The 136,879-nt window shown below is 39.1% G+C and overlaps 10 protein-coding genes across 19 annotated transcripts in view; 5 read left to right on the top strand and 5 right to left on the bottom strand.

Moving 5' to 3' along the window:
• Window positions 1–1,278: 1,278 nt before the first annotated feature.
• On the top strand, window positions 1,279–21,523 carry LOC144061367 (rho-related GTP-binding protein RhoQ). 3 transcript variants are annotated; one of them, XM_077581753.1, is made up of 8 exons: window positions 1,279–1,413; window positions 1,511–1,868; window positions 2,177–2,235; window positions 10,304–10,468; window positions 11,102–11,197; window positions 12,136–12,511; window positions 15,345–15,883; window positions 20,188–21,523. In XM_077581753.1, the coding sequence occupies exons 2-6, from the start codon at window positions 1,727–1,729 to the stop codon at window positions 12,295–12,297; spliced, it is 624 nt and encodes a 207-aa protein (XP_077437879.1). In that variant the 5' UTR covers window positions 1,279–1,413; window positions 1,511–1,726; the 3' UTR covers window positions 12,298–12,511; window positions 15,345–15,883; window positions 20,188–21,523. The 3 variants fall into 3 exon arrangements, with proteins under 3 accessions (XP_077437879.1, XP_077437878.1, XP_077437877.1); XM_077581752.1 differs by having other exon boundaries at window positions 1,304–1,868; XM_077581751.1 differs by lacking the exons at window positions 1,279–1,413; window positions 1,511–1,868; window positions 2,177–2,235; ... (2 more) ...; window positions 12,136–12,511; window positions 15,345–15,883 and adding an exon at window positions 15,913–20,083.
• A 2,647-nt stretch (window positions 21,524–24,170) lies between these two features.
• socs5b (suppressor of cytokine signaling 5b) lies at window positions 24,171–35,785 on the top strand. Its single transcript, XM_077581998.1, has 2 exons — window positions 24,171–24,499; window positions 30,820–35,785. The coding sequence occupies exon 2, from the start codon at window positions 30,856–30,858 to the stop codon at window positions 32,521–32,523; it is 1,668 nt and encodes a 555-aa protein (XP_077438124.1). The 5' UTR covers window positions 24,171–24,499; window positions 30,820–30,855; the 3' UTR covers window positions 32,524–35,785.
• Window positions 35,786–53,595: 17,810 nt separating this feature from the next.
• On the top strand, window positions 53,596–56,452 carry prop1 (PROP paired-like homeobox 1). The gene is made up of 3 exons (XM_077582819.1): window positions 53,596–53,724; window positions 54,635–54,858; window positions 55,971–56,452. Exons 1-3 carry the CDS (start codon window positions 53,631–53,633, stop codon window positions 56,337–56,339), a joined length of 687 nt encoding a protein of 228 aa, XP_077438945.1. The 5' UTR covers window positions 53,596–53,630; the 3' UTR covers window positions 56,340–56,452.
• A 683-nt stretch (window positions 56,453–57,135) lies between these two features.
• mcfd2 (multiple coagulation factor deficiency 2, ER cargo receptor complex subunit) lies at window positions 57,136–59,438 on the bottom strand. Of its 4 annotated transcripts, none has more exons than XM_077582990.1 (4): window positions 59,272–59,438; window positions 58,424–58,588; window positions 58,165–58,324; window positions 57,136–58,048 (listed from the first exon to the last, which is right to left on the bottom strand). In XM_077582990.1, exons 2-4 carry the CDS (start codon window positions 58,582–58,584, stop codon window positions 57,917–57,919), a joined length of 453 nt encoding a protein of 150 aa, XP_077439116.1. In that variant the 5' UTR covers window positions 58,585–58,588; window positions 59,272–59,438; the 3' UTR covers window positions 57,136–57,916. The 4 variants fall into 4 exon arrangements, with proteins under 4 accessions (XP_077439116.1, XP_077439117.1, XP_077439115.1 ...); XM_077582991.1 differs by having other exon boundaries at window positions 58,424–58,585; window positions 59,272–59,395; XM_077582989.1 differs by lacking the exon at window positions 59,272–59,438 and adding an exon at window positions 59,112–59,244.
• Window positions 59,439–61,510: 2,072 nt separating this feature from the next.
• Window positions 61,511–64,869, top strand: haao (3-hydroxyanthranilate 3,4-dioxygenase). Its single transcript, XM_077582817.1, has 10 exons — window positions 61,511–61,705; window positions 61,868–61,946; window positions 62,113–62,196; window positions 62,920–63,026; window positions 63,145–63,234; window positions 63,301–63,344; window positions 63,430–63,575; window positions 64,293–64,361; window positions 64,460–64,542; window positions 64,656–64,869. The coding sequence occupies exons 1-10, from the start codon at window positions 61,617–61,619 to the stop codon at window positions 64,726–64,728; spliced, it is 864 nt and encodes a 287-aa protein (XP_077438943.1). The 5' UTR covers window positions 61,511–61,616; the 3' UTR covers window positions 64,729–64,869.
• A 1,122-nt stretch (window positions 64,870–65,991) lies between these two features.
• Window positions 65,992–68,382, bottom strand: LOC144061900 (transmembrane protein 229b-like). Its single transcript, XM_077582818.1, has 2 exons — window positions 68,200–68,382; window positions 65,992–66,749 (listed from the first exon to the last, which is right to left on the bottom strand). Exons 1-2 carry the CDS (start codon window positions 68,249–68,251, stop codon window positions 66,268–66,270), a joined length of 534 nt encoding a protein of 177 aa, XP_077438944.1. The 5' UTR covers window positions 68,252–68,382; the 3' UTR covers window positions 65,992–66,267.
• A 2,720-nt stretch (window positions 68,383–71,102) lies between these two features.
• ttc7a (tetratricopeptide repeat domain 7A) lies at window positions 71,103–115,482 on the top strand. Of its 3 annotated transcripts, XR_013296273.1 has the most exons (22): window positions 71,104–71,389; window positions 72,020–72,206; window positions 73,812–73,975; window positions 74,112–74,280; window positions 76,304–76,434; window positions 77,779–77,903; window positions 78,372–78,450; window positions 78,632–78,801; window positions 79,922–79,985; window positions 80,073–80,210; window positions 81,170–81,253; window positions 82,617–82,721; window positions 84,769–84,886; window positions 85,411–85,468; window positions 85,746–85,818; window positions 86,331–86,491; window positions 95,038–95,154; window positions 95,297–95,409; window positions 96,829–96,963; window positions 100,721–100,923; window positions 110,363–110,648; window positions 112,091–115,482. XR_013296273.1 is itself a non-coding variant. In XM_077582545.1 (21 exons), exons 1-21 carry the CDS (start codon window positions 71,333–71,335, stop codon window positions 110,579–110,581), a joined length of 2,670 nt encoding a protein of 889 aa, XP_077438671.1. In that variant the 5' UTR covers window positions 71,104–71,332; the 3' UTR covers window positions 110,582–110,868. The 3 variants fall into 3 exon arrangements, 2 of the variants coding, with proteins under 2 accessions (XP_077438673.1, XP_077438671.1); XM_077582545.1 differs by lacking the exon at window positions 112,091–115,482 and having other exon boundaries at window positions 110,363–110,868; XM_077582547.1 differs by lacking the exons at window positions 82,617–82,721; window positions 112,091–115,482 and having other exon boundaries at window positions 71,103–71,389; window positions 110,363–110,868.
• A 4,033-nt stretch (window positions 115,483–119,515) lies between these two features.
• Window positions 119,516–124,455, bottom strand: stpg4 (sperm-tail PG-rich repeat containing 4). 3 transcript variants are annotated; one of them, XM_077582501.1, is made up of 6 exons: window positions 124,362–124,455; window positions 123,500–123,754; window positions 122,948–123,012; window positions 122,414–122,459; window positions 121,459–121,563; window positions 119,516–119,936 (listed from the first exon to the last, which is right to left on the bottom strand). In XM_077582501.1, exons 1-6 carry the CDS (start codon window positions 124,371–124,373, stop codon window positions 119,835–119,837), a joined length of 585 nt encoding a protein of 194 aa, XP_077438627.1. In that variant the 5' UTR covers window positions 124,374–124,455; the 3' UTR covers window positions 119,516–119,834. The 3 variants fall into 3 exon arrangements, with proteins under 3 accessions (XP_077438627.1, XP_077438625.1, XP_077438626.1); XM_077582499.1 differs by lacking the exon at window positions 124,362–124,455 and adding an exon at window positions 123,889–124,181; XM_077582500.1 differs by lacking the exon at window positions 124,362–124,455 and adding an exon at window positions 123,889–124,181 and having other exon boundaries at window positions 121,459–121,560.
• Window positions 124,456–125,423: 968 nt separating this feature from the next.
• On the bottom strand, window positions 125,424–128,399 carry calm2a (calmodulin 2a (phosphorylase kinase, delta)). The gene is made up of 6 exons (XM_077582094.1): window positions 128,262–128,399; window positions 127,500–127,530; window positions 126,525–126,668; window positions 126,346–126,452; window positions 126,147–126,282; window positions 125,424–126,063 (listed from the first exon to the last, which is right to left on the bottom strand). Exons 1-6 carry the CDS (start codon window positions 128,262–128,264, stop codon window positions 126,035–126,037), a joined length of 450 nt encoding a protein of 149 aa, XP_077438220.1. The 5' UTR covers window positions 128,265–128,399; the 3' UTR covers window positions 125,424–126,034.
• Window positions 128,400–133,296: 4,897 nt separating this feature from the next.
• LOC144061645 (uncharacterized) overlaps window positions 133,297–136,879 on the bottom strand; it is a 6,840-nt gene continuing 3,257 nt past the window's right edge. The window contains exons 6-11 of the mRNA XM_077582261.1: window positions 136,484–136,504; window positions 136,321–136,382; window positions 136,038–136,230; window positions 135,723–135,851; window positions 135,515–135,650; window positions 133,297–133,512 (exon numbers count right to left, since the gene is read on the bottom strand). Coding sequence (XP_077438387.1) covers window positions 133,371–133,512; window positions 135,515–135,650; window positions 135,723–135,851; window positions 136,038–136,230; window positions 136,321–136,382; window positions 136,484–136,504 — 683 coding nt within the window. The 3' untranslated portion in view covers window positions 133,297–133,370. The remainder of the gene's footprint in view (window positions 133,513–135,514; window positions 135,651–135,722; window positions 135,852–136,037; window positions 136,231–136,320; window positions 136,383–136,483; window positions 136,505–136,879) is intronic.

The raw sequence follows: 136,879 nt of genomic DNA, 5'->3' as shown, positions 1-136,879 counted from the left end.
TGCAGAAACTCTACATTGAAAAGCTGCAGCCTACATTTGAATGTAGAACCTTTTGACTGTGAGACTGATGTGCCACATGTATTGTCATTTTATTTAATTAATTATATAATCAGGTTTACACCATTCATTTCATTTGGACAAAACAGCTTGTGGTACACCACCTTAAATTTTTATTTTATTTTTTGTCCCTTTCTAACTATTGATGTTTCATTTGTACCACACAATCCACACGCCATATACTCACCACTTGGAATCTAATACCTTCTCAAGTTATTCAGACTGAGCCATGGGCCCTGACATTTTTAAGTATGATGGCTTTCATACAGATATTGTCTTTGGTGCAATCTCATTTTTAAATTTTTATTTTTGAAACATCAGGCCAGGCTGAAGACTTTCCGAAACCCATTCTGGAGTGTTTCTTAGTCGCTGGTAAAAAATGACCTCTTTGGTTTGTGCTACATTATTCAAAATGTATTTAATAGAACATTTGCCTTTTTTTTTATGTAATCAAGAAAAACAAAACTGCACATGTGGACAACACTGAATGCAATTCTGGTAATGGACATCCATCCTCTTTCTGTACTGAATTTAAAAGAAAAACAACGGCTGTCTTCCTGACATAATAACAACATTTTAAACGTTTGAAAATAAATATATAAGTAAACAAATGGGAATTGGTGAATCTGCGGGTGTTGAACTGTGATTACGCGAGTGCCCCCTGTACTTCAAATTGCTCCTGTTTTTTGGGTTTGAATGTGGAGATATTCTGGTGGCAAATGGGGCAGTGGACCATCACAAAATCCTAAACAATTTGCTTTATCACCTTTAACAGAAACTATCCTTTGAAGCATCACTTTTTTTCTTTTATTTAACCTGTTTCCAACGAGCAGGATCGTTATCAGGCTTATGCAGAGTTTACTGATGAGCTTCAGGTGTGTCGGAGAAGTAACATCCAAAAAGACTCAGACTCTGGACACCGCTGGTCAATGCAAATGTTATGGCTGATGAAGCACTGATGGTTCTACAGGCCCTTTTCCATTTTGCCTTTTTGATCTATTTGAAAATAAAAATGTGAAAAACAAAAATGTTGCCTTTTCTGTGTAAAATCAAATACACAAAGCAAAATGCAGCCACTTTTGTTGTTGTTTGATTGCCAATTGAAAATGGAAAGACGTACGGATCAGTAAGCAGACTAAATGATAAAAGTCGGCACGTGTGTGCACTACGCGTTGTACTTTACACACGGTGCCTTGGTTCCCAACGTTAAGCTCCGCCTCTCCACCAAGCGCACACACCTTGTTCTGGCCCCCAGCTGCTCCTCAGAGCGTCCAGCAGCGCGAGCCACACCGGGAAGCGCGCACCACTGGCCGGCTGGAGATGTGAGCAAACACGCTGGAAAGCTCCGATGAAAAGGTCATATATTGGATTAGAACACCCTCAATGAAACCTCTCAACCGGTGACACCGAAGACTTGTGTCAGAAAAGTGTTTTTCGTTACATTTGGGAGCAGTGTAACCGGTGGTGGTGAGTTACGGGAGGAAGATGCAGTTGTGTAGCCGCTCGGCGCGCCTCGCAACCCGGCACCGAGGCTGGTGATGTCCGCCGCCGCCGCGCGGGGATCATTAGCGGCTAAGCAGCATCAGCAACAGCGGGGAGAGGAAGAGCAGGAGGGCGGCGAAGCAGGGCGGCCGAGGAAGAGGAGAATGACGAGTTTAAGCTCGAGATCATGGCAAACGGAACCGGTACTATCATGTTAAAATGTGTCGTGGTGGGAGACGGTGCGGTGGGCAAAACGTGTCTTCTAATGAGCTATGCCAATGACGCTTTTCCGGAGGAATATGTCCCAACAGTCTTTGATCATTATGCAGGTAGGCACAATCATATTGTTTCATTTTAATAAGAATTATATGTTGGCGTGTTGCTGCGTTTTGCTTCAATGGACATAACATTTGTATAGAGAGAATAAAGTGCACTCACTGTTTCCGGCTGCACTCGAACTGCATTGGCCTGCCTGCATCTGTTGCTATAATCAAAACCACTTGTTTGCCTTCATTGCAGACAGAGGTTGGGGACCCACAGCCCCACCCCCTCCACTTCATGCTTCATGCACCCCTCCCAGACCTTCCTCACCCACAAGCCTTCCTCTTTCTAACTGCTCTTTGTTATTTCCTCACAGTGAGTGTCAATGTCGGAGGAAAGCAGTACTTGTTGGGACTGTACGACACTGCCGGCCAGGTACGCTTTTTATATTTTGGTACTAGTGCCAAGCATGTCAAGAATGAACACACACGCCCACCCACCGAAAAAAATAAAAATCTCACCCTGGCTGTCTCTATGCCTTGGTTGAAGCGACATCAGGCTTCATATTCAGACTAAGCTGCAACAGGTGATAGTTTTCACACATATTTACTGCCAGTGTCCGGTCTACCATAAACAGTGGTGGTAGTAAGGGCCGTTCAATAGTTCCATTATGTCAAGAACAGACTTTCTATGTCCAGTGATGATGTCACAGATTTGTTAATAGGGCTGCCCATTGCTGGGATTTCTTCCTCAATGTGCCATTCAGTGCACAATCGTAAAAATTCTGATCCAGCAGCCTGCGCATGCATACACGCACACAATATTTTCTCTCAACACAAGGGCATGTGTGTGTACACACAGACATACTGGTTGAAGCAACCATATGAACAACGCACATAAAATTTGTAAATGTTGAGAAATGCCTGGTTGCAGGCATTTGAACTTCCTGTACTGGCAAATCAGTGGCATTTTTTTTTAAAAACTACAACCAAAGCTGTAGATTATAGACAGTATTTACATTTTGTTGTTGTTGTTAGAAATATCAAAACTCACAAGAAAAAAAAAAAAAAAAGATATACCAAAACCCATGACTTAATTTAAAATGAAAATATTTGCCATTTACTATAGTTTTGATTTGACATATTGCATATCAATTAAATAGCAGGTCTGAGCCACTCTGTATGATCGTCAAGTTTAATGGTGCCTCGTGGAGTTTGTGGCAAACATTGGGGCCTACAAAGGAATGTATTGGCAACAAACTGAAACCAGCTACAACATTTTATTCTAAATATAAATATATATAAAATGTCCAGTTGGTATTGCATGACTAATAGGAGGTGAAGTGCACTGTGTAACTGCGACTGGTACCATAATTTCAAGGTCACCCTATCTTCACTGATCTGAATATATGACAGGGTAGCCGATTGGCCAAGACTTTTGAAGCCGCGAGGCCGCCATATTGCTCCTCCAAAGAAACGTTTCTCGGCATACAATCCTATACATTTACAGCTTCAAAATTGGAGAACATTGGACATAGAAACAGCATGATATATGATGTTTTAATTTGTTAAACATAAACAAGGGGACTTCAGACATTTTACAACTTGCCTTAAATACATGTATAAATTGTATGCTTAATGATGTTTACAGGAGGAAACTTGTATATATTTTTTTTAATTAAAGAATTATAACTAATTCAACGAAAGATGCCTCTGCCAAAGCTAATATTGGGTCTAAAGAACTGAGTGACAAAAGAAAAAGGGGGTCTTCAAAGCTGCACATACCGTCCACTTGTCAATTTATTATTATTATTATTTTTTTTTTTTATTAAAAATATATATTTTTTAACTTAAAAAAAAATAGTCACCACAACCCCTATGCTACGAGCTGTATATGTCTAATCTGTACGTATACCGTATATTTTATACAGTAGTCTGCTCCCGAGATGGGAGGAGCAAGATGGCCGCCCTCTCGCTTCAAGGGCTTGCACGGGCGTGTATGGGATATTGGCTATCCAGTCATATATTCAGTGGTGTTCTTCTTCTTCTACTACTACTACTACTACTTCTTCTACTACTTTTTTAATGCTTTCTTTAATAATTCAAACTCTAACATCCAATTCAAACGGTGGTGTCAAACAAGACAAAAGAAAAAGAAAACAAACAAAAGGTCTAATCAGACCCAGTCATTTTTTAAAGTTATTAAACCATCCTCAACGTCCTTCCAAACCCTTCAATTTCCTTACAATAAATCAAAAACAAAGGTCGACATTTAATAAATCTACATCTGTGAATAAACTGTTTTGCTATTATTATCAAAGTATTGAGCATCATTTCCCTTTTTCTGTACTGTATTACAATCCCAAACTTAATATTCTTGACATTCTACTACTACTACTTCTTCTTCTTCTACTACTACTACTACTACTACTACTACTACTTCTTAGCACTGTTCTGGTTTGTGTCCTCAGTTTGAGTTGGATGTTGGAGTTTGAATTAATAAAAAAAGCAAAAAAAAAACAACCTACTACTACTTCTTCTTCTTCTACTACGACTTCTTCTACTTCTACTTCTTTTATCAAAAAGAAAAGAGCACACTGCTAAAGACACTCAAATGGGTCTTGGGCAGTCCACACAAGATCTCTGGAAATAGTGGAGAAGGAAAAACTCCATCTAAGGAGAAAAAAAAAAAACCTTGAACAGAAACAAGCCTCAATGTCGGCTGGCAATCTGCCAAGTGCCAGTAGTATAAAATATGACCAAATTTAGCACTAATAACTGCACTAGTACTGCTACTTATAAAAATAACAATACTGATTACATTGTGACGTAAGTGGGCATTCTCTGCCCCAAGACCTGCTGTCTCTCCCGCAACCCCAAAATGTGCATGTCACAAGTCAACACTACTCAGGCCGGATTTAACAGTGTGAATGAGTCACAATCTGAAACCAAATCTGTTAGCCGGGAAAAAGATAACCAAGGCGCGTAAAGGTCAAGAGATTATTCAAGTCTGCGCCTCTGTGCTCTTAATTTAAATCAATCCAACCTCTTGCCACCTTACAATCCACCTGTGACTTTGTGTGTTGCTGTTCGGAACACAGGTAGCAGAAGTGTTACACGTCTTTATGCTTCCCTATTGTCTATTCTGGTGTGTTGATTGTAAGCGAGCGTGCGTGTTTGTTTTTAGCTCATTCTGAAATGGAGAAGTTCCCCCAGATGTCAGCCAGGGAGAGTAGAGTTTCCACAGTTGAAAATCCGTCCCCCGCCGTCCCTGACTCTGCTGACCTCTTTTAGGGAGCAGGAGGCCAGCTGGTAATGTTTATAGCTTCAAAGTGTGATCAAAGCGTGGTGGCGGGGCAGAATGACGAGGAGATAGAAAGATGGGGTAAAGACAAACAGTGAGGCAAGGAAGGGTTGTTAGAGAGTGAAACTGTGAACCTTTCAAGACATGTTTAAACGATTACAACCTTGTTTAAAACAAAACCATTTCTTGTATGCCTGTTTGAAGTATTATAGGTAACATTGCAACCTCCGTTCATTGTTAACTCATTCACTGCCATCGACGGCTATAGACAACAAAAATTCATTTGAACTATTTCTATTAGTTTAACATGTTTTTACTATTGAAGTCATGTGATTAATTACAATTAAAAAATAATAATTGCCTGACGCGATTTAAATTTTTTTTTTTTTTTATAATTAGCGGTGTCGTGCGATTAAAATGGTTAATTTTAGTTAATCACATGACTTCACTAGTTAACTCACAATTAATCTGTTCTAAATATACAATAAAAAAATTCTACGTTTTCATACTTTTAACAAAAGTGGAAAAAAATGATAAACTAATAGAGATAGTTAAAATATTTTTTGGACGTCTATAGCCGTCAATGGCAGTGAATGAGTTAATGTTACCTGTACTATTTGAACTACACGTTAGAACCCCAACTAATTAGCATTATATAGACGAGACATTTACATTGTTCTTCAGAACACCCGCCCGAAATGCTGGATGGTTTAGCCTGCACGCTACTTGGAGGAGTGAGTCTTACTCTGTTTAACGTAGATAGTAGATACCACCTTGTCTTGTTGCTGACGCACGTACAGTCACCATCTTACGTGAGTTTGGCGGTTCCAATCATTTCATTAGAACTCTTATTATTTATTTAGCGATTTTGACGCAGATTGTTTTTGTTACAAACATCAGACATTCAGCAATGATAATTTTCAAAAAATTGTCAGTCTAAAAAGACCACAAACAAACCCTAGGAAGCATTTTAGAGAAGGAAGTCGGAGTCCATCAGCAATAAGTGTCCGTGCGGAAACACAAAATATTGGCTCCGGAAACTTCCAGGTGTCGCAAATATGTTTTTTTTTTATTTTTTTTAGAATGATTGAAATAGCTTCGATGCATGCATTTTTGCATTGACCAATTTTTGTGGTCGACCCAACCGACTTGGTTGACATTTTTTTCCCAGCCCTACTTTTTTTTTTATATATCGCCAACCTCCCTACACTATCGTGAATTATCTTATCGCGAGGTTCACCGTAACACAAAAAAAAAAACAGGAGAATATGGCGCTTAATTAGGGTAGGTGATATGTTAAATGGTTGCATTGATGCAGTACTTACCAAATTTGTTGCATTTTTGTTTGGGCAGTACACTTTGAATACTTATCAAGCAGGAGTGGTTAATCCACTTTTTTTTTTATAGGCAATTGTTCAAGTTGTTTTGTATGAAAGGCCCCTCAGTTTCATTTGCTTCTCCTGTTTTTCTTTTCTCTCTTCTTAATCCTTTTATATACTTGTATATTACGTTTGCTTAGATTTGTTCCATGTCTGACGATTTTGCAATGCCTGTCTGTTTCAAAAGGGGATGAGCGTTAAAAAAATGCATCAAATGATTAAATAATAGTTAAGAATTTGCAGTGTGGAATCAATAGCCGATTCCTCTTTGCCTTGAGCAATTGAGTCTCAAAATAAAGCACAAAATCAAAATGAAAGTCAAAGTGAAACCGAGTGCACTAACCAGCAGAAGGACTGTTGATTAAGTCTCAAGTAGTTTGCAAGGTCGGTGGCACCGGCCATCATCAAAGCTGGAGTTCAGAACATTCAGACAAGATTCCCCAATGCTTTTTCCCTCTAGTTCTTATGAAATATACACGAGTGTTATGCCTTTGTTGAATCAATTTTGATGAGTCATCAAGCAGGCAATTCAGTGTTTGTGTGTGAGCCACAATAATCACAGCTCATGATAGTGTTGTTGTCTGCCTCCTATTGTCTGAAAAATAATCACTTCTCGTCCAATTATTCCATAGGGATAGTCTGCAAATTATTGCTGAATGTAACACAGAAGCAGAGGCTGAAGTGTTTATTTATTCATTTGTTCACCCGCTGTGCCTGCATTAGGTCCGGTCCTCATGCGCTATTGCTCATCACACCTTCACAGGTAACTGCACATCTGTTAACACATTCCCTCCCATTGACGGTTGTAGACGTCAAATATTCATTTGAACTATTTCTATTAGTTAAACATTTTTTTCCACTTTTGTTAACAAGAGTATGAAAACCTATTTTTTATTGTACATTTAGAACAGATATAAAATGTGTTTGATAGTTTAAGAGTTAACTTGTGAAGTCATGCAATTAATTCGGATTAAAAATTTCAATTGCCTCACGCTCCTAATTTTTAAATAATCTTTTCTTTTTTTAATCATAAATTTTATATCTGTTCTAAATGTCCAATAATTTGTATTTTCTAGGTTTTCATACTCTTGTTAACAAAAGTGGAAAAAATGTTAAACTAATGGAAATAGTCCATATGATTTTTTGACGTTGATATTCGTCGATGGCAGTGAATTAGTTAATCAATGGAGATTGTTCTTTTCAATATGTCATATATGTTTGTTTATTGTAGTAGACGGAAGACACCCACTGTCACATTGTCTAGCTATTTAAAAAAAAAAAATAATTAGATTGACTGAAAATTAGGTGTCGGCAATGCATCTTATGCTATATTAAGTGCTGCAGTAAATATAAATAAGCATACATACTGTAAGCAGCAGATGACTTCAGAATGATAGCAGACAGGAATCCCTTCATACTAGACAATTTTGTTCCAAATGAAGACAAATACTATAAGTATCTTCTTACTGAATAGATATTAAGATAATAAGGATCAGTTTTGATTGACATTGACAGAAGTATTAATGAACAAAAACAGTTTATTATTGGGATTCTAGTTTGCAGTAATGTATAATTTAAGTTTTTTAGAACTATATTGGGGATTAATTGACACATATTGTTATATTAATAATTATGAAAGTGACAAAGCTCAAGATGATTATTATTAAAAGGCAGACTATTGATCTCATTTGACTGAAGCTGTACCTAAAATATAGAGCGAGACTTTTTTTTGTGGTTAAATCTTAAGTGGGCAGCTGAATCTTGTGATAGATGTCTTTCTGTCAGCGTGTGGGTTTAAACAAATGAGGATGGGTAAAAATAGACAAGCTTGCGTTCACGGTCATGGTAATGAGGAATGTCAACCGGTGAAGCTCATAAGGGTTTGTTTGAAAACTGCACCAATCGCACACATTGATAATCTGGTGGCGATAAACTATGTGAGTACTAGTCATCAAAATGACATCACAACATGGATAACGTACCTGTACTGATTTCATTTGGTGCTTTTGAAGTGATAGTTTCTGAATGCCATTGCCTAAAAAAAACAAACCCATTAGATTTGAGTGGCATCGTGTTCTTATTATTGTAAATATGTTAATAGTGAGTAGATGGAGATTGTTTAGCCTATTAATTATTATGAAAGGTCAGCAAAAAGTTCCGATTTGCCGATCAGACTGTTATAAATTGTGTGTTGCATCCTTACCCGACGGCCATGTTAGTACAGATAGCTCCCATTCTATATGAACCTATGCACTTTATAGACCCCCCCCCCCCCCCCCCGCGCGGAGGTTATAGAAGCTGCGACGGAGGACAATGAAGATGATGATGTCACACAGCAGAGCACACACAGTGACCTAATGAACACAGCTAGCTTTGCAGAAACGGGCATGTACTGAAAATAGTTTGATCGTTAGACATGTCATATTTAATTGATAGCTAATCGATCATCAAATTAATTGACAACTAGTAATCAAGTAATCGTTTAGAGCCATGGTTGAACTTAAAATTGTACTAATTGCCCTTTGTCCTACTGATGATAGTATGGTGTCCAAAAGTTTGTGATGCAGTGTTGCCGCAATGTCATGAACTGATCTAATAAAACGGTGTGACATCCCTGTGATAAAAACATTCAACCCAACAAAGTGCCCTCTGAGCAGCAGGAGAGTGAACATAACCGGGCCAACAAGCACGGAGCATCGGAGATGGAGTATTTGAGCTGAGCTAGCGTGTAAACCTCCTCACTTGCGGCTAAAGGACATATTGTGTTTAGTTTAGCGTCAGAGGTAAAGTAAGGAAATGTGAGAGGCATTGATGGCTCTCAGAGAAACTGTGGGCTTGTTTGTAGGGAAAAATGCTGAATGGATCCCACTGTGTTTCTTTGTACAGTAGTGGGGATGATAAGAAGACTGAATTTGGCTACTCTGCTTTCTTTCTTCCTGCCTCCTTTTTTTTTTTTGAGAGATCAGTATTGTTCATTCGGTAATTTTACCGATTTGACATGTCATCATCATTGCTCTTTTTTTTTGTGCGAGTGTGTGTGTATTCATTAGTTCACCTAAAACCTATTAAAAAATCCCATACCGTTCACCTAAACCGAACACTTCCAGCCAGAGTCGTGAGGCCGTCAGGAGACCCGAGGAAGGACCAAAGAATCCAATCACAAATGACAGTCTGTTACCTTCGCGACCTCACAGACGATCGGAAATGACAGAACTCATAACAATATGTTCAGCGCAACCGCAGGCTTGCAGCAATATTCAATCATTAGCTCACATACCACTCACCAGAGAGTACAACCCCCCCCCCTCCCCCGCATACCACACTCAAGGTACTCACAAAGGATGTTTTTTGTGTTTGACTTGACACATTTGCCCTGCTCAGATACCGCCATCTAATGTCACATGACCACTTTGTGGCTCAGCTTGCGTTGAAGGACAGCAAGTAAAAAAGAGAATAGAAAAAATCCTAATTGCCTGTCATTGAGCGGGCAAAGGAGAAAGTAAATCCCACGTGAAGGTCTTCACATTCTTTGCTCTTCATAACTCAAATCCACTTGACGCTTTTACGAGTGTCTTGCCTGTCATAAAATTACACATCTTATGTGAAAAACAGCAGGGGCTTGGCGGTGCGTATGGAACAAACCACTTGTTAAGCTAAGAATAAGTTCTCTTTTCTAACCTGGCCTCAGTGAAAAAAAAAAAAGGTTCAAATTGTATGCACCTAAATATTTCATGAAGATTAATTTCACTGAGGTACGGTAAAGAAAGAAAGAATAAATGATGTATGCTCATGAGTTTCCTAACGTTGAATCCTTTTCCCAGGAGGATTATGACCGACTCAGGCCGTTGTCCTACCCGATGACGGATGTTTTCCTCATCTGCTTCTCTGTGGTCAACCCTGCCAGTTTCCAGAATGTGCGTGAAGAATGGGTGCCGGAGTTGCAGGAGTATGCACCTAATGTCCCCTACTTGCTCATTGGCACTCAGGTGAGGCCTAACCAGGATTGTTGATCCAAAATGGATGAATGAATATGAAAATATGGAAGAGCTTAGTTTATAGAAGTCATTTTAAATTAACTCATTCACTGCCATTGACGGCTATAGACGTCAAAAATTCATTTGAACTATTTCTATTAGTTTAACATTTTCTTCCACTTTTGCCAACAAAAGTATGAAAACCTAGAATTTGTTATTGTACATTCAGAACAGATATAAAATGTGTGATTGTTAGTGAAGTTATGTGATTAATTACAATTTAAAAATGTAATCGTCTGACGCCCCTTTTTAAAAATATTTTTTTAAAATAATTTAATTTAATAATTTAAATAAATAAATGTATATCTGTTATAAATGTACAGTAAAAAAATTCTAGGTTTTCATAAAAAAATTAAACTAATAAAAATAGTTCACATGAATTTTTGACGTCTATAGTCAGCAATGGCAGTGAATGAGTTAATTTGATCAACTGAGTGAGAACGATTTTGCTATCTACACTCACCAGCCATAACACGAGATACACCAAGCTGTACACTTTAAGATCCAATACAACGGCTGTGAAATGTCAAATGATTTAGAATCGTCGTAATAACTACAGTGCCATGTTTATTGCTCATTTCTCAGATTGATTTACGAGATGACCCAAAGACCATTGCCAAACTGAATGATATGAAGGAGAAACCTATAGTGACTGAGCAAGGCCTGAAACTGGCAAAGGAGGTGTGTATGTTTTGAACCGACCCCGAAAGCTTTTGTGTTCTATGCAGACAACCTGCCCAATTCATATTAAGGAAAAAGTCATTTCATTATATTTTATTCATTTTTCATATGACGGCAGATCTATCCATCCATTCTTTATATCTGCTATCCTTTGACAGATGTTGTATATGCTTAGACAGGGGTCTGGAACAGGCGGCTCTAGAGCCACATGTGGCTATTTAGTCCCTCTCCTGTGACTCCCTGTTGATCACTCAAAAAAATTTGGGTAGAAATTAATATATTTTTTACACTTTTTTTTTTTTTTTAGATAAAACATTATTTAATTGATTAACAGTTTAGATTTTAAAAAATGATAATTTATTTTCAAATTTTCAAACTATGTCAGAGTCTAAATTTGTAGGTTGTCAGAAAAAGAGACAAGAGGTACGGGTAGATGAACACGTTTTTTTTTTTTTTAATACCTAAAAATGTCCAAAAAGTGACCATAAAAATTACCATATAATATATGCAAAATTGCCCCCAAAAAGTTATAAGTTTAACATTTATTAAAAAAAAAATTAAAAAAGAGGCAGAAAAGAAAACGTTCAAAAAGTAGCCATAAAATGTCCAAAAACATAAGAAAAAAGGCAGAAAATTGTCATGAAATGTCTTTGAAAACAAAAAAAAACGATTTATTTGGTCTAAAACGGCTCTTGACAAAGTCATCAATTGACCAAATGCTACGTGTTAGGAAAATGGACTCAAGCATGAATTGACGTCACACATTACTCCAACCCGAGAATTCAAACCAGCTCCTTTTCGCTACAACCACTCATCCACTGTGGTTGTAGAACATGGCTGGACGGATACCTTAATTGTTGACAACTCGGGGTTTGTTTTTGTCTTTGTCGCTGACTGCTAAATCACCCTCTTCTTTTTTTTTTTTCCCCTCCCCTCAGATTGGCGCATGTTGCTATGTGGAGTGTTCGGCGCTAACCCAGAAAGGCCTGAAGGCGGTGTTCGATGAAGCCATCATAGCCATTTTGGCTCCAAAGAGAAAGAAGGGAGCGTTAAAACGGAGATTGGGACCGCGTTGCATAAACTGCTGTCTGATCACATGATTCAGCAGCAAACCTCAACAAGCGCTGGACTTACTGAAAGACTCGTGCAGGTAGTTGAGCGGGAGACAAAGAAGCGCGCTGACAACCACTGAGAGACGGTGTTTAAGCTGCAACACAATCCAAAGGCCATCACTTTCTTCTGCTGCCCGACATGTGAAGAAGCAGTCAAATGTAAGGAGCACAAAGACCAAGAAAAGCTCTTCTCCTAATTCAGGTGTTTAATTTTTTATTTTATTTTTTAATCCATAAATCGAAATTTGAAGAGAAAATGTTTGCATTACAAAATGGAGCTTGATTAGTAAAATGTTTGAAGAATATGAATATAGTGACTTATGATGCCATCGTGAGAGAGAAGTCTCTCAAAGCAAAAAGCACTACATGCCCATTTTTAGGCCAACTTGTTTCCAATTATTCGTCATTTGAAAACCTGTAGAATAAACCATGCTGTGTATAGAGGATTACTAAATCAGAAATGTATCAGCAAAATATTTTGGACCTAGAGCTATTTTTTCATATTCTTTATCATGCAATTGTATGTCGTACTTAAAGTGGGAGAGGATAGATGCTACATACAGCATAACTCAAAGAAACAAATGCACATCAAAAGCAGGTAGCAAAAATGACCTTACACTTTATATTAAAGGCTCAACGGATGAAGCACAGTCCTCTGCTTTTAAGTGTTGCCGATCTTCCAGCACGGGGAAGCACTGAGGATGCACAAACTTGCAAGGCACAAGCTTGAGGAATTTATTATCATACAAATTTTAATCTGAAATCAAAGTCTGGAATTCCATTATTAAGCATTCGATGGAAATTCTGTCTGATAGGTTGTACATTTTTAGACAATACAGGGTCAAGTGTTAAGCTTGTAGTAAAAAAAAAAAAAAAAACATTTTTAATTACGGTCGATTAACTTGATATATTAGGATCTAATACAAATGCCTAAAAGGGCTGGAGTCAGCCTTTAAATAATATACACTGAGCAAAAATGTAATCATACGTTGTAAAAGCGACACTTTTGTTTTTGCTCTCATTCTTCATGTGCTGAACTAAAAAAATATTGAAGACTTTTTCTATGTACACAAGACAATTTCTCACCAACATTGTTTACAATTCACTTGTCAATCAATATCTAATATATCGATGTGACCACCTTGCGCAGTGTGTCACATATATATTTTTCCTTTTTTTTTTTTTTTACGGGCAGCAAAAAAAAGGCCAATTAAAAACAGTAACTGGGGTGACCACCAAAGGCACATCTATGCATTCATCATGCTGTCAAATTAGCATCAGACAAAGAGCAAAAACAAAAGTGCTATGTTATTTTTGTTCTGCATAATTCTGACTGATGGCAAAAAATATAATAATTCAACTATATTAAATTGTATCCCAGTCAGAAAGTGTTCCTCAATTCATGTCACGGTATTTAATTTACATTACAGGGGGTGTATGGGACTATTAATCAATGCCAATAGATGGAAGTATATTCTTAGGTTTTCAACCAAACAGTAGCGTGTGAGAATGATGAAAGGATGAGGGAAATGCTAAAAATATGTATTATGCTAAAGGGTGTCTGTATTGTGTTGCTTCTTTATTTTGGTGCAATATGAATCCAAAAAGGCTAATTTAGTGGTCAGTTTCTCAATTTCTGCTGCAATTTTCTGCAACCAATGTAAAAAAGATTACATTTAGAAATAACTGGCACAACAAGTTGGACAATGAATTAGTTGGATTATTACTTGTTTTAAACTTTTTACTAAGGTATAAAACGTGATTTATTTATCATCTAGCACTAGCAAAAATTGCCAGGTGCGGCCTATTTCCTTGTTCGACAGTTAAGCGAAGCGCTAAAAATCTTGATAAAAGAACTGTCAACGCAATCCAGCATTTCTACAGATCCTGAATTTGTATTTGCAGTCATTTTCATTATGTCGCATCAAATCATATCTAAAAATTTAGACCGTGTATGTCAGGTTTACTAGCTGGGCACTGAACTAGTGTCTTAAAATCGACTTTTCCTGCAAGCCAAATGCCCTCACCTATATTATGTTTTGTTCATTTGTTGTTGGCTACATGTTTTGAAAAATGCCAACTTGTTGCTGAAGTACTGTTGTTATGTCAAGAATCTAATACAAAAACTGAGTGATGCTTTAATGTAAAAGGTGCTCCTTTTCTCTACCCCAGCCTGCACGACTGTATTGTCGCTTTGAGTCACAGGGTGTATATCGCAGGTCAAACAACCTTTTTGCTCGGTGAGAATCCAACATTGGAATTGCAACCACTAGTGCATTGATGCTCATGTCATCTCAATAAAAGTGTTTACTGTGCGGAAAAAAATAAGTCATTTTAATTTTATTTTTTTTAGAAGTTATGGTGAATTGTCTTGAATATAGGTTATGCTGGATTTGTATGTTGTACAGGGGTGTGCAAAAAGAAAACGTACAGTACTTAGTGTTTAGAAAAACCAGTGTGTGAATGTGTGATATTCATTTTGTGCTAAAGCCTTGCTAATTGAGTGGCATTGTGACAGTGTGCCCTAGTCTGAAGTAGATCACTGTCAGATGAAGGCCCTGTGACATCATGACATGCTTTTAATTAATGGCAAATGTCACATTCCTGATGAAACTCGTGAGTGTCTGACAAAGACACAGGCAAGCAAATCTAGGTCCAAACAAAACTGTTATACACAACTGAAAACAAACCCAAATGGATTCTGCAATTTGTGATCCACTCGGGCTGAGAAATTTAGTGGAATGCATTTTCAAAGCAAAAATCCTCTCTCGACCTACTGACATCAGTGACTTTATAAACAAATACATAATAGAGCTGATTGAATTCAAAGAGAGTTACAAGGAGGCGGATCCCAAAGTGGTTTTCTTACTCTTCCAAGAACAATGGGGTAAGATCCAATATACTCAGTATCTAATTGAAAATAATGTTATTATACATTTAGTTTTGATGTACTTGCACAATACAATACAAATTCGTTTTGGTAAATATTCTGTTAGGCTGAGTATTATTATTTGTCGTTTAATGTTTCTTTACAGAGAAGCAATTTGAAGATAAAACAAACACCAAACCAGAGGCTCCCACGTCACACAGAGGATCTTCCCAGTCAAAGCGAAATATATCTGAGATAGAGCTAGACGAACTTTTACAGAGACTGTACAAGGATTTGGAATTAGAAAATGTGGCGGCAAGAGAAGAGGAGGCGTCAACAAATAAAACAGATGGGAAGTCAGAAGCATCTTAGGACGAGTGATGTCTTACCGACTTGGCTAGGAAATCATAGGAGTATCCAGTCATTGATTAAATGATCATTCAAATTCTGTTGATTAAGTGGAGTTGATTATTGATTGTGTCTTGAAGCAAATGAGGTAAAGTGGAAGGTATTACTACTGCAACGGCTGCGGCTGCTAATTCCATTTCAAGGAGCCTTGAAACCTGTAACGTAAAATAGAAAAATAGCTGCTTATCACTGAACCCCAAAAAGGACTTTGAAGCCAGGAGCAGAAGCTGACACCAATGAAGCTGAAGACGACCAGCGTTGGATACTTTAACTAGATGAAAACCAGAATAAACAAAGGTAGGATAACAACACTGTAGCCCAATGAAATAATATTTATTTATTTATTTATTTTAAAAAGTGCCCCGCATATCTTAACACGATATTTTAATATCATGTCGTCAAATAAGAATGACCGTGAGCAGATTAATTCAGCAGTTTTCAACCTTCTCAGAACGCGGCCATTTTGACATTATAGCGTCCTCTGCTGTCGACTTGAATTTGCGTCAAAGTGCCTGGGCTCGTATTACAAACTGACTGACCTGTTTTCTGGGTTCGGTCACGAGTTCAAATACATTTTTTGATTTGACTTCCACTTTAATTATTTTTATCCATCCAGTGAGCTGCTTAGAAAAAGGTTTAATATTGAACAATATTTCTGTATTTGTTGTGAGAAAGACATTGAAACTACAGAGCATCTGTTTTATCAATGTGCTTACACAAAAACATTCTGGGACTGGCTGTCTTCGAAAATGACGACGACGATATTGTGAGTTTTAATATTGCGATTATCACGATATTGCCGTTATCGTTACATCCCTAATAGACAGTGGGGGGTAGCCCAAAGAAAACAATAGCAGCAGTTGACAGAAACTGATTGTTAAAATAAAAAAATGAAAAAATAGTAACATCAGCATCAACATTTGGCAGGAGTGAAAGTGTCACAGTCTGCTGTTGCCTAAGAGGTGCTGAACAAAAGTACAGAAGCTTTAAATCCCCTTATTATTAAGAATATTGTCACTGTCCTGTGAAAAACACTTATGTCCATTTTTGCTTTTTATTTTTATTTTTTACATTTACATTTATGGGATAAAACTGAATGCAGACACCCCAAAAACATATAAAATAAATAAATAAATGGATATAAGTGTTTTTTTTTTACAGGACAGAGACAATATAAAGGTCAAACTAAAATGAATGCAAGAAAATTCTCATACAAGCCTAAAAAAAAGTAATTCTGGAGCAAAGTTTTATGGACTGAGATTTGACCAAGTGTTTTCAGTCTCCAGTGACGTGTCATTCACCATGTGATGAGCAAGCAAAGCGATACATATCAGTCTTGTACAAACTGGACAACAAAATGAATCTAATCAGACTGAAAATTATCCACTGGGAAACAGTAAAAAAGATGATTTAGTAGTGAGTATGAATATATTACCAGAATATCCTCCTTAATTTCCCTGATGAGATTATATTGTTACAAACTGGCTAATATAGAAGAGCTGTAATCTCTTATTTTTATTACGTGTGGCAGTAACTATATTTTAGCGCTCTAATTTTGCGTCAAATCGATTGTTTTATTTAAATATGTTGATTTTTGGAGGGGTTTCCCAAGTATTAAACCGGTAAAGCCCTGTGACATCATCACAACGCTTTAACATAGAGTCACCCTTCTCATCATCAAAACCTGGCCTCTATGGTTTTGAGTAATGTAAACTGTACTCTATAAAGTATTGACATGTTGCTGGTTCGACAATTTAATACGAGACCTGATAACTTTAATTTGGACACAATTTTTCATGACTTTGGTAACACATGCAGAAAATATTGTGTCCTCTCTTGGCGGTCAGCTCATATAAATGAATGGGCTGACGTAAAAAAAAAAGAATAAAATGATTATCAATTCCTGATTTGGATTGTGACATTGACGAAGTCACATAAGCAAGAACTTACGACCCATGTCCATTCAGTACTGTAGTACACAACAAAGAAATACAAAAAGCAGATATGGATCCCTCATCTGATCCATTTGGACTGAAGAGTTTAGTGGACTGTATTTTCAGAGCAATATATTTTTCGCACCCGACTGACATGAGTGATTTTATACACCAGTATATATCAGATCTTATGGACTTCATAGGAGTTCACGAAGAAGAGAGTCTCAAACTTCTTTTCGTGGTCTTCCAAGAACAATGGGGTAAGATACATTTCTAAAAGTACTTTGCAACGTAATGGCTACAGTACTTCACATAATACATACATATTTTTTTATGGTAGAGTTCCATTGTTTGTTACCCAAGTGCATACTGCCAGTCAAATTTCCTCAAATAGTGGCCTGTACTCAATTAGAAACTGTGGCACAGGTAATGTAGTGGTAAACTTGATTTATGGTCAGCAGCTCATAATCAGTTACGAGTCATGACCAAAGCCCGAGAAAGAAAAAATGTGTTGTTTGCTTTTGTCAGGAAGGGCATCCGGCATAATAACTGTTGACAGTTATTATGCCGGATTTTATCAATCTCAAGCTCAAATCTTGCGTCTGACTCATTGTGGCGGCATCTTATGAGGCGAGACAAAAGTTGCTTACGCTTAATTGAACGTGCCATCCACTTGAAAAAAATAACTAATAAAAAAAATCTTATCTCCTGTTGTTCCTTCAGGTAGCCCTACTTCAGTAACATTTCCACAAGGTGCAGTTTAGTTTATTACCGCAATAAATATTGCAACTTCACAGCACCCGGCCCGTGGCAATTTTTAACAGCGTTTCTTTTTATCTGATTCTTTCGTGTCCCCAAAGTTTAGAGATCGTGAAAAACAAACTATTCTTCCACATTGACCGTAACTAAGAATAATATGTCACCCAGAAAAGTTTGTTCATTGAGTTCCTTCCCATTGTACCAAACAAATAATAACGCTCCGGCGACCAATCAATGGCCACTGCTTGAGGAAATACGATATTTGGTGCTGGCATATGAAGTGAAAGGATTTGAAATGTTACACAAATTAATATTTTTTTAAGCATAAACTCACATCTGTGGTTTTGTAAACGGCTCTCTACAGAGGAGAAGTTTCTAGATATTAAAGACACAAAACCATGCATGGATTCTGTCCCATCCTTGCAAAATATATCTGAGGCAGAGATCGAAGACCTTTTGCAGAGACTATACAAGGATTTGGCAATGGCAAATGTATTACCACAAGAGGTAGTCCATGAAGCTGGAAGACAGCCGAAGACCATTAAGAAGTCGGATGAGAACAAATGTGCAATCATATTACGATCACAACACTGCGATTTCAACACAGGAGCAGATGTGTCGCTGTTGCTAGAACATGTACAGAGTGACAAGGATGAATTAGGAGGGGATGATGAAGCAGACGTAATGCCGTGCTTGTTGCCACCGGTTACGGTGACATCATCAAATATGCGCATGGCTACGTCGCCAAATTCTGGTGTTTGTCTGGAAGACGTGTCACAAGAGCCTGGTCTCCCACCTAGTCCATCATGTCAAGAGCTTGTTCTGCCGCCGAGTCCACCGGGGCAAGAAAAGCTTGTTCTTTCACCTAGTCCACAAGAAGACATTCTCCCAGCCAGTCCACCACGGAAGATCCAGGATGACCAAGTTATTATTGATGAAAGTAATGTTATGCCATATATGAAAGGATCAGACGAGGCCATCAGCAGGACTTCAGCGCCCGAGAAGGCTAAATGTATGAACAAGGTAACCCTACTAGTGTCTGAGAAGCCCATGGTGGAGTCATTTGGACCCAAGAAAACAGTGCCGGATACCAGGCCCAAACAAAGTTTCTCTTCACCTCAACGACAAAGACCCACAAAATCGGAACTACACACCAGATCACGACAAGTGTCCCCAAAACCCAGGCTCGCTACTAGCCAGGGATCTGGAACAAAGAAATATGACAGATCAGAATCACAAAGCAGGCTAACGATTCTGGAGACCGCCAGTGTGGTCTCTCGAGTAACATCTGTACCAAGGAGGCTAAAATCAAGAAACTCATCCACAGCATCCTTACCTGAGGTGAGGAGAACAAGGCTGAATCTTCACCGTTTATATGGACCAGAAAGGCCTAAAAGCGTTGCACCCGACACCAGATCAAAACCACACCCAAAACAGCCCTGGAAAAATACTCTCAGTAATCCTCCAAAAAGGGAAGGACCAGCACGAGTGCTTTGGATGGACAGGGAAAGAGTAAGACCAGTGCAAAAAAAGCACTGGAAAATTCCTGCCACCATCTTGTTTTGATATAAACCAGAACTAATGTCTCCACCAGGCTCTTACAGCCTCTTTTTTTATTTAATCAAGATATCACACAAGAAGTTTTGAATCTTATGTTATAAATCCATTTTTTCATACTGTATATTTTCAGCAGTTTGTTGTCTTTTTGCATGCTTTTGAGTTGGAATGGTGTCTTAGTGACTTCCTGGCAAGTTTCCACCTCAGCCCACGGACTAGCCCATGACGAACATCTCTGCCTAGCCATGTGAGATCCCCATGGGGTAACACTGGCAGCAGGATATGGTGTCATAACGGCCCTTGTGTGTGTGAGTTAGAGCTGAACGCATATTTTTTTTCTTGTACCAACAGGAACTCCGTTGTCAAGGTAGCAATTATGAGGCTCGGACAGCGTGGTCAGATTGGACGTGAGCGGGACTCAAGACCTGCTGCGATGACTGGCTACGAAGGATGTTGGCAGACTCCATTTCGTCTTTTCTCCATGATAAAAAAAATAACAAATTGTTCAAAACTCCTTAGGCTCACTGGAACCAATATTGTATTAACACAATTTTGTCAGATTTAATTTAGACATGAGTTGGTAATGCAATGTGAAAATGTCTTTCCTGCCTTGAGTTATGTCATATCTGTAAATATACTGCTCGTGTTCAAGCATCAACATCTGAAACCCTCTTTTTGGTTGTAAAAAATCTCGTGACGTCTAAGCTTATCAACACGTGACATGATTGGTTTCTATTGAAAAATAAGTAGAGCGCTATGGTTGAACTGTTGGGCCCCAAAATAGGAATGATAATTTTCCTTTTACAAGGGACACCATTATGTTGTGGTTTTACATTCGCAAGATCGATCATGATCTCGTCAAAGAATCGAAAGCATTTTTACTCTGTCATCTCGGTCTCGGACAGGGCGGACTCTATTTTTGAACAGGGAAGTAGCCCACTACTGTGATGAGTGGTCACCTGCATTATGCGTTTCTCACTGATCATCGGTTGGGATTCTGGATAGATCTGGTGTTGGTGAAAGCTCCTGGATTTGTAACTCTGGTGGAGGTCTTCATGCGCTCCAGATTCACCACAACAGCATCCACCAAAACTCAATAAGAGTTTGTTTCTCCCTCTGGTCGTGGAGTTGTTGGAGGTTGGTGTCTGGAGCTCTCTTTCCTTCCTCTGGTCCTTCCTCTGGTCTCCTGTCAACTTTGCGATTCTGACGGGATTTTGATGTATCGGGTGATGGTAAAGGGTCTTGGATTTATAACAGGTTTCAGGTGAGTTAAAGAGCACACGCGCATGCGCACACACCCAAAAAACGGAGAGCAATGATGAGGACATGTTGACTTGGGAAAGCTACCAAATGATTATTATTGCGCGCTCCTTAACAAAAAAAGAATTGTAACATATCAGTGCTGGTTGCGGGTCACATTTGCTGAAGTTCACGGATGGCACAGTTACGCGAAATTGAAAAACGGTGAGTTTGACCATGGACCAGTAATGACGGACTTTGTAAAGTGTTCTGCAAAAAACAACAAAAACAGCCCTGTCTGGCCCAACCTTGTACATCCAATTTGTCCCATCCATAGCTAGCACACCCCTGCAAACTCTCACTGATCTGTTACATTGGGCTTCAGTTTAGGAGCTTTGTTGAAACTATGGTCGAGTAAATCTTAATCTTAATAAATCTTAAAAAACAATTCTGTGATCAATGTCTGCTTACTCCTTCTATTTGGTGTGCTCTAGTGGCATATTGAGTTATCGCAGCAGTTCTGCTACTCCGTCATTGTTTGATGATGTCATCAATCTAACAAACTGGTCAAACAGTATAGTTTGGCTAAAGTGCACAAAGTCGGAGTACCCCTAGGCTGTGAACCAACCTGTCCAAAGGACTAGGGGGTCAATATATTAGGAAAGTAATAAATAAGCACGAGATGGGTTGTAGCTTTAGCTGAGTACTGGGCCTGAGACTGCCAGACCAAATACAACATGAGATCTGAATAGTCAAGATCGTAAGATCATTTATTTAAAGAATATATGTTGTATATAATTAATGTGATAACTCAATTATTTTTCATGAACAATTAATACATTTAAAAAACTTTTTTTTTCACTTGCTGTCGACTGGCGAGGACATCACCTGTGCTGAGGAAATAGGTAACGACCAATCGTGGCTCAGTTTGCTGACAAAACCCAGAAAACAGCAAGTAGAAAAAATTGTTTTTAAAGGTATTAATTGTACATGAAAAACAATGAAAGTATCACATTAATTCTAGACAAAATATTAACTTTTTACTACTGAAAATGGCTCAATGAGTCAAGCATCCCTTTAAAATATCTTCTCTCTTTGACATGTAATGTCAATGGCTCAACAAAAGTCATATTTTTGGTTCCCTGAAAATTTAGACATGCAAGTATTTTGCTCCATGCCAATGTACAATCAATATTATGAATATTACCATATCTACTGTTACAACTTTTATTGGAATAACTTGATTGGGATTTTTCTACTCTCTAATGTGGCTACAACTTAACAGTGTAACAGACCGCGTGGAACCACACTGCCCCTCAGTGGCCAAACCGGGTACAACATGAACAGCACTCCAAATAAAGGCGCACACAGACAAAGGCAAGACAGTATAAAATAATTTAAATAAAATCAATTTGGGGACATTTAAAATCGATTCTTAATCGTACTAAATGAGAATCACGATTCTTATGAGAATCGATTTTTGGGCACACCCCTAGTCAACATACAGTATTTAATTTTTTTAACGTCCTGACATTTGAAGAGAAAATGAATGTGCAATTCAACTGCTATACATAGATAATGGAGCTTCATATTTATACACATCACACTGCACTAATTGTTCAAATATTACTGTGGCAGAATTGAACTAGATGTATTACTTAGTGTATAAGTATAAACCAACATGTGTCTTTTTTTTCTTTTCTTTTTTATAGATTAGAGTTAAATCTCATTTAAACCCATCTCAGCATGACTTTATGATTTTATTAGACGGTGGTGTGGGGTGCTTTCTGTTTTACTACCACAAGAGGGCAAAAGAGCGCTTAATCTTAAATTGTTGCCACATGCAATGTACTGTATCCCTTCAAAGGGTCGAATATCCACGCACAGCAATCAACTTGGTCTTAGTTACTGTTCCTTCATTATTAAAAAATAATAATAAAACAATTTAAAAAAATTAAAAAACACACAGCTTTTGATGATATCAACATATTGCAAATGCAGGTTTAATTAGTTGCTGAGTGACATAATGGTATGCATCACTAAAATAAAAATTATTAACTCTCTTTTAGCCTAATTATTATATGTACCAATAAATATTTTACCAATTTCTTACTTTATGGATGTTGAAGAGCATTCACATTAGTGTTGCGCCCACTTTTTTGACATTCCGTTGCTTACAGCTTCCCATATTTCTCAAAGTACTCAGGTCATTCAGAAAGTCAACATTAACAACCTTTCTTGAGCGATTCTAATCATTCCAATTTAAAATTATTAAACTTCACCCATTGCACTTTCAAATAATCAACACACTTAGACCATATTGGGAACCCTTTCTCACATTTCCCACATTCCCAATCTTCTCCAATAAAATATAAAATTAAAACTCATTTTCCACATTTACCTCCTTCCACATTCCTTGGACATTTCAAAACATCCCATCTTCATTTCATTTTATTTTTTAAATCAGCACATTCGTGAATCATGACATCTTGGAACTAGTCCCAGATTTTCCAAATGTTCGAAATAAAATTATCAAATTTAGAGATATATTAACCTCTGTCCACATTTCTTGATTGATTTAAACAATTCCTACTTAAAACTATTCAGCTCATTCATGTCATCTAGGTAAGGAAATGATTTAATACACCCTCAAATCTTCACAATGAAATTCCCAAATTCAATAGATACTTTTCTCAGGATTCAAACCATTCCAACAAGTTCACATTCTACATTTCAATTTCCACGGCATTCTAGCGCAGCCTCAGCTCTTCATCATCTTCACGCAAATTGCTTTTTCCTTGTTCTTCAACATAATCCTCGGCGTATCAAGTACTGTCAACGTTCTTCTTACCTGGGTGACGTCATTGTGAGTGCGGCCTGCTTCGGTCTGGGGGAGCATCATTGCAACGGTCCACGTTTCCAAGTAGTTGCCAGCGACTTGGATCCTGGGCTGTGTGCTCATTGGTGGCCCGGGACGCCCATCACTGGGACACAACTCCGGGGCTTTCCCTATCCGCGTTCCCAACCGGAAGTGGAATTGATTCCCTTGTTCTCCATTGGACCACCACGCCGTCAGTCGTGCTGCTGAGGCGAACTAGCGCTCCCCGGCCGATGGGGCTCCAAGAGCGCCGTCATATTGGCTGCTGGAGGCTGCAGCTACTAGCTCGTTGCCGAACAAGACTCCCCTACTCCCATGTAGAACGGGAGTCGGTGGCTGTAATTTGATTTAGCCTTTTTAAATGCCCTGCACGGTGGCTGCCAAATGTTTTGAGATCTAGGGATGACACCATCAAGGATCGTCGGACCTTTTGCGCCTTCGTCTGACGCCGTGGTGAGCCAAAAGGATATATGCCTGCTCTCGTCCAATAGCCGTTTTTTGCAGACAAAGAGGGCTGTTGAATAAGGCTCTCAAAAAGGCACAAGGGTAAGACATACTTCGACAACACACTCCATTACACATGAAACATATCCCATCTGTTTATACGGTTACAGCTACACGCTTCTGTTTGCCTTGTTTGTGGACATTTCAGTCTGGATTTCTTTTTTAACGCTAACCATGCTAGCTTCATTAGCTGCGTGGCTAGCTTAAACGCTAGCTCCAAACTAACGCTATTAGCGTCCCGTTTGTCGAATGCTAACGGTTAGCATTTGGGGGGTATTTTTTCCATAATTGCAAACATTTAGTACTCTATGTTACAATATGCGTGTCGTGTGATCGGCGTCTTCATATCAATGTTTACATTATAGTTAGTTGCGTTTTACGGCGTAGATGGGCGAATGCTAGCAAGGGAGCTATCTTGGCAAGGATTAGGGAAAAGAGGAAGACGTCCTCCAGAAATTAAAAGATCCCGCAACTCTAATTAGATGGCTACAATGTTACGATCACATGATCGGTCATGTTATTGTCACCAATAGGGTAACTTTTATGGTTTGAAACCTTACATGCTTCGACAAAGTAATCTAAAACTAATATTCTGGTACGCACTGTAAAATATTAATACGAAATTAATTAGCAAGTACAATCAGGTTTTGTAATTACTTTTATTGCACCGCCGTGTTTTACGAATCCTCTTACATACTTCCTGAATTTGAAAGGGACTGTTAAATCTTGCAAAGTGGTTATTTTGCCGTGAATTGCGCAAGAACTGCAAGTAAAGATTATGCGTCGAAAGATGTGTGCCGGCTCGTGGAGCAGTGTTTGGAGCGGTCGCCCGGAAGTTTATTTAAAATTATCATCACTTGTTCACGTAACACTCTGTACTTTTTTTTTTGTTTGTTTGTTTGTTTTAAGCACGGGGTTGTAAACGAGCCGTGTTGTTTCACATGTTTATTGAATAATTGCACAGTTGTGCGGTTGGCACTGCTGTCCTTTTTCACAAAGTTACGATTTTTTGTCACTGAAAATAGGTTGTTATCGGCATTACCAGCCCACTTTATGCATTTCATTTACTAGGTATTTGATTCATGACCTTGAGATCAAAATTATGGAGGTTAAATTATGCTTGATGGGTGAGCGCTTTGGGGTCCATTTCACAAAGCATGTTCAACAAACACCGAGACTAACCCCTGAACAGTGCCTAAGATAGGAAAAGCGTTTTTGGCTCCAGGACAGCTGATTTGAGGTAGTTATTTCAACTCAGAGTTGTTTCACCTGACGTTGCCACACTAAAAAGTCCACATCAATGGAGCCCCGATTCGTCGAGTCACCATGGCGACGGGGAAGCGCAGTGCGCGGCGCCGCCCTCTACTTCCGCGTTTTTGTTGTTGTTTTTTTTTTTTTTTTACCCCTCTCAACTGAAAATCTTAATGTGATCATATGGCGAATTTGAAAGAGAAAAAAAACACCGCAGCGGCTCCATTTAGAGGAAGGCGGCGTAGGAGAACGTTGCTGCTCGAGTGTCGGGTCAATGCGTAAATTTAAATGAAGTCATTTGCAATCACAATAATTTTACAGGGGAAACCTGTTGAATGCTAACTCATGAATTCATTTCATTTAGGTGCAATCAATCATATCTTTATACAAATACATTTTGAGTTATGCGTTAGAGAGTATCCCCCCCCCCCACCCTCTAATTTAATTGCTGGGATTCAAGTGATCACAAGAACAACCATCCTTAGCATGAGTGTCAGCCATAGCAGAAATCTTCTCCACTCTGCTTCTCGCTTCGTCATGCCTTGCCAAGAGCCATCTCAGAGATCAGTTTGATCCCAGGAGAATGGGTGTGTTGCCCTGCCAGAAAGCTGAATTAGCCTAGTTCTGTTCCACACAGTTGCTGCTGGATTTATATTTCCTGCATGAAGATCTAATTCTGCATAAAATGGACACTTTGCTTGATACAACATTTGGCCATTGGCTGGGTTGGCACTTGGCAGATAGTGGTTTAACTGACAGAAAGTCACAATGCTGAATTTGAAAGTAACTCAAAACTAAATCAACTTTTTTTTTTTTTTGCTGATAAACTGTCTAAACTGGTGTTTACAAATGCTGTTTACATGTCCTGGTCATTATTTTGACATTTTAGTGCATATTTGTTGAAAGCTTGAATTTGGGGCAAAAACTGTGTTTGGTGCCATCTTAAGGTTAAACACTGAGATAAACCCAATTTGTCTGTTTGTCCTCTCATTACACGAGAAGATATACACTCCGTCACTTGAGCCGCATGACGTAGTCGCCCCCGCCACCCACCGGCTCATTCTCGTACCCGCCTTCTTAAACGCCTTCTAACGCCATTCGCAACCCAACGATCTTCCACGCAACACCCACTTTGAGCGCCAATTTCAAATCTTAATGAGGGGTGAAGCAAGAATCTGACTTCCTGTTCAGCTACACTTTAAATGCTCAATAAGAATGGGCTAATGTGATTCAGATGGAGGACCAATAACACTGGATAACGTTTTTAACTAGTGGCGTCAGGCGATTAAAATTTTCTAATCGTAATTAATTGCATAACTTCAGTAGTTAACTCACGATTAATCATTGAATTAAAAGTGGAAAAAATTTAAGGGTCTCATATTATTCATCTTTTCAACATACTAAAATAGTTCTCAAATGTGTAAAAGACGTGTCTGTGATATGCATTCGTCAAAATTGACTTTGGATCAAATAATTTTGCTGTCCCTAAATCAGCCAAAAAAGCGCTCTGTTCAAAACAGCCAGTTTTAGGGGTGTGTCACTTTTATGTAAATAGCTACACCAGGCCACGCCTAGGCCATACCCTTCTCTCTTCAAGTACTCCCCTACTCTGAAAGAAAAAAAGCAGAATATCACCACAAATTTTCATTTTATGCTCTTTTAAATGGGATGAAATTAAAATCATATATGAGCTATGGAATATGAAACATGAAGACAAAAAGATCATCGCAATGGTCCTCCCAAAGCGAGTCTTCCAAACCTATAATGCATGCAGCCCATTTTTTGAGAGTCATTTGAACCATCAAAACATTTTCATTTTCTTTCTGTGACCAAATGGATTTCAGATATAACATACAGAATAAATTATCAATAAACTTTCTTGTCACAGGTCACAACAAATGGCAAAACAAACATTTGACTCAAAATGATTAAATCAAATTTCCCAATGCGGCAATATGACCTCATGGGAAAAAGAAAATACTACAAGGAGCAACAATAAAATAACCAAACTTTGCCTAATTATGCCCCAGAGGATGAATTGTAAGCTTAAAGGGATACTTGATACATTGAGACATTTTCAGCAGTAATAAAGTTCATATTTTGTCCAGAATTAATATGATAGCTTCATAATTTTTCATGTACAAGTAATACCTTTAAAAAACACATTTTTCCACTTGCTATCGACCGAAGATGACATCACCTGACGGTGCTGAGGAGATAGGTAACGACCAATCACGGCTCACCTGTTTTCTGGGTTTGGTCAGCAAACGGAGCCTTGATTGGTCATTACCTGTTTTCTTAGTACAGGTAATGTCGTTCGTCTTCAGTTGTCAGCAAGTGGCAAAATTAGTTTTTAAAAGTATAATTTGTTGACGAAAAATAATAAGATTATTCCATTAATTATAGACAAAGTATTATCTTCTTACAATTAAAAATGGCTGAATGAGTCAAGTATGCCTTTAATGTGATCTTCAAAGTTTAGGCTGATTTCACCTGCTGAGAGGTCAAACTTCCTAAACTTTTAATGGATTGAAATCTAGGATGTTATCCTTACTTGCTATTGGAATTGGCTTTCCGGTGATCTATCATCAGTTCCTGAAAGTTTGAGTCAATATGTTTTTCCTAAATTAGTGGTTGCTCTGGACATTTGAAAGATGCAAGGACCAAAACGTTGAAACCGTTTTTCCGCAAAACTAAGATTTCAGCCTGGCAACATTAAAATTGCTGTAACTCAATGTTCAATGTTTGGGGTATGCCCATGTATTTTATATCATTTATAAATGAATTAAGTGTAGAATAGAATATATCAATATCTAAAAAAAAAAAAAAAAAATTGACCCACGAGGACCCTTTTGCCAGAGCCGCTCACATATTTGACACATATTTTCGCAATTCAAATTAAATCTGGATGATACATAGACTTATATATATAAAAACAACATCCAATCAAATTGTATTTTCCATCAGGCTACTATATACACAACCAGATCATAGTAGTGCCGTTCTTAACAATTTTCATAGGTTGCAAATTGCAATGTTCTATCTTAAAATGACTTTTTGTCAAGAATCCAGGTGTTATCTTTTCCTGCTTGGGTATCCGGACTAGGACGGCACCATATGGCCCACAATTAAGCTCACCATATAAATTGCGTCCTTTTGCGGTAACGTTATCTACTTTGTATTACAATATAAAACCAAAGGGGAAATTGTCAAATTGTTTTTACAATTATATGTTCTATGCAACCCCACTAGACTAAACACAATATTCTGATTAACATTGCATTTGTGAAATATGAATTATGCAGCCAAATCCAGTTTCTTTTTAATCCATCTTGGAGGCCATCATTTTGCCACTTGTTGTTACCCAAAAATGACATCACAGTGTTGAATGCGGCCCGCTGGCTTCCAGTTGCCCATCCATGTTTTATTAAATTTACCACCCCGCGCACCTATTCCAGATCAACTTTTTCTTCTACTCGAGGGCTGTACACACGGATACCAAAACTTCAGCATTCATTTACTGTTTTCCCGAGATGGCAGGAATGAGTGGACACAGACTCTGGTTATGGTTTTCTCCATGGTTACGTTTAGGACAAGGTGGCAGCCAAACTAGCCAGCACAATTCACTTGCAGTCGGGAGGAAGAGAGAGAAAGAGAATGTGAGAGACACAAACGTACATGTTGATCCCGGGGATTATTTTCCGGTTGTTGGTTCAAGCGCCAACAGCTCAACAAGCCGCAAAGTTGCGCAAGACATTTTGATATGCCAAAGGGAGCTGGCAATATTTTAGAAAAAGGAAGCAAAATATGTCCATATGTACAAAACCAATTTCAATGAAGTTGGTAGATTGTTTTAAACCTAAAGAAAAACAGAATACAATTATTAGCAAATCATGTTCAACCTATGTTTTATTGAATACACTACACATACAAGATATTTAATGTCGAAACTGATAAAAACTTTTAACAGCATTCAATTAACTCTTGGGAACTGAGGATTGGAATTATTTCTCGTTCTTGCTTGATGTACAGCTTTACCTGTTCAGCAATCCAGTTCTGGGTCTCTATTGTCTTATTTTATGGTTCATAATGTGTGAGCCTCATGAGGGTACAGATGATGGATGGATGGATGGATAAGGTACTACACATTTTCAAAAACGACGTAGCTTTTTTGTTTTTTGTGTTACACTGTTTGTATTAAAGCAAGCTCCCACAACATATTTGTCGAGACGCCATGACAGCTACCGCTCGCGGCCATATTCACCGGCGAGGAGCGAAGCTGTGACGTCGCCTCGTTGAACGCCCCCCCTCGGCAAACTTTGAAAAATTATTCATTTCATGGCAGCGCAGCTGTGATCAACGAGCATCTAAAAAGGACGCATGTTGTGGCTTATGCCTGATTTAATTTCTGACGGCGTTTCTGCATAGCCTACATCAAGCACCGTTGTCTCACAAAAACTCACACCAGATTTCTCCGGCGCCCTCCCAAGTTTGCCATCCCTGAAGCAGGGGTCATGACCGACGGGCCAGAGGAGACTCCGGGTTGCAGCTGGAGATCTCTCATTAAGAGACCCAGCGAGCGTGCGCTCATGCAAAAAAAATCCATTAGTACATATGGAATTGTAAATTGGAATTTTTGTAAAACATTATTACTGTGTGTTTCTTGTATATACTGTATTTTTATGACTTTGGTGATGGCCAACGGGTTGCTCTGTCACACTCCACCAGGAAATGGCCGCGTGCAGCGGAGTTACTTGCTTTATCACTGTCGGCCAATCATGTCACAGCCCCAACTCTTATTAATCCCGGCCCTAACTATGTCTCAGTGGACAAAGCGCAGTTGTACTTTCAAATTGCTGAGTGCATTTGTATGTGTCCTATCTGCTGTCATTTCAAGAAACGTTTCTGTCAGGTCTAGACTAGCTGGGTAATACAGTACATACCAGCAGATCAGTTGTGAGCCGATCCTGGGTCATTTATAGCTGCGGCCTTGTGTCACTTGCTTGTCTGCCTGGCAACCCTTAACTCTACTGTTCCGACAGCTCAAACCCTACGCATCACAGTCGATCTACTTTTAAATAGTGTTGTTGTTTTTTGTGTCCTTTTCGTAGGTCCCCGGGGCTCTTGTTGAAAACAAATTCAGCAATATGTGGAGTAACCTGAAAAGCAAATGCCAAACCCTCTTTCACAACAACAGTTCCGGACCCAACGAAGGCAGGAATGAGGCAGATGCCGTCCACTGCGTGGTGGATCTCGGCCACGGGGGTGCCTCGGGTGCAGTTCCGGCATCAGAAGTCTCCACTTCATCCAGTAGCCTCATTCCAGTGCCAATGGTAACCGTGGGGCGTCGTCATCACAACTGTGTCTCAGACGCCCCTCAGATAGTCGAGATTACTATCGATAAGGACACCGAGGATGTGGGTGGTGGATTAGGAGGTGCCCCCTTGGCTCGCAGAGACTCTTATTCCCGCCATGCTCCATGGGGGGGTAAGAAAAAGCACTCATGTTCCACAAAAACTCAGAGTTCTTTAGAGGTAGATAGACGGTCTGGACGCCTGCGAGGAAGTGGAAACCGCAGAGACAGACGCTATGGAGTGTGTTCAATCCAGGAGATGAGCGACTCTTTGTCCGGAGGGCGCAGTTTGAGTGGTCGATCGTTGCGTCAGCGACTAAGCGATACCGTAGGCCTTTGCTTACCACTACCTGCGAGCAGGCGCTCTTCAAAGAACCCTGTTATTTCCAAACGAAAGATTCACTTGACAGAGCTCATGCTGGAGACCTGCCCCTTCCCACCGGGGTCGGACCTTGCCCACAAGTGGCATTTGATCAAACAACACACAGCACCCGTGAGCCCACATTCCTCCACTGCCCTGTTGGATGCCTTTGACCCGGCGCACCCGTCTCCCGAGGACGAAGAGGAACGTCTGCGCGAGCGCCGCAGACTTAGCATCGAGGAAGGTGTGGACCCACCCCCCAACGCACAGATCCACACCCTTGAGGCTGCCGTGCCGGGCTCATCTGTCTACAAACTAGGACCAAAGATGGCTCCTGGCATGGGCGACGCTCCCGGGGAGGTCCGAGCCTCAGGAAGCGGCAATTCTTTGGGAGCTTCGACATTGGGGGCCTGCGGACAGGTGTTGGGGGCTGCAGCTTCGGCCCAGGACACTGACTCAGAGGAGGACTCGACCACCCTCTGTCTGCAGGCCAGGAGACCGAAACAAAGGCATGCATCTGGGGAAGGTCACCTGAGCAGACAGCAACCCGGGCCCTGGAAGGTTCACACCCAAATAGACTACATCCACTGCCTTGTGCCAGATTTATTGCAGATCACATCTTTGCCCTGCTACTGGGGCGTAATGGACCGCTACGAGGCCGAGTCGCTTCTGGACGGTCGCCCGGAAGGCACCTTCCTGCTCCGCGATTCAGCCCAAGAGGACTACCTTTTCTCCGTCAGCTTCCGCCGTTACAACCGCTCACTGCACGCCCGCATCGAACAGTGGAACCACAACTTCAGTTTTGACGCGCACGACCCTTGCGTTTTCCACTCGTCCACAGTCACGGGGCTGCTGGAGCACTACAAGGACCCGAGCGCCTGTATGTTTTTTGAACCGCTGCTCACGGCGCCCCTCCATCGGACATTTCCTTTTAGCCTGCAGCACCTTGCACGGGCAGCCATCTGCCGCTGGACCACTTACGATGGGATAGGCTCCCTGCCGCTGCCCCCTGCCTTGCAGGACTTCCTCAAGGAGTATCACTATAAACAGAAAGTTCGAGTTCGCTGGCTGGAAAGGGAGCCGCCGCTTAAAGTCAAATAGTGGTCTTTGTCCATTTGCCTGTCAAACCATGGAGGAAGATTACAGAACTTGAGAAATGCCTCGTGAGAGGCTACACTGACTGACTGATTATCCTCTTTCCATTGGAGGTTGGAATTCAAATGTAACAACCTATACAAGATTCATTCTAATCTTTATTTTAGTTATTACTTACAGAAAAACATATGATTATATTCTGTGTAGTGCTGCCTGGCTAGCACAAATAATGGAGTTCAGCGATATATAGATATATATAAATACATTATAAACAGTACCGGTATATATTTTGGATGAGGGCAGGGAGGAGTAGCACAAATAGTGCAAAACCATCATTTCCCTCCTGCTTTGCCCTTAACATTTGCCTGATCCCAAAACATCACCTTGCCTGTAGACCTTCGTGCATGCCTCCCTGTCCATCCCCAAGAATTCAAATAGCTATAAAGCCACATTCTGTAGCTACATTGTACAGGTCACTTTTTATGCACTCTTAATTGTTTTTCTTGTCAAAACACATAGTGGAACACCTTTCCAAGAGATTTTCGAGGCGTGAGGTTGCGAAAGCATCTGCAAGTGCTTATTTGGTATGTTGCATTCTGGGCTCGTCTCATAAGCCTGGTTTACATGGAGCCATGTCTTCCGATTAGAAAGAATCCGAACGGCCAAGCGGAATGAAAACGCTCCATATGAACACCGCAATCGGAATGAAAATGCTGAATCCGAATGGAATTTCATTTCAGCTTGTCTGCGAGGGGAGAACTTGTTTTTAAGCACTTGAAACTTGTTTTTATCAAAATGTTGCTTCAATAAATGTTGACACGATCACAACTATTGTGACGTATAAACGGCAGAATGGATCACGTCACATGTAAACAGGTGACCAGAGATCTTCATTTAGAATGATTTCAAATGGGAATGACTAAAAAGTCTCCATGTAAACCTGGCTAGAGATAAAGCTACATAAATAAGACACATTCTTTGCCATCTCTTTGCACATGAGCATTAGCTAAACAGGCGACTGGGTGAATTCTGAGCGGAAAGTAGATCAGGGAAATTTAAGTGCGTTTTAACGGATTATATTTACAGATTATTAACAACACGTTTCTCCCTAAACGTTCATGATAAATAATAAACCAGTTTATTGTTTCTTACCTTGTAAGATAAACTTGTCAACTTGGCTTTGCTCACGCTACTACAGAAACATACAGCATATTTCTTCCTGGATTAACTCTTTGACTGCCAGACGTTTTCAGAAAAGGGATGCCGTGGGTGCCAGCCGATTTAAGCATTTTTGACTGATCTTTCAAGGTCCACAGAAAAATATGTGTTTGGACTATGGAAACGCACATACTACCAAATGAAAGATTGGACTCTCATCTTTCATCAGAAAAAAAAGTTTGTTTCTACCTTATTCCGTTTTTCAGTAATCAACAATAGAAAATGGTTAGTTTCACCTCGGTTTAAAAAAAAACGTCTTTTAACGTCTTTGGCACTCCTCCATAGGATTTTACTAAACGTTATTTAACGTTTTTGGCAGTCAAAGAGTTAAATTCAAATCCAAAATGGCTCAGTCAGATCATGCAACATAAGGTTTTTCATCAACTTTATGGCAAACCGTAATCATGAGTCAGTGAGTTAGTTCATCATGCTTGAGTTTTCTTTACCGGCCACTTGGAACATGCTTGCATCACTTTAAATAAATAAATACATAAAGGGGGACACAAGGGGTCTGAGAAGACAATGAGTCAATAGATACACTTTAATTTCTCATGTGGCTGTGAGTGTCACTTAACATTTAAAAAGAATAGTTTTCTATCATTTCAAAACACGCCTATAGAATTAATGTGGCCTGCTTAGATGTCACCCAGTTCACATAACCTCATTGTTAGTCTTGAGCATTAATGAGGCTTTACAAAATCATGTGATTTGTGCCATAGTATTCTGTGCGGGATGCATCACGCTACAGTCAAAAGTTCAATTTTGTTGCAAGCCACTAGACGACGTGTCTTTCGCAACATAGCGGTGCTGATGATGCTTTGAGTACGAAGGCCCCCCGATACATGACGTGCCTTTCGTATTGAATCATTTCTTTCATCTAAATTTGGATCAAATTGTGCTCCATCAGTCCACTGGCGCCATCCAATCACAGGGAAAGGAAAACTAACAAATCGGTGCATGAGCTCCAAGCTCTTTTACTCTCATTGCACATAACATCTTTGTAAAAGGATACAACTTTACTGGTGCTAAGCTGGATAAGCTAAGGCAAATTAATTGGATAATTGAAGGTTGCACTGCCTAGGTTAGGATTTGTTCTGCATGTGCTTGTTAATAAGAGGATTTCTCAAAACTACTTGGACATTTCTTGCTGAACTTCCAGAAGTTTAAAAAAAAACAAAAAACTTCTTGGATGTATTTTTTTCAGTTTGCATTTGTTGGTTTCGTTAAAAAATACAGTGGAAAAAAAATATGGGTCCAATGCCATTTCTTCTAATACTTCAGTTTATTTTCCCTTTTTCAATTATTAACCAGAATTCAATTAAAACTATATACAATATAGCCAAATCAACAGTGATTATTATAGTCCCTACCATTGACTCCAAGTCATGTAAATCGGCACCCTCATGACATTTCAAATTGTAACACAACTTGTTAACGTATTTCTTGTCATCATCAGTGGACAGAAATTCTGAACAAACACACAACATTGCCTATTTTTTTCCTAAACTCTTTTCTATTGCCATTGAAAAAGAGCCTGCGTCTATGTGGCAGTATGTGTCGACGACCAGGAAAATCAAAAAGGGGGTGGGGCAATTGGTGTCAGAAATCAATATCCTTTATACCATTGCTCTCTTTTATGCTCCTACTTAGCAATAATATTACTCCTTACATGATCCGGTTCACTACGCAGCACCAATTAGGCATATTTTGACATTGAGGGCTTCTCCATGTGGCCTTTGTGGATACTAGGGAAGCTTTTTTTCCTCTTAATTCTTCACTCTCCATCTAGTCACGGCCTCCATCAAGTCTCTCAGGGTAACAAATGGGCTGCAGTCCTGGAGCTAGTCACAAATGTCCCCCCAGGGTACCCTTGCCCATTCAGACTACAATGTATTTTTTTTTCTTTTATGTTAATAGCACCTTAATTGTGTATTTGTGTTATACAGTGCAATTGGTGAGTATTAGGGCACAGATGCTTTTCAAATGTTTTTCTTTTTTTAAATTTGGTTTATAGACATCTAAATTGATTTCTAGATTACTAAAATTTTAATGGGCATTAAGCTAAAATGCCCTTGATTGACTATAGGGAAAATGAATGACCTCAGTGGTAGAGGGGTCGTCTCGTAGCCCTGAGGTTGTGGGATCGAAGTATCCCTTGAGCAGGCTACGCTGCGTCATCAGTAGATGATTGAGTAGTCAAAATGTAAAGCAGTTTGAGTGCTTTGTAAAGTCGAAAAGCGCTATATTAAAAAAATGCCCAATTATTTTCTAATGCTATTCATAAGGTAGGAATCTCTCTGGATGTAGCTCAGCTTTTCATGGCTGTCATGTTTAATGTACTGCAAACTAGTTGATACTGAATCAACAGTGCACTGCATGTTGCCACAGTAATACACAGTTGACAATGAATTCTGTACAATCCACTAGTGATGGACAAATGAAGCTTCATGAAGCACTTGTGATACTTTTTGACTCCTCTCAATGGCACTCTTGGTTTAAAGATGTAGTGGAAATTTAATAAATTTCTATTGCACTAGCAGTTACCTTTAAACCAAGATCATCATCTAGAGGAGTAAAAAAAAATAAAAATAGTGCAAGTGCTTCATGAAGCTTCATTTTCCTATCACTACAATCCACTGAAATAAATTATTATGCCCGGCTATCTATACAAGGAACCATATATCCGAAAGACAGCTGTCGAAGATGGTGATCATAAAGATTAAAGTTAAAAAATTAGGAGCGAGGTATCGCATATTTAAATGTAAATTGAGGAAAAAAAGGTTCTACCTTCATGCTACACTCACTACGTTTACATGGAGTCAGTCTCTGTCAAAAAGCATTCAAAGCTCGAGAATGAAAATAAGACCCCTGGGTTGACCTTTTCGAACCCGAATATTTGGTTATAAAAAACGCGATTCGGTTACCTCCTTTGAATGGATTTTTGGTATGTGTTCTTTATGCGCAGGGTACCAAAACTACTGTATTTTCACGACCATAAGGCGCACCGCACTATTGGGCGCAGGCACGGTTAAACATACGCTAGCTCAAAACATATGTTAGCATGCTTTCGCGCTAAACATGCTAGATGCTAGCGTATGTTTTTCAAAAGGCAGCGGAGCATAACTGAGCTCGGTTGTACTTTATTGAAGTATTTAACAATGTAAACAGCGAGTTTGGTTGTACTTGAATTAACAATGTACTCGCGTTACTTTTGATCAATCCTCATCCCTCAACGTCCTCGTCTTCTGTACCTGAAACGAATAGCTGGGCTAGTTCTCCCATCAAACACGCCAAGTTCCCTCTCATCATTGCAGTATTGTCACAGTCAGCCTCGTTACCCGTTACTCGATTTTTGAGAACATTTAAGACTTTTAAGTGCGCCTTATAGTCGTAAAAATACGATGCTTGATTGCGCAGCGGCCATCTTACGTGGCCACTCAAAAACAAGCGTAACTTGAATACATTGATTTCTCAACCACACTTCTAGAACAAGGAGGAAACCGACTTAATTAGTGTGGTGACTGACATGAAAACAATGTCTTTGATTGACCAGAGAGAGTTAACGCATGTAACCAGGTTGTCCCGAATCAGAAATGAGCATTTTGACCATAATCCGAGTATTGACTGCATGTAAAATGTGCTCAGTGGTTTTTACCCACTCAACTATCTTCAAAGCCAATGGGCAGATTTTTAACCAATTTTATAAACAAATGGAAAGAAAGGGTCTCATTGTCATAATACCCACCAACTGCACTTTACTAATGTGTGTTCATATGAAACAATTCCAGAATTCAGTTAGCTTTAGGCAACAAAAGCATGAGTAGGAGTCCCACCATGCTGCGTGTGTGTGTATTGAGTGGGGGGGGGGGGGGGGGGGGGGGGGGCTATGGTAAGGATGCAGAGATGCCTGTGAGGAGCGACGACTCCTGTGAACAACACCTCTGTTCAAATTGAAGCCGGTCCATTTCAAGGATGGTCTCAGGACCCTCTGAACTCAAATCTTTTCCCTATGGGAAGTAGAATATTACCGTAATACTCGAGTGACAAGCTAAGAGGTATACCGTAAACCATTGTTAATATTAGCGAAGTAAGGAAGCCTGATAGACATTTTGATGTATGTTGGCGCATGGACACGCACACACGTAAACATGGACCACGTTTAGCCAGCGCCATGTTTGTGTGACTTCTAAAAAAAAAGCATGAGAACAAGATGGCTGTCTACATTTATATTATTTGCAAAAGGAACATGTTTGTTTTGTTATTAAGCTGCACTATGAGGAGCCTTGCTACGGGCGAGACACCCAACAGGTCTGGATAAAAGTGAGGCAGGTTGTTTAAAGGAAAATATTTAAAAAGAAAAACAAGTTTCCACAAAATGATATATTTTAGAAAGTTGGTTTAAATGCTGTATGCAAACAGAAATCTATGTATGGATGAGTCTGAATTGTTCATTTGACATCTCCCCAATATGCAACAGAGTCTAATGTAACAATGGTTGCAATCCTGTCACTTTAATGCTGTATGTGCACATTAGTTTTGAGTGTGGATGTGAGTGCTGAGGCAACAGGACTTGACAATGATGCCAACTAATGATTTTCGCTCTGCAGTACGGTCGCGCATTCCCCCAGACTGCCTTGTTCGTTCTGACCCCGGTCCCTTTTAATGTGGGGCCGCAGCCGCTGCCACAGGCTGGTTAATATGACGTCAGACGAATAGCGCTGTTTCTTTTACCTCAAATCCCACAGCACCCCCCCCCCCCCCCCCACACCTGTTTTCTTTTTTTCAGTAAGGTAGGATTTGGTGTGTGTAAATGGCAGAATCATTTTCATGTTACACTGTTTGTTCTGTTTGAGTCACCAGTCAAAGAGTGTGAGGAAGAAAAAAAAAAAAGTTTTCCGGTGTAACCTGTTCATTTGGAAGAGTCATATGATGCTATACATGTAGCTGTCACTCTTGGTGCTTGGCTTTTGCTTCATTGTCTTAATATTCCAATAAAACTGTTAAGTGTAAACCACACTGACCTGTGATGCAATGAATAGTCTTATTTTTATTCTCTCTCTCTCTCTAAAAATATATTTTATATATATATATATATATATATATATATATATATATATATATACATTTTATATATCCTGTTCCAACACGTCTTAGCACCAGTACACAAAGCAAAAAGTCCATAAGAGTTTTGTGTCCTACAAACAAAACTGAAGCTTATGGAAAAATTTCCTAGAAGTTGTAGAAGTGTGAGCCGACATATTTCCCACCGTAGATTAAGAATGGGATGTCATTTGAGTTCAAACGCAAGTCAAGACAGGTGAGCGAATGAATCATTTTGGCAATACACTATATTTGGTTCACTTTTTTTTTTTTTTTTAATTGAACAACCGAAATAATTAACTTTTCTAGGCACCTGTACGTGACCTACAGTGAGCCCTTTCCATGCCGTATCGTGTGACCAGCACACATTGGGGTAATCAGCTAGCATTCACGCATTTTCAATGGCCCCAATTTCTTTTCTTCTATCCAAAAAACAACAACACATCAGATGTCTTGTTTCCCTGCCAAATGCAACAAACAAAAAGGTCTTTGTCTTGGTGTCATGAGGATGCATGTGTTTGGAATGAGGATTGGAATGAGTATCGCTGACTACGAAGATTAAATAAAAGTTCCATTTCAAATATTCACTAGTCTGTGTAATGAATCACAACAAGCTTCCCTTTTTTAATTGAACTCAATACGGGAATTAATTAAATTCTTCATAATATATAAATGTATTTAGCTGCACCTTTGCTCATTTGACTTGTCACCAAATCGGGCTTTTCATTTTATGACAATTTCTCTGGCTGAGCGTACGCACAGCGGTTAAAGTCAGATCTGAGCGCACATCCAACCACGTGGCTCCTTGTGTCTTATCTGCAAACTGCAGCCCTCTGTTGAAAAGGAGACAACGGGGAGAAAGAACAGCGAGACAGTGCCGTTGCTTATCCCCGTTTTGGAGAGCCTCCAAGTCTGTGGCGCGCAGCCATGTGAGCGTTTGACCTCTGCCTGACCTCGTTATAGGAGCCTGCTTGCAAAGAGCAAATCATTCACATTTCATAGCAGATTTATATTTTGCTTGATACAGAACATCTGTGATTGAACATAATCCATTTCTTGATGCTTCAAATGTTTTATTTGGTGTCATGTGTTTATCAACATAACCATCATTGAAGGCCACGTGTAAAGTGAACTCAAGAGGTTAGTTTTTTTGGTACAATATACAAGTAACTATATATATAAATAACTTGCCACATTTTTTTTTCTTTTTTTTCTGGAGAGTCTTTTTTTTCTGGAGAGCTCAGTATTGTTCATTCGGTAATTTTACCGATTTGACATGTCATCATCATTGCGCGTCCTTTTTTTTTTCTTTTTTTTGTTGTATGTGGGTGATTATGTGTGTGAGTGTGTGTGTATTCATTAGTTCACCTAAAGCCTATTAAAAAAAATCCCATACCGTTCACCTAAACCGAACACTTCCAGCCAGAGTCGTGAGGCCGTCAGGAGACCCGAGGAAGGACCAAAGAAAAGAAAGGAAAGTGAAGTTGCCACATTACCAGGGAGCTACATTTAGCATTTAGCTATAGCCATGCCAATTCCCCTCGATACAGGAACTTACAGAACAGATCGCATCATTTACACTCCCAAGTGTTATTTCTTTTGTGTTAGTCAGGCTGTTGGAACGGAAAGCATTGTCGCTAACTAATAGGAAGTAGGCTATGTGCTCATTAAAATATCTTTCGGAGTTTGAATGTTGTCTGCCGCTGTGTTTAATAAACGGTCTTCGGTTGATTTTCCCTTAAGGGTCTGTTATGTGGACCTCCAAAACAGCAACAAGCAAGCAGATGATGCCGTGGACTAGTACAGGGGAGGCCATTAGCTCGCAAGCTAGCTGGTTTCTAGCCCCTGTTGTCAGCCCAGTGATTGATACTTTATATTTTGTATACTAACTAATCCAAGTAGGCTATAATTCATCTACAGACAGAAGGAGGCCTGATTTCCTCAGCAGTAGTTCACTTCCTGCTTTACCTCCGACAAATTCTTTAAACTCTCACCTGTTCAACATCTGCTAGCCAAAAACAGTTCAGGCTCTATTTCAAATAAAATGATTCAAGTGAGACACTCAGTTAGCCTTTCCCTTAAAACTTAAACCAGTTCTCCGACACTTAATTTTTTTTTTTTATTGTATTGACGTTCCCATTGTTTAGCCCGATAGACATTAGGCAATTCGAGTTGTGTTGCTAACAGTTCTTAAATCCCTCCCACCGTATTACCTTTTTGTCCTCCAGTAATCGTTCTCTTTTTGACACTTCTCAGTTTAAGTCTTTTGTATTAACTGGAATGTATACTCATCGCAACTCATTTTCAAAAATATCCAGGTCAGATTGCAGCTGTCCAGCAACTTTTCATCTCTCGCTCTCACACACACACACACACCCTTGTGTCCTTCTCCTTCAGCGCAGTGTATCATTGCCGCTTGGCTGGCCTTTGCATAAACCCTCGGTCTGCCCAGCAGTCCTGCTTACACTCACCCTCTGCCTTAGCCTTCCCATGGCTCAGCGAGCCCCCCGGAAAGTTCTCCTCACTTAGAGCACTGGCACCGGGATCTGAATCCATGCATGTGTTTATGGATCTCTGACAAATTCCTTCCTCCTCACTCCCTCTCTTGAGTTGCAGACTTGACATGCGAGCATTATATTTAATCCCTCATTCCCAGTGCATGCAGAGGCCGTGTGGTGGAGCCGCTATGGGTCTTGGACCTGGAGCCTGTGCCTTCTGTGGTGGCTGCTGCAGCATATTGGATGCAGCCAGGCAGTGCTATTCACATTTGTCATGCGGTGGAATTATGGGATGTATGGTAGAGCTGTAATTTCTTAAGGCATGACTTTGCCTGGGTCATTGGTTTCGACCAGGCAAATTTAGGGTCAGGGCAAGTTTTCGTTGAGTCATAGCAGGTAATTCCACACTAGCGACCTTAACTACCAACATGGCTGTGTAAAATGATCATACTCATTATAAAGAAACAAACAAGTCTAGCTTTGGTGACTCAGCTATTCTAAAAATCATTGCTTTCCCTGGGAGTTCTAAAACAAAGCATGTCACATTTTTAATAGGGCCTACTTGAAAAAGACCTTAACAAGAAAAGGCACCGGAAAATCTGTTCTAGCCCCAACCCCCGAGTTCTGGTGAAAACTGGCAGCGGCAGAATTAAAGGGGTCCAACAGAAACTGTGGTTTTGTTTCTCAGCAGTGTGATTCAGCCAAAGATGACCACAAAGGAACCCAGAGCTATTTCATTCATCCCCCAAGGTCGCCTCTGTGCAAGCTGGAGAAGGAGAGTTAAACCACCTCTCTGATGTCACATTAACCCGTCAGTGTTTCACAGGGACTTGTGCTGCTTGTCATCATCAGTGGGCACCAGCTGTTTGACCTCTGCCCACTTAAGTTGGGGTTGGTTCACTTGTTATGTTAATTCTTCTTCTTTTTATGCATGTTTAATTTGAACAGACATATTCGTTATTATGACATTTAGAAATACTTTTAATTTTATCACAGCTTCTTGTAATCGAGATTTCAGTCATACTCATGAAGTCCAAAGAAAATTTTCAAACCCATCCAATCATCATTTGATGGGTTTTTAGCCATTCGTCCAAGTACCAAAGAAAGAAAGAAAGTACTACTGAACTTACACTCCAAAAATAGTTGGGTCAAAAAGACAACTTACCCAACTTTCTGGGTTATTCAATTTACCCAAAAAGTTACATCAAATGAATAACCCACAAATGGGTTGCTTTAAGGGTTATTAATTTAATTTGACCTAACTTTTGGGATTATATAAATAAATAAATAAATAAAGTTGCCAGAGGTCCATCTTTGCACATGTGACAACCAACCCCAAAATGACTGAGACAAGTTGGCCCAAACTACCATGTTGGCTAATACTTGCTCTAGTTTAAAGTTAGCTTAAAAAAACAAAACAAGTTGTAGTTGTAAGCTGCAAGAATTTGTCTATAAACGACACCTGTTTCAAAATATATAAAGTTGAAAAATTTAACTTTGGGTTGTTCAAAACAGATAACTGGCACTCATTTTAGCTCACAATAAGCTATTCTCTTCTCAGACAGTACACAACCCCTGACTATTTATACGAAGAAAACTAGTATTCCACTTTTTCTTTGCTCCCTCTGGGGGAGAGGACAATTGCAATGTGACAACTTACCCGTGATACAACTTGTTTGTACCTTCAGCAGGTAGTTAACTGAGTAGCTACAAAGTATTTGTACTTAGTTACTTTACACCACTAAGGGACTGGACCAGACTCAACAAGAAGTTTTGAGAAGTGTGGCCATTTGTGTTGTTACTTAAGGAAATTGAGACAATAAAAGTAGTTAATTTCTACATACACATATGAAATGAAAGGAAAAGAAAATTGAAGAAAATATCAAGTATATGTACAAAAATCCACATTGGTCCAACTTTGGTCAACCATTTTTTTTTTCATTCAATTGTCTGCCACATGACCTCCCACATGCAGCTGCTGCCATGATGTCCACCGCTCTGCTTGAATGGTTACAGACATTCTGCTCCCTGTTAAATGTATATTTGGAGAGAGAGCTGTATAGTCTACTGCAGTGGTCCCCAACCTTTTCTGTACCACGGACCGGTTTAATGTCTGACAATATTTTCACGGCCCAATCTAAAGGTTTAGCTGATAAAGACAAAATAAAATGACAAGAAAAAAACTGGGGTATTTTCTCTATAATAATAATAAACGTAAATCTACTGTTTAATCATGTGCAACTTTATTAACGGTGTCCGTTACGTCGCACCAACAACAGAGTTGTCAAGTGAGACGGATGTAACAGACAGAATCCGGCCACTTTTCAAAATAAAACATCATTTTCGAAAAAAAATAAAAATAATGCATTTTTTTTTCTTTCGGTACCAAATGACCCGCGGCCCGGTGGTTGGGGACCACTGGTCTACTGTACAAACTTTGCTTGCATGTGGGGGTTTTATACGGTTACTATCCAGTAGAAAAAAATAGGATGCGCAGTGCGCACACTGCTGTGAGGAATCGTTGCAAGGGGAAATGATTCAGAGTAAAATATTAACTTTATATCGTGATTGTACAAAATGAGACCCAAAGCCAAATTACCCGGTGGTGGTTGTCCCATCGAGAACATTTTAAGAACGCGCTGTACTTGGGTGTGATGCTGGAAGAAAGCAGAGAGGCACTGAGTCTTGACTTTGTGGTCAGCAGTACTGCGAGGCCTACAACAGGAAATGACAGAACTCTGCAGAGTGGCTAAAAATAATGGCCGTTGTTAAGAGAGAATAGCGCCGGGGAGGCCGTGGAGAACAGCAAATATTATTGCAATTAAACCGCAAGCCTAAAAACTGCGGCTGGCGCTTGGCTGCCAGAAGGAAGAAAAAAGTGGAGAAAATGTGGCGAGGTGAGGAGGTGAAATTCTTGCCAATGGAGTGAAATGCGGGGTGGGGGGAAGATTCCTGAAGTTATGGTGCAGTGCTTGGGCGTTTCCACCCTGACATTACATTTGCGAACAAAAGCTGAAAGAAGGGGGTGCTGAGGGCTGTAACTTTGGAGCACAAACTGACACCAATGCCACTCCAGTTTACCTCCCCCTTTTCAGTCACACACACACACACACACTCTGGCGAGCTCCACACACCCTGGCACTCAGCAGCGCCGAGCTAAGAATGGAGCACCCCTTCAGCTCTGCTCACGCAATGTGGTGTGCTGAAATTTCCTGCTCTAAAAAAGTTATTGGGAAGATACCCATTAAAATGTGTGAGGGAAGAGGAAAGAGACGAGCGCTTGCCAAGCAACTGCACACGCATGAAATGATAAAGAAAAGAAGGCAGGGGAGTGGATGGAAATGAGTTTAGTTGAGGGAAGTTAAAAACAGAAAAGCACAAGAGTGGGAGTGTGTGCTTTCCGTGCTGACCACTTGCTAAAATGCCAGCCATTTTCAAGGGGGGAGCACCTTGGCTTTATTTGCATTCCCTTTCTTCAAATTCTGTTTTCACTTAGCGCCCGGCAGCGCTCCCCCGAACTCTTGACTTTCCCAAACCAAAAGCTTTTCCCTGATTCACTGCCTCTCTTCATATAATTATTCTTCTAGGCAGTTCTTTTTTCAGCCTTTTTTCTTCCAGCAATGCCCGTTCTGTGCTGAAGGGTGACATCACTGTTTGAATGGGGCAGGCTGATGTTCACAACAGCTACTCAGAGCTGGTTTAGCTGCTCAACCAGCAGTTAAGAGCTCATTAACCTGCTGGTTGAGTAGAAGCACCCGTGGCTATAGCCAAACTGTGGCAGGGTTTTTACTTTTCCTCGGGCCTGGATTTGACACCACCATTTTCACGGCTCAAATGTGTAGTTTTGTGTAGGCCTAAGAAAGATGCTATAGGCAAAGTAGCATCCATTTCACCAAATTGTATGAGTGGTATTTGATTGACAGTTGAGTGGGGTAGCCACATGGTTTCAGTATTATTATATATTTATAGTATTATAGTAATATTAAGTCTTGTACTTATACATGTATTTGTTATATTATAACTAATAGGGATCTTTTGAAATGCGACATTAAAAATCTTGTTTTATCAACTTGCACACGTTCTCAAAGCAATCTCTCTCTCTCTCTTTTATTTTCATTTATTTAATTTTTATTATTATTTTTTATTTTTATGTTATTTTATTTTTAAGTTTTATTTGTTTTTTATTTATTTTTTAAATTATTTTTATTATGCTAGAGCATACAGAAGGCGTTGATGCAGCCTCTCAACTGCAAAGAACGATTGAAGAAATGGTAGTTATTACACAAACGGCCAACAGGTGGCAGCAGAGCAAAGGAGATCAACCAGGGCCATGTTGAAAAAATCCTCAATTACGCAGAATTCTAAATAGATTTGTGAATAATGATGAAAGTTAGCTATATTCTAATAATAATTGCTGCAAAACGGAAACAGATAGAAATATACTTTTTTTCCTGATGAAAGAATAGACTTTAATCTTTCTTTTGGTAGGTTTAATGTTTTTATAGCAATGGAACACAATATTCTGTGGGCCTTGCAAAATCAGTCAAAATCCAGTAAAAGAGCCGGTGAAGGGGATTGCTTTAGTGAAAAAAAAATTGTGGCCCTTTATGATTTGTATTTGACTATCCCTGAAACAACCCCTCACACTCACGTTAAGACCTAAACTATGTGCAAATTAGTCTTCGGGTAACTTAAGCTGGAGTACCCAGAAAAAGTGCAATCGCCACACAGTGCTAAACCCTCTCCTATTATGATCCCCACATTTGCACCAATCACCTGTTAAACAGTTGAGTGATGCTATGCGAGACAGTTAAATTAAGCTACAGCTTTTACAGCCTCACTAATCAGTCTTCTATAGCAACAATGCGCCTGTGACAATTGAAGTGAAATATAATGTGACAAACCCATTGAGAATTGTCACCCAACTCCTGGGAGCCTTTCACGTTATTGTTTTAGTCATTTGGATTTACAACATTAAAATGTTTACTCGCATTATCTCGTGACCTTGGCCGGCAATGTGAAATATTGCGGAATCAATGGAAAATGGCCGCCAGCACCAACCAGATGCCGTAGCCAACGCCGAACCTCTCGACTGTGAGACAGCTGTACCTCAAAGTGTAATCATTGAGCAAGATATTTTGAAACAAAATGAATGAAATATGGATTTAATTCAGTATGTTTTTGGCCTAGTACCACGGGTTTAATTATTTAATTTTCGTAAGGGATGTTTTGGCCCTTCTATGTTTAAAATCCACGCTAATGGTCAGATGAAGGGGAACGTAATGTGCTTGTGAACGAGTCAATATGCGGAGGAATTAAAAGTGTGCGTGCATTAGCAAGTAAGTGCCTCGATATTAAGTGTTATTAGAGATTGTAGGCAGTTCATATGCATTGCTGTTATGTACAAAAGCACAATATTGTGCTTTTTTTTTTTTAAGTGTGAACTCTTTTTTTTTTTTACAATGTTGTGACCTTTTTTTATTTTAATATTAATTAATTAATATTTTTTATTTAAGCCCCCCACAATATCGTGATAATATTGTATCGTGATGTTTGCATATCCTTACACAGACTAGTAGGCATGACTGTCTCACTTAAGCTGTCAATTTTTTTTCCGCTACAACTAGTACCACTTTTAAATTACTTCACTAGTAACACCACTATAGAAATTGAGATTCACATCTATTACGCTCATTGTTCTCACTAGTTGGATAACTTAACACAGTACTAAGGAGCACCTTTTGCTGTTGAGGCAAATATAAAATGATGCTCTAATTGACATCTGCGTGCTACTAGTGATGTTCTAAAATTGCCTTGATTAACATCTGACACTTCATTAGTAATCCTAGTAGTAGTAGTAGTAGTAATACACAGAAAAAAACACCAGTGTTAGATCAACTGGGAGTGTTTATGTGTGTTCTCACCAATGAGTGTAAATCTGTTATTTTTTTCATACTTTACTTATTACTCCAACCCTGTATAGTGTCTACACTGATAAACACTGAGTAGTGTTGAAAGCACTCTACACTACTGTAGTGTCAATGTTAAACGTTTAATTCTGCCAAACCACACTTAACTTGTTTAAACACTTATCAGTGTATTGCACTAGTGTCAGCGTTTAAAAAAAAAAAAAAACTCAAACTACACTTGATGAATGATACTTCATTTTTTGACATCACTCAAGGAAATTTACTCTGACAGTGTAACTTTTTGAATCAATGCTGTTTACCTTTTGGCTTAGGATGTCATCTTTCTTTCACTGCTCTGCATTTAGAATGCAAATGAATGGTGCTTGGCAAAGCCACCTTTGGCTACTGTAAGTATTCTTGGTTGTTTCATTTCACACTTGATGGATGGTGCAGACACTTTGAAGACTCAACTCTTTCTACAGTCTCCAGCGAACAATTGCTTGGACAGCTTTTGCGATGCAGCCACATGGAAATGGAAATGCTGCAAAGTCTGCCCATCAACACTCAAGAGGCTCCCCGTTTAACGTGTTGCATCTTGTTAAAAACATGACGGGGTTGAAATGTTGGAGTACATAATACATGTCGGGGGGTTTTCCCTGAGAGCTCTGTGGTGGATTTTGGCACACTGACTTCCTGGAGTCTTGACACACTTAGCACAGCAGGTCTCAAGCAAAGACGCTATGTCAAAAATGTCTCATTATAACTAATGTCCCGTGGAGAAACAATTATTTCATTTGTCCAAGGATAATTGAATGTAAGGTGCAATTATGGTTTATCAAGTCGCCATTTTTGGAACCTGAGAGGTTGATCTGTGTGATACAGAGAATAAACCAAATGAATACAGAGAGGAACAAAAGATGATGACCATACTTTGGCACCGTCTTACTGCTTCAGGCTCTTTCGTGCAGTAGCGCATACATTGTAAGTCAGGGTGGCAGAGATGAGCTCACGGAGCGCCTTTGAGGATCACAGGCGGCCGATGAAGCCAATAAAAGGCTGCCGGGAAGGAAAGGGGACACCACCAAGGGAGTCTGGGGCAGGAGGCATCCAGACGACAGCTCTGCAAATCCATGGGCCCTCTCTGCCAAACAGCTGAACCTCGAAAACCTCTTGCAGGGCGTGTTGCCACATGCGAGCATTATCTACAGTATGTCATTCTGTGATGAAGCTGACATTTTCATGGAAGTGCAACACTGTCCTTTGTACTTTTATCTCATTAATGATATAGCCAGAATTGTGCTGCTTAAACTATTTGCGGTTATACTGTCGAATCAAAGATGGATTATTATAGTCAGACATCTTTACAGTTCATAAGAAAACGTGTCACAACAGTCAAAACTTCTTTCCTCTTTTTATGTTTGTATCCTTGAAAGATGAGAGTCCCTTGGCACAGACGGCGCAAAAGCAGTGTGGCAGGCATATGATCAGTGAGAGGGGAGGCCGCATACCTCGCCATCTGCTGAGTCATAACCGTTGAAATGGTTCACTTTAGACCCTGAAGACTGATCCAGCGCTCAAAGAGAGTCACTTTCAATGTATAACGTTTTGCAGTCAGTCAAAGTAAAGAAACAATAAAAATAATTTCTATCAGACACAGCACATAAAATTACGACGGTGTATTAGCGCCACATATGAATATTTTTAGAGGGGGGGTAATTATTCCGGGGGGAAAAAGTCACAAATTTACAAGAAAAAAAATGTGTATACAGTGTTTGCGACATTACAAAGTGGCAAATTTGCGAGAAAATAACTCACAAATTTACAAGAAAAAAAAAGTTTAAATTTGTGACATTTTAAGTGGCAAATTTGCGAGAAATAACTCACAGATTTGTGATATTATAAAATGGTAAATTCGCGTGAAAGAAATTGGTAAATTTTACGAAAAATAAACTTGCAAATTTGCGACATCACAAAGTGGCAAGTGGCAAATTTGTGAGGAATAAAAACTTGCAAATTTACGAGAAAAAACTTGCAGATTTGTGTCATTATAGAGTGGTAAATTTGTGAGAAAAAAACTAATGCATTTAGGAGAAATAAACTCACAAATTTGCGAGAAAAAACACACAAATTTACGAGAAATAAATATGCAAATTTGCGTGAATTTTTTTTTACAAATTTACGAGGAATAAACTTGGAAATTTGCAAATTGCTAATTTGTTTGTGCCAATACTTTTCGGTCGGGTTTTTATATAAGGAGATAGTAATTGCTTTAGCAGAGATTACCCATATCATGTTAAGCAGTCACACTTTGAAGCGTTGGGTACAAGTTGCTAAATTGATGTGTTGAATCTGCTGGTCTCAGTCATTCACTTTTTCTGATTGATAAGTGTTAGTCATAACAAACAAACAATATTCTTTTTCCAAAAATAAATACATACATACATCATGGCACATGGAGTCAGGACTCTTTCAAACACTGTACAAATATACTAAGTAAATTACAGCAAAAACATAGACAATTCAATATGATATAATGAAAATAGTAGCCATGGACATCTGTGTTGCTTGAAATCCACATAGAAATAGACAAAAAAATATATAGGCTCTTGGCTTTTGCATCTAAAGAGTAAATTCAGCCTGGGTCCTCTCAGCATGGGACTGCACTCTCACAGTTGTTTGAACCTTTGCCCAGGAAGTTATGTAATCACTGCTGCAATTAGCAGGATTACACAAAAATAGCAGGCCACTGTCTTCAAAATAGATGGTATTGTGGCACATGAGCCAAAGGAGACACCAATGAATTATTGTGCCAATTGAGGGATTCCAACAGGCAGATTGATGATTTTCCACTCTTGCTGCTCTTTTTCTGTGACAGATATTCATTTTGTTGCTGTTTGTTGTGCAAGTCCCATCTGAAAAGTCATGATTGGTTACATGAATGCTAAGAGATGAAAGGCACCCTAGTTTCTCTGTCCTTACACAGCTGGGTGAGAAGATTGCTGGATGGATGAGGAGGTCCGGAGGCTAGGGGGGGGTTATTGATGGGTGGGCTTGGAGTGGGGCTACATTCCTTCCATCGCATCTGTCCCTCTGCCAACCGGGTCACTCCCAGTTCAGTCCCGGGAAACTGTGAGGGAAGAATTTCCTAAATGTGCCCATACTGAACTTGGCCACATTTTGCACAGTGTGCTTTTGAGTGTAAGTGATGATGATTGTAACCCAGCACCGGGTATCATATGTCCTGCATGTTATTTGAGCACACATTGGCAGGATAGGTTTGTGTGTACTGCGGATGTATAGTATGAGAGAGAGAGAGAGAGAGAGAGAGAGAGAGAGAGAGAGAGAGAGAGAGATGATAACTAGCTGGTTAGCTAGATTGTTGAGAGAGAGAGATGATAACTAGCTGGACAGCTAGTTAGCTAGATAGTAGAGAGAGAGAAAAAGAGAGATGATAACTAGCTGGTTAGCTAGATTGTAGAGAGAAAGAGAGAGTGAGAGAGAGAGAGAGATGATAACTAGCTGGACAGCTAGTTAGCTAGATAGGAGAGAGAGAGAGATGATAACTAGCTGGACAGCTAGTGAGTTAGCTAGATAGTAGAGAGAGACAGAGAGAGATGATAATGAGCTGGACAGCTAGCTAGACAGCTAGTTAGCTAGATAGCAGAGAGAGAGCGGGATAACTAGCTTGACAGCTAGCTAGACAGCTAGTTAGCTGAATAGCAAAGAGAGAGAGAGCGAGAGAGAGAGCATTTTTAGCTAAACTTCTCCACATCATTCCCACATCGACAATAAGCGACAATTGAAGAGGATCTTGTTGCTTCCACTTTGACCAAACCGTCCATAACCTCAAATGCAATTCTTTAGGACACTGATTAAACCAAGACAAATTGCTGTCTCTATCTTGTACTTTGTGGCTGCAGTGGTTTTTCGTTCCTGCAGACATCCCTGCTGCATTCAAGATGTGGAGAGCAGACAGCAGTATAAAGGAGAAAATATTTTTGATGCAGCCTGATAACAGAACGATGAACGTGTTTTTAGTTTGGGAATTGCTAAACAGGCTTTTGATATTAGCATTGGGCTATAATTCCAAAAAGTATGTCAACGTGTTTGTACTAATGTATATATAATACAGTAAAAAAAAAAGAAAAAAAAAAGTAAAGAAAATAATAAAAACAAAATGACAATCCCCAAAACACCTTTTTGTTCATATATTTTTCTTCTTTCTTTGAGAACAGCAAACAATTCATCATGACATGGCCATCTGTCACTTATAAAATCGTCATTGAGGACAGAACAGACATATTTTTATCACATGATTTTTGTATTGCAAAACATGTATTGCACTGGTAGAGGGCGACGTTGGCTCAAGAGCATATTTCGACATTAATGAAAGATTATTTAATCTACTATATCACAAATATGATTGTAAATCATTTTTGGTGCATCTCACAGCAATGAAAATCTCGCAAAGATAGATGGAATGATCTCCTTTGTGACTTGCGGTTTCTGCTAAATATGGTCTTGATTTTTTTTTTCTTCAAGCCGTCTCCACTGGTTGTGAAATAGTGAAAAACTGTGACATTGATTTCCACAGTCATCAAAATATGAAGAATTTCATTGCTCCAGTGTGGCATGATGGCCTAGTGGTTAACACATCTGCCTCACACTTTTGAACACAGGGGTTTGAATCTTAGTTCTGTCTTCCTGTGTGGAGTTTGCATGTCCTCATGCTGTCTTACTCCCACATTAAAACATTTTTTTTTTTTTTTTGGTGACACCAGTCCTGTCCTGGTTGCCACTGCACTTTGTCCTTCATACATACTACGGCTAAATTACCAGTGTGGATCTGGTCAAATGCATTTTGTGAGACTTCATACCGAGGAAGGAGAATACTAAAAATTCTTTACCTTCACGCCTACCCTGCGTAATGAGGAATTTGTTTCTGCTAATCTGACATAAAGCCTCTTGCAAAAACTGCTGTTGCCCAATGGAGAGACTCCAGTGGTTTGAAGTCCCATTCTGATGGTACAGTGCCCCCTTGTGGCCGTTTCTCCACACAGCGTTTCCCAACGTTTATTGAAGCATTCCACTATAGGAAATTAAATAAATAAATAAATCTCACGGCACACAAGCAAAAGTCTGGACAATGGACAGTGACGTGAGTGGGCGCCATATTGTCACCCAGGTTGACATAACATCACTGTGCTATGCAACGTAACGTAACGTAACGTAACGTAACGTAACGTAACGCAAGTGACATTTTCAAAATTTACCACATGTAAGGGATATTTTCACAGAAATTTCTCTCTCTAAATATACTGTGTATGTACTTCATGTTAATCTGGGATAGTGAGATTATCGTCATAGCCAGTTATTGAACTAAAAGAGAAATATAATATGATTTTTAATACAACATTTTACTTTGCACGAGGCCGAAAGGGGTGAAAAAATAAAAATAAAAATAAAAATAAAAATAAAAATAAAAATAAAAATAAAAATAAAAATAAAAATAAAAATAAAAATAAAAATAAATAAATGTTCTGTTTATGTTTGAGGTAATGATGCTAGATTTGGTTTAATTTATTTTTTGCATCCCACACCTAGGCCCACACTTTCTGTTTTGTTTTGGGAAAGGGGTTCACCAGCACATCTTGTCCCAAAAACGGGTGGACAGCATCTAGCCAGCCATACAACAACCCATTTGGTCAAAAACCCACATACACAAAGCCAAAACAAGGCTACTTCAGTCCTATACGACAAACATGCCAGAAATGGAAATACTGGATTATTATTAGTATTAAAGGCTTCTGTTGAAGCTGTTAAAATTTTTCTTCACCAAGAAAAGGATTATGTGATCATCCGCTTTCCTTGTCTTCTGTGCCGGTCTTACTTGAGGTTAGCAGTGTCTCCTTCGTTTCGGATTAACTCCAAACTGTGAAACTGCTCATCCATTATGTTTGTATCTTTTTTCACCCCCCCTCCCCCCGACCTAATAATGTAATCTCCTCCTTTCACACCATATCAGACGGCTTTCAAATGTCGTCTTATTACTCAATATTAACTCCAGATTTGTATCTAATTATTCTCACTGCATGACCCAGGTAATCTGCCTCTAAGGAGAACGACCCAATTCTGATTGAAAAACAGTGTGTAAGTGATGTAACAAAAACTTAGTATTAAGGTTACACCAAAAACACCTGCAAATAATAACCACAATGTTTGAGTTCGCCCACCCTGAGTTACGTCACAGTTATCCCCGTCTACCATCCACACCAACAGAGGCAAAAGTAAAGAGACACGTGACTTAAAGGTTACTGGTGGTGGGCTGAATGTGTGAGTTTTGGATGGCCAGACTGCACTTACCATCCCATCAGTGAGCATTGCAGGCATGGCCCAAGTAAAAGTAACAGGAGATGTGATGAGGAGCCACCAGGACTCTGCTGACGTGTTCCCTAACGTCGCCACTGTCAGCTCCACTGCAGGTAAGTTTGACAAACCAAATTTATTCATAATCCTCCTTTTGCAAGGACCTATCAATCGTTTTTCATTTTCGGCATTTTATAAGAATACACAAACACACTCACACGCACGCACATGCACGTACACATACACATACTCACCCACATACAAAATAAAAAAACTAAAAAAGTTTTTTTTTTTTAAAAAAGAGAGCAATGATGATGACATGATGAATGAACAATACTGAGCTCTCCAGAAAAAAAAATAAAAAATAAAAAAAGAATACATCAACTGTAAGGAATAGAATTGATAGAATATAGAATGTTTACAATTTATTTGATCCAACCCCCCTTTGTTTATTTATTTATTTGTTCTTATTGTAGAGGGATAATTATCAATAAGATGCATAAGATAATAATGTCATAATAAAGATAATAATGTGTTCTCTAAGATACAGTAGTTTTCATCACAATTGGTCAAATAAAATGATATTAAAAAAATCTAAAATTTTATATATATATATATATATATATATATATATATATATATATAAACAAGCAACGTAGACCACTCAAATTAGCCTTTTTTTGTGTGACAGAGCAAGGTTGGCTCAGTCCCCCACTCTAGCAAATGAGTCCTTTTGCTGGTAGTTGTCTGCAACAAATCCCTCCGTTTCTGGTATCTGTTTCTCACGAGCTTGTGTTTGGCTGCAAATGCTCCCTGGCTCTCATATTGCTTCGTGGCAGTGGGAACCATGAAGTTTGGGTAATCCCTCTTTTATCGAAAAAGTCATCGTTGAGCTAACGAGTTAAGTCGTGCTTTTTGCGGGATGCCAATCTTGGAGACACAAGGAAATTACGAAACAGGAGCTGAAGAATTGTCTTGAAGTGCAAGGTAGAAAACCCTCACCTGCATTGTTCATGCTGAAAGCAGATATTGGAGATTCGTTGAGCAAAGGGTCATTGTGCGAGACCTCTGCGGCAGTTGGCCGACGGAACCGAACCTTTCAATCCCCGTTGAGGAGACGCCTCCGCACCACCTTCAGCCACAAGCAGTTGGAGCACCTGGAGATGGCCTTTGAGCAGAACCAGTATCCTGACATCTACTACAGAGAGGAGCTGGCCCGGATCACTAAGCTCAATGAGGCTCGCATCCAGGTACTGAGTCGTCCACTTAATGACTTTGATAATGAGGTTTATACTGTAGTGTGTGTCCGTTGCACTCAATCAACATTATTGTGTGTATCTCGCTTTGCCATTTGCCATTGAAAAGAGAAATGCCCAGTAGCATTACTTTTTTTTTGCTGCTACCTTAACACTAATTTAATTTACAGCAGGGACGGACAGCTTAAATGCAATTTTTCATCAGTGCTACTCGTTGACGACATATGACCACGCCCTTCCAAAGCAGAAAAATGCCTTTTAAATATGGGCATAATAAATGCATGTGCACAACATATATGCTCTTAATATATTTCATTTTTCATAAAACATTTCTCAATCAAGGACGGCACAAAAATGCTGAAAGGCAAAGCGCAATAACTCTATTTGTCTATTTTTTTTTACAAAAAAACAAAACACTAAAAGTTTTATAATATTCTGGTGCTATGTTTGTACAGTATATATATTCCAAATCGGCATTTTTTTAGATTTTTTCTACAGTATAGGGCAAGTGTAAGTGCATATAAGCTATGTTTGCCAACTAGCGGCAATTCATATTTGCTGATAAAAAAAAAGAAATCTCATTATTTTTTAATTTTTTTTGGGTGTTTTGTAAAAAAAAAAAAAATCCATGCTTTTCCCCCCTCACCTACCCCCCATTTTTCATGCAAAACGTACAATCAATATTTTTGCCGTTTTTGGGGAGAATTTTCTGGGTTTGTAAAAAGAAAGAAATAAAATCCATGATCATTCAATGGCAGTATTATAAATAGTCCAAGCAACACAAAACATTTGCAATACACTTTACAGGTGAAATTATATTTGAACATTTTAATTTTCCTTGTCACACCCCTTCTAAGTTCTAAACATAGGAACGTTACCTCGCTAGCAAGTGTCTGCGTAGCAGAGCTGAATCTCGCCAGCAAGTGTGTGCATTAAAGTTTTTTTTTTTGTCAACTCCTTTTCTACACCGTATCTGATTTTCATTTTTGTTTGGTCTTATCGTCCCTTTTTTTTTACCCAAACAAAGCAGAATTAAAAAAAAACAACATACTGTGCACATGCAATGTAAATAAACATGAAAGATTAGTATGATATCTTGTCAACAGGTGTGGTTTCAGAACAGAAGAGCCAAACAGCGCAAGCATGAGCGGGTCTCCCAAAAAGTGCACCCACTGGGTGTGATGTCGGGCCACAGGGCGCTACTGAGCACCATACACGTGGCGCCTCCCGTGGCCCGGCAGTACTACGGCCAGCCGCTGGCCCACATTCCCCACGTCACTGCTGTGCTGCCCGCCAGGGTGTACCCCCACCACACCCAAGGTCCGGTTAGCCCATGTCCGTGCCCCCCGATCGCACCTCAGGCGACCGCTCAGCAGCATGAAGAATGGTACAGCCACGTGAGGAGTAACCTGACCTCAAGCATGTTCTCGTTGACATCCTTGCAGCCCTTGGAACCGTCCTCTCACTGGAGTTAAGCATTGTTGAGTCCTCAGTTAAGATTTTGCAAGTATCACTGAAAGCTTGTGTCAAATAGGATTACGCTTGGATACATGTACTGTACTCTTTGTTTTCAGTCCTGTTGCTTTCATTTCCGATTTGTATAGTTTGATACCATTTTTTTTCCTATTCTTCTACTTGCTGATTGTAAACAACAAGTTGCGAGTACAAGATGCCATCTAGTGGCAGAAAAATAACCTCAACACAAATCAATATCACACTCGTTTTTTTTTTTTTACAGTACAAGTGTATGTTTTTAATTTTAACTCAATTTTAGGAATTATTATGAAATTACTGTATCAATGACTAAAAGATGCAGCCATATTTCTATTAGTTGAACCTTTTTTCCCACTTTTATTTTGAGTATGAAAACTTTGAATTTTTTTATTGTACATTTAGGACAGATATAAAATTTGTCATAAATCGTGAGTTAACTATTGAAGTCATGCGATTAATTACAGTTAAACATTTTAATTGACTGCCACCCCTTTTTTATTTATATATATATATATATATATATATATATATATATATATATATATATATATATATATATATATATATATATATATATTACAGAAATCAGAGGCTGATATGAACAAAGTTAAGGTTTGTACAAGTGTACCGAATAAAGTGTCCTTATAACATGTCCAGATGCAAATATTTAATGTCTCTTCATTATACTTAATAAATGCTCAACGGTTTGACAACTTGTTCTTTTTGTCGCAATATTAGTTGTTGCTGGTAAAATTGATGAAAGAAAACAATAGCATCTGTTGATTACATAATTTAATAGTTCACGTTCCATTGAAAAACATGTATTATGCATTTATTTTTTAAATATTTTACATTCAACAACCTGACTGAAGAACTGATAACAAGATGGGAAAATATATATTTATATAATAACAAACTGTACATTATCAAAAATCACAGATGGATTTGACAGTTTTAAAGATGTTTTCATCTGGAGGCAGCTGACGCGTGTATGTGTGTGCGCATTCATGAGTTTACAAACAGCAGCAAGCCAGTCTCATCCAGTGATAGAGAGGCAGCATTGCGTTACAATCACTCTACTATTTGACGCTTTGCTGTCATGCATCCGGCAGATACATGAGCACAGTGTATCATTTTTTGACAATCATCAAGATGCAACTTTCAGGAGGAAACAGCTTCACCCTAAAATATTGCACGCACTGGAATTATACAGCACTCTTGGTTTATGTAATGGCTCCTTTACCTTCCCAGTGGCAGACATCTTTACAGTGGTATGCAATTTTGGCAAGACGCTCCAAAGGGACAGGAAAAACTTTTGATTTGCGTGAATCAGCCTTTGAAAAGGCACTAATTGTATGAAACTACGAGAATGGAAAATGCAGAGATTTTGCTCACATGGGTTAGCTTAAAAAAAAGGTACATCGGCAAGTTTGTTAAGGAAATAAGGAATTTGCTACCCACAAGACTGACTGAAGTGAGCCACTACGATGGTCTCTGCAGCTTCCTCGTAGCTTTGTTGTGGACAAAGAAGTGAAAGGTTATCGTGTGGAGTGACGTGTTATTCCAGTGATTTGGCAAACTCTGCGTAGTCTATGTAACCGTCATTGTTCTTGTCGTCATCCCTCAGAACATTATCGATGAGCCTTATTAGATCTTCCTCTCCTATTGGCTGACTGTGCTCTCCTCTCTCCTAAAATTAAAGAAACAAAAGCAAAAGTAGCAATGTAAATACCAGCAGCTGGTCAATAGAGGGCGCTATAGGTTGTCATCCTACCTTTCAGAGGAAACGCAAATATTTGCTCCTACCTCTCTGTGGACGTGGGTGATCGCAGTCGCCAACTCCAGCCCATCTAACAGGTTGTTGCCATCATAATCGTGCATCTTAAAATAGTGCAGCTGAAGCTCCTGAGGTGACATCTCTTTCTCTGGTTTGTCAATCACACCCTCCAGATGCTCCATAATGTGGCTGCAAGACGAGAGACAATAATTGCCGCACATTGCTGCTGCTGTGTGTGTGTGTGTGTTCAAAGTCCACTAGAATGTGCAAAATCGAAGCATCGCTCACTCTTTATCCTGGACCATGTTTTTATCGAGACGACCATGGCCCGATATGTGAGCTGCACTCTCCACAATGGGGGGCTGCTGTCCCTGATGCTCAGCCTCCCCGTGAGAGTGGACACAAAGAAGACAAGAGGACAGGAAGAAGAAGAAACTGTGATGTCTCATTCTGCTGCAAGGCATAAGGACAACATGTACAAAGTTACATTAAGGATTTTTGTGCTGCTACTTGAGTAAATAAACATTTTAGATTTTTGCCATTATTTATATTAAATTCCAAGTACCGTTGTTATAGAATGTATAGACAAGAGAGAGATAGAGACAGGTATAAAGTACAATCAACCTTGGCAACAATTGTAGCCACCTGTTGCTATTCATACAACAGAATCATTGCCTTGTGGCCAACTACGCAGATTTCACACAGCTGAATACATTTAAGTGTGTGCGATCAATCATCACCATTATTCCTTATACCTTTAGTGACGTTTTTGTTAGGTGGCGTGTCGTGAGCTTTTTTTTTTTTTCCAAGTGCCATGACAAAACTCAATTGTATTACACGCCGTGAATGGAAGCAGTGTATCGTGAATAATCAAAGGAACTAATCACTGGAAATTCGGCGTAAGGAATCAAAGGCGTGCGTTTGTAAAAATTTAGCGTCCCATACACGTAAACACGAGAATATGTATAACAATCACTTTATTGACCATGACTCAAAAGCCGGTTGTTGTACTGTAGCTAGCATGGATCTTAACAGTTACATAGCGTCCAATGTACCGCGCAAGTTATTATATAGTTGAATGAGTTTTCAAAAATATATATATATCACACAGCTGCGTATATTCGTATTGATTTCACCTGAATCCACGTTGAGTGTTCTTGTCGGGTCGCTGTAAACGATAAGCAGGCACAGGTTTGACACAGACCTAGCTGCTTGCCGTAGTTCCACTTGGACACGACATCGCATTGTGATTGGTTGACGTTGGCAAAGACTACGGAAGTGGAACAAGATGTTTACTTCCATTATTTTTGGTATGGGTTCTTTAGCTTTTTGACATGTTATACAACTTGATTAAAACACATTTATTACAAAACAAAATCAACGCACACTGATACGGTATAATATTACATAATGAGGGGTAGATACTAAAATAAAAATGTAAACACAACATGATTAAAAACGCTGATGACTAACTACCATGAGTGGGGTTTTTTTTGGAATGTGGGAGGAACCTGGAGTACCCGAAGAAAATCCATCCAGATTACGCAGTCGTTCACTTTTCTGATCCAGTGGTTCTTCTTTTGGATGACTTTTGAAGTGGTGACTCGGATTCAAGTTAAATCCTGCCTGGATTCGATCTAATGACCGCTGTACTGGGGGGCAGATTTGTTAACCAGTCACCACTGTGCCACTGGCAAAAAGGCATCAGTCAGTTATTTACCTGTACACAATAACTTGAAGAAAAACGAAAATAATGGATATTTTGACAGAATAATTATAAAAAATAAAATGTCAGACTTCCATGTGTTGATAGCAACTACATTAAAATCAATATGCAATGTTCATTATTACAATTACTATTCCAAATACTTCCAAGATTGAATTAAAATCAAAAGAATCACCACACAGCCTCTGGCAAGCTTTGTGTTAGAGGGAAAAATGTACTGTCTCTCTTGCTAAATAAATGTCCACTTTTCACTTTATCGCTGACCCTGTATTGGGAACCAGCTGGTCATAATGAACTTGGTTATGTGTGTGCTGCCATTAAGGTTTTTTTTTTTTTTTTTTGGGGTGGGATGGGGCATAATTATGCCAAAATGCAGAGGTGAGCATTCCGTTGATCCATCAAAGACGGACGGCCGTTTTGGTGATGATTAACGATTGACGGGAATTTCAGGAAACTTCAAAAAATTGTCGGACTAAGCATTGCCGGAAGTGGGTTTTTGCCCGTCAACGTAGTTCATTGGCGAAGTTCCTTGTTAAACCTGGGAAAACAGGGATGAGGAAGAAAACTAAACACAGAAGCGATTTATAATTATTTTTTATTTTTTTTAACACTGGAACGATAAGGGGTTGTTAGTTAGTATCCTTGAGAGGCTACTGTTTTTCTATTGCCATTATTATGCTCAAACGCTAGTAATGAATATTTAGTTAAAGCTGTATTTACGGCAGAAGAGGTATTATTTAGAATAGGAGTACCCAACGCGGTCGAAAAATCAGGTTTTGGTTATATATAAATATATATAATAAATAATAATAATAATAATAATAATAATAATAATAATAATAATAATAATAAACATATTTTATATTTTTTTATAAAAATAAAAAAAAACTAGATCACCTTTTTATGTTAGTAAAACCTCACTTCCTGGATGTTCCAATATGGAGTTGAGCTATAATGGTGGCCCAGAATTTTACCTCACTCGTAGCAGTCTTCACTCCCAAACCATAGACATGGTCATGATGCAGGTTGCTGGAGGTTGGCTGCTTTAAAAATAGATCTTGGGGCAAAAAAAGATTGGGCACCCCTTATTTAGAACATTATGCTAATAATTATTCATGAGAAAATGCTAACTGCTCGGAATGCAAACGCATATTGACGCGCTTGAATACATGCTCTCTTTTAAATAATAATAATAATTATTATTATTATTATCATTATTATTATTATTTAATAATGATAATAATAATATTTATTATTATTAATAATAATAATTATGTATGTAATTATATATATTATTTATTATTATTATTATTTATATAATTATATATATTATATTATATTACAATATTATATAAAATATATTTATATAATTATAATAATAATAATCATCATTATTATTATTATTATCATTATTATTATTATTTAATAATGATAATAATAATAATAATAATAATAATAATAATTATCATTATTATTATTATTGTTATTATTGTTATTATTTAGCTTTCCTTTACTTTATTATTCAACAGCTCTCCTGTTATAATCCAATCCAAAAAAGGGTGAAATGCGTGAAAATTGTTATGATAATATGCAGGTGACCTTTCACCACTACAAAACTCCTCCCACTTGCCTACACCCACTTTTGCATTTTGGACTTTCAGTGACAGTCAAACTGTTGAATATACTCGCAGCAACAGAAAAGAGGCCGTTCTGACGTAAAATACAGCAGCAGGGCCTCAAACGTCGATTGAAATCATGAATAACAGTCATCTTCTTGTGAACGTGGAAAAGTGGTTAGCAGAGAACCAGAATGCTTTCTTGCCACCAGTTTGCAACAAACTCATGTGAGTAAGCTGTTTCAAATTATTTGTATTAACAATGCTATTTTATATGCACAACCACAGAGGAGATTTCAGGGCGGCAATCATCAAGAAAGAGAATAAGATAGATCACGTTAGATCACATGAGGTTACATAATGTGACTTTCCGCCCCTCCCCTCATTCAGGCACTTTTCCCAGTTAAACATTATGTTTGTTGGAGGACCAAATACCAGGAAGGATTACCATATCGAAGAAGGGGAGGAGGTATTACTATCATTGATTTGCAATCAATGTCACACCACACACTATCCTCTCCTTTTGTTGTTATTATTTAATAGTGGTTCTGTTGTAACAGGCATCCATGAAACCTCTTATTCCCACATGATACGGAAGGTATACAAAATGCCTCAAGATTGTGTATGTCCAACAGCTCTTTTACCAGGTGAAGGGGGACATGTGTCTGAAAGTGATTGAAAATGGCAAGAGCAAGGATGTGCACATCAAGGAAGGAGAGGTAATAGTTGACTTGTTATCTCTGGGTTCTATAGGTAGCAAACAAATGTCGTCCAAGGCTGGAAACTGAAGGTTGTCTTCATGGCAGGGGATCAGTTCAGGATGTACTCGAATGAATTATACATTAAATGACTGCTATAAGTTCACTGAACACCAAAATATATGTTTTTTCAATTTTACCCCTTTATTACCTAATTTAGGATTAGGGCGAAATTTGACCCTTTTGGGATTTAGGGGTATCATTTCGAAAAATCAGGATAACAAAAACAGTCAGTAAACTATTTAGAATTTAAGAAAATAATCAATCAAATACACAGCTACATTGAACAATATAATTTTTTTGTTTTATTTGTTGCATTTTAGCCATCTTGTCACCAGCACTCTGGCTCATGTAAGTGCAATATTCATCCACTAGATGACCCCATGCAGGGGTCAGAAGTGGCACTCTGGACTTTTGAAGTTAAATTTGTAAAAAAAAAAAAAAAAAGGTCTTTGTTATTTGAGTAGCAGAATTTATAGGGGCCAAATTTGACCCCGTGGGTTCTCCAGGGTTAATCTTAGCGTTCAAAAGATATACTGCATGAAGGTCGAAGAGCATAAGTGTCAATTCCACAACATGATCATAACAAGTAGTCCCTTCCATGGAAATCTATTAGTGAGACGGGTCATCATGTATCAGTTACATTCATAGTGCTTCTCTTGAAATCGTCTTTTCCATTTTCAGATGTTTCTGCTGCCTGCTCGGATCCCCCACTCACCTCAGAGACAGGCCAACACTGTTGGACTCGTGGTAGAGAGGAAACGACTGCATGCTGAAAAGGATTGCCTCAGGTGACGCGTGGAACCGAGTTGGGAAGAATGAAAATGACAGAAGAACCGATTAAGCATGATTTTGTTTTGTTACTTTGGTGTCTGCATCTGGTTCAAAGTCATGCGCTGGTGCCTTCAGGTACTACGTTGACAACACAACCGACATCCTGTTTGAGAAATGGTTCTACTGTGATGATCTCGGAACCCAACTGGTGCCGATAATCCAAGAGTAAGAAATCTTATTTTATAATCACTCACTCTTGGCGCTCTATTTAAGATCAACTTTTATTATCAGGTTCATGGCATCAATGCAGTACAAGACTGGAAAACCTGATCCGAGTGAGCTGTTGTTTCTCATCTGCACTTCTTGAGGTTTTTCCAGAATTTTACAATCAGTATTATTATTATTATTATTTTTGGACAGGTGAAGTCTTCAGGGAGCCTCCGTTTCAGATGAACAGCATGAATGTGATGTCGCCCTTCTGCTTTAAGTCCTGGCTGGAAAAACAAAAGCCATTTCTTGCCAATGGCAGCCCAATTAACATGTTTGGAGCTCAGTTTGAGACAGAGGTAGAATGAAACCTTTCATTCCTAACGTTACATACTAGGGGTGGGAATCTTTGAATGTCTCACAATTCGATTCCGATTTTTGGGTCTGCGATTCGATTCAGAATCGATTTTCGGTTGAGAATGATTTTTGATTCAAAATGATTTGATTGACGATGATTTTTGCTTCAATTTATAGATGTGCTAAGAATCGTAATGATCTGCTCCGGTCTGATGCGCTAATGCTAATTAGCGCGCGACTCACGGCATTTTTATCACTCAAAAGAACGTCTCGACGCTGCAAAAAACAACAACTTCTATTGGAATAACTTGATCGTGACTACGAGGCTACAACTTAACAGTGTACCAGACCGCGTGGAATCACACTGCCCCTAAGTGGCCAAAATCGAGTACAACATGAACAGCGCTCCCAATAAAGGCACACACAAACAAAGGCAAGACAGTATAAAATAATTGAAATAAAATCGATTTTGGGAAATTTAAAATCGATTCTGAATCGTACTCAATGAGAATTGCGACTCTTATGAGAATCGATTTTTTGGCCACACCCCTATTACGTACATACACTCTCTTGCCACAATACATACCCCTGTCACATCTAATGACACCCACATATGCATACATACAAGAAGGATTTTGAATGACAATGTCAAAGAGGTGCTAATAATTAAGCAATATGAAGCACAAACATAGTAAAACATCTATTTGTGATCTTGACAGGCAACCATCTTTGGACCTGGTTTGTCTGACACATCCTTGCCACAAAGTGATGTGTGGATTTGGCAACTGGTTTGTATTATGCACCATGTGATGCTTCCATTTTTACAAAAAAATACATCGATATGTATCTGTTGACTTGATCTCCTCTTCTGCTTTTTCACCAATAGGAGGGATCGTCAGGTGTAACCATGAATGAACAGGAGTTTAATCTCTCTGCTGGAGACAGTTTACTCATTCCTGAGCTTACCCAGTCAGTACATCCTGTTATGTGCATTATTAATGAGACAATCAGATTTTCTGTCATTGGCGACATTCACGGCGAGCATATCAGTGGTTAATATCTTTTCATATCTACTCCTGTAGGTACAAGTGGAAGAGAGATGAGGAGACTATTGCACTGGTTGTGGTTCAAAATCCTGAGCGTAAAAGACCCTGATCTGACCTGTTGCCAACGACACTCTCAACATACAGCATGCTGCAAATTGCTTTTTTTTTTTAAACAAAATAAAAAGGAACGTTTTTAACCCTATAAAACCAAATGTATCATATTAAACATCAAGACGTTTTGAGCCCTCTATTTCATGAGTATAATATTTTATTTCCATTAAAACCCTGACGTATATGATTTAACACATGCATTGCACGGATAATCCATTAGAGGGCAGTATCACCCAGCTGGTGGCATTTCCGGCAATCTTGCCCCAATTGAGAAAGGAGAGACACATACTTATTAACAGTTGGAAACGTTCCTTCTGCTTTTTGGAAATACTAATATGTTTGATATGTTTATTATCATATTTTTGACAGTTATAAATGTTGCAATTGTGACCTGATGTATGAAATATGACAACAAATCAGAAGTCATAATGTGGAAGCTGATAGAGAGAGAGAGAGAGAGAGAGAGAGAGAGAGAGAGAGATGATAACTAGCTGACAGCTAGCTAGACAGCTAGTTAGCTAGATAGTAGAGAGAGAGAGAGAGCGATGATAACTAGCTGGATAGCTAGTTAGCTAGATAGTAGAGAGAGAGAGATGATAACTAGCTGGACAGCTGGCTAGACAGCTAGTTAGCTAGATAGCAGGGGGAGCGAGAGAGAGGGAGAATTAGCTGCACAGCTAGCTGTACTGGTAGTTAGCTAGATAGCAGAGAGAGAGAGAGAGAATAACTAGCTGGACAGCTAGCTAAACAACAAGTTAGCTAGATAGCAGAGAGAGAGAAAGAGAAAGAGAGATGATAACTATCTGGACAGCTAGCTAAACAGCTAGTTAGCTAGATAGCAAAGAGAGAGAGAGAGAGAGAGGGAGAGAGAGAGGGAGAGAGAGAGAGAGAGAGAATAACTAGCTGGACAGCTGGCTAGACAGCTAGTTAGCTAGATAGCAGGGGGAGAGAGAGAGAGAGAGAGAGAGAGAGAGGGAGAATTAGCTGCACAGCTAGCTGTACTGGTAGTTAGCTAGATAGCAGAGAGAGAGAGAATAACTAGCTGGACAGCTAGCTAAACAGCAAGTTAGCTAGATAGCAGAGAGAGAGAAAGAGAGAGAGTGAGATGATAACCATCTGGACAGCTAGCTAGACAGCTAGTTAGCTAGATAGCAGAGAGAGAGAGGGATAGAGCGAGAGAGAGATGGTATGAGACTATATGTGTCCGGTGATTGCATTGTAGTTTAGAAAATGGATGGATAGTATAAAAAAAAAGAAAAGATTGTCTCTGTTAATGTACCAATTTTACTGTTTGCACTGTTCAAACAATCCATTTTCAAGGTGAGCAATTTATCCAATACTTTCGTAACACATTCGAGTCACATTTCCTTCTTGCTTTGGCTTGAAGATGTCCTAAATGTATTGAGAAGATGGAAAATTAGTCCAACATAACCGCATAAAAAACAAGGAAAAAAACATTGCATAAACTCGCTTTGGCGTTTGTTCCAAAATGATGATTAATTAGGTGAGCAGCTATCGCAAGCTCATTTTTAGATGTTCATTTGCACATTCTTATCCTCAGAGTGTTTTTGATCACATGCTGCTCCGCTATGAAGGCTGCAAGCGCCCAGGGTAGCGCATACTCCAGAGTCACCAACCCTCCCAGATTGTATTTATAACCCGAGTAGTCCCAAGGACAAGCCCCCAGCAGCCTAAGTCCGCTCCCCCAGCTGAACTCCCACATGTAGATGAACAGCGTGTAAGTTATCAGACGCACAGACAGCGGTTGTTGACGAGTCAGCAGCCAGCCTCTCAGACTCTCCATCAGGTAGATGGCGGTGGCGTACATCGGCAGGGCCCAAAGGCTGCTGTACCCCATCATCCTCCTGTCCTGGAGGCTGCACCAATCCAGCACAGCCGTGAAAGTCACCTCGCAGAAGCAGCCGTGCAACGCGTACACGTAGAGACGAGCCAAAACCGAGAGCGAACACGTGGAGATTCTCCCGCAAAACTTTGTCGGGTCTTCAACTCCTACATGTCCTGTGGCCAAAACACATGTTAGTGCGACAGGTGCCGGTGAGTCCCATTGCAGACACAAATGTAAAAATGAAAAGGACTTGGAATAAATATGTGTGTGTGTGTATACAGCCGGGATCAAAAGTTGACATATGCTTTTAAAAAACAAAGTCATGGATCCTTTAAAGCTACTTAAGGTAGAATATATACGAAAAAATTAAACTGCACATTACGTCACATCCGCAGACAGGGCGCGGGAAATTCTAACCCGATTCCAGTCTTGCAGGAGTACCCATTGTGAACAGCTAAAGTGTTAATCTACTAATTAGAAGGCATTTCAGTCAAATAAAAAGCTTACTGTAAAGTTATTTTGGGAGAAAAAAAAGTTCCACATTGCAGCTTTAAGCGATTAATCGTGATTAATCAAAATTCTAAGATGTGTTTGATCTGATTTTAAAAAAAAAATCGATTCTCATTCAGTACGATCCAGAATCGATTTTAAATGTCCCAAAATCGATATTTATTTAAATTATTTTATACAGTCTTGCCTTTGCCTGCGTGTGCCTTTATTTGGAGCGCTGTTCATGTTGTACCCGGTTTGGCCACTGAGGGGCAGTGTGGTTCCACGCGGTCTAATACACTGATAAATTGTAGCCACATTAGAGAGCAGAAGGGAAAAGTCATAATCAAGTTATTCCAATAAATGTTGTTGCTTTTTTTCAGCAAGGAGCCGTTCTTTTGAGTGTTAAAAGTGCCGCGAGTATCGCGCAAATTAGCATTAGCGAGTCAGACTGGAGTAGATCATTACAATTCCTTGCACATCTATAGATTGAAGCAAACATCATTGACAATCAAATCATTTTGAATCAAAAATCGTTCTTAATCGAAAATCGATTCAGAATCGATCCAATCTTTTTTTTTTTCAAACTCGCTGATTTGCGATTGACCCCAAAAATAATAATCGTTAAGCTTTTTTTTTTTTTTTTTTAATCTACAGTGATAAACAAGTTATTTAAATCATATTCCTCTATCTAAAAATCCTGAAAACCTATAAATATAATATAAAACTATAGGCATTGTTTTTCTAATTGAATGTCACTTTGATCTGTACACGTGCCCCCATATTTGATTTCATTTTCATCACAATATACACAGTACACACATTCCATTCCACACAAGGACCGAGAGTCTTGTGGGCCTTCTCTAATTAGGATTAACGAGACAGTAGGTCAACTTAGTAAAATCAGAGACTTAGTAAAAGCACTCTAGCATTTACAACTCAAATCGAGTGAATCTCTCATACAAAAACACATCAAGCAGATTTTATGGCAACTTCATTGTGTTTCCTTGACACACACAGTTAACTATGACTCAAGCTCCATCACTTCATCATTGCCAGTAGCTTTAACACCGAGTCACCAAGTGTGGACACGAGCAGTCATTAAACGCGAGTTAACGTGCCATTAACTCTCACCTGAGTGGCCGCCACCTTGTGCTCTCCTCTCACATAGTATTCTCGCCTCCATCCTCGCACAGCATGCGTTTCCCCGTGGCTTTGTAATCCCTTATGTGTGCGCGTACGTGCGTTTCCTGGGCTAAACATTAAGCTGATCCATGTCAGACAGAGAAGTGCCCATCCCAGGCTGAGATCGAGGACACCCAGCGAGCAAACCTGGACCACCTGATAAAAAATTGCGTGGCACAAATGCCGTTATCGATCGCTCATGTGAATGTTTGCTTTAAGCACTTTTAAGTCAATGTGCCCGTCCTTGTATTGATGTGTGCTCAAAACCAAACGTACAGTCATGTACTGTATATTGTGCACAAGCTCCATTCTGGTGTGTCATTATTGGGTCAGTTTCAATGTAGCAATAGACCCAAAGAGGAAAGACATAAATTGCCACTCCACATTTTAAATTCTATAAAAAAAAAAATGCTTCATAGATCGATCTACTGTAGGTATATTAAATGCTTATTCAGGAGCTAAAACATTTCCACATGCCAAAAAAAATGTACGGCACATAACGTTGCCATGTGAGTGCCAATTTCGGATGTTTATTTAGTGTGACCACCGAAAACCAGTTTGATGAATGGTAGACCTCCAGATCAGAGTCCAGGGAGTCGGTAAACATGCAAGTGGAAGGAGAATATGCCAGCAGAGTCAATGGCCATAAAGATAGATAGATAAATATATCATTTGATTTGGGAAATTGGGAAATGGGAGGAAAGGCCTCATTTGGATATGAGTTTTAATACGGGTGACAAAATAAGATTTATTTATCTGTGATAGCAGCTACCAGTAACCTTGAGTTAAGAGTTTATCATTTCACTGACTGGAGTGTATTTTCAATTCATTTTAGCACTTGCTAATTTGGAGGGCATCAGAAGTGCTGGTTTCTCCATCGCCTCAGTGCCATTGACTGATTTTGGTAGCTAACATGCTAACATGGCTAAAATCTCAGGTGTTTCCCTGAACCCAAGCGGCCTTATTAACTCATTCACTGCCATTGACGACTATAGACGTCAAAAATTCATGTGAACTATTTCTCTTAGTTAAATTTTTTTCCATTTCATTTCATTTTTTATGAAGAATTTTTTTTATTGTACATTTATAAATTTATAAAATTTGTGATTAATCGTTAATCAACTATTGAAGTCATGAGATTAATTACGAATACAAATTTTGATCGTCTGATTATTTTTTATATATTTTTTAAAATTAGGGGCGTCAAGCGATTATTATTTTTTATTGTAATTAATCACATGACTTCACGAGTTAACTAACGATTAATCACAAATTTTATATCTGTTCTGAATGGACAATTAAAAAAAATCTAGGTTTTCATACTCTTGTTAGCAAAAGTGGAAAAAAAATTAAACTAATAGAAATAGTTCAAATGAATTTTTGACGTCTATAGCCGTCAATGGCAGTGAATGAGTTAAACTTCGTTTAGCCATTGAAATCATTTTACTGGTCAACGCGAAACAAACAAACTCACAATTTAGTGGTTGAAAATATTTGTCATGAGTTTAATATGATAATGAGATTCATATTTTATTTGCCGATATACTGTATGACAGCAGCGTGCTGTGCATCAAACTTGCTAAATCATTGTAGCAATCCATTAATGAACGCATTATCATCTCTTATCATATTCCTTATTATAATTTTATATTTTTCTGCTTCCACCATGAAGATCGTATACATCTCCTGTGCTGAATTTATTTAAACAACAACAAATTGACTTTCTACAACTAAAAGTTATCTTTTGTACAACTACAAGTTTCCTTTGCTCCAACTGCAAAATGTATTTTCTACAGGTACTTTTGTACCCATTTTACCTCCTTATTAATACAAAATATCTCATGATTACCTGTCATTAAGTGATATGACCTACCTGTGGCACTGTGATCTGACAAATGTGAAATTCATAGATACCTATTTATGAAAAAAAGAAGCTTTAGTGCCCTCTGGTGGCAACTTTGTGCCAAGCAACTATGCTGAACTGAGGGAAGTACCTTCTTTATTTAGGCCACGATGTTTATTAGAAAAAAGGTGCTTTGCTGCTGGCTTGTGGCATCTAGGCAATTACAAACCTTTTTGCTTGCGCATCAATTTCTCACGGAGAGACACAACTAAATGTAGTGAGAATTTCTGAGAAATAAGCAATAAGTAAACTGTAAACAACTGAAACGTCAAATGAACACTTTATTCGACTAATATTATAATAGTAATATTATTCGAGTTTGCGTTGATTATGGCAAGTCGGTAACGTTATGCCTGAAGAAGACCAAATTTCTCATGAAGACAAGCTCATTGCGTCATTTTTTGAGCCCACAACATTTTTAATTGACTTCCGTCTTTGTAACGAATGGGTTAAAGGGGAAGTGACGTATGCCATAAAGCAGTCAGCACATTTGTAGTTTTTTGTGTTTCTTTCGCAAAGTTATTTAGTGCCAGTAAAAATGACATCGACCCCCTCAGGCCATGGCAAACGTACCATTCAACTAGTTTTAAGTCGATGTTTCATCAGAAGAGGTATGAAAACATTTTATTACGATTGAAAAGTTCCTTAGTGATCATTTAAATATAAATCAAACAAATCTATAATTTTATTTTTCCCATATGATACCTCCTCTTGTCATAAAAATGTTAAACTACAAACCCCAATTCTAATGAAGTTGGGATGTTAAATGTAAAATGAAAATAAAAGCATAACACAAATGACTTGCTACTCAGTTTCATCATATATTCAATTCAAAACAATACAAAGAATGTATTTAACGTCAATATTTTTTTTTATACATCAGTGTAATTATTTTTATTTTCTCCAAAACATTTTAGTTGGTGAATGAAGGAAATTTGAGTAAATGTAATGTTACGTGCTACAAACGAGATAATAAAGGCTGGAAAATGGTTACTAAAATCAGTTTTGTTCAAGTGGAGTTGCCGTAGTACCAAAGACGAATGACAACGTTGAGCAAGTTGTTGAGTAGTGACTCAGTCGGCCAACAGGGGACGCCAAGGATCCTCCACGACCCCACAATACTGCAACTGCAAACAGCGAGCCCCTTCACTTGAGAAAAAGGACATTCTCTAAAAGCAAATGTCAAGTTTCCAGAGAGAAAATGATCCAGCAAAATCCCTATTCAGAAGACTTGAGGTTTTATTTTAAGATATAAAGTAGATGATTTCCATAATAGTTTGTCTTCCCTGTGCTGTGACTTAGAAATGCAATGTTATAGTTTGCGCTGTGTCTATGTACTGTAGAGTGTTTATGTGTTTGTATATCTCACCCTTTTCTCTCTTCAGCTTTGTTATGTGTTAGTTTGGCCCTTCCTCGAAACCGGGCGGTTTAATGACAACCAGTACGCGAATACTGCTGAGTCCGGCCGACAATGTGGGAATGTGGGTCGTTTTCAGTGAGACGACCTTTTTACTGTTTCCATACATGCTCTATATATACTTAATTAGACACAGAAATCGTTGCATTGCTGTTTTTTTTCTTCTTGTTTTTTCTTCTTCAGTTTTTTTCAGCTCCTACGTACGTGATCCACTTAAAGTATTAACTGAAAAAGATTAAGAGCAGGTGCCTAACTCCTGACTCCTTAAACCATATGTGACTGAAAGTACTAAGTTAAATTTTAATCATATACATTAAATAAATAACCAATAATGACAGCATTGTGGCACATACAGTACTTATCCCCCCCACCCCAACCCCAGCCCCAACACACGCACAGACATGCGCACGCGCACGCTCCAAAGATTACATTTTAATTTCTCCTGAAAGTCTGCAGTCACTCCCATCGTGTCCGGGGAGTACAGTCAACACCGGGACCGAGCTGCCATGGCCTCCCGGATCTCCTTCACCCAGTTGCGGCTGGAAGCGGACTTGGATCGGTACCGGGCCGAGTGCCAGTGGGACAGAATTCCTCCCATCGTCGAACACATGCAGGCTGCGCGTATGCACGAAGATGGTGAGTGCACTTCATCCAAAGTTTTGCGCAGGTGTCGAAATACTTTTTTTTTTTTTGTGTGTGTGTGTGTGGTCCTGGTCAAGTAGATCATTGTAGAAGTAGCCCACTGATATTCGTGTGACTGGTCGCCTACCTGTAAACTGAACTTTGTACTGTTGAGTGTTGACAACGTACAGTACTGACTGGTAGCTGACAGGCCAATTTGAACAACTTATTAGGCCTACCTATAGTTTGCTTTTTTGGAGTGTTTCCGTTGTTGCCATTAAACTTTTTTTTTTTTTTTTTTAATAAACTTAAACTTATATATTTGTCATTTAAAAGTCAATTTCACATTAATCACAATAGTGCAAATTTAGAACAAACAAAATAAAATCTCCGGGGGTCATCATAACACATAAGGTGAAGAAAAGAAAATGAAGAAATTAAGGGGGGTGGGGGTGGGGGGGGTTGACTGGTGAGGGTGCTTGGTAGTGTTCAGATTTTTATAAATTGTGTGCAATTTCCTGCGAAGAGTTTGTCAAACATGACATTGTAGTTTTACCAATATTAAGTGCAAAATTTGTATGTACAGTAGTTAGACCCACAGCCAAGTGATTGTACACTATCAGTGAGGTGCTAGACCATTCTTATCAGCTATTATTTTAGAAAATTGGAAATACTAAGTCACCCATGGAAAACTGATCCAAATAGAGGCCAACACAATTGGTGCAGTGCGCTGAAATGACCCAGACAATGTAAATGCAGAGTTGAAAGGAGTATTGTCAGGTGACATTTGAATATGGTATGACCCCTTCCTGGAACTGCCTCCAAGTCAGCGCTTAGATCATTGAGACACTCCAGAATTGAATTGTATTTTAAGTCACAATAATATTTACCATTTCACCATTTATCACAGGGTTTCTCTGAGAAGTTAATCAATAACCACACACAAAAAAAGGTTTCATTCTATTATTATTATTATTATTATTATTATTACTATTATTATTGTATTCTATCAAACATCTTAATCAATAAATCTTTCAAAATCTCAATGGACAACAATAATTATATTCTAGCTTTAAAATGTGGTTTTGTTTAAAGAACTACTACACATTGTTATATTAACCATTACAGAAACAAAAACAAAAAAAAAGATTTTTAGAAATAACCAAATCTGTTTGTTCAGAGCAGCTGTGACATAAAAGCTTACATTTGATGGTGGTGGTGGTGGTGGGTTCAACTCATAACACCATGAAACTAAGTCTCAAAGCATATATACAGTATGTCAATATATAAACACTTCTCACTGGGCTGGCACCAGAACACATACTGTACAGTACAAAACACTGACCAGGAGTACTTGAATCAAGCGTGCATATTGGAAAACCGCCCCGTCTAATCTCTGTGTAAACTGTATGCAGTATCTTGATTTAATGGTTACATTCCAAACGATCATGGAAGATAGAAACAGTGTTTTTAAATCCACTCCAAAACTGTGTCTACTCCTGAGCTTGAACAACATTTATGAGACCCCCCCAAAAAAAAAAAAAGACCTGTGACTTGTTTACCTTGAGCGTGAAGCTTCTGGAAACTGTTCACCATGACTTTTTTATATCCTGTCTTCAGATGACTATGGGACGCTACTGTTGGCAGAAGCACTGCTGGAAGAGTCCCTGCTGGAAAATATGGACCATCTAAGGCGCTCCATACCTTTGCTGGACAAGATGCAACCAAAATTATGCCGGGCCAAAAGCTACCTCAACATCATCCTGAGCCGAGGCCGTCTCACTGTAAGTGGTTTGAAACTTTATTTGATTGCATCTTATTTATTATCACATTGTTTAACCTGTCAATTCAAACAATGTTATACAGCCGAAAGAAGCACTTAACACAAATCTCTTTTTTTTTGCTGTCTTTCTCGTCCAGCCCCGGTATTTGAACGAGGCTCTCCTTCTGATGGCCAAGGTGCACTACGTGCAGGGTTGCCACCGTGATGCCCAGGGAATGTGTGCAAGGGTGGGACTGGAGGAGCTAACGCAGGACGATCAACCCACCTACCACCTTCGACTACTGGCTGAGGCCTTCGTCATTAAAGGTACTGCTGGCGGCCATATTGTGATCAGGAACTAGAAATGAGAGGAATAGAAAACTGCCATTAATTTCTTGCAATTTTATCAATAAAGGATCTATAGGTCTTTCTTTAAATTTATCTGTCAGTTTTTTGGGAGGAAATTTCATGGATCAAAAGTACTAGTAGTATCAGTACTTGGTATCTGTGACCATTCAAGAGTTGAGTACTCGTACTGGTATTGGTCTGAAAAATAAAGTGGTATCAAATGTCCCTATTGTTAAAGATTTCCACCAAAAGTCTCTCAAACGATCACTTCTACAACAATCCTAGAAAATCACATTGTCCCATCACCGGTGAGCTGATTCTTAGAACAGCTCCATTTGCTACTCATGTGGTCAATGATGTCAGGTTTTGTGGGTGGATGGAACCAAATGCTGGGAAGCAAGGCGACGAGACAGGCATGGGCTAAAAAAAATTAATAATAAATAAAAAAAATAAAAATAAAAAGGCAATTTAATTAAACAAAAATGAAGGCAAACAAGGTACTTGGGTAATCCTAAAAACATCAACTCAACAAGATCCAAAAAAAAGAATGTCGCAACCAAAATGCTCAAGAGAGCAACATGACATGACACGAACGATGAACCAAATACACACAAACTGACGAGATAACGAGATACACTTGGACAAGACACACATGGCTGAGGGATCTGATTGGATGGCACAAGGGACCGGGACGACAAGCACAGATGGACACAATAAAACTTGATGAGACAGATCATGTGCAGGGACACAAGGAAATTGTGACAACTAAAATTTATCTAAAATCTCTCTTCTTTTTTAGAATATAATTTTTACTTTTGTTGAATAGATGACACAAGCTACATTCATTTGCATGTTAAAAAATTCAAATCTTTGTTTCTTTTGTAGTCACTTCCAGATTTAATCTTGTGGAAAAGGTCAAGGGTCAAATCCACAGAATATGGCAAATGTGCGTCATACTGGATAATCTTGTAAACATCATCATCATGTCATTACACCCAATATTTCCTAATGAGCAGATGTGACTTCCTGCTAGTTGAAACATAATTATGTCACAGTCACTGGCGGATTTTAATTCAAGCTTAGTTTCTTGGAAAGTCTTCTACATTATTTTAAGGTGGACTAATATATTGTATGAGAAAGTCAACCTATTCCTATGGGGGTTGCCTCCCTTTCTGTAGATCTTGCTGTCCTGCATGCTGTTGTGGGAATTAAGTCTGCTCGGAATATTTTGGCGATGATGTCTATTTGCAGCATTCTGCTTATTTGATTAAACCTGGCGTCTTGCCTGAAGAAGCGAACCATATCAGGCCTTCTGGCTCGCTCAGAAGGTTGCTGTCATTGGGGATGCAACGGTTTACGGTTTACCGATAAATAGTTCTTGTATTACCGTTTCAAAGTGAGGAGTCAGTGAGTGATGAGGAGTCCGTTATTGCCTAATCGGGGTTGGTCAAACTTTTCTATTTAAAAAAAAAAAAAAAAAAAAAGGTCTGATAGGCACCCTGTCGTAAAGAACCACATTGGTGAAGCTATATTTAGAATTCTAGAACAATGTTGCAACAGCAATGCCAAAAACCCCAAATTATGTACAATGTGATGTCCACACTTTTATTAGCCCAAGGTGCCGTGGACCTGAACATCCTGTAATATAAATGTCTACGTAGTGAGTCTGTGGTCCTTCAAATAGAATTTTGATACACATTCCTCACAATAAATTAACCAAGGCTAAGAAAGTTGAATCTGAAAAACAAAACTCTTCATAAATGATTACAACGGGCCCTAAAGATCCGAAATATATTCTACACTGGTTTTCCCATCCCTCTTTAGTGACGTGCGGCCTCGACCCTGACGTGGTCACAAGTCAATCACAGAGATATTGTGACTGGGACAAGATCCCAATCCAACTACACAAACAGATATATTTACATGCTAAAGCTAAGGAATGCTAAACAAGTGACAAAGTGTGTTTTGCTGATTACATTTCTGACATCTGTATGCGTTCCAGGTCTGTCTCTGGACCACCAGGCTCTTTCTTCCGTGTCTCGTATCCGTCTCTTGGAGCGAGAGGAGGAGAGTCTTTCGTGCTACCTCAAGGCCTGTGATGCGGCGCTGTCGTACCTGCAGGAGCTTGATAAGGTGGAGATTTTTGTTCATTCTGATCATGTATGTGTTTCAACTGGTCCAGTTATAATCAAACTGTCAACTACACAATTGTGTGCCCTCAGTCATACCTGGGGTGGGCAAACTTGTGAAAAAAGATTTATTTAGTTATTTAATCAAGTCAAGTCGCCCTTTCAAACTGCCGTAAATGTCACAAAGTGCTTACAGAACAAACAAAACAATTAACAATAACGATCAACAATCAAACAACTCTTTTCTTGATTCCTGTAAATTGAAAAATGCATTTCATCAAGTGGTTGCACATAATAAAATCACCTGGATCCAGAAACCTATTTTAAGTAGATGTATAGTTTACTAAAGAAATGTATCTGGAGCCGGATGCTTTTATTTTGTGCAACCACTCAACGAAATAAAATCATGTACTATTTTTTTCAGAGTATACAATTTGCTGTTTGACAAAATAGTATCCCTATCCAAAAACAACGAACAATAAGACGTTACAAATACACACTAAAATATGCAAAATTAGTATATTTCAATATAAAACTTCATTTCATTGTGCTGTATCATCTGTTATGCCAGCCTTGGCCACCGGGAAGCAGTATTATACATGCAGATGTAAACGAAGAAAAATAGTACTTCTTCTCCTATTCAGTAAAGGTGCTATAATATTAATTCTTTTTAGTAGCAGCTATTTGAATATTGTGATATTATCCGTCTACATGTTTTGCTCCACAGTTTGTATTAAAATATCTGTTGCTCAAAGGTTTCTAAAATATGACTATCAATGATAATGTTAGCATCACATTTCATATGTTAATAATAAGATAACGTGCCATTCTTAAGACAGTCAGCTTGTGAACGTCCTAGACCAAACCCAAAAAACATGTTAATTGTGGAGTTAATTGTGACATTGTTACTTGTGATATCATTTTCAGTCAGCAAATGGCAGTAGAAGACAAAATGGCCGCCTCCGAGATGGATAAACACAGGGGGATTTTTTTTGCTTAATTCATAGTCCACAAATGTAATATTATTCAGAATACCAAGTTTAGACTTGTCGGGGCACATAGAACATATTGTAAATACTTATTTTTACTTAACTACCCTTTCAGTGACTAAAAATTGCCCCCCCTAGCTTATTGCTAACGTATAATGGAAAATGTTATTGACATGTGTTATGGCAACATTATTTTTGCAAAGTTGACAAAATGGCACAAGTTGGCAAAGATATGGTTACATTTTTATACAAGATTGGGACATATGTGCTAATGTCCTGTGGGGTGTGAACTAATGGCTCTGCAAAGATACAGTACATTGAGATTTTGCTTGATCAAAACTTTTTTTCTCTCCCCCCAGACAGTTCCAACACCCCACCCAAAGACAGCCAAAGTCAGTCTGCTTTCTCCACCTGTGGACTTGGACCTGGGTTTCTTCCTACAGGCAGCCCTACAGAGTGCATACCTGTGTTTACTGCAGAGAGGGTGACTTCAGCGCATGTACACACACGCACACACCCAAGCACTGGCCAGAGAACAACTATTGGCCAGCCTTGTCGAAATCAAGATGCGTTAAAATATTTCGCCTGTAGATGTCAGTATTGCCTTTTGACAAAAAAAAAAAAAGATTAACCATCCATTTTCTGATGTAATATTCAAACTGTATGGAAATGACAAAAGAACGTGGAGTGTAAAAAGTTTTGTTACATATATTAAGCATTTTTGCATGGTTACAGTATACAAATTATGAAAGCATTAATGTCCATTTTGAAGGTAATGTGTAGCATATTTGATGCACCCCCCCCCCAAAAAAAATACAAATTAATGGTTTCCCTGCATTGAGAAAGGATATAAATAATTTTGTTAATTATTCTCATCTGCTCCTCCTTGATGTTTTTATTTGATTGATTTCCAGTTTCATAATCACTGAAATACATTTTGTGCGTTTGTTAGTCATCTAGCTCAAGGTGCTCACCAACTACGTCGTGTGATGCGGGTGGTAGAGTCACGAGGGTCTCAGGGTTTCAGGAAGGTCAGCTCCCTCACTTACACAATACTAAATATGTTGAGCATGGATTCTTATTAAAATGTTTGCATATTCTACACAAAATAAGATTTTGAACTCTCTTAAGTATGATTCACAAACTACTCAAGAGCTTTAATGTAACAGTATGAGTTAAACCACTTAACAGTATTGTAATATTTTTTTACAGGCTGCAGCAAGGAAGCTTGCAGAGGTGCTGCTGAGCTCAGTGACCGAGGACAGTTACTGGCCCCCTCTGGGCCCCCCACCCTCGGCCTGGCTCCGTAGGGAGGGAGCAGCCACCTCCAAAGATGCACTCTACCCCACCATCAAACCACCACAACGTTACACTACTGACAGGTTTGAACCCGCTTTGGTTTGCTTTTCACTGCTGCAATGTGCTGAATCATGTTAATTTCCTTTCCCTGTTTGGTTATGTTTCTACATTTTTGCCCCCAGTTTTAGACATGACGTTTCAAACTGATTTACAAAAAAATACAAAAGTTTCAGGAATTAGCAGTGATATGGACCAAAACACAGGGAAGCAAGGCAGGGTTGTTAAAAAAAAAAAAAAAGACTGCACATCTGGCAATTTTCGCAATCGCATCTCTCGGAGCCCAGCGAGTCAATTTGCTTGCCAACTGTAAAGCCCAACGTGTGCTCCTACTACCGCCCTGATTTTAATGCAACCGAGGGATGCCACTATATGATTGGCTGGGAAAAGGCCACATTCCATCCCAGAATGGCGCACAACAGCCATTATGCTCAATTCTACCTGTGTAAAGTTTAAGAAAAAAACAAACGAAAGAAAATTCCACCATTGTGCAGATAGACTGAGGCAGGGAATGAAAATAGGACCCACCATGGTAAAATGTTGACTGATCACTGAAATAGAAAGAGTCAGCATTAAAGCTCCTATCTACCTAATATACTGTATCTAATTTTCTGCATTAGGACACGCAACTGCATCGCCATTTAGATGACTCATCTCTGTGTCTCCTGAGCAGGGATCGTTCGCTGCAAGCAATAGTTACTGTCACATGACTAATCCTCCCACACTTTCTAAACATCTCAATCCATGTTCGAGATAAGAAGAAGTAAAGTGACACAATTCATTCTGAGGAGCAGCAATGCTTCAGTATATTGTTTGCAGCTCCTGTGTTGTCACATACTGGACCTCTTTTTCAAGACCAGTGGTGTCTTCGAATATTCCCTAATAGAATAGTGTGGAAAGTGCTCATTAGACAGATTTATGTATTGGGATTGGAAGTATTAAGCACTGTGCGTGAGATATATCTGAGAACATTCCGTATAGCGATGAAACACCTATGGTGGCCCGTGTAGGATTACACACCAGGTGAGTCCGAAACCGGACACTCCGGAAACTCGAAGGGCTGAAGTAAATGATATGTGCGCCTTTTGCATGTATGTCGACAAGAAGGACTTTCTATAATCTTGTGTGTTTCCTTTGTCACTGCAGTTGCTTCTGTCCTCAGGACGTGGTTGAAGAGGCTGTGTTGCTGCTTCTCGTTACAGAGTCCATGGTGAGACACAAACACACACAACGCACACAGGGAGACATTTATCAGTCATGTCGTCTCTCCTTCACTTGAAATACTGTTTTTATCCAGGCCAGTGGTGATGCGGTCATCAGTCGCCTGCCAGATCAGGCCGAGGCTCGCCAGGCCACCCTGCGGGATTCGGTCTCTGTCTACGACCTGCTTGCTATCGGCATGGTTAGGAGGGGGCAGTACACCATGTTGTCTGAGGTCTGCGGACACACACACACGCATTTTGTACTATACTATGCATTATAGTACAGGTCTGCAGGGAGTTTTGCAAATGAGTGAGAGATGCATTAGGCCCAGCATTGTCTTTAGCGAAGATTTCAATTAATGTTCTTATCAGCCTGAGCTAAAGGGGTTTATGTGTATCCCTGTCTTTATTTTCATTTTTTCCTCCTTACTCCCCCAACATTCACTCCATTCTCCAGTCTAGTTACTGCCTATCTCACTGCTCTTCCGTTTTGACTTTTACAGCAAAACAGTGCCCCTATGTTGGTCAAAATCTTTTACTTGTGTTCCGAATTTTGGGATTCAAAATGTTTTCAATTCTAGTGAGTCAGACAGGACAATGGGTCTCTTTCTTACAAATGCTAGTGCCATTTGCTGTGAGTCATGACTTATTATGCGCATCTACTGTAATTTATCCAGGTTGCTCGTAATCCACTTGTGTCTCAATGCTTTGAAAGGACTTCTTTAATCACCCCCCCCCCCAAAAAAAAAAACAACTTACAATAAGAGAACGCCTGTCTCCGCAGTTCAAGGCTAGCATGATTGAACAGGTGAAAAGCCCCCCAGTGGACACAATACGTAATTACATAAACAGAGTAAAACGATGACATAGTCATCTTCACCCGTACACTTTTTTTTGCACTTCAGCTGAATGACAACATCTGACTGATTGGCACTCCATTCCACACACTCCTCCTCTCATCCTACCACACATCACTCACATCATTATGAACTCAAAGATGCAAGAGTGGGTGGCTAGTGATGACTAACATTTTAAGAAAAATGTAAGAATGCACCAAAGTATTCAATAGAGACTAAACTATTAAAGAGACCAGGTAAACAAGAAAAATGAGTAGCCTATGTTTTTGTAATGTTCATAATAATATCCTGAATCTATGTTTCCATATTTAAAAGCTCATTTCTTCACCTTGCAGTGTCTGGAACGAGCAATGAAGTTTTCATTCAACGAGTTCCACCTCTGGCACCAGCTGGGCCTGTCACTCATGGCGTCTGGGAAGGTGAGGTTATTTCTCCTTTCAATGCCATTAGCAACCCCTCTCACACTCACCATTTTGCTACAGACATCCGTCACGCCAAACAAGCAACAAAGGTGGTCACAGATAAAGGTTTATTCTGCTTGCACTGTCAGAGGGTTAAGCCAGTGATAACAACAACACAATAAATAATGTTTGAATACACAGTGAGAAAATGTATGGGCTAGCCCTGCACCCTTAATTTGCATACTTAAACGATGTTGGAATATTGATTATTTCTGTTAAAAGGGCAGAAAATAATTCAACTATTATTATAAAAAATAAAAAAAGGCTATCCCTCTGAGTTAGATGGCAAAAACCCTGTATGCATTTTCTGTGTTTCCATCCAAGCCCTTATGTGTCCGGACGTGTTTGTGTGTGTGAAAAATTGTTCTGGTTTCCAGTATAAAGTGACACTGCAAATCAATGGAGCGCTCTGGAAATAGGCTGCTCCCAAGAAGGAGAAACGGCCGCTTAAGTGTTGTCAGTTCCGCATCTATTTAGGGCTCAGCGGCAAGTGTGCATATGTGTATGCATGCGTGTAACTGGCCAACATGTATTGAGTAACACTAACTAGTGTGTATGAGTCAGTTTTAAAGGGATGACGTATCTGAATTTGATTCACTCAAGTGATACATGCGTCTACATGATTGGTGACAGCTACATGTACACAAATCACAATTTCTGATTTAGATTCATTAGGGGTGGCAAAATTAATGTGTTAATTTTGAATTAAAATAAAGTTCTTTTCACGCCACATTTTACGCTTGATAAATAATTGCTCCTTACATAGAAAGCCTGTACTGGAGAAATTCCAGTCGCAACGCAGCAGACACGTCCACGTCAACATTTAGCAGTAATACATTTCACAACAATGCATATATTTGTGGAGACTGGGGTCAAGTTCTATTTCACAATTTTGTGTGAATATGTGTGCAGAATATGAAATATGAAAAGAAAAATGCACTGAGCTGTCAACAATGTCTTACAAATGCAATTATGCCATCTAGTGGCAGAAAATGGCCTCAACACAAATCAATATCCCACTTTTTTACAGTAGTTAGTTCTTCTTAATTTTAACAAAATGTTATGAATTATTATGAATTTACTTTATCAATGACTAAAAGATGCAACCATACTTCTTTTAGTTTAGCATTTTTTCCACTTTTATGTTAACAAGAGTATGAAGTTTAAAAAAAAAAGTTTTTAATTGTACATTTTATTGTACATTTGGAACAGATATAAAATTTGCGATTAATCATGAGTTAACTATAGAAGTCATGCGATTAACTACGAGTAAAAAATGTAATCGCCTGACACCCCTAAAATTTATGTGTGTATGTTGCAGGCAGTTGGTGCTGTGTCTGTGTTTAAAGAATGTGCCAGGATGAGACCAGAGGACCCGCTACTGCCCCTGTTGGCCGCTAAAGTCTGTATCGGTCAGCTGCACTGGGTGAATACAACATGCAAAAGCAACTAATATTAAAAAAACATATTTAATTCACACAAATGTTTGCGCCATACATAATAGTAGACCTGAGGTATTTTTCACGTTTGTCTTCGCTTGGTTTATAGAAATTTATAAAAGTTATTTGCCGTCACTCTTCGGTCACTGGTTATACTGACAAAATATACATTAGGGGGTGCTATTTATTCTTCTAGTCGAAAGGTTTATTCAAAATACAGAACTGTCAGTCATTTACAACACTGTACGTTGTCATTTCGCACATTAAGAGTTCAATTGAAGGTTGCGTCATCAGCAGCTATAAAGAAAACTGAGTGTACAGTACATGATGAGATGATGGATGGATGTACATTGTATGCATGTGCATGTGAAATCATCGTACACCAACTTGTTTCGCTAATGTTATCAGATTGACATTCAGGTCACTTAGGCCAGAATCACGCGCAGCTTGCATCGTCCTGCTATTCATGACCTCGGCGTGAGCGAGAAAGTCGCATGTTGCATGTTGGCGGGGGGGAAAGAGAGAATGGGCAAGGGTGAGGCAGAAAGACAGAGAGAGAAAAGGGCCAGATTAGAAAAGAGGAGTTTACAGGGGTGAGTGTGGTGAGCACATCTGTCAGTGGCTGGAGCTCTTGCTAGGCCGGAGACAGTAAGGAGCTTACGGTCTTAATCACAATGGGCACTGTGGGGCATTACATAAATGGGCCACCATTATCAGCCATCAGATGGGCTAGACACTGCCCAATGCAACTTTTTGTTCTGTGGATGCTTGTTGGAGAGCACCACAAATCACAGCACTTAAAATTGGATGTGCTCTTGCCAATCCTGTAACATCACCACAGCAAAACGGCATTTTGAAATTCTTGAAAAGCAGTTTTATGTTCCTGAAAGTTTTTCGTCCTGATGAAAAACATATTTCACTCTAGGGGAAGCCAGTTTCTGCCAGTAGAAGATTTTATTTTATTTATTTTTACTCATCAGAAGCCCATTTCTGCCAGTGAGGGCAAAATATGTATTGATTTTATTTATTTATTTTTACCGTCAGCTTGAAACATGGTTACATAAGACTGTATGAAGGTACTGTATACTTCTGCAAAGCTTTGTCTCACCCCCTTCCAACCGTACCTTTGGCACTCATGTGAGACCTGTTTATTTATGTTGTTTTTTTTTTCCTTTTTCAAAAGGTCCAGGTTGTACATGGAGGAAATGGCGTAAACGGGCCTCTGACAGTAAAATAAATAAAATAAAATACCCTTTTTTTTATATTGTATATATTTTGGCGGAAACGGGCCTCTGACAGTAAAATAAATAAATAAATAAAATTAACTTTTTTTTTTAATACTGTATACAGTTTTGGCAGAAATGGGCATTTCAGTCACTGGCATCAATGAAACTATCCATCTTCCAGAATTATCAATACACTACCGTCTGTTCGTTATCCATTGCCGACCATGATGTTGCCTGCTAACTAACTGACTAACAAACAAAACACCACTAGGCAAAAACAAAACAAAAAAAGGCTCAAACAAGATTTAAGGCATAGAACAAAGACACAATTGCTGTGTGTAGGCTCTCAACTCCCAAATATGAGATTTAGACAAAGAGGGCAGAGAACAGAAGAAAGAAGGCGGATGACGGCTGTCAAAGCAAATGATTTGTTGGCCCAGCACTCAACAACCACCAGCAGCTTTAACTCCGACACAGAGTGACACTTTGTTCTTCAAGCTACGAATGCCTTGGGTCAGATATTGCCTGCAGTTTACTGCTGCAAGAGTGGGTGGGTGACTGTGTATGTATCTGTCCTTTAAGTGCATCCACTTAGTAATTCTGGCTGGCCAACCCCCCCAGACTAATGTTGTCATCACCGTGCCCACCCAACATAACAATCCTGACCAGAAATGTATTTGAATTAGTTGTGATTGTATCATTATTTAAATGATTGTCTTTTGTGTTTCATGTCCAGCACTTTGTGACAGTAGCAGTCGTTATTAAAGTGCTAAATGAGTTCAATTGTGTGCATGTTTGTGTATTTCAGTTCTCAGAAGCAGAGGCTTTGTCCCAAAGTGTGGTGTCGATGGGAGAGGGAGCTGGGGAATCTCTTCCTAGGGCCTACCTGGCTTTGGGACTCTCCTCCAGTCTACAGGCTTCTGATGGTGATAATGCAATTGGGTTCATTTTGAAAAAAAAAAAAAAACATCTCCAAGGACCTCCTTCAAGGATTAATGAATATCCTTGAGCAAGGCACTGTACCCTTAAAAGTGTATAAGGTGGTTGAGCAACCATTTCAAAGCTATCTGCTTTCAACTGAGCTCTAAAATTTGTGTAAAAAGGATGCGATATGTTTTTGTTTTGTTTTATCCTTGGGATATTTTGACAGCATGCCACAGTACACACACTACATGAAAACGGTTTGAATTTGTAGAAAGTTTGTATAATACTTTATTTCTATCGTCATGGCACATATAATGAAGTTAGTCTTGCTGCTTTTTTCTTCTTCTTCAAACACTCACTTTTGAGGCTATTGTCACAAAAGAGCACATAACGCTAAAGAAAAAGCAAAAGTCCAAAGTAGAGTTAATCCTATGCTAGGTTAATGAAGTACTCTGAGGTTTTGCGTGATATGTTGTGGGCTTATCTTGTTTCCAGCCGCTGATTCTGTCCTTCCCTTCCCCCCCAGCATCTTTGAAAGAAGATCGAAATGAATACAACAAAAAAGCTCTAAGAATTCTGAGAAAGTAAGTTCGAGCTAATCCGTGTGGCAAATGTGGCACATGTACTGAATTGTTAACTATGTTATGAAATTATGATCTAATATCCCAAGCTATTTTTGCTCTACCCCTTTAAAAGGGGGCTCAGTATGAACCTGGAAAAAAAAACCTCAACAATTAAAGCCACATAATATGGGCATTTAACTCATAGTGAGCTATACAACTATACTAAACTGTACAGTTTTAGTATAATCATTTTTGGCACAGTCTGATCTGAGATGACTCAATCTGTCTTTCTTCACAGGGCTCACTCATTAGACCCACAGGATGCTCACATTGCCATGTGCTTGGCTCTGCAGTTGGCTCTTGTGCGGCAGGTGAAAGCAAACAAATATACATTTTAAAATCGTATATAAGGGGTCCTAAAATAATATGACTGTATTATAACCCTATGATACATTTTTTAGTCATCCCTCAGTTGGGGGTACCAAACATTATAGGACAACCTAATCCAGCCGTTTTTATCCATTCTAGTGGCGGCCATTTTGCCACTTGCTGTCGATTGAAGATGACATCATAGTTGCTCAAGGCTCAGGCAACGACCAATCGCAACTCACCTGTTTTCTGAAGCTGCGCTGTGATTGGTCATTATGAGACCTGAGCATCTATGATGTCATTTTCACTCGACAGCAAGTGGCAAAACGGCCGCCTTCTGATATTGATCAAAAATGCTGGATTTTGCTGCTTATCTCATATTCCGCATACACAATATTAACCAGAATACCATATTTAGACTAGTGGGGCTGCCACGAACATATTATTGTCAAGAATTTTTGCCACCTCCTAAACTGTATATTATCGACCTCCAACAACGGTTATGCATCCGCAGGTATCTGCAGCCATGGAGCCCTTGCAGGAGGCTTTATCACTCCAGGGGGATGACTTGCACTCCCTCCACTTGCTGAGCCTTCTCCTCAGTGCTCAAAAACACCACCGTCATGCCCTGGACACCTTGGGACTGGCCCTCAGCCAACACCCTGACAACTTCAAGTAAGCCCACAACACCATCCCACTCACACATGCAACAGAAAATACTAGTCGACCGGGAATACGGCCCGAAAAGTGAAAATACGCAAATCGCTTTTTTAGACCGTGTAGTTGTTTCTTAATCTTTGAGAGAGATAGGGAAAGAGCGAGCGAGAGACCTTGAAAAGCTCCGCAGCACCAACACTTGTCATCTTGCAGGGATAGGGTGTCTCAGCTCCACTGCGTTGGAGGCCAGGCGCGCACACACACACGCACACACACAAACACACACACTCGCAATGCCTTATTTAGAAGTGCCAGAGTGAAGGCCTGCATTGCGGTACCTATTTCCCCTCATACACCCCTTAGCCTTTTAACACTGTCGCTTTGACCCAAGCTTGCATGCACACCCCCAACATGCTAACTGCACTTTTTTAGTTTTCTCTAATTAGTTTAATTAATTATATCAAATGATAATTAATAAAATATCTGCAAATGAATAAAACAATAACACACAGAGGAACCCAGATGAAATTTCAAGGGAAAAGTAACAGTCCAGGTCAGTGGCTTCACAAAAATGATATTATGAGAGAATGTTGCATCATCTCCCGAGATGTATTTACTCAGTGTTTAGGACCCCACTGTAAGTGCATTTCTCAATGCGGCCATTTGGGGGCAGTGTTGACCACCACGGTGCCGGTACCGACAGATGGCGTACATCACTACATCAGGGAAGGACGGGAAGCGAGTGATAATGCAGTAACGCAGCAAAAAAAAAAAAAAGCAACAACACCGGGAAGGAAATAAGACCTCGTAAAGAAGAAAAAGAAACAGTAGGAATGAGAGCTGCTTCTCTGATCGAGCTCCACTGATTTGCTTCTATGCCGAATGAATTCATTTGTGCTCTCCAATCTGTCTAGATAATCACACACGCACACACACTCCTCCTCAGAAGAGACACTTGACTACTTTGACCCATTTAAGTGCTCTTTTCCGGACCCAGCCAATCACCTTCGCTCTTTGAATCAGGAGTCCCCATCACCGCGGTAACTAGGAGGCCATATGGGTAGAGCTTGCAGCATCAGTTGTCGTTCCAAAGCTTTCGTACTGAGAAATTGAGTACAAAAATAAGAAGGAGCTTGAAACATTCAAACAAAATATGTAACATGTTCAGATTGCTGTGTCAATGAGGACTCCTCTCAAATCTATAAGCCCTTAAAGCACAAACAAAAATGTGTGATTTTGAAGCTATATTAATTTGCATTCACAGTGCAAGATAGTCCTTATTCAATGCCAAGCCAAAAAAAAAAAAGTATTTTTGAAATAAACATTGAGTACACAGTAAATTCTGTAGAGTAGATTTGACTCTATTTAGAGTGGGACCAAATAGACTCAATTTTTGAATAGGTCAATAGTTACAATTGGAAGAGAGTAAAATAAAGTACTGTATTGGGGAAGAAAAGTCACTCAAGGGTTGAGGAACAAATTCACAACCTTCAGCTTGCCACACTACCACCTGAGCTATGCCCTTCCTACTGTTTGCTTATAGCCGAGAGGAGAGCAAAAACATTGTTTTTGGTCCGATGTTTTTGGTCTTGGAGTTAGGAAGATTCCAGCTGACACGAGCGATATACTAACACACAGCATGAGCTGCGTGGCTCAGGGAGTAGATCGGCTGTCTCCCAAGCTGAAGGTCGTGAGTTCGTTCCTCAACCCTTGAGTGACTTTTGTTTTTTTCCCAATTCTTCATTTTACTCTCTTCCCAGTGTAAATATTACTCTAAATCTGAGTCTATTTGGTCCTACTCTAAATAGCGCCAAATTTAATCTACAGAATTGACTGTGTAACATAGTGAAGGAGTGGTTAGCAAGTCTGCTTTATAGTCAAGTGGTTCTAGTTTAAAAATCTCAGCTCAGGCCTGTTGAATGTTTTTTGCAACCAATTCTACTTGTACATGAATTTTATTTTAATCAGTTGTTATGCTCTGTAATGAGCCCCTTTCAATATCATTTGAGGGACTGTCTCACATTGAACGTTGCGATGTATTGCACGACAGTTGTCTGTGTACTGCGCTGAGAGGAAATTGGTAGTGTGTGTGTGTGTGTGTGAAAGGGGGTGATGTACTTGTGTCTAGGATCTTCGTCTTGCACATGGCTGATGATGATGTGTGTCACTGTATTTTTGTGTGTGTGCATGCATGTGTGTGATCCCTGTTAGCTCTTGCCTCTCTGCACAGCAAACTGTCAGCTTGCTGTAGCATAGCAAATTTCTACTTCTTCCATTTCGCTCACATCCTCGTCCACCAGCCTGCGACACCCTCGCTTCTTTGGGCCTTATTCATTGATGTCACTTTTTTTTTTTTTTAACTCATTCACTGCCATTGACAGCTATAGACGTCAACAATTCATTTGAACTATTTCTATTAGTTTAGTTTTTTCCATTTTTTGTTAACAAGAGTATGAAAACCTATAATTTTTTTGTACATTTAGAACAGGTATAAAATTTGTGATTAATCGTGAGTTAACTAGTGAAGTCATGCGAATAATTATGATTATACATTTTAATCTCCTGATGCCCCACTTTTTTTAATAATCATTTCTTTTTTTTCTTTTTCTTTTTTAAAGAAAAGTTTCTTAAAAATTAGTGGCGTCAGGCGAGTACTATTTTTAATCGTAATTAATCGCATGACTTCACTAGTTAACTCACAATTAATCACACATTTTATATCTGTTCTAATACGTAATAAAAAACCAACAACTAGGTATTCATACTCTTGTTGACAAAAGTGTCAAAAAAATGTTAAACTAATAGAAATAGATCAAATGAATTTTTGACGTCTATAGCCGTCAATGGCAGTGAATGAGTTCATATTCATGTTCACGTTGTTTAATTGTACCAGTATATAGATGTGCTTTTCAGTGTTAGATTAGACGGAGAGACCTCAATGTGTGAGGGCTGTGCGTGTGTCATGCTTGTGCTCTCAGATTGTTTGTCAAGAGATTGTTGAATCCGAAGCCTTTGATTCTGCACTTATCCAACAAGGGTTTTCAATTTGAGTGAACATGCGTATGTGTGTGGCTAACTCTATGTGCGTTTACTGGCATGCACACACATGCTTGCCTAAGGCTCCGAAGGAAGTATATATCCGCACAGGCTTGAATAAAGTAATCTTTTATACATGTGTGTGCACCTGCTCGTGATGCAGAGAAAACAAACTGATCTGTGGGGGTGCAGAATGAGTAATACTGTAGATGGACCACTTTTTCAAGGCAGCATTGCTAGCTGGCTATTTTTAAATGCAGTTGAAGCTGGCACTCATCGCTCAAAGCTGGCCACGGCTAAGCATTTACACAGTGCAACTCTGCTCGCTGACATCCACTCAGCAACACTCGGTCGGCTCTGTGCGCACGAGGTGCGTTCCCCAGCAGGCTGAAAATGACGACGACTGTAATTGGATGTGCTCCGTGTTATCTTGAAATCTACCTTTTTTTTTTATTGGAGCTCTAAATGAAAACATTTTCTTTGAATGAGAGCTGAATAACATATACGTTATCCTCGGATGACTTTGAACCGTTTGCATTTACACATGAATATAATTCTAGCCTTTTCTGAGTAAAATGAATTAGCTATACGTTCACTGGAACCAATATAATGTGCATGATTTTTCTGAATATAGGAATACCATACATACAGTATTTCCTTGGCACACACAGAATGATATTCTGCATACATGTATAATGTATTGTGTCAACCCAATGTAAATTGAACTTCTAGTCAACCAATTTTATGTTCTAATTTCCAAACATTTCCAGTGGGAAAAAAAGAAAAAATCACTTTCAGGGTCAAACTGAATACATACAGTAAATCCCATCTTTACATTCTTTTTTTTTTCTGGAGAGCTCAGTATTGTTCATTTGGTAATTTTACCGATTTGACATGTCATCATCATTGCTCTCTCTTTTTTTAAATTTTTTTAAATTAATTAATTAATTTATTTATTATTATTTTTTTCTTTCATCTTTACATTCTTAATTATCCAACAATTTCATTTAGTTTCTTTTTCAGCAGGAAAAATTATTGGGTTTTAGTCTGGAGATTGACTTGGTCAACGTACATTGCTCCTATATGAGTACTGTATCTCCTAATAAATTTGGTCGCATCGTTTTTTTAAATGGGCAAAAGGTTTCTGTTGACTTCCATCAGTTTTGAAGAAGGTTGTTGAGTCCCTCCATGAAGAAGTCATGCAGTTTGAATAACCAATGTACTAGGACACGTCTGGGCAACAAACCACTCTCACAGGCATTTTCTAATACAGGAACGGGCAACTTAAATGCTGGGTGGGGCCACCATTTTTCACGAGTACTACTGGGGTCCCTCATAAGACCACACACTTCCCAACTAGATTAATGACAAAAATTGTATTTTAGATATGGACAAAATACGAGCATATGTGAGAAATATGTGTTCTTCATACATTTTTGTATGTTGACAATACATTTTCAATTTGTAAAAGATCCACTAACCCTAACACAGCCACAAATAGTTGGACGTATTCAACGAAATAACAACATACGTACTTTCCTATCATTTTTCCAGTGCAAAGGGCTCTCTCGCATAAAAATTACCGTTCAACGACGGCAAATAACTGTTGAACAAGAAACCAACATTAAGTGCAAGGACTCTATTTTTTTTTTCTTCACAAAAATCAGATCACTCAAAATGTTTGTTCTGTGTATCATTCCAAATTCCCCAGAAATTATTTGGCCTACTCAGGTCGTAGTGTTGTCACGGTCTGGTCACGGAGCGGCGTGGTGTCTGTCGGCGTGTGGAGTAGAGGACCCAAAGTGCAGGGAGGCAGGAGAACCACGGCAGGAGTGCGGGTTAGACTGGCGTGCTTTATTGTACAAAATAAAAATGACAGAACGAACTCCGGGGGTGACCATGACAAGCGGCAATGATCCCACGCCGACTGATCACCACCCGGGAATTAAATACACCCACACTAATTAGGGACTAGTCACACCTGGGGCCAGGCACAAGTGGCTGAGGGCCCGGATTGGTCAACCCGCGGAAGGGCGGGAACCCACTCAGGGCCCTGAACCAAAGCCAGATCTTCCCAGACATGACAAGTGTAGGGCAATTTTAAGTGCAAGTGAAATTAAGTCATGTTGCCATCTGGTGGTGATTGGTAATATTACAACTTAAAACTACACTCGACTCCTATTTGCAGGACAGCACAGATTCGCATATTCACTGAATCCCCCCCCCCCTCATTTTTTTTTCACATTTTTACCCCTTTTTTTACTGTTTTGTTTTTTTGTGGGTTTTTTTCTGGGGGGGGAGGGGACACATTGAATCTATATCTTTGGAAGATATTTTTCATGAAAAAAAAAAAAGAAGATTTTTTTATTTATTTATGTGGGGAAATAATTAAGTGGCCAGTCAGATTGTGGTCGCCAGTTGCTCATCCCTTTTCGAATACTTATGCTCACATGAAAAATGGATCGGCTCAAACAAAAGGTGCCATCTTCTTAATTGTGTATCGGAGCAAGATAAACACTTGGGAAACAATAGCTAAAAATGATAATTTCTTATCTCAGAGTTGTCAATGGATTTCAAACCCAATTGTTTTCATTCAAAAATAAAGAAATTAGCCATACTGTTTTGGTAATTTTAATAGGAATTGGATGCCAATTTGCGTGTGTCTACAGAAAGCCATTTTTAAAGTGCTCATTTATATTAAACTTAGTTAAAGTGGTTTAACGTGACAATCAACACCATCCATTTAGTCCACACAGAGAGTCGGTTTACAAACACACCACGTCACATTTCAACACTGGGATGACTTTACACCATCAAAATGCCTCTGAACGTTTTGCCACAGTGGTAATAGGGAGCCTAGAGACACACACAGCAGGTGTACCCTTCACACACTCAAGCTTACAACTCTTCCATTTCCCTCCCCTCGCTCTCAACACCCCCCCCCCCAGTAGTCCACTGACCCATGAGTTGGTAATAAGGCACATTTCGCAGAGAGTTTTCTCCCCTGACATAAGCTCTTCTCACTCTGCTATTGATCCTCACCCTCCCTCACAGCCCTCATGCACTTTGCCCCCCCCCCCCCCCCCCCCATCTTCACCCTCCTCCCCCCTCCTCTGACAGAGCATAAAATAATTGGAGGATGCAGTAGACAGCAACATCACCTTAGTCTTGTTGACTCTGGTGCTCACTGTCTGTCCTCGCTCCTCAGTGATGCCCATGACAGACTGCTTTCGCTGAGAACCCCCGCTGGCAATTAACACGTGCACACACTCTCTCTTTCACGCACACACACACACACTCGTGCACACTCCAACGTTTTTATCTGATACTTCCACATCACTTTACCAGTTGTCTTCCAAGTAAAAGGGCTGAGACCTCTCCTTATCAGCCTTTCAGCATACCTTACACACACACACACGTAAGGCACACGTACACATGCACTTAACCAGGAAAAGTTATATTAAAATGTGTACTATGCAAGGTTATTTTAGTTAAATAAAACTAATGAAAAAACAAAAATTCCTAAAACAATTTTGTTAACGAAATAAAATAAAAATGAAAAAAAAATTTTTTTAACGAAAACTTTTTTTTTCTTTTTTTTTTTCTTTTCTTTTTTCAGGAGAGCTCAGTATTGTTCATTCGATTTGACATCATCATTGCTCTCCTTTTAAATTTTTATTTTTTTTTTAAATGTTTTTTTTTTCTTTCTCTCTTTTTTTTTTAAAATATATATACATATATATACATATACACACATATATATATATATATATTTTTTTTTTGTATGTGGGTGAGCATGTGCATGTGCGTGCGTGTGTGTGCGTGCGTGCGTGTGTGTATTCATCAGTTCACCTAAAGCCCATTAAAAAAAAATCCCATACTAATAATATAATATAATAATAAATTTGCTCATTGTCTGTCCCTGCTCCTCAGTGATGCCCATGACAGACTGCTTTCGCTGAGAACCCCCGCTGGCAATTAACACGTGCACACACTCTCTCTTTCACGCACACACACACACACTCGTGCACACTCCAACGTTTTTATCTGATACTTCCACATCACTTTACCAGTTGTCTTCCAAGTAAAAGGGCTGAGACCTCTCCTTATCAGCCTTTCAGCATACCTTACACACACACACACGTAAGGCACACGTACACATGCACTTAACCAGGAAAAGTTATTTTAAAATGTGTACTATGCAAGGTTATTTTAGTTAAATAAAACTAATGAAAAAACAAAAATTCCTAAAACAATTTTGTTAACGAAATAAAATAAAAATGAAAAAAAAATTTTTTTATCGAAAACTTTTTTTTTCTTTTTTTTTTTCTTTTCTTTTTTCAGGAGAGCTCAGTATTGTTCATTCGATTTGACATCATCATTGCTCTCCTTTTAAATTTTTATTTTTTTTTTAAATGTTTTTTTTTTCTTTCTCTCTTTTTTTTTAAAAATATATATACATATATATACATATACACACATATATATATATATATATATTTTTTTTTTGTATGTGGGTGAGCATGTGCATGTGCGTGCGTGCGTGTGCGTGCGTGCGTGTGTGTATTCATCAGTTCACCTAAAGCCCATTAAAAAAAAATCCCATACTACTAATATAATATAATAATAAATTGCCAAATGCAGAAACATCAATCAGTAAGTTATCACGATGTAGTGGCTCTCGCTAACAGACAGAATCAAACGAAAACTAACTGAAACTACATTTTATGTTTACAAAACTAACTAAAACTATAACTATAGCGAAAACGTCCTTTCTTTTAGTCTTTAGTAATTCATTGATTGCATGATGAGCCTTTGGGGATGATTTTAAATGTGAATATGAGGACGTTTGAAAGTGTGTCACACGGAAGTGATGTCATCTATAGCAGTAGCCAATAGGAAAGCACCTTCAGATGACGTCGCTCCTAGGCGACAATTTTGCGTGCTAGACTTTTGGCTCCAATGGCTTGACTCGCCTGCTTTTTTTATTTAACTCAGCCGAAATGCAACATTATAGGTATGAAATGCACATAAAAAACACACACACACAAAAAATTAATAAAAATAAAAAATTCCGAAAACTAATGCTGAAACTAGCTAAAACTAAGCATTTTTTTAAAATAACAAAAACTAATAAAAACAAACAGAACCACTCCAAAAACTAATTAAAATTAACAAAATCTAAAACTCAAAACGAAATATAAACTAACTAAAATGAAAATTCCAAAACTATAATATCCCTGATAGTATGACACAATACATTTAGCATGCAGACATGAGGCAAACACAAATATCCCCAGAAGTTTGATTCTGAGTTTCATAGATTCTTTATTCTGGCCGACCTGTGTGGCGTTTGCATGTTCAAAACAAATAAGTGCTTGTTAGTCGCTAAATTGTACATAAATGTGAATGTGAATTTTTCTCTGTAGTGCCCTGTGATTGTCTGATGAATGTTGACTGGATAATATTCCTTACAATTGATCTGAAGTCTATTAAATGTATGTGATTTTTTTTTGTTTTTGCTCTAGTTTGCTATTCACGAAGGTGAAGCTTGAAGAAGTTCTGTACGGCCCATCTGTGGCCTTACGGACCTGCCAGGAAATGCTGCAAATCTGGCAAAGTCGCTACGTTGTCAGCCGCTCAAAGTTAGTAAACATACAATATGCTGTATCTACAGTGTGGAATGGAATGGACCGCTATTTCATTATAATCAAGTTTTCTCCCAAAAAAAAAAATAAAAAAAAAATAATAATAATAATAATTAAGCTTACATTTGTGTGCATGCAGCGAGACAGATGACAGCAGCAGTATACCAGTGGTTGAGAAGTTGGATGCCAGCCCAAGAGTCAGTAAAACGTCCATCCACCTCACGCTGCCTGACTTCCAAGACGCCTCCACCGGTTTGACTTTTGACCTCTTTAATATTTGTTTCGTCTTCAGTTTGTATAGACTTCTGCTGTACTGCACACATGCACAATTTGTTCAACTGGTGGCCCACGGGCCATGCGCGGCACCCGCCCTCAGTCAGTGTGGCCCACGAGTAGGTGGACGCCGTGTGAATGTGGTTCAAATTGTTATGATTCAAATCACCCACAGCGGGAGATCTAAAAAAAAAAAAAAAGCGGGGAAGCCCAGCGTCTGCTACAGTACTGCAAATATGTCAAGGTGCCATTAGCAAGAAAATGTGTTGTTGTTGCTGACTTCAAAACAATATATTGTAGTGTTTTGACTTACCCGTACAATATGTAGGCCCGCGTGAGTTAATGGCATTTCGTTTGAAATGATGCTTAGTTACGTAAGTGGGAGTCTTTGTCTGACACGACCAAAGTCTCTAATATTGTCAACACACGTAATAGTATTGTACTGAATCAAAGCTGCAAGTATCACTCGTTATTGTGGAACATTTGAGTCTGTCCTTTCAAATAAATTGAGTAAAAAGGAGCTCAGAGAGGCCATTTAAAGATTTCAAAACAAATAAAATCATCTTAAAATGAACTCTAATATGTTATAGTTGTGCTTGAAAGTTTACATGCTAAACTTATGAGCACAACTGTTAATGTATAAAAGCTAAACATCGCTTAAGGTTACAAAAATGCTATGAATCGCCACCAAAATCCACACGCACATCTTTACTCACGTCAACTTATGAAACCATTGTCACAGTATTTTGGATTTTATGGACATTAAGCCGTTTTGTCACCATACATTGCGCTCATAAGTTTACATACTTTTAGGAAATACCATATTTTCTTAAAATGGACCCCAGGGGCAGGGAATGCAATGAAAACAGCAGGGGGCCTCAAATTGAACCCTGTGGAACACCATAGTTGGGCAGAACAAGAGTCAGAGCAACCAAGGCTAATACAAAAACGCTACATGCACCTTGTTCAAATTCACCAAAATCACATTACACTAATTTGCCACAACTTAGACCTGCAGGTGTGAAATGTCTCCTTTAACCAACAAATTGTCAGGGTGCGCCGGGTAGTGGGATGGAGGTGCAAAAGAAAGGGCCAGAACGCTCAGCATGGCGCTGTACGCTCTTCCAAATTCTCAAACATGCTAAAGGTTGAAAATAACATTTGCCAGTTTTTACAGGCAAAGAAGAACAAGTAAATAACATTGTACACATCTCATTACAATTAGAGCTAATTTAAGCAAGATTGAGTTATTTTATTAGACTGTAAAATGATATGAAATGATGACCATACTGTATTTTACACTCGTAAAGTCAAATGGCACCCTCATTTGAAGTTATTCATGTCATTCTGATAACGTATTTTAATCATGTTTGTTTTGACTTCACGTTACACGTCCAGGTTCGATGAGTCCATCGTCGGTCGCAGCATCCCGTCTTGAAGCGGCGCTTTCAGAAGTGTCAGACATCAGCTCCACGCATCGGCAAGGACCCACATACATCTGGACGACACTCGAACGGATTTGGCTGCAAGCTGGTATGAGTATTAAAGCAGATCATATGAAAAAAAAAGGGGGAAAAAGCATACTGGGCAATTAATCGAAATTCAATTACAATTTCAATTATTACACTCCACAAGTACAAAATTAATGTAATTGTCATAAAAAAAATATTATTAATACTAATTTTGAGTTCCTTAAATATGTACATTAAAAAAATAATAAAATTTAGTTTCATTCAAAAGGAACTTGCATAATTATAGTGTTTCAAAGAATTCTATTTGTCTTCATAATTTTTACATTTAAACTGACTGTTTTGATTGGCTGTTAGAGTTTGGGACACATCTCATTCACAATTGGTTGAGCAGTTAGAGGTTGGTGCACGAAGAAAGGTCCACTCTCACCTCAACCTCACACTCTAAAAAATAGCTGGGTCAAATCTAACCAAACTATGGGTCAAAAATGGACCGATTATACTTGGGTCTATTTGACCCATTTTTGAGTCAAGAAATTGGTCTTTTAGTTTAAAACAACTCATAAATATTGGTCAGATTCTTTACTTGGGTCAAAAAATCGGGTCATTTTGTATTTAAAAAAACTCCAGAAAGTTGGGTCAAATTGACCCATAAAGTGGGTCGGTCCATTTTTGATCCATAACCAGACTGTTTTCAGAGTGCATCAAGCCAGTTCTCGATTAAGTACAGAGTTTGCAGGCTAATGATTCCAATCTCTGGGACCGCTGACCTCTCTAAAGATTGATGAATGGGCAAAACATGTACATTGTATTATCGTAATGGGTCGGGCGCCATTGTACTCTGTAGATATAGTTTGTAGCGTGGTTGCCTGGCAAACCAGTCCAGGGTGTACATTGCCTCGCGCCCAAAGTGACCCTGAACAGAATAAGCCGAAGCGAATGGACTGATTATTTGGGTCCTCACCTCACCTGTTGTAGGAAATAGAGCTGTTCAAGTCCTAATCCTGAGGATTTCTTGAGGATGAAAAGTCTGACAGATTGATAAAGGGCTGGTCAATGGAAGACAATGGGTCCGAGTAGAGCTGTAGGTTACTGCAGGTAGCCTACCAAAATGACAAAGCTCAAAGTGATGCAGAAAAACAGGCAAAACGGGTAGCAGCAAACAGGTTAACTACAAAACCCGGGTTTATATGTGCAGAGTTCTGCATGTCTTTCCTTATTTCGCAACAATCCAAAACTTTTTGGGGTCAATTACCAGTCAGGTCTAGTTTTAGTCTCACGGCTCTATACCAGGGGTGGGCAAACTTTTGTGCTATACTTTATTTTTAGCAGACACAAAGACATAAAATATAGTTACAGCAGAGGGGGCAATTTAACAACCAGCCTTCCGATGTGTTTACAATACCCTAGTGGGTTAAAGTGGGCGGGCCAGATGGAAATATGTCGGGGTCGTGTCCCCTGTGGCTTACAGTAATTTGGTAGTTCTTTTTTGTGACCAACTTTTTGCTTATGGTATTCGTGTGCTGAGAATGAACGCATCGTTTCACTGACGGCTCTCAATGGGAGCAGGCTGACTTCCCTCTACCCTTCCCAGCATTCCTGCTCTGATCGGTCACTTCCTGCCGCAATCTTATTTCGTGATTAGCCACGCAGGAAAAAGAGCACATGCAGTGACACACCGCATATAACTGTCAAAATTAGTGTGGGAATTAAAAAAAATAGAAAAAAAAAAAAAGAGAGAGAGAGCAATGATGATGACATGTCAAATCGGTAAAATTACCGAATGAACAATACTGAGCTCTCCAGAATTATTATTTTTTTAAATAATTTTTTTTTTTTTAAATATTTTTTTTTTTGCGGGAATTTTGAGCTAATTTAAAGTTCCTTTAACACCACTAATTTTTTTAAGGTGCGATTAATGACCGCCCCTTTCTTGGAAAGCCTGTACTGGGCGAATTCCAGTCGCACGTCAAAATTCTGCAGTAATAAATTTAACAATAATAAGGGCTGTCAAAGTTAAAGCGTTAACTAATTAATTAATCACAAAAAAAATATCGCATTAATCATGTATAAACACAGATTAATCACACTATTAATTTTGACCGCAGATGATCCTTTATGAGATTCCGTTAAAGGTAGCACAGGTTGTGCTTGAGCAATAAACATAACTACATGCATTAAAGTAAAGCGTTTAATAAATGTTTGCGTATGACATTCAGAATATTCATTTTTAGTCATTTCCCCCATTTTAAATTATGCATGTAATTAGCTGATTAGAAAAAGAGGATGAGAATGTGCAGTGGATCAAAAAATGTCGAAGATGTCCTTAATTAAATGCATTAATTAAGTAATTAATTAATTAATTGCAAATGTACATTAAATGCCGAAAGAATGAACACAAAACAGGGGCTTGTTCAATTTGGCGGGCAAAAAATGTTGATAAAGAGCCTTTTTAAAGTGATTAATCGTGATTAATCAAAATTCTAAAAGTTTAATCGTTTGACAGCACTAATAATAATGCATATATTTGTGGAGACCGGGGTCAAGTTGTATTTTACAATTTTAATTTTAAATGTGCAGAATTTCACAAGTTACTTCATGTTAAAGATTAGATAGAGCGCTTAACATTTACCTTTCACCGTCTTACAAATACAATTATGCCATCTAGTGGCAAAAAAATTACTTCAACACAAATCAATACCACTTGTTTTTTCCAGTACAGTAAATCTTTTTATTTTAACTCAATCTTATGAATTATTATGAAATGACTGTATCAATGACTAAAAGGTGCAGCCATATTTCTATTAGTTTTTTTTCTTCACTTTTATGTTTACCTCTTTGACTGCCAGACGTTTTCAGAAAAGGGATGCCGTGGGTGCTAGCCGATTTAAGCATTTTTGACTGATCTTTCAAGGTCCACAGAAAATTATGTGTTTGGATTATGAAAACACATACTACCAAATGAAAGATTGGACTTTCATCTTTCATCAGAAAAAAAAGTTTGTTTCTACCTTATTCCGTTTTTCAGTAATCAACAATAGAAAATGGTTAGTCTCACCTCTGTTTTGAAAAAAAAACGTCTTTTAACGTCTTTGGCACTCCTCCATAGGATTTTACTAAACGTTATTTAACGTTTTTGGCAGTCAAAGAGTTACAAGAGTATGAAAAAAAATATTTTATTGTACATTTTATTGTACATTTAGAGCAGATAGAAAATTTGCAATTTATCGTGAGTTAACTATTAAAGTCCTGCGATTAATCATTATAAGTGATTGCTTTCAGTGCATCTATGCTTAAGGTAGAAAAAAACAACAGAACACCTGCCAACTGCACAGATGAGTTCACGCAGCATTCAAGAGCAAAGAAGCGTGCATGATATTTGCACAACACAGTTCACCTCGGTTCTCCCTGAGCCACATGCGCTGTACAGTGGTGTGATAGTTTTGAGGTGAAGAGTTCATTCCTTAAGGCTTGCTTGGCTGTTGGTGGAGGGTCATGGAAGGATCCTCCGATAATCCATATCTGACGTCACATTGGACAGAATTGAACTCTTGCACATGACTTATTTCATTTTTGTATTGACTTGCACACAATTTACCGTCTGGGGGTTAATTTAATCGTCCCAGAGGAAGGCGGCTTTACGATGTGATGGCCTTATTTAGGCAACGGCTCCATAACTTCCCAGGCACTGCATTGCTCCTTAGTGTGAGTGTATGTACTTGAGCGGGTTATGTAATATTATGTGTAATTTAGCTCCACACTGTTTATATTTTAACATGCTGCAATGAGGTTGTAACTTGCATGTGTGTGTGTATGTGCAGGGGAACTGTTCATGGAGGACGGGCGACTGAAAGAGGCCCAGTTTTGCATAGCCGAGGCCAGCTCACTCTTCCCCAACTCACACTCGGTCTTGCTGCAGAGGGGTCACCTAGCCGAGCTCCGGGGTCAACTGGAGGAAGCGAAAAATCTCTACGATGAGGCCCTGGTCATCCACCCCACTGGCGAGGGCATACTCGTGCACATGGTGAGCAATGGCAAGAGCTATACGTGATGCAACATGAAATGAGTATGGAGGACCAAAACTGCCCACATTAAAAATAAATAAATGACTAAAAAAATAATGAAATGAATAAAAGTAAAAATAAAAATGGATGCAAAAATATAATTAAAAAATGAAATACAAAAAAAATGATATACATGGAAATAAAAACAACAAAAAATATAAATATCCCTAAATAAATAAAAGTAAAAACAAATAAATAAAAAATAAAAAACGAGATTCAAAAATAAATTCTCGAAATAAATACAAAAATAAATATATAAATATAATTAAATATCAATCAATAAATAAAATGCTCTGCTAGGACCACCCCCTCATTTGAATAGCTTTTCGACCTGACAGAGCGTCTGCAGCATGAAATAAATAAATGTGAGAGCAGAGATTTTTTATTGATTGACTGATATTTAATTCTATTTATATATTTATTGGTGTATTTATTTTGACATTTGTTTTCATATTTATTTTAATTTTTGAAATCTCGTTTTTTTTATAAATTTTTGTATGCATTTTTACTTGTATTTATTTATTTATTTATTTAAGGATACATATTTTTTCTTTTTATTTCCATTTATATTTATTTTTTGTATTTAAGTTTTTTAACTTATATTTTTTATATCAGTTTTTGTTTTCACTTGTATTAATTATTTATTTAGTCATTTATTTATTTTTAATTTTGCCAGTTTTGGTCCTCCATACATGAGTATTGTGTTCTGTTTCGATATACACAAACAAATACACAGCATGAATAAATACCGATCCTACTTGCTACATACGTTCTAATTGTTGGTTCCAAAAACTGCATCATATCTACAGCCAGCACTGTGCAAAAAGTCTCAGACAAACTTCAGCCTTTGTTTCCATATGTATATACTTCTGGATCTGATACAAATTTTAAAAGATGGAATTATTTTAGCAAAATATCTACAGTAAATCCTTGGTGAGCATATACAATGCATGGAAGGATTTAAGTCTGGATCTAAACTAGTCCATTCTTTAAAAAAAAAAGAAAAAAAGAGTCCTTCTTTGTTATTTTGTCAGCGTCTTGGATCATTATCTAGCTACATGATCAAGAACGCAATTTGGTTGCATATTTCTTTAAATTGGCAGACAAAATATTTCTGATGACTCCTGAGCTCATTTGGAGTTGCTGCCTTCATTTGTCTGTCCCAGAAGGAATGCCATGCAATCTCAAGCCACGACATTCCATCCACGGAGATTCACAGATGAGTTTGTATTTTTGGGATCATGAGGAGATTCTTTCTCTCATCAAGCTTTAGCCTTCCATTATTGTGGTAAAAAAAAAAAAAAAAAATCATTATCATCATCCTTTTCTCATTAGTCCATAAAAAGTCCTAGAATATTTTTAGGCTTGCCTGCATACTTTTCGAGGGGGGAAATTCCTGCCTAGCCTTCCTTTTTTCTTGCTAATGAGTGCTTTTCATCTTTTGTTTACTTTCTGCCTTTTTCATTTGAGAGAACAAAATGTAGATTGCGATACCTTGACTCCTGCCCCACTGGGGGTTGTTACCGAATTGACTAAGTTGATTAAGGCCTCACAATATCCCACACTGATATTTTCCCTCCACCAAAAGACTCATCTTGTATTTTCATCTGCAAAGAGCAGCTTGTGTAACGTGAAAGGGAAAATCAGGCATCTGAAAAAATTATGAAATTCCACAATTAGGCCAGTAGTGGTGTGCTGCATAACGAGATGTTGCATAACAATATGACCGAAAAAAAGAAAGATGAAGGGGCTGTTTTTATCCGCACACGTCGTCAACACTCCCCCTGTGCCAGTATTCCCCACACATTTGCATTCAGCATGTACAGGACGAAAAAGGATATTCTATTTCTTATATTTTGCCTTCTGGTGATTCCCTCACACTGATCAGGAATGATGAGTCCATCTCACATCTTTACACTCAGGGTGAAAATTCTGCTTCATTTCCTCAAATTCACTGCCACGGATATGTCATCGATGCAAGCTTGTTAAACAAGTGACAAGAGGCTTGGCAGGGGGTGGGACTACAATATGCAGATTGGGATCATTTTCCAATCCCAGGTGCTATGTTTAGGTCTTAACAAGTATCCAGGGAAATCTGGACATCTGGTCATCAGATGACTGACAGATGAGATGCAAGTGAAGGCAGCCAAAGAGTGAAGCCATGTCTTGGCCACCCCGAACGAGTAGACACTTTAAGGTTTGCTGACGGGTGATCTGTGGGGGCTGAATATGGATCTTATTAGTCATATTACCACACTAACAAGTTGTGATTATTTTAATGCATATAAAGCTTCAAAACTTTACGGAAGTGTATTACATTCACTTGAAAAAAAAAACCTCATGTTTTTCTGGCAATTTTTTTTTTGGGGGGGGTGGCGGCTTTTGTGTATTTTTTTTTCAGTTTTTCTGAATATTTTTTTCTGTCCTAAAAAAAAATCCAAAAAACAAGAAAAAAAAATCTGAAAAACAAGAAACAAAATCTGAAAAACAGAAAAATCTATTTTAAAAAACAGAAAGAAAAAAAATCCTGTTTTTATAAAAAAAAAACAGAAGCTGGTGCACTTTTTCGGATTTTTTTTATTTATTTATTTTTTTTTACCTCTGGACTCAGTGACGTCGCAGATTTGCTAATGTCGGAAGCAATACGCTTCCGTTTGCTAATAAATACTAAAATCATGCCGATCGATTCTTTCGTATACTTACACGTTGCATAAAACAATATACCTATCTTACATTAGAATGATAGTATACAGTAAGAAAAAATATATATATTACCAATACTGTGTGCGTTACTAATTACGGTAAATGCTTTACTTTAACTGAACCAGTAAGTCATATAGTTGAAGGTACATTGGAGGTATGCGGGAATAATTTTCTTTCTGTTTTTCTGAGAAATTTTCCCTCCTATTTTTTAGGAATATATAGTTTTTATGACAGAATTTTTTTGGGGGGGAAACAGAAAAAAAAAAAAATCCCCCACAAAAAAAATTATTTCCCCAAGTGAATGCAATACGCTTCCATAAAAACGAACTGCAATTCATAACAAAAAAGCTAAATTGCATTCAAAGAGTGGAAATCTCCTTCCTGCTCTCTCTTTTTCTCTCTCACCCAAACACACTTCCGCTCGACAAAGATCCTCTCCCGCGCACTCCCCAATGGTCTTTCTCTCCCCCGTCTGCCTTCCAAATGATCCACGGATTAACCACTGCCCCTGTGACCTTTGAACTCTCTCAGTTATCCCGCCGAAGAAACTGGCAAGGGATGTTCCTGAAATCCAACGACTTGTGCCCACTCAACACATTCACCCACACACACATGCCAGTTGTCACCATAGTTACCATAGATGTGTTGGCTGATACCTCTTTGACTTAAGCGCGGGCTTTCTTGTGACCACATAAGGCTAGCGTGTTTGCTCTGATTACACACTTTGGTGTGTGTGTGTGCGCGTGCATTTGTGTAGTCCTGTCTCTTCCATATTTGGCCTGCGCTAAAGCCAATCCCTGGAGGTGAAACGTTGAAACAAAGCCAGCTGGCAATGTCCCACTCTGTAACTCTCACAGGGCAGATGTGCTCTTTGTGAATGTGTGTGTGGATTTAGTAGTCTCATGTTGTCGTGGGCTCTAATAAAACAAAAGAGATACTACAATGACTCCCTTCATATTTTGGATTAGATCCTAGACATCCTAATGGACGAGTGTGCTGAATGGATGCATCCTTGCTTTTTGGCTGCTAAGTGGGACAGCGTGTGGGACATTTCACTTGGAGATCGTCCCATGTTTCTGGCTTGCATCAGCCTGCAAGAATACAAGCCGCAGTGGCTGTTTTTTTCAGTGGCTCAGGCTCCCTGCATGTATTTTTATACTGTATGTGCCGCTGACACTTTATGTGCCAGTGGCCCATTTATTCTGCTCTGCCTTGAGGGGAATTCTGATTATTCTTGGTTGATGTTCTTGCGCTATTAGGCTACAAAAGTACATTCTGTTCTGTGCTTTCCTTGAATATCCTCCATATTTTTCCACCTCTGGGTTATTAGGGGCAGAAAGAAAAGAAGATACATTCCGACTGTTGCTTGCACAATGAAGCTAACGTGATTTGAGGGTAGTGGACCTTGTGGGTTTTGTATTTTCCTTTTCATCTCAATTAAGCAAAATCAGTCATATATGGTTTGGGTGGACACATTCTTTCCAACAAATTCTAGAGCTGCGACCTATACTGAGATACTGTAATTAAATTTTAGCTACCATTTTATTTTTTATTTAAAAAAAAAGGCTTTCTGAAATTTCAATTCAGTGAATCTAATGGAACTGATGGGTTTTGTTACATTTTCTGATCACTTCAGACTTTCACTATAAGAACTAATTGATCCATTTTACCTCTAATATATGTCATGCTAAGCTAATGTATCAGAAAATCTCTCATAAAGAGGAGTGATTATGCAACATTTTTGAAGTGGTTTAATGCAGATGCTTTCAATTTCAGTAAGCTCTTGATGTTTTACTATTTCGAACAGGAATGAGAACTTTTTATACCCCTTTTTATACCCAAATTTAAGACTTTTAACTGGGTTCCCTGAGAGGTCAAATATTAACTAATCTACTCCCCAAAACTTATAAATGCGTTCTATTTTAAATATTTCCATAAGCTCCCAAAGACGTATTTGTACGTTGATTGTTTTTTTTGTTTTTGTTTTTTTTATGCTAGAGCATACAGAAGGCTTTGATGCAGCCTCTGTACTGAAGAAAATGCTTGAAGCAATGGTAGTTATTACAAAAACGGCCAGTAGGTGGCAGCAGAGTATAAGAGCTCAACCAGGGCCATGTTGCAACAAGCTCTTTTCCCCAGTGTTTTCAACAGGTTTGTGAATAATGATGAAACTTAACTATATTCTAATGCTAATTGCTGCAAAACGGAAACAGATAGAAATAAAATTGTTTACTGATAAAAGAAGAGACTCTAATCTTTCTTTTGGTAGGGTCCATGTTTTTATAGCAATAGAAAACAATATTCTGTGGGTCAAAATCTAGTAAAACAGTCGGGAGTAAAAGGGGTCGCTTCAGTGAAGATGTGTTAATCAAGCAAGTTGTATTTCCAGTGTCTGGACAGAAGGTTATTACAAATTGAGTGTTTATGTACAAAAAGGGTGCTTTCAAAGATCCTATGTCGAAATATTAGGGGGCATGACCACATGTTTCTGCTGTGATCAGGCGATGACTCACGCAGCACTGGTCAGCTGCTGGTATTTTTGGATCGATGAGGGTGCGGCTGTGAGAGAATTTTTTGTTTTGTTTTGGGCTGCTGTGTGTGCGTGCTCCTGGTTAGTCTGAGAGTTTTAAGTTCAAGTCTTTAAAGAAAGAGCCCACAGGTTAAAATGAAGCATTTTTTCAAGTTAGCATGCCTTTATTCAATTCGTGTCCACACCTTGTTGACGTATGTGGAACGTGTCACCAGTTAGCATGTTGCTAACACAGTCCAACCCTACAACTCGTGCTGGTATGGAATGAAGCTGACCCACTCCCAACATCCTCCACATTTCATTTCCCTGCGTGTATAGTGGCACCTGCTCTGAGTCAGCCACACACGCTCTATTTTTTTCTCCTCTCCCACAGAAGCATATTCATACACGTGCATGCAAAATCTCAAGGACGGGGACTTGTGCTCATTGAATTAATTTTTTTCCTCCCAATTATCAAATGCTTCCATCTTTCTCTCTCCTCTCCTGTGCTTGGGGGTGGTTGTCAGCTGATTGGATCATGCAAATACATTATTTATAACACTTCTTGCCATTTTATGGGATTGCCTAGCAACCCGGGAAATATATTCTATTGAGTAAGACCTCTGATAAGCAAAGAGGAGGCAGTGGAAGAGATTCAGAGAGAAAAATGAATCAGGGGCACAAACGCTCGGGCAATTGGGAGCTGGCTGTTGCCTTTGTCGTCTGCCCTTTTCATTATTCACCTTTAGCTAACTTTAGCTGTTCCTTGTTTGCCACGTGCACATCCTCAACTCCGCCCTCTTTCCATTCTTTTTTGCCCATTATTTGTTTCTCCACTCTCTGATTGAGTATAGTTGTACTTGACTGTGAATGTTGTTTCATATTTTTGTGTACGTAAAGTAGAGAATGGCTCGTTTTTGCAGTTTCACCGGATGAGACAGAGGGATAGCTAAAACAGTCAGTTACGAAGCGGGGGAATGGCAATGGTAAGGATCTGAACCACAAACCTAAATGGGATTGTTTAACAACTAGGTCAGACCAAGTCCCAAACGACAAGTCTTGTGGGGTTTTTCCAGTACAAACTGGTTATTACCGTCTGAAAATGATTTAAGTAGATGGACAACCCGTGAAATGACAGGTGTCTCATGGGTGCCCAAGCGAGCAAAGATTATCTGGGAAATCTTCTACAGCGATCCAGTTGTTATTGCTGCTCCGCATCGCCATTTAAAGCTTGAAGTCAACTAACCGCTAATCGTATTTTTGACATCTCAATTGGCCAGTTCAACTCATCTGTCCGATGTCCAGTGTTAGAAGACTATCTTTGTCTTCCGCGTGTTCGTTGTTGTTCGGGTAGAGAGAATGTTGATTTTCTGAATACAGACTGGAGATCGGTGAACAGGTCCTTCGAAGGATTTATTTTATAGAATATTCTGGACACAAGTAAGTTTACAGACAAATGGCTGCAGTTCCTCTCGCAAGTGTGTAGTTACAGCGGACTCACAGCATTCTTATACTATCTTGAAAAACCCTCAGAAAACAGCCCCCAGCCCTGAGTTCAATACACGTAACGACACTTTTACAGCATATCATCCAATACACATTGAGTTCAACCCCAGACACTGGCCCATTGATGTGGAAACAGACGAGGTCCTTTAGACATGATGACATGAGCAGAAATTGCGACAGCACTTACAAAGACACATCCACAGATAAAAGTTATACTGTGGGAAATAAGTAAATTAAAACAGTTATGACTAAATCTAGGCAGAAGACTCTCAACACCAGCCAACAAGGTGACAGTCTTCAGAGACTGAAGGTTAGCATCGCTAACTTTGGCTACTCCCAATTTCTGCTAGTCTTAAAAGATTCATGCCAATGTTACCGTGGAATTGGGCGAGGATTGAGGCCAAAGTAAAGCTCTCAACATCGCGACTCTTTGGCCACTGATGCTTCCGAAAACATAAGCGTGTTGAAATATTTGACCAAGAATGAGACACAGAAACAGTGAAACAGTCAGTAAGTGGATAGTTATTTTTCCCTTTGTCCCATTTCATAACTATACAATAACTTTGGAACGCAAGATAAAGATATAGAAACTACATTTAGTGGAATGGTTAGTTCCCTTATTTTATTGTTTTTTACATTATTAGGTGTCTATGTGTAACTAGTCTGTTGTGCTAAAAAAGTTGCTGACCGTTGTTCTGTTCTGAAAAATATATCCAGCACATCATCAATTAATTGACATTCATCACTTTATAGTCAACTACAAAAATTTTGAACTGTTCCAGCAGTCATGTTTTATGTGCTTTTCATGCGGGTGAGACTTCAGAAAGTGACCCAGTCAATGTGGTGCAGCAGCTAAAACTGTTTTCTCGTTTTAGTGTGCTTGAACATTCCTTCACCCACGGCTTTGAATATTTCTAAAGGTCCTTCCCTGTCAACATGATTGGCACCCGCAATATTCATTATTCAGTATTTAGTTGTCTGTATTCATGAATTACTGTAGAAGACATTGATTGATTTGTTGATTTCTCCTGGGAATTAATCTATACTGTATACCCAGATTGCTTTTTTTAAATAGGTCCAGAGAGGTTAAGATTTGTTTCCTTTAATAAATAAAATCATCTTTTAAAAATTCATTTACTTGGGTTGACTTTGTGAGATATTAAAATGGGATTGATGGCCGGAAACATTTCTGTGTGATAAATGTAGGTAGGGGCAAATATTTTTTCATTGCACTGTTTCAAAGTTTGTATCTCAGTAGCTGAATGCATTCTGTCAAACCGGATGGATTTTTTTTAGTCTATGTATGTAAAGTGTAACAATACAGAAAGTTAGACACCTGCTCGGGGCACAAATTTTGCATTTTAAGCTAATTTATAGTAATAAGGAATTACTTCACACATATCTAACAGGCTATGCTTGAATCTGTATGTTCGTGTTGCTCTGTTCTTATCAGATTCCATCCAACAAATACAAACTAATTTCTTCAATAATTTATTTCATGACAAAATGGTACTAGGAATGTCTGTTTGTAGAATTTTGTCTTGTTTTTATTCTCCCCAGGAAAGGAAATCTGCTAAATTATGCAGCATTTCCAAAATCTAATATGAAAGAGGAATTGAAAGACAACTAGCTTGCTAAAGCTAACACTCAGCTTGGCTCACTTCACTTCATTTGCACTTTAACAAGACACAAACCTGCGCCAGATCGTTGCAATCGGCTGAAGTAAAACTGCAAACAGCAGTTTTTCCTCTCAGCAGCAGCAGCAGCAAGGAAAAGAAGAGCAACTGAAGGTAGACACAGTGGGTGTGCACGCTCTCATTGAAAGTTTCATCAGAGCTCCTAGACAGCTACGTGAATTTCATCCCAATTAATCTGAAGCTTGTGAGCGGGGAGGCTGCATAACAATTCGTCTGTCTGGCTGCGATATATGACATAACCACTGCCCTTTAACGTGTTACAAAAATAAAAATATAAAAAGAATGTTGAAATAAATACAAAAATAAATATATAAACATAATTAAATATCAATCAATAAATAAAAACGCTCTGCTCTCACATTTATTTATTTCATGTTGCACACTCTAGGCAGTTTGCAACAGCGGAGCCCAACCCAAGACACGCTTAGGTCCGCCCCCTCATTTGAATAACATTTCGACCTGACAGAGCGTCTGCAACATAAAAATAAATACATGTGAGAGCAGAGCACTTTTATTTATTGATTGATATTTAATTTTATATATATATATATTTGTGTATGTATTTTGACATTTATTGATCGATCTATTTTTATTTTTGAATCTCATTTTTAATTTTATATATATATATTTTTTCTATTTTTTATTTATATTTATATATATATATATATTTTTTTAATTTATATATATATATATATATATATATATATATATTATATAGTAGTTTTTATTCCATTTATATTTATTTTGGGGGATTTAATTTTTTTATTAATTTTTTATGTTCGTGAAGGGCCGGGAATCGAACCAACAACCTCTGTGTTGGGAGATACAAAACACATAGCCTAATATGACATAATCACTATATATATATATATATATATATATATATATAATTTTTATTATTATTTATATTAATTTTGGCAGTTTTGGTCCTCATACTATACAAGTGAAATCCCATTTATATAATTTTTCCAATTATTTGTGCAGGGTCGGCTGCTGGTAAAGACAGGACGCGCAAACCTCGGGGAGAAGGTCCTGCGCGATGCTGTACAGGTCCACAGCGCGTCCCACAAAGCGTGGAGTGGACTAGGAGAGGCGCTGCAGTCTCTGGGATCCTCTCAGGCCCCCGATTGCTTTCTCACTGCTCTGGAGCTGGAAGCTTCCTGTCCCATCCGACCTTTCACCATCATCCCCAGGGAGCTATGAGGAGCCTGGACTGGAGTGTAGGTTTGGGTCAACCAGATTGGACACTGGTGCAAACATTGTCACATGGGTGGGTATCAGGGTTGTTTACATTGTTAGACCAAAGCATTGACACAAGAGCTAGACGCAGTGTTTATTCTAGGGGTGTCAAAATGAGTGCGTTAATTTTGAGTTAATTTAAAGTTCCTTTAACGCGCGACTACCCCTTACTTGGAAAGCCTGTACTGGGGCAACGCAGCAGACACGACCATGTCAAAATTTAGCTGTAATAAATGTAATAATAACGCATATATTTGTGGAGACTGGGGTCAAGTTGTATTTTACCATTTTTAAAATGTGCAAAATTTCACAAGTTACAAGCTCTTAATATGAAAAGAAAAATGCTCTGAGCTGTCACCGTCTTACAAATGCAATTATGCCATCTAGTGGCAGAAAAATTATCAACACAAATCAATATACAGCACAGTGCATCTTTTTAATTTTAACTCAATGTTATGATTTTTTTGAAATTACTGTATCAATGACTAAAAGATGCACCCATATTAGTGTAAAAAAATTCCGCTTATATGTTAACAAGAGTATGAAGACTATTTTTCATACTCTTGTGAATATAAAAAATATTTTACTGTACATTTTATTTGACATTTAGAACAGATATAACATTTGTAATTAATTTTGAGTTAACTATTGAAGTCATGCGATTAATTATGACAAAAAAAATTAATCGCCTAACACCCCTAGTTTATCCGTTCAAAATTATCCCTAAATATTGATTTGACTTTACAGTAAATGTACACAAAGAAGGTTTTGCTTTCAATTGGTTTGAATTTCAAATTAATTTACCCCCAAAAATGGGCAGGGATTATATTATATATATAATTCTAGGACTTCGCTATTTGAGTTCATACATGCACTACATGCTGTTGTGTACTTATTGTACATACTGTACAGTAGATATCAATTTTGTATAGGTTGGCTAGCACGACAGCAGCTCAGCTTCATCTTTATTTTAGCTTTGATGATTATGTCGATTGATATGTGCACAAATTCATCCCCATATATATTTCAGCTGGCCCATTCAGTTATCAACATGTCATTAAAGCGTATGTACACATATGTACAGTTTTCCTCAAATACATTTTTGGTTAGAGTTGCCCAACGTTTAGATCTGTCATTATTAATCACGTTTGGGTCACCAATTGTGGAGATGCAGTAAATGGTAAGTAATATCTGCTTTAGACTCTCTTCTTTTTTTGGGGGGTGAGAGGGCTTCACATCCCGTCTTAATCCGACCCATTATAAATAATAACAGCTTTTAAAATCACTGCCGGATGCTGCGTCTTCACCTGCCTTGTCAGTTGTGACTAATGGGCATCACTTCCCCTCCGAGTGTCTAACCGCATTAATGTGAACACTGGGACTTGCCTACTGGCTTATGTAACACTGCCAGCACACTTTTCTGCCTCTGAACGTCCCCCACCTCCCTCTCTCCCTCTCTCGCACTCTCTCCAGGCTAGCCTGATGTGATGTGGCTTGGTTGCCTAGCAGCCACCCCCTTGTTTGAGTTACTGGGGAAAGCGGAGAGATATCTGGTGTTCTGAACAACAAACAGCAAGAATGTGAGGAGTGTTTGTTTGCCTGCTGTTCGCATGTCGGGTACGATGCAGCAATCGATTCGCCTGACGTCGATTGAAGTCGGAAGGGCCGAGGTGACCTGTCTTTGTTCTGAGAAAGCCCAAGTTTCTTAAAACTGTTATCTTCCCTGTAGCCTCGTTAGTACTCCTCTTTGATTATGACCTTTAAAAAAATAAATAAAAAATAAATAAAATAAAAATAAAAACATAACCACCCACACTCTCCCAGCAAGAAAAACCCTCAGTTATCAATACTCCTGATGATGCAACCTTTATCGATCACCGTCACTTCTTTTCCTTTTTTTTTTTTTTTTCTTCTGAAGAGCTCAGTATTGTTCATTCGGTAATTTTACCGATTTGACATGTCATCATCATTGCTCTCCTTTTTTTTCTCTTTTTTTTATATATATATATTTTTTCACTTCTTTTCCTGCTGTCTGCAAAAAAAAATCTATTTTTACTTTTTCCTTCATTGCTCGCCAGCCAGCTCTCCCTTGTTTCCAGCCTTCCTCTCATTAGCACTGTGTGACACCCACACTGTGGCTTTGGGAGATGAATGGTCGATCCCTGTGGGTAAAGGAGTGAAATATTACAAGTTGTGTGCACGCATGCACGGACATGGACATGCGGGGCACACACACGGTGACACAGAGAGCGCGCACGTATTATAGTGGGTATGCGCACACACATTTTCTTGACAGCCCTTGTAAAAAGGAGACAGATTAATGGCGGAAGCAGCCCACTGTTAAGCCGCTCAGAATGACAACGGGCAAAAGCACACACAGAAGTACAGAATTTATGGACCAGGAGTTCAATGATCAGGGGGTATCTGATAATCTGATCTCACTCTTTTACTACGAAGTCACACTGTGGAAATTAGCAGGGACGTCCGTGAAAAAGACATTGCTTGAATGGCAGTGTATATTGCTCCAAAACCTGTATGTTCCTTTCATTAGTAATTGTGACTGGCTATTAAAATTTACACTCAACGTCCATGATTTTCAAAAAAAACTATTTGAAATGTGGACTCATCAGACCACAGCAAAGTCCATCTCAGATGAGCTATATATAAAAGAGTCATGATGAGTGGGTGAGGGATGGTGGACCCAAATGCAGGAAAACTGCTAACCATAGGGAGAAAGGTGAGCAGACAACCATGACTGGACGGGACGCGAGTAGACTGGTCGCCATGACTGGAACGAGCGTGACGTTGTCAGTAGGGTGGGGGCTTTAGGACCCAGATGCGGGAAGGCAGAGCAAGGAGGCAGAGGTGCAGTCCAAAAAGAGGTTTTAAATTCTAATCAAAAGCTAACTTCAAAGAACAAAATAAACTGAACTAACAAAACATGAAGCTAAACATGACAAAACAACTAAGGCGAGACTAACAACATGACATGGATCCTGATAAGGCAAAGCGGTCAGCGTGACGTGGCGAAAGACTTACGACAGTGGCAACAATGAACCGACACAGACAGGGGGGAGACAACCGACTAAATACACTAACACTAATGACATAACAAGACACACCTGGCTGAGGGCACTGATTGGATGACACATGAGGGTAATGGGGAAAGGTGGACACAATCAGGGTTGACACAGACACCACACAAGGAAGGGCAAGTGACCTGAAACGAGAGGAGTCAGACTTTTCACAATAAAACAGGAAATGACACGACAAGAGGAACACACAAGGAAAACAGAGGCTAAACATGACAGGGACTAAACAAGACTGAAAATAAACATGACAGACGTGACAGGACCTGATTTGCCTTGACTTGACTTGCCGTGGAGTGGCTATGGCTGTGACAAAGACGACTTGGCTGTGGTGAAGACTTGACACACAAACTTCCGCACATAACATAGCCTGTTTTCTGTGTCTCCCACAAGCAACACAGGTGCTTCAAATGATCCGCTAATCAGCAAGCTCTGCTTGAAGCCTGATAACGATCCTCAGCTGTGTTGGCTGGGGGAGACATGGGGAAAATAGGCTGGATAGGGGTACTCGACCCATAACAAACAAAAAACCCAACCTTTACAGAAAGAAAACATGACAAAAAGGATGTTTTTATTTTGTTTTTAATTTAAAAAAAATCATAATGGTAATTCATTTCTTGTAAATGCATTAGTGAGGCCTCAAGATTTTAGCAATGCAGATAATTCTGCCTTTAGTAGCTTTGTAGTAAATTGTATCTGTGTGCATATGGACATAGGGATGCATAATACAACCACATTTGTTTTAAATGTGATTATTTGACCTGAATATTTTTAATGTCCATTAACAGTCCCTGTCATAAGACTAATGTGAAATTTTACAAATCCTAAAATTATTCCTGATAATTACAGAATCAAACACAAAGATGAAAAGGGAAGTACTCATTGTAATGAAAATAATACTTCATGCCATCAGATCATTTGTACTGTAAATAGCAACCATTTTCTGAGATTGTCTGGCTAACCCAGAGTCAGCTGGGACGGGCTCCAGCTCATCTGTGAAGCAAATGAGGATAACCGTGATAGAAAATGAATGGATGCCCACCATTATTGCTGTGTTTTCATATTGTGAACCTTCTACTGCTACTGTGTCACCTCCTACACTGTGTACATTTATTTAAGGAATTTTCTCCCATTTCCCTCATATCACTATAACGCTTGATAACACAACATGTCTCCCTCCTATGATTTGTGTAATGTGGGGCTATTTACTTTTTTTTTTTTAATCCTTGTTTCTATTGGTTATGCACCACTTATCTGAGACTGTGACACCCCTATTTAAGCTATTATCAGAGGTGGAGAATCCAGGTCCAGAAGGCCACAGTTTGACTTTAGGCCACATGTGCTTCTACTCAACCAGCAGGTAAACAAGCTACCAGAAGTGTCGAATTTCAGTTTATGTAAAGCGCTTTGGGCGCTATAGCTAAAAATGTGCTATGTAAATAGCAGTCCATCCATTCCTATTACCACTAAGGGGAATAGTCCTTCATCAGTGCACCATTATATTGAATTTGTTTCAGGCAAACGTAAATGTTAAGTATGCTTGTCTTTCCAATTAGCTCATCTTAATTATGGGATACCTCAGGGCTCATTACTTGGGACGGTCTTGTTTAACGTATTTTCCTTCTGGGTCATTTGTTTAGCGCAGCGGTGGCCAATTTATTTATTTATTTATTTTTGAAGAGTTGAACAGTTGTCAAGGGTGACACCAACATGCTAACCCAATTGTGTTACATTTGAATATAATGTCTTTTTTTAAATAAAGCAGTAAACTGTATTTACATATTTATTGTATTTAAGGCCCCATTTGTGTAACCCTGGTCAAGGACGTAAAAAGTCAAAACTAAAATAAAAACGGATGAATTTTTTTTGATTCTGTTACATTAAAATTAACTGCAATGATTTCAAATTCAATTTGTTTAGCTTCATAGATGATGCCCAGTTTAGCTATGTATTCAAATATGCTCAACATAGATCATCCTTTTTGGAAAGGACACTTCACATCATGTACAGTATATAGTATATGAAGTAACTCAACACTTGTGAACGTCAGTAGCCACACTGGATTAAATAACAATCGACTGCAATAAAAGTCAGGGCCACATTGTGGCATGCATGTGATCTGGTATTCAGGTCACTGTTGCGTCTATGTGGATCTTTCGCTAACCCTTATGGATAGCAGTGCATATGCGGGTAGCCAAAAAGGAAACCCTAAGCCATTTGTTTTGTCCAAAGATTTGGAGTCATTGGTGTTTATGTTCAATGACGGCTCAATTTTCAGTCATTGCAGAGCTACTGCTATAAAAGGAAAACACACTTTGAAACATATGCTTTATTTAATGTGCCACCCTGGTAAACCTATTTAATGTGCAGTGTGAAACAGTTCATTATTGTTGATGCAACAGTCAAACAGTTCTTCAGACGTCTTCCATCAGTCAACTCATTATTCCCACTTGATTATCCTGGTTCCACAATAACACCACCGAAACAATGAACCCCTTTGTTTGGTAAAAGTCACCGACGTAGGCTGATTAAACTGTCATTTGTTGCTGTTCTGTCCAACCCAGTCGTCAGCTGACTCATCCTCACCCTGGATGGAAGAGGGAATTTCACTTGAATTTTTGTGTAATTTCCACTTCTAAATGACTGTAATAGGCTATCGCAAAAATAACTGAACAAACTCTACTGCACAAGGGAAAGCGAATTGTTACGAAAATATATAGGCCTATTCAAGACACGCCTTCATTAATACATGATGCAAACTGGTAACAGCTAGACTTGACTTGCAGAAAACATTTATAAAGCCGCCACTGTTCCCAAATTGAGAGGACAGTGTCTCCTGGTGCAGATGACTAAAACATACCCAAGACTTTTTGAAGGTGAAGAAATGGTCTTTTTGTGCTGTTTGACAGGAGTGAGCACTGAATGATGATAACTGTTGCATTAGCTACTCATGCTAGCTAGCTAACTGGCTCCCGGCCAGATCCACACAGGTTATGTGTGATAAATTGGGGTTTTGAGAGATAGATAGATAGATAGATAGATAGATAGATAGATAGATAGATAGATAGATAGATAGATAGATAGATAGATAGATAGATAGATAGATAGATAGATAGATGGATGGATGGATGGATGGATAGTTTGCTAGCTTGATAGATAGATAGATAGATAGATAGATAGATAGATAGATAGATAGATAGATAGATAGATAGATAGATAGATAGATAGATAGATAGATGGATGGATGGATGGATGGATGGATGGATAGTTTGCTAGCTTGATAGATAGATAGATAGATAGATAGATAGATAGATAGATAGATAGATAGATAGATAGATAGATAGATAGATAGATAGATAGATAGATAATTTGCTAGCTTGATAGCTTGATAGCTTGATAGTTTGCTAGCTTGATAGATAGATAGATACAGTAGATAGATAGATAGATAGATAGATAGATAGATAGATAGATAGATAGATAGATAGATAGATAGATAGATAGATAGATAGATAGATAGTTTGCTAGCTTGATAGCTAGATAGCTATTACTCAACTCATATTTATGTACAGAATGTGACTACTTTTGCCACCTCCATCTATTATATGCAAACTAATGTACGCTCTGCTCAGAAACCCAACATTGTTAGAGCAGATCATCAACTCGTGACCTTTGAATGATATACTGTAATTCCACAGTGCCAGTGCAACTCACATCTTAGATCACACTTAAATCACTTGAAATAGAAGCACTGTTAAAAATATGCGTGGTACATTATGCGCGGAACATTTTGTTCTCTAGCCGCTAATGCAGTGGAGTGCGGTGTGCGCCTCTTGTCAGTCATCAGTTCCTATACCGTATGTAGTACACCTTAGACTGATTAACAGCCAATTAAATTAAAAACAACACTTTGTTTCATCATATTATTCCCAAATATGCGTAAGCTTTCAAGTACAGTACATAATGTGTGTCTATGAATAAGAAGCAAGCTTGATTGACAGTGAAGAAGCAGGTGGGTGGCCGCTGCTACAAAAGATGGTGGGTGTTAAGTCGTCACTATGAAGCATATGTCAGAGATCAGCAATGGACTGTAGAGATGACTGAGATAAGAAGGCAGGAAGGGATCCAAAGGTCGCCAGAGGCAGATTACCGAGGGCTCGGCCTTCACGGGAAGAATGGCTGCTCATGGTTCACAAGCACAATGATACGCATGGCCCGTCCTCATTTCAGTCTTCCTCTTACGTGTTCACAAGTGTGAAACACAGTGGTTGGGATTCAAATGCCAGCGTAGACACATAGATGTGCTAATGTGCCGCGCCGCTTGTGTGACAGCCATCCCAAATAAAACCCTTAAGTGATGCCGCTGTGTCGCATCCTCATGCTAAGTCCTCTCGTAGCAGTCATGATTCCGCCTTAAACGCCAACGTCGTTTGTCTTATTATAATGATTAAAGAACATACTAGTAGGCTATACTGTATGGGCAGTAAGCTAGTGTAGCTAACAAGCTAAGGAAGTTTAACTAGCTAGCTAGTTTGGGAAATTAATTTGATATTGTCGTAGTAGTACGCTTTTTATTCTCACTTAAATTGTACTTTGTAAAACAATTCCTCTCATCCAACATCAGTAACCTTTGATATCACACATGTTTTTATGGAGGAATGGATACAAATCACACCAACACAGAAGAACATCACGCAACTCTCTATTCTTAGTTCCTGTGAATGTAATTGCCGAATGTGCTACCTATAGCCTGTTTTTCATGTAAGCTAAAACAAGAAAATTACATACTAAAAATGGAATGTTGGGTTATTGTAAACATCTTGCCATGAGAGCTAATGAATTATATGGATGGATTAATTGAACGCTAAAGTAAATGCTAGCCACATTAGAGGGACCGCATCCCGTTAGAAAGTATGTTTCTATCTGTTTCAATTTTGCAGCAATTAGCATTAGAATATAGCTAAGTTTCATCATTATTCACAAATCTGTTTAAAACACTGGGGGAAACAGTTTTTTTGCAACATGGCCCTGGTTGATCTCTTATGCTCTGCTGCCACCTGCTGGCCGTTTTTTTGTAATAACTACCATTGCTTTATGTGCTCTCTTCAGCAGCATCAAAGCCTTCTGTATGCTCTAGCATAAAAATAAATAAATAAATAAAACTGTTAAAAAAAAGAAGTATATATACGTTTTTGGGACCATGGCAATATTTAAAATAGAACGTTTTTATACGTTTTTGGGAGAAAATGAGGTAATCACACAATTGTCATAGCGATTCATACACTAAACACATTTAAAAAAATAAATGTAACTGTTAAATTCTAAATTCCACGTTTGCGTTCTCATTGGCATCCACCTCTAATTGATAACAGGACTGACGAATTGATAACATGATTGATTGTAGGTTACAGATTGACTAGCAATGAAATGTGAAATTTACTGTACATTATATAGCGTCCCGGGTTATCTGAGCATGCTAAGCACGTAGTCCCAGATCAATGAATTGAAAAAAGAACATGTTCTTCATATTGAGACGGTTATTACTCCCTGTTGCTTTTACCTCCTACCATCACCGCATTCTTTATTTCCCCACATCATCGGCTGCATTGAGTTTGCCGAAAGAAAGGAGAGTATGCAGAGTAGGTAGCGATAAGAATAGCTGTTTTATTGTGTGCCACTGCCTTGGCTCATAATACTGAATGTGTTATCTGAGGGAGCAGCATGCCACACTAAGCTATGTGCATGTGACGCATGGCCGAGCAGCATTCCTCCTCCTGAGTGCATCGCAGGGCAGAGATAGTAGGAAGGCATAGCTGCCTGACTGCCAGCAAACAGCGAGGAAGAGAGAGGGGTGCGAGCAGTGCGTGGAAGACGTGAAGGGTGAGAGCAACACCCGGGAACATGTAGTTAAGTGGAATAAAGTACCCTTTGTCGCAGATAAGATCATTCTGCTTTCCTGGCTGATGTCGCTAAAGTGATTTCAGCAACAAAGGCGGCTTATTATGCTCTTGGCAGACCAGAAAATCCATGTAGATAAACATTAGTCCAAGCGTTAAAAGACTTCAGGTTTGATAGGTTTGGTTAACATTTATTACTGGGTGAAGACAGCATAGTGGCATGGGGGGTGAAGTTTAAGGAGTGTTACGGAAGAGGAGGCTGAATGACGGATCCACCATGCTCAGGTGGTCACCTGACTTCCAGTGGGGTTCGTATGTGCCTGGCCCTGGTGTCCCCTGGATTGGATAACAGCAACGTCCACACAAACACTGATACATTTTAGACCAATGTCTCCTCATTAACTTATTCACTGCCATTGACGGCTATAGACGTCAAAAATTCATTTGAACTATTTCTATTATATAACAAGAGTGTGAAAACCTAGATTTTTTTTTATTGTACATATATATAAAATTTGTGATTAATCGTGAGTTAACTAGTGAAGTCATGCGATTAATTACAATTAACATTTTAATCGCCTGACGCCCCACATTTTTTATAATCTTTTTTTTCTTTTTAATTAATACTAGTGTAATTAATTACAATAAAAAAAAAATAATCGCCTGACACCCCTTTTTTTATCGCAATTAAAATTTTTAATCGTAATTAATCGCATGACGATTAATCACAAATTTTATATCTGTTCTAAATGTGCAATATATATTTTTTAGGTTTTCATACTCTTATTAACAAAAGTGGAAAAAGTGGAAAACTAATAGAAACAGTTCAAATGAATTTTTGACGTCTATAGCCGTCAATGGCAGTGACTGAGTTAAGAAAACATCCATTTTATTTCCTCAAATTATGACTTCCACCAAAACCTGTTTGCATCGCCAAAATACGCATTTCACTTTTTTCATAATTTCATAATTATCGTTAGTGGCTAATTTTATTAAGTAGGTCTAGGTTGTAGTTTCAGTTAGTATTTATTTGAGCTTTTTCATTTTTATTTCCTTAATGATTTCTTTTCTTCCCATTTTAACTCATTCACTGCCAGCCCACTTAAAATGGATCTTTGACGTCTATAGTCGTCAATGGCAGTGAATGAGTTAAAGGGGAAGTCAACCCCAAAAACATTTTTTTGACAATAATATATTTTATGCAGCTGTTCTAAATATGGTATTCTGGTTATTATTGAATTAGTGGAATATGAGTTATGAAGCAAAATCCAGCCGTTTTTATCCATCTCAGGGCGGCCATTTTGCCACTTGCTGTTGACTGAAGACGACGTCAATGTTGCTCAGGGCTCAGGCAGCAACCAATCACATTTCAGCTTCAGAAAACAGGTGAGCTGTGATTGGTCGTTGCCTCAGCCCTGAGCAACATTGACGTCATCTTCAGTCGACAGCAAGTGGCAAAATGGCCGCCCTGAGATGGATAAAAACGGCTGGATTTTGCTTCATATCTCTTACTCCATAAATGTAATATTAATCAGAATGTCATGTTTAGACTAGTAAAGTCACATATAACATATTATTGTCAAGTAATGTTTAAGGTTAACTTCCACTTTTATGTTAACTATGATATATAACATTGTCACAGTCACAATATGAGGAAATTCAATATACTGTGCATGGTTTATTGCTAATATCCATATTCTTAGACGTGAGCATTCTGTTATATGGAGCTGCTACTAATACTCAGTTATCTAATCTATTTAAAACTTTGTATTTCAGTGGACAACATCTTCAAATAAAATACAGCATATTCAGGAAGTTGCCAGTAACTGTGAGTAAATAAGTATAAATATTTACTTACTGAGTTTACACTGTGAAGCCGTGGCAATTTGGATTTGAAGCAAGAAGTGATACCATTTGCAGGTTTACTTGAAAGATTGTACACACCCGGAGCAGGACCTTCCTTCTGAGGCACACACAAAAAAAAGTTTTGCTTATTAGTCTGTTTTTTTTATATGTATGTAAACGTAATGTGAATAAAAATGTTTACATAACATTTAAATTTCCATTCATATTTTCATATTCTTAACTATTGCATTTTTGCTGGACTGATCCAAAATACATAATGAGGCGGTTACAGATGGCACAAGTGGCAATCTGACGCATATCGCACAAGCGTCGTGGAGATCGAGGAGTCGAAAGTGCAGAGACGCGAGCGTTGGCGCGATAACACTTTTGGTAAAGAACAGCGTCAGTCACTGCTGACCATCGATAGGAAGACCAAGTATCTTTCTCTCCCTGGTCAAAAATGCTATATTATACAATACCGTACTTGTATTTTTCCACTCCTCTACTGTATTTTCACATTTGTGCTCCGAGTAAATTTGCTGCCGGATTTGTGTAATGAGCTTTTAACCTTTGACAATTAACATGTCTCGGAGTCACCGTGACACCACTAACAGTAGAAAACTGCTCACAACTCTGCAGTAATAACACCCTCGGGATTTCTTTGCGCCTTTCCTTCTGTGTCAACACTCGGCAGCTGCCAACAGGTCTCAAATATCCATCAGCTACCAGCATGGAGACACGGTTAAGGCCGCGACGCTGTGCAATATGAGCCTAAGCTGACCCTCTCGCGCCTTCAAATGGGGGAATCGGTTTTCTTTGGCTCCTGGGGTTGTCATATCCCGCTCATGCGCGACATATACCAGATACACATTACGGCAGAGCACAACTTGTAACCAAAACCTATTGAAAATGGTTTGCAACAAAGGCTTTTTGTGGGGGCTGGAAAGGCTTGGAGATCAGATACTTACGGGTGGGAAGGTGATCCTTTGCACACTTGACCGAAACATCGCAAGCCTGCGGAGAAGACAATGAAAGATTGGGCTGTCAAAAAAAAGAAAAGAAAAAGCGCTGGACAAAAAAGTCAAGAACACAGTGGGGGTTGCCCTTTGAGAAGGAAATGAGAGAGGGAAGGAGAAGTTAGAGGAAAAAACAGATTTCACTTTCCTTTCTTTTCTTTGATCCTTCCTCGGGTCTCCTGACAACCTCACGACTCTAGCTGGATTCTGAAGTATTCGGTTTAGGTGAACGGTATGGGATTTTTAGTAGGTTTTAGGTGAACTAATGAACTAAAACACACGCACTTGCAAAATTTTAAAAATATATTTAAAAAATGATTTAAAAAAGAGAGCGCAATGATGATGACATGTTGAATTGGTAAAATTACCGAATGAACAATACTGAGCTCTCTCAAAAAAACAAACAAAAAAAAGAACAAAAAATAAAAAAAGAAGAAGAAGAAAAAACAGATTGAAGGTTTTACCGAAATGATGTGAAATGCTTACTTGCAGGGCATCTTCTCCACCGGTTTCACTGTCACATTGTAATCGCATGGTGAAGTGTTAATGTCCTACAAAATGGAAACGAAGTAGAGTAAATACTTATGGCAATGTTACAATAGTAATCATGATACCAAAAGCTTTTTTTTTGTGTGTGTGTTTAGCTGATTTCTCCGCATTTTGTACAGTGTGTAATAAGCAGAGGTGGGTAGTAATGAGTTACATTTACTCCGTTACATTTACTTGAGTAACTTTTTGAAAAAAATGTACATCTAAGAGTGGTTTTACCACATATTTTTTACTTTTACTCGAGTAGATGTGTGAAGAAGTAACGCTACTCTTACTCCGCTATATCAGGCTACACTAGAGTCGTTACCCGATGCCCCATTCATAAATTAGATTTACCGTATTTTCACGTAAACGAATCAAGTCTTTTGAACGGCTCTTCATTGTGACGATGGGAACCGGGTCTTTATAGAGAAGTAACCATTCACACTCACGTTCACATAATTTAGAGCATTCAGTTAATCAGATTAGGCTATTTCAAAAGGACCCAACCTTGTCCCTAATTCCCAGAGTGACAATATTAGGGCGTGGAGAGGTTTTGAAAGCGGATGATGCCTGGCGCTTCAGCACTTCCTGGGTGGAGTCAGGAAGGTTATATGCTCCAGGTAGCAACATGTCCCCTCGTTGCAACCCCAAAGGCTGACGGTTGCGGTCAGTGCTTTTAAAGCTGTAGGTCTTCTTTACAGGGTTTAGGTCAGCTTCCTCGATAAAGTCCCGGATGTGATACATGCCTGCCGTTCGAGGGTCCTAAACAGAACATGTGAAAATTTCACTTTACAAATAAGTGAAACTAAAAGTTTTCACTCAATCAGTGATACTGTCACAAATATTTGATTCAATGGATTGTTTTATTGTCTTATTATTAACTTTAGTTAACCTACGTTTACTTGTTGGTACAACATTGTTTGTCAGGTAAAGACACAATTGGGTAGATGCCACGGACTTCCGACTTCCGGGTTTTACACATCAGCGCCGTTTCAGGCCACTGTTGGCCGCGTTCCAACACTCGCACCCCAACACCTGCGCACCCCCAATCGCGCGCTCCCGCTCATCGGCGGGCGGGCGTCTCCGCTATCTGAAATGCTTCGGACACGGAGCCAGACACTACACACTCGCAGCCTCGCACCCGTCGACGGGAACGCGCAACCGAGGGGCACAAAGGCGGAAGCGCAAGTACTGGGACGCAGCCCACACGTCGCGAAACGGATACAAAGTTGATAGGTGAAAACCCGGAAGTCCCGCCTCCTGACAACTGTAAACAAATGCAAAAAACATGACTGCTTATTTGAAATCACATACTAATGAGGACCTTACATTATCTGCTCCGTTACCACCACTTGCATGTGCCACCTACCTCAAGAGACATCTTGTTTTTTCATGAGGCGCCAAGCTGCACTGTACTCATTTCAGTGCTGTTCACAATCTGGCTGACCGGAAATCCAGTGACACCTTAGCACCTTTTAGAACTGTGAGTGTTACTATAGCAGCGAGTCCACTACCAATCAATTTTTCAACAAGCTGGCTCACTTGGTAGAGAGCTAGATTTAGACTTAACGTTTGGCAAGTTTTACTGGGGAAGACACAATTGCAGGCAGGTGTACATCAAAAGTTGCCACTATGCTTTTTTTTTTACGCTGTTGTGATGTTTCACAGGTACATTTAGAATATTAGCACATAATCTTAGTTTATTATTGGATGTTTTCTTTTTTTCTTAAAAGCTGGTTCAGATGAATTTATATCCCAATAACACACTGTATTGTAATTGCAGTCACAGCCAATGCAAGTTTAAGTACGGTAAAAAGTTTTGTTTTTTGGCAATGCCACACAAAATTGGGTCACATTTGAACATACAGGAAGTAAACAAAACCCACAGGAGGCAGTGGTCCACAATAGAGCTTTATTTTGTCAAAATAAACTTAGTATCTCTGCAAGCTACTGTAACAAACTCAACTAGAAGTCTAGAAGAAAAATCAAAACAAGGTACACCTTTATTTACACCAGTTTCTGATGTATGCTAGCCCCATCCCCAGCACCTTGCGAATAGTAAGACATGTGGCAGGTAGCTTTGACATGCTACGCCAACAGGAGCAGACAACAGCCTGTGGTCAGCAACGGCACCGGACTAATCTGATGTTAAGTACTGTTGTGCACAATTCCAAAGTAAAAGCCTTTCACCCCACTCTGCTTTGATTTGAGTAACAATTTCATCTGAACTGTCTTGCGTTTTAAGAGGCATTGGTTGATGCTCTTGAGTGCTTTTGTGAATTGACAGGAAACACCTGTTTCAAACACGTTGTATATTCAAGCAGTGGGGGGAAATATGTGTCATTAAAACGGCACATGCAGCCCTCAATACAAAAATGGTAGTTAAAAAAATTAGATAATTAGGAAAACAAGACCAATTTTCAAACCCGGGTAGATTGTAAATTTTATTGGAAAACAAAAATATACAACTTGGAATGGATTATTTGAGGCATGGCCAGAGGCCACTTAAAAAAAAAGAAAAGAAAATGAGAAACATTAAAAAGCATGGTAAGATTAGTCATTTTCTGGTATATAGAACAGCAGATACAAAAAGTTTGTACGAGTACCTAGGAGATACACCCGTGTCATTTTTTTGCAGTAGTGCAATGCTGAGAGATTTCCCATATATACTTTGTCCATAGTCCATGCAGAGTTTCAACTCCTCTACATTGTTTCCATGCCAACGGTGTTGCCAAGCGACAACCAGCTGACAGGTTTCCAATGTCGCCTTGCCGGAAAAGGCCCCGAGCACAATACAGAGGAGTCGCTCCTCCGGCTCCCAAGGGCCTCCGCAGGCATCTGGTTGGATGACCATTCGTCACTCAAACACCATGACAGCAAAAGAAAAAAGGGACATGGGGACAAGAGCCTATGCAGTTTACATGCAGTTCCTTTGGACAGCAGTAGGGGCAGGGACGCAGGGGGTTAATAAGATTTTACAGATAAATTACACAAAGAAAAAAAAAAGGCAAATTATTTATATACGAAATCTGTACAAGGCCCTCACTTCGCCGTCATCATTTGTACGAACTCTGTAGAGTGGAAACACACAAAAAAAAAAGGGATTAACGGCGCTTCTGAAAAATCATTTATTCATCCAGCAGCAGATACCAACCTTCATAGTTGACCTGACCGTCGCCGTCAATGTCTGCTTCTCTGATCATCTCGTCTACTTCTTCATCGGTTAGCTTCTCTCCGAGGTTTGTCATCACGTGACGTAGCTCAGCAGCACTGATGTAGCCGTTCCCGTCCTGAACGTTACAGCAATTATCTTAACTTTGTGTTCGCGTGCAAGTCGGCCACGTGTCGCTTACCTTGTCGAAGACACGGAAAGCTTCTCTGATCTCCTCCTCGCTGTCCGTATCCTTCATTTTTCTGGCCATCATTGTCAGGAATTCGGGGAAATCTATCGTACCGTTTCCTGAAAAGCAAAGTATGTCAAGGCGGGGATTCTAAGTTTCCACACAGCGAGAAGAGTTTTGAAGCCACTCACCATCAGCATCCACCTCATTGATCATGTCCTGCAACTCCGCCTCTGTGGGGTTCTGCCCAAGAGAGCGCATGACCGTGCCCAGCTCTTTGGTGGTGATGGTGCCATCTCCATCCTTGTCAAAAAGTGAAAACGCCTCCTTGAATTCTGAGAAAGGCCACAGCAGAGGAATGATGTCACTTATGTTGCCAATATCAACTCAGTGTTTTGATAATCCATAGGCGATGCTTTGGAGTTCAACAAAGACAGCGACGGCAAACAGGAGGCCAGGTAGCGGGCCACAACCACCTACGTTATTTAACGGTGCCATGAGGGATGAAGAACGATGACGCTTCAAGTACAACGAGACCCGTGTTTGGCATACAACAACCTAGCCAACTATTTGCAGGATCAACACACAAGGGGCCAACTTGTTCTTCAGAGTAAGAACGGTGCAATTTAGTCCGGCTGCTACAGGTGAAAACTCTGCAAGCCACTGTTGCCAAGGTAACGGAACACAGTGCTTAGCTCCAAGCAGCTTCAAACAAATGAAAATCTAAAACGCTGCCCCTGAAATCAACAACAACTTGACACTGGAAAGAACGTAATTAACTTGAGCATCAATTACCATTGAAACCAGACGGAAACTGATTCACATCTGGTAAATTGCCACATTAACGTACAAACCCATTTAAGTTCCTAGTAAGATTCTAGAAGTCTTCATTCTATGAAGGACACACCCTGGGCAAAGGACATCATGCTCACTGCACACACTGCCCTGTCACATTACATCATATTATTAGATGGTAATGCTACATATTCCATGGGGGAATCGTTCATTGCCAGCACACTTTCATTCATTCAATTCTTATCTGAACACAAGTAGGTCGCCTTAAAAGGCAAATATAGAAATCCTCCCATCGACGCAAGAATCAATAATGCAAGCCTTTTTGGAGAATGTGTGGAAAGCAGCTCAAGAGTAAAATAGGAATGGCTTACCCGCAATCTGCTCTTCTGTAAGCTGATCAGCCTGGAAAGAAAAGACAATTCAAAAATTACAAATATGAATCACAAACTACCCTTTTGTGTTGATAATAGCCCAACTAAAGATTGGCGCAAAGGTTTGTAGGGAAGAAAAGTAGAATTATTAAATTATTACAAGTGATCCGAATAGGAAGCGCAGAGGAGCCCCCACCTCGTGAAACCCCCTCCGCGTGACATCCATTTCAATCGGAGCCTTTACAAAACGAGAACATGGCCGCGCGCGCGCGCACACAATTCATAACGTTCCTTACAATTAGGCGGCAAAGTAACGACAGCCTGGATGAGCTAAGGCGTCTCTCGAGAGCATGCTCAATACTTCATGCAGAAACGTCGTGCATTATAACTAAGACTTATCACGTGCTACCAGGTAACGAATAATAATCGTTACAACCTGCAAGCAGCACGAATGAGATATTTTTACATAATAGTTGTAGATGTGTATTATACATTTAAGGGTCCAACAGTGACGCAGCGTTTAAAGTAAATGAACGACAGATGCGGGTATATTTGATAATTAAATTTTCAGTCAGACGCAGCCGAGGTGATCAATTTATGGAATCAGATTTGTGCCGAATAATTAGCACCAAGCAAGCCACTGCGGCATTTGGGAAGCATCTCAAAGGGTGGTTTCGCCTCCCCGATGGTGATCATTTAGATATCCTTACGTCGCAGCACGGTACTCGAAAACGACGACGAGTGATGTTGTTTCTATCTTACCATTTCGACGTAGATGGAGCTGCTCGTTGACGACAAAAATCCTCTGCACGCCTATGCTAGCGCGTAACCTCGCCACACTGCCAGCCTGAATGATGAACGCACCGTAGCCGACTGCAACTGGGCTCGCCTTTAACCGTTATCTGAAACTCCGCCTCTTTTCAATATCCTTCCGCTCACTGCCATTTTTTTCTATGACAAGAATCATACATTTGAGGCTTTTCGAAGCGAAAAACACATGTAAGAATTTACAAAATACTACTTTACTCGCAAGTGTGTCTTCTGTGAGGGGTCGGACTCTGATAAGAGGAATGATATACTTGAATTGATGGAGGTCTAGTTTATAGCGTATGTATACACACTGCTTCTCTGTGATGAGGCAGACGCCCTAGCTGAAAGAAATGGCGCTCTGTGATTGGTTTGTTTGTACCTGCAATGCGTCACTCCCCATTTTCTGCGTTTCGCTGCATCTTAGCCAGTAGCCATAGAAATCCTGTGACTCCTGTCTACAATACATCCACAGCAGGCTAGCTAGTGTGTACAGTATATACACATGGGCGTCATCCGAAGGAAACTCCTTAACAGTTTTGCTTCTACTATATTTATTTACAGCTGTATCTCACCCCCCCCCCACACACACACACCTCCCATGCGTTTCATCTCCTTGTTACAATTTACAAATACTGTATCAAATTACAGTCCATTAATTTATCTAATTATGCAGTTAGTGCAAAGGGAGTATCTGGTAGCATGATTGCTGATGCTTGGCTGCACTCCTGTCTCCCAGCAGCCACCTGTCTCGGGCCTGCTCCAATGGGAGAGGATACGGAGGAGGTTGAGAGAAGGAAGATGTCAGGAGAACCAGTTTATACCTATTAACCCCCTTTTATTCAAAGAAATCGGCATCTCTGCATAGAGCATACACAGTGGTTCCCACTTCCATCTGCAGTATTTTTTTTAACCTGCGTAATCTTGAGCACACAGAGTTTTTTTTCCCCCACTGAAGATTATCAAATGCCAAAAGGTGATGACATAAAGGCCTAACTCTGTCACAAGAACCAGATAAAGTTAGAGCATGCTTGAATGAATGACCTTACAGCAACATATGTCAAAGACTGCTGAACAACTCGTGTTTATCATACAATGGCCAAGATTGGGGGGTCCAGGTCCAGATGGTAAAAACCCTGCCACAGATTGGTTTTAGTCACAGGTGCTGGTAAATGAGCTCGTCTCCAGGCTCCACCTGTTGAGTAAAAACATCGGCGGCTAAAGCTAAACTGTTTCAGGGTTTTTACTTTCTGGACCTGGATTCCTCAACCCTGACAATGCTTTATTAATGTTGTGGGTGTAAATGTTTGGTGGGACCTTTCACCAGTACTAAGTACAATCAGTTAAGGTTAAAGGTTAATATTGGAAAGCTCATATTGGAGCCCAGGAGACATGACTTACTGATCCATAAAACATAATTAATCTCAGAGACATAAGCAAAGAAAGACTTTTTCATGACACGGCAGAGAATAAAAAGTGTCACATCCTGTTGTAGAACATTATAAAAGAAAAGAAAAAAGGGTTCAAACACAAACTTATACACCTTTCATGCGTGTTCTTTCTCTTTTATCACCTGTGTGAATATGTAACTTGTACACATAATCTTAGGGGTCCTTATCTGTCATAGCCCAACCCAGAACACTATACAGTAATGAAGTAGCAGCTTTCATTTCCTTCCAAGGGGGTTCAAAGTTCACTCCAGTTAAGCTAAGGCAAAGCAGAAGTCGCTCTTCCATCCTCATCAATAGCCCATAACATCACTCGGCTCAATGGAAGTTAGCATGTTGTGCAAAAGGTAACTTTTTTCCCCCCTCACATTTGAGGACCATGCAAGGCAAGTGACAAATATGAGGCAATGTTTACCTGTGTAACAGAATGACACCATTACAAATGAATGAGGCCGTGTAATGCACCTGCTGGTTCAATGCCAAAGGATTGGATTACCTTTCATGGGAGAGAGAATGTCAGGTGTTTGCACATCAGAGTCATTGAAAAGAGAATTACGTCATGTGTTTCGGTACGTTTGTTTTCCCTTGTTTGAACTGATAGCAAAATGCTTGTTTGCGAATGTTTGAATGAGTGTGTACTGAGGATAAAACACGATGGAATGGGTGTGATCGTTTGTGGATGAATTTTTTATGACGCGTGGGCAATTCAGCTGGATCTGAACTGTCTCGCTGCACTAACTGGCTAAAAGTATGGCTCGTACTATACAGTGTAGATGAGCCCACAGCAAAGCACTTCTAGTAAGCACGGGTGCTTTTACAGTCGTGCAATAACAGTATTAGGCGTACAAAGTCCAACAACGGGCTTGCTGTGTATCCACCAATCCTTTCAAGCACGCTGGCCTACCTGTTACTGAGGAATGACTTGTTTTCCAAAATTACATCACCAGGCAGAGATGATTAATGGCCTCAAATCGGATAAGAGGATTTGGTGCCTGCCTGTTTCAATCATGTTGTGATGAAATGGATATAGCATAAAGTGAATCTCCCTGACATGTTTGTGTTTTTTTTATGATACTATTTGTTGTTTTATTTGAAGGATCAGAGGGACAAACCCACTTAAAGTCCTTTAAACATATGTCCTCTAAATTTGATACACCCCTGCCAAATTTGAATGTTTTTTTTTTTTTTTAAAGAGCCAAATCTATAATACGAGGCGCTCTAAAACAGCCCTCGTCCATATGTCGGCAAAGTCAGACCTAAATATATATACATATAACAAATTAAAAAAATCTCACTCCTTGCTCTTCTTCTTTCGTCTCGGCTGACAAGGAGAGACTCTACGCTAGCCCAAAGCTACATGCTAACCGTTAAGTCGGATTCAAAAAAAGAAATTCTGTCTCTTCACTAAGTTCACTCTATGGACTCACAGCCACAACAAGGCACTCTAGCGCGGCCACGGCAGCGAACTATCCAAAGGGAAGATGCTGTTACGGGGGTATAGACATAGCTAGCTAGCTAAATGTATGTTGCAGTTGTGCCGGATAACCGCTAAAGATGGTAGTGGGGGAATTAACTTAGTTCATGTTTATCTTCAGACTTGTATAAAGTATTTCGAAAACAACTCTGAATTCACTTTACATGGTCTTTAATGGTCGCCACTTTGAATGCCAGTGGCAGGTCCTTACACTCTCCCTTTTCATTACCACTCTTCTGTCCTCTATCTACTGTATCTTTGGCTCTCTCGCTCCCTCCTTCCCTGGCTGGCTTGCCTCCAGGTTGTCTGCTGCAGTCTCTGTAAGGAGCTGGTGTTCATGAAATTGCAACGTGGATCTTCCAGAAGTGTGGCGGCACTTCAAATCTCTCTCGCAAGGGTCATTTCACCCTCACTGGCTATTTTTCCTAGTCACATGTGTCCTTGTCTATCACGTGGATCTGGAGTTCTCCCTTTGCGGAATACTCAATGTGGGTCTATGCACACTTCTCTCATTTAGTAATGTAAATAACTAGAGGAAAACCGAGAAGTGCTCCTAAAGCCATACACGGTAGTGTATAACCACCAATAAGGAAGTGACAAGTGCACTGTGTCAAGGAGTGCTGAGTCCTTGGCCCTTGCTGAACTGCAGGTCAGGCCTGCTGTTGCAGGAGTGGAGACCCACCCGGCATGCCTCCCCCCCCACGCCTCCTTAAGATGATCTCATTCTTCAGGGTGCATGCTGTGGCCACTACCAGATGAAGGCGGCGGAGCAGGTGTCATGTCGCCTGCGTGTCTGTGTGTGCGTGTGGTTTTGGGTGTGCTACTTTTCTGCTTAGACTGTGCTCATAAACAAACGTGATGGCTCGGCCTTGTTTGGAAGACTCACTAGTGACATCTGGTGGCCAGAGCATGAATTGCTTTTAAAGTGAGGGACAAAAAAGCTTGGGGCCTCCTTCTATTGTTACCCAAATTATAATTTTCTGTACAACTTGTTCTCATTAGGGTCAGAGTGACCCTATCCTTACAATTCTAGTCAGCCACAAACAGAAAAAGAACTATATTCACATTTAAACGTATGGGCAATGTCTTAAACATTTCTTGAATATATATATATATATATATATATATATATATATGTATATATATATATATGCAGTTTTTATAATATCAGAAGGCGGCCATTTTGACACTTGCTGTTGACTGAAAAGGACATCACAGTTGCTCAGGTAACAACCAACCACAGCTCAGCTTCAGAAAACAGGTGAGCTGTAATTGGTCGTTGTCTGAGCTCAGAGCAACTGTGATGTCGTCTTAAGGCGACAGCAAGTGGCAAAATGGCCGCCCCCTAAGATGTATAAAAATGGCTGGATTTTGCTGCATAACTCATATTCCACAAATGTAATATTAATCAGAATGTAATGTTTAGACTAGTGAGGTCACATATATATATATATATATATATATATATATATATATATATATTCCACTAACGCAATATTAACCCAAATACTATATTTAGACTTATGAGGCTGCTTAGAAAATATTATTGTTAATAATTTTGGTTGGCTGGCTTCCCCTTTAAATTAATTTCAAGTTTGTGCCAAAAATACCTAACTTTCACACTTTGGTATGTTAGTAAAACTTCCAAATCCAGCAATAAAAATCATTTAATTTAGCTTCAAAATAAAAGTGTTTAGCTTTTCACATTTCCTGCATGGAGAAGAGTAATACAATGGGAAAAATCTTTTCTGGACAAAGGATATCTATCAGTTTGATGCCAGGTATGTGGCAGATGTTAATGAGGCCATCAAGGAGACTGTTTGGCTGCATTTCAGCCGGAAGCCAAAAGCACTGCAGTGGATTACTTTCATACTGCCAAGAGATTGTCTTGCCTCTGCGGCGGACTTTTATTGTAAACCGTTGTTTGCCGGAGCAAAAATCAAAACATTCACATCAAACTCAATGGAAAAAATGACAAACGCAGCCTTTAAAAGTCACTCAGGTTTACTTGTTCACAGTATAAATAAGTCATTCATCTTGATTAAAAAAAAAACCCCATCTACTTCCAAAAGTGCTTTTGGTATGTTTTGCATGTCTGTGTGCTTATGTATTTCCTGTATCTCCCAAACGTGTCACAAAATGCTATCTGACGCGTTGCCGGGGTGTGATGTTGTCTATGATCCGGGGACTGCAGTGGGTCATGTAGTGCAGAGTCGGGTCCGAGTAGTTGAAGGGCGGCGGATTGTTTCGTTCCTGTACGTTGTTTGCTAACAATTGAGGCAGACTGAAAGAAAAATAAAGCCATAAAGCAGGTTTAACTTTCTCATAGTACAATAATCCTGTCTTGGGGCGGAAGAGTTTCAATAATTTGGAGGAATGCGTGCGCTACATCACATTTATGGGAGAAAAGCTAACATCTTCAACTTGCTGTATGTGAGTCATTACTTTGTAAAAACGGTTAGTCCTGATAACTAGCGTTATTATACCTTAATTATGGCCAAGAGGGACATCTCAAATGTCTTCCGGTGTTTAGTGTGAAATAAAATTTACATATGGCAGGCAATAATCCCAAGCAATTTATGGATATGTTTGGATAAGGCCTTGTTCCATATTCAGCAACTCATGAATATTAATGCAGAATCCATCCTAGATAGTTAAAGAATAGAAATGCAACATTCTGTTTTGTCTTTTGACAAGATGTGATTCGAGAACATTGGCGGATGTTCTCACAGCGCAAACATGTGAAGATGATGTCATCCAACCCACCTCACCATAACCATATTCTCTCTAATCTTGCATTGTAATCCCACAATACTAGAGCCATCCCCCAACATTATATCCATAGGGTCTAGTTTACAGATAACAGAGAAAGCAGGCCAGTCATCGTGGGGATTATGTGTCTCTAACACCTGGCCCAGATGCCACACATCTGTATAATAGACATGCTATAACTAAGGACACGGTATGAAGCACAAAGTCACATCATACTCAACTCTGGAAATGGGAAGCACTTCAGCATAGAACATCTATAGATCTATATCTATATCAATCTCAGAATGGAAATGTATTACGACTTATTATTGTAATTATACACACAGGGATTTTGCATGCTGTTTGTCCTCTTTAAGACAACGGATTCAGATTCACACCTATAGGCAAATTTCTTCAGTTGACCTAACATGCATGTTTTGGGAATGTGGGAGGAGCCAGAGTACCTGAAGAAAACCCAGCAAATTCAGAGAAGGGTCTTTGGTGTTGTCAGTTTTTATGATCAATATTGTTATTTAAGGGGGTGCAAAATTAGGTGTTAGTATTTTATTGGTGAAATTAGTGACATATTATATATTATATTATATTATATTATATTATATTAGGTGTGTGATTACATTTTTTTATTGTAATTAACTTCTATAGTTAACTCACGATTAATCACACATTTTACAAGTGTTCTAAATGTACAATAAAAAAAAGGTCATACTCTTGTTAACATAAAAGTGCAAGTAAAAAATGTTAAACTAATAGAAATATGGCTGCATCTCTTAGTCATTGATACAGTCATTTTATAATCATTCATAAAATTGATTTGAAATTAAAAAGATGTACTGTACCGTAAAAAAGTGTGATATTGAATTGTGTTGAGGGTAATTTTTCTGCCACTAGATGGCATATATGCATTTGTAAGACATTGGTGACAGCTCAGTGCATTTTTCTTTTCCTATTAAGAGCTATCCAATCTTTAACATGAAATCGCTTGTGAAATTCTGCACATTTTTAAAATTGTAAAATACAACTTAACCCCATGTCTCCACAAATATATACATTGTTATTAAATTTAGCACTGCTAAATTTTGACGTGGATGTATCTGCTGTGTTGCGACTGGAATTCCCCCGGTGCAGGCTTTCCAAGTGAGGGGCGGTCATTAATCGCGCGTTAAGAAAGTTAGTGGCGTTAAAGGAACTTTCAATGAACTCAAGACTACAGTAACTAATTTAGACACCCCTAGTTATATTATATTATATTATATTATATTGTATTGTATTATATTATATTATATTATAGATAAAAGCGTTATAAGGTGCACTCTACCAAATCTTATTATTATTATTATTATTGTGATATGTGATTTTTTAAAATAACTTTTTAAAATGTACACCTACTTATTGAAAAGTGATCCCGGGGTAAAAAGGACTTCTGCAGCATTACACAGCACACAACTGGCAGAGACCTCCAAAGTAATTTGTGGGTTTAATCAGTAGTTGTTTTATGTCTAGCTTGGATGACTTACTCTCCAGTCACAGTCTTCTTGCAGCAGCAGCAGAAACAGGCCAGTGCAGCCAGAAGGAGCAGCAGGGGGATGCCAATGCCCAGAACCAGGCCCAGTATAAGATCTATGTTTTTGTTGTTCACGTTGTCTCTATCTGCTAAATTTGAAATACAACTCATTAGCTTCATTGTCATTCACGGCCCAAAGTGAACGTTGCAAAGATACTCACTTAATACGCAGGATTGTGTTTCATCCACCTCAGTTGTGCCATTGCACACACACCTGTAGCCTCCATACGTGTTGATGCAGAGGGCAGGGTGCACACACGCCGCCTCCTTGGCCGTACACTCATCCAGATCTGTGGGCGGGTATGCATCGAGCAAGTTGGAGAGACAATTCAACAATACATATACCGTAGTTGTGGTTAGAGGCAGTTTATCACATTGAAAAGTAGTACAGTGTGTCTGCTTACAAATGTTTTTTTTCATATTTGTTTGATGATATCGTTGGTTTTAAATATGCTGAATCCCTAAAAGTATTTTACCATCAACTTCTATGGTTCCGATGTCATATCGGCTGCTGACTCTGGCCAGGTAGTCTCTGATGTACCAGTGAGGTGTGTCACTGGACACATTGATGCGATACTCAACCGGACGTGGACTGGAACTCTGTCCTGGATTCTTCTTACTGGCGTTATAGAATTTGTTCTGGAAGCCTAGGGAAAGAATGCTGACCAGCTGAAAACAAATATAAACATTTGCATGTTAATTTAACTACAATGGTCATTGTAACTTGTCAGCAGCCAATCACAATTACCGCCAACCCACCTGCTCAAGTCCATCAGCTCTGTTCCTCCTCCAATCCACTGACACATTGAACACGTTGCCCCCTGTTGACACATTGAACACATCCACACCTATGTGATGACCTCTTAAGACCATATATGGACATGTTTGTTTCCTATTACAACTCATCTGTATGAATAATTACCTGGAGGATTAGCAGAGTCACCTGTGGAGTTGAAGATAACCAATTCATTATTATTGTTGTTGTCACAGGAAACAAAGCGAGAAATATTGGGAGCACAATTTTATTAATTTAAATAGCAGCAAATCAGGGATCAAATTGCCACATTTGCATGTTGTGAATAATTATGTGTTCATAAGCAATTCTCAGACTCAATCAATACTGATCTTTTCTTTCTTCCTCCCTTCCTCCCTCCCTATCTTCCTCCCTTCCTTCCTTCCTTCCTATCTTCCTCCCTTCCTTCCTGCCTCCCTCCCTCCCTTCCTTCCTTGCTCCCTCTCTCACCTCCCATTTTCCCTTCCTTTCCTTCCTTCCTTCCTCCCTCACTACCTTCCTTCCTCCCTATCTTCTTTCCTTCCT

Source organism: Vanacampus margaritifer, chromosome 12, assembly GCF_051991255.1.
Source record: "Vanacampus margaritifer isolate UIUO_Vmar chromosome 12, RoL_Vmar_1.0, whole genome shotgun sequence".
In the NCBI taxonomy this organism is placed as follows: Eukaryota; Metazoa; Chordata; class Actinopteri; order Syngnathiformes; family Syngnathidae; genus Vanacampus; species Vanacampus margaritifer.
This window is presented reverse-complemented; position numbering and strand designations above follow the sequence as displayed.

Excerpts from the sequence above, each read along its gene's own strand:
- LOC144061367 (XM_077581751.1), top strand. The coding sequence starts at position 18,682 with ATGGATTCTGTCCCATCCTTGCAAAATATATCTGAGGCAGAGATCGAA.
- socs5b (XM_077581998.1), top strand. The coding sequence starts at position 30,856 with ATGTGGAGTAACCTGAAAAGCAAATGCCAAACCCTCTTTCACAACAAC.
- prop1 (XM_077582819.1), top strand. The coding sequence starts at position 53,631 with ATGGCCCAAGTAAAAGTAACAGGAGATGTGATGAGGAGCCACCAGGAC. Across the intron at positions 53,725-54,634 it reads CACTGTCAGCTCCACTGCAG|ATATTGGAGATTCGTTGAGC; the intron begins GTAAGTTTGACA and ends TGCTGAAAGCAG. Across the intron at positions 54,859-55,970 it reads TCAATGAGGCTCGCATCCAG|GTGTGGTTTCAGAACAGAAG; the intron begins GTACTGAGTCGT and ends TCTTGTCAACAG.
- mcfd2 (XM_077582989.1), bottom strand. The coding sequence starts at position 59,158 with ATGCTAGCTACAGTACAACAACCGGCTTTTGAGTCATGGTCAATAAA. Across the intron at positions 58,589-59,111 it reads TTTGAGTCATGGTCAATAAA|CAGAATGAGACATCACAGTT; the intron begins GTGATTGTTATA and ends TATGCCTTGCAG. Across the intron at positions 58,049-58,164 it reads TCACCCACGTCCACAGAGAG|GAGAGAGGAGAGCACAGTCA; the intron begins GTAGGAGCAAAT and ends CTTTAATTTTAG.
- haao (XM_077582817.1), top strand. The coding sequence starts at position 61,617 with ATGAATAACAGTCATCTTCTTGTGAACGTGGAAAAGTGGTTAGCAGAG. Across the intron at positions 61,706-61,867 it reads CCAGTTTGCAACAAACTCAT|GCACTTTTCCCAGTTAAACA; the intron begins GTGAGTAAGCTG and ends CCCCTCATTCAG. Across the intron at positions 64,362-64,459 it reads ATGTGTGGATTTGGCAACTG|GAGGGATCGTCAGGTGTAAC; the intron begins GTTTGTATTATG and ends TTTCACCAATAG.
- LOC144061900 (XM_077582818.1), bottom strand. The coding sequence starts at position 68,251 with ATGGAGGCGAGAATACTATGTGAGAGGAGAGCACAAGGTGGCGGCCAC. Across the intron at positions 66,750-68,199 it reads ACAAGGTGGCGGCCACTCAG|GACATGTAGGAGTTGAAGAC; the intron begins GTGAGAGTTAAT and ends TTTTGGCCACAG.
- ttc7a (XM_077582545.1), top strand. The coding sequence starts at position 71,333 with ATGTCAAGTTTCCAGAGAGAAAATGATCCAGCAAAATCCCTATTCAGA. Across the intron at positions 71,390-72,019 it reads CCCTATTCAGAAGACTTGAG|TCTGCAGTCACTCCCATCGT; the intron begins GTTTTATTTTAA and ends TTCTCCTGAAAG. Across the intron at positions 81,254-82,616 it reads CACTCATGGCGTCTGGGAAG|GCAGTTGGTGCTGTGTCTGT; the intron begins GTGAGGTTATTT and ends TGTATGTTGCAG.
- stpg4 (XM_077582499.1), bottom strand. The coding sequence starts at position 123,909 with ATGTTGTACCAACAAGTAAAC. Across the intron at positions 123,755-123,888 it reads TGTTGTACCAACAAGTAAAC|GACCCTCGAACGGCAGGCAT; the intron begins GTAGGTTAACTA and ends TGTTCTGTTTAG. Across the intron at positions 121,564-122,413 it reads AAAGGATCACCTTCCCACCC|AAGGAAGGTCCTGCTCCGGG; the intron begins GTAAGTATCTGA and ends TGTGTGCCTCAG.
- calm2a (XM_077582094.1), bottom strand. Across the intron at positions 126,669-127,499 it reads TACAGAAGAGCAGATTGCGG|AATTCAAGGAGGCGTTTTCA; the intron begins GTAAGCCATTCC and ends GGCCTTTCTCAG. Across the intron at positions 126,064-126,146 it reads CGGTCAGGTCAACTATGAAG|AGTTCGTACAAATGATGACG; the intron begins GTTGGTATCTGC and ends TCCACTCTACAG.